Below are 111,705 nucleotides of genomic sequence, written 5' to 3' on the forward strand. Positions count from 1 at the left end.
AAGCCATGGAGCAAATCAGACCTCTGAACACTGGAGAAAATAGGTGTGTGTTTTGTTAGGAGCACACTGTTAAAATGCAGCTGTTAGGAGGAAGCCCAGCAGCTGGAACAGGACAGGACCTGTCACCAGTGTTGCACTGTGGGCTGCTGGGAAGACACTGATGCTGTTGTGGTGGATTTTGTACAGGTTCTCAGCTAGAAATAGTCAATAATAAGCCTTTGTTCTGGACCAAATAAAAATAAAATATTAAAAAAAAATAAAAATTGGTGCCACTCCCTGTCACTAAGCCTTGTTTTCGCGTCCTGGTAATGAAAAAGTACCAGGACTTTGCTCCAGGGAAAAGCAATTGGTGAGAGTGATAAAAGACAATTTCTGTGGCAGGCAGAGGCTGGATTGATGTGTGAGATCCCTGAATGAATGTCAGAGCCCCGATCAATCCCCTTAGCCGTGTCCATAGGCAGCCCTGGGGTGATTACAGGCTGTCATCATAGAAATTTGCTCTTGCTCTGACTGATCTCAGCCTGATCAGACCTTTCTGCTCCAGTTCCACTGCGAAGGGGAGCCCACTGCACGCCCTGGCCATGAGCCAGGCACTGGCCTGTTTGCTGCCCAGGGCATGTTCTGTACACAGAAACATGGAAATGATGGCAAAAATCTGGTTTCTCACTCCAGGACTCTCTGCTTTGCTCTCAGCAAGGTGTGGGGTAACAGCAGTGCCCAAGGGGAAAGACTGGAAGGTGAGGCACCTCAGAGGTGCTATTTTATATTTTAGACAGGAGGGAATGACTCCTGCTGCATCCTGCTCCCAACACTCCTGTGTGCCTGACCCAACCCCAGCCAGGGTCCTCCTTCACTCTGGATGTACTTATTTACCCAAGAAAATTTTTATCCTCCAAAATCCCTGTGTTTTAGAGATAAATGTGCTTTGAGGCACCTCAGTGCTTTAAAATCTGTGTCTGTGCTGAGGTGTGGAACTTGTAATTATCAGAGGAACGAAAATCAGGAGCTTTCTGTCAAGTCCAAGCACCCCTGAGAAGCAGCTTGGTGACACAGAGCCTTTCCCTCCTGCCTCCCAAGCCTCCTGATTAACAGGCTCCCAGTGGTCACATTTGCAGAGCTGCAGCTTCTGAAATCTTTTTGCTCCTCCAGGATTTGCTCAAAAGACTCAATTATGAAAATTGAAAATGTACATGTCAGCCTTACTGCTGGCTGGCATTGCTCTCCTTTGCTTGGCAAGGGATGGAGGGGACCTCTCCATGCAGAATAAAGGATTTCAACACCAAGCTGGCCAGAGGACAGGGAACACACCACAGAGCCTCTCACAACTTGCCAAATAAATCAAGAGCTGCCTAAGAATGTCTAGTGACCATTTGGTGGCCCTGTCAGAAATTATTTGCCAAGTGCTCCTCTGTTTTTGAAGGGAAAAAACCATCCTTACCCCTCAACTGCAATTTCAGAATCCATGCTACAGAGGGAAGAGGGATGGTGTAGGAGCTGCCCCTTCCTTCCTTTCTGCTGTGAAAGTAAATGAAGGATTTCCCCACATACCACCAAAACATTAAAGCTTGTGAAAATAATTAACATCAAGTTGTGTTTGGTGGTGTTCACTGCCATCATTAGGATCAAAGCCAAAACCACCCAGACTGGATCCACAATGCAGGCAGTGACAGCAACTAAATCCCTCAGGCTACTGAAAGGTATGTGGGATTGAAATAATGTGGGATAGTATGAATACAGTACTTTGAGATGGCTAGGATAATATAAAATATGATGATATGAGACTAAAAACTAAAAACCCAAAGAAACAGGAAAAATGTACAACCTAAGAGCTAACTATTGTAACCCCAAACCTGTGGCATAGCTGAGGATAAAGGGGCAATTCCTACTCACAGCAAAGCTGCTCTTGCTACACAAGTCTGTAGAAATGCTCCTTCTGCCATAGTGGCATAAAGTCCCCAGTCCAGCAGCAGTGCCCAGGGAAAAGTTCAACCCCCACAGGTGTGAATTAAAGTTGAAAACATCTCTGTATGCAGTGAACAGGAACAGATTTTGTATGCCTGAAAGATTTCCCAAAGCATGGCCTCAGTGGCCAAACTGCAGATGTTTCAGACCCAGCCATTTCTACTGAATCTAAAGCTACAAGCAGTAATAAAAACACACAGCAACTTGGATTCTCTGATAAAGCACATTCATGATAAATACATTTCCCGGTTTTCCCCTGGTGCTGATCCCCAAATGTGCCCAAAGGACATTTCACTGTCATTTTCCTTCATTCTCCTTTTAACTGGCTTTTCTCTGGAGGATTAAACAGAGAGAAAACAGCCTGCACTGAGCAGCTCTCAGTGGAAGAAGGAATGGCAACTCTGCCATAAATAATGAGGATGAAGAATTGCTCTGTCCATCACTGCAGCAGCACCTGTGTGCTGCTGGCCAGGCTCTACCTGCAGAGAGGAGATCATTTCCATTTCCATGTCACTTTGGCACTGGAGAGAGCTTCAATAAGGAAAATGTCAACGTCCACCCACTTCTCAGGAGCTCACAGGATTTTTTCTTCCTTTTTGTTCCCTCTGCACAATGATCTACTTTCAGGTCCTTTTTCTCCTCACCCCTCTCTGCTGTCCTGCCCCTTTGCTGTCCCCTGGGCTCTCTGGTGTCACTCTCCTGTCACAGACAGCAGGCCACGTGTGACCATCCCCCAGGGACATTCCTGCTGTCAGGAGTCCCTGGGCTCTCAGGTTCTGCATCACCTCCCCTTCCCCCTGTCTGAGGAAGAACTGCTGAGAAAGGAAGGAGATGGAATCTTGCTAAAAACCTCTTAACAAACAGCACAGATCAATGATTTCTAAAACATTCATTTAAAAATAACACCATCCATCCCCCGTGCTTGCATTGCCTCCCTTCTCAGCCCTTTCCTACCAGCACCCCATCTCTCCTGCGACCTAAATCCTTTTTAGCTCCAGGAGAGTTATCCAAATAAAGCTACTTTGCAGTCAGAACAGTGTAACCAGGTTTGAGGGTGCTGTGTAATGCTGCAGGCAGTTCTTGACACAGAACCAAGTATCCTGCATAGTTAAGTGCAGTTTTGCACACGCTCTTTACATCACAAGGTCGTGTCACTCCACCACCAGCCTCCTGAACACTCTTCTATTTTTGCTTACCAGAAGCAATTTCTTTCCATTCTGTCCCCTGGGATCCAAGCACCACACAACAGCAATAGGTTTTTCTCCCCTTGGTCACAAGAAAAAAAAAACCCAAACAAAATCTCTGAAAACAACAAAGAAAAATCCCCAGCAAACAAAATAAACCAAAAAACTTTTTTTTTTCTCCTTACTTCCAAACTGTGACAATCAAGATAAAAAATACATATATTCTTAAAAACTTCAAACCTCTCTCACTCCCATTCTTCTAAAAATGGAATCAGGTCAGGCTATGACAAAGCTGAAGCACCAGAGCTGAGGCCCACACCAGGTCCATGCCTGCTGCCATCACCTGCAAAACCTGCAGCGGGCAGGCCCAGGGTGCCACCCCAACAGCACAACCCTGCTGGGTGTGGGAACAACAATTCACACATTTGGACAGGGGCAACAGGCTCCGTGGGCTGAGCAGCATCCTTGTTTTCCACCCTTTTTGCATGGCTTTCCCCACCAGAGTCGGCTGCTCTGAGCTCAGCCTGTTCAGCTGAATTCTCCTCGGTGGTGAGTGACAGCATTCAGGCTGTCACCAACATGTCACACCACGAGTGACCTCCCAGCACAGAACCCATGAGAAGGGAGGGCTCTGCAGGCAGGGCAGGATCCAGGGAAAGGATTTCAGAAGCTGACATTTACACTGAGGATGTGCCCACTTCCTGCTCTGGTATCAAGCAGGACTGAGGGAATGCACAAAACTAACCTGAACTGGATGGGAAAAGGCTTCAGAGAGGTGAGGAAAAAGTAAGTTTTTGCATTTATTCTTGTTGAACATTTCTTCAGCCTTCACCTCCAGGGAGATCCTCAGCTCTGCCACAGATCTCCTGTCACTGCACACATTGTCAGGAAGAGCACAACAGGGAAAGGGCATTTTTCCAAGTGCTGCTTTCCCATGATATCCAACCCTCCTGATATCCAACCTTCCCCTACTGTTAATTTTGTTTTAGTCCCAATGCTTTACAGAGGAGTAATTTGGCTTGTTACAAGCACATGGCATTATCTTTCATTTTGTGATGGACAGGGGGTAGTTTAAAAATAAATAAGCTTTCAGACTAAATAATACAATTATATAATTGCCTTAGATTTCATGGACTGCACTCAATCTTGATAGCCATTTCCATGTCTGCTTTTTCAGCTTTTAAACTTTATGCTCTCATTCTGTACTTTATTTAGGCACTAAGGGACTCTTCCCATATCCAAATTAATGATTTCCTGCTAAGCACCTGGATGAAAGCACCCTGCAGTGAAGTGAGCACTCAGTCCAAGAGAAGGACAAAGGTAACTCTCCTAATGCATTGAGGTCTGCTCATCACATCACCTTTTTCCTCCCCTGAGCTTGAGCACATCAGGTGCAGTTCTTAGATGAATAAACCATGTGCTTTTCTCCAGGTTTTCCACCAGCACAGTGACAGAGCAGTTTAACAACAGTTAAACATCAGTTCAGAGTCACAACAGCCTTTTTGTGTCTATTAATTACTTTCATCTTAAGCTTTGCAAAATGCCTCAAAGGAGGGAAGGCAAAATATTGAGAGAGCACACATCCAGCAGAGGTGGAGAGCATTTATTACTAATCTGTGCTCCAGGAGGAGAGATGAAGCTATGAAAAGAAATAATCCCAGGAAGCAGGTTTCTGAGCAAAAGGAGATAACACGAGGTGATCAAAGAGCTGGAGAAGGCCGATTGCAGAGAGCTGCAGGGAGCTGCTTTGGGTGTCCTGGTTTGAGGAACACTAAGCTACAGTGGACAAATCAGTTACTATTTCATGAAGTGACCATTGACTTGTGTTCACAACTAAAGACTGATTTCCCAAAATATTTAACATATCACAGCAGTTTCTTCCATTAAAGTGCACTCCAGGGCATAACTGGGTGTTTCTCACTTTGTCACCAATTGCCACACACCGATTGCCACACACCAAAACAGAAAACAGGATTTTTTTTATTTATTTTTTTTTTTGCAGCCACCCACAACCCAAGTTTCAGCACACACAAATAAATTGGGAAACCAGGAATACCATTTAGCACCAGTGAAGCATTCATGGATGACGTTTGCTTTAACAAACTTGGAGGAAGAATCAAACCCTGGGTTCAGGCTTGTTTAAAGTCTGAGCTGCTCACATGGCTCTTATGAAAGACCTCAACTTTCCTGTTTGCCTGAGCTCCTCTGCAGTGACACCAACATCTGAAAGAGTCCCAGGTAAGTGAAGAGTGAAATGAATCCTAAGGCAGTTTCTCTTCCCACTGTGCTCTACCTGTTCCCAGCAGAGGAAAATGTTTAAGGCACCAAGAGCTGCCTTGACCACAGAGTCAGGACAATGCTGCTCCTGTGAAACATTTGTGAAACAGGGCCCACAAAAGAGCCCAAACACAGGCAATGAAAGATTAACAGACAGATGTTGAAATATGTTAGTAAGATGTTGGAGACAAAAATTCCCTGGGTAATTCTGCAGACAGAAACACAGCTCTGTGAGAACAACAGGAATACTTTAATGCAGAAAAAGCAAAAAAAAAAAAAAAATCCACCCCAACACTTGAAACAAACCAGTAATACCTGTTGACAGCTGATTTGTGCCTTTGGCACAGGATACCAAATCCAGCTGCTCCCAGCACTGTTTCTCTTTGGCTGCAAATCTGTTGTGGAGAGGCTGCAATTTTTATTTTAATGATAAAATTTGGGAGAGAAATGAAACTCAGATAAATGTGACGGCAAAGATGTGAACAAGAAATTTGCAACTTTAAGTTTCTAGATGAAGCACAAGGAAGCAGATTCCTAGTTTGGAGTAGAGTCAAAAAGCACAAATAAGGTCTGGAGCACAAGGGAACCTTCTGAGCCAAGAGCTGGCCATGGTGTCTGGGTACTGAGAAAGCCCCAGCATTCCCAAACTCAGGAGGAGTATTCCAGCCCATGGGAGTATCCCCATACACTTCAATGGATTAGGCTTTCCCTCTGCTACAACAAACCATGCTTACAAAATGAACTGCTTGGTGTAACAGGCACACATTGGGAAACTTGCTTTAGGCAGCATGGCTTTTGTGTGTTTTTGTTTCTTTTTAAAACTCTGCACTCCTGAGAACCCATCCTCTGTTAAGTGCAGAATTTTCAGTGCCAGTTTGATCAGATGTCTCAGTAGTCCCACAAACTCTGGGGGCTGGGTGATCCAGGGATGTAGAGAGTAACAACAGCATCTTTACACATAGCAGGAACAGATTTTCAGACACAAACACTGATAAAGTTTTCAAATGTTTTTCTTTCATTGTTTTAAATAAGAGAATAACCATATCCTACATTATTTCCATTAAAAAAATAATCTGCATGACACTGGTTAAAGTGGACAGAAATATCCACAGTGATTGCACAAAACATTTGTGAAAATGAACATAATTTCAGCAAGTCAGTTGGTTTAAGTAAACAGCATTTCCTGTTCCAAGGGCTTGTCTATACAGCAAAGTTACATAAAGATAACCTAAAATAGGAACTTAATGAAATTAATCATAAAACCTTCTGGGTATATAATATAATCCTTTTTCATGGTGAATGTGGCTTGCAGTCTAGCTTAGCTCTATTGGGAGTAGGCTTAAATTACATCAAAAGAGTGTCTGCAAATATATTTGCATTGTTTAAACAAATTTAGTTAAACCCAATATGAGTTAATCAGTGCAATTTTCAAAGAGTCAGCTTAAAAGGCAATTTAATACAAAACCAAGAGGAGTTTGACAGAAAAGACATAACCCTGTGGACAGCTTCTTTCTGAGAGGTGAATTGCTCTTTCTAAGGACACACAACTCCCACCTGCCACCAAATTCAGTGGGAATTCCAGTGAATTTAGCTCTCCTCAGGGGCAGACCACAGCATGGAACTAACACTGCTGGAGGAATTGCAAATGCTTCCACTCTCTTGCTGGAAGAGAGAGGCTGAGCTGGCAAATGTGCCAGGATTACCATGGAGCATCACACCCTGTAGGCAGAAAAAGTCACTCTGCAGTCTGTGGGGTCAGTGGAGGTGGCCCTCAGCCCTTCCTGGCTGTCCTGTCATCACTGTCAAACACACTTCATGCAACTGCACCATGAATGAGCCTCTATGAAATAATTAAAAGCTTTTGGAGATAAAAACTATGCTAAACATCTGACTGATAAGATGAGCAAACCCATCTCACCCCTATTCATTATCTACTAGCAGTGTTTTGTTCAGTAGTGGCTTTACAGCCACATCAAAAGTGGCCACAGCTTTATGTGCAATCAGAATTAAATAGCTTATTGGTATTGCAAGAATAAATATTGCTCCAAGCACACTCTGCTTTGCAGCTCCCAGGACAAACAATGCATTTCACTCATTACCAAGCAGACTATTTGGGAAATAGCAGGATAAGCTAGCTTGTTCAGAACACCAGAATTCCACTGTTGTTCTAGAAGAAAGAACAAACCCAAGGAATTTGTTGTTGCAAAGTGTGTAGTGGATTAGATTTTAAAAAAATTAAAACCCCAATCCTCATACTAGACTTTTTAGCAAAACAGAAAGGAGTTTGGGTTTTTTAGTGTCTAGAATAAAATGACAAAATATTATTACATCTACCTCACCTAAGGAGAAAGTTAAGGCTTGTTTTTCCAGGAGTTTCCTTTTAGGACATAGCATGAATTGAGAATCAGCCTGCTTCAGACACTGCACCTCAGACTTACTCTCTGCTGCAGAAGCAGCTATGAGGCATTTCTGGCAAATTAGTGTTTTTAACACTTGAGAACATGAGATGTTCCAGTTTCACAACAGAACCGTTTTCCACAAGAATTGGTATTTTTGCAATGCTTAGCAGCACTGTGATTATTAGAGCTTTCCCATAAGGCAATACAAATAGGAACATTAAAAAAAGCCTGAGGTTTGGATCATCCACAATATCTTGACATAATTCAAAAAGGAAGAGGGAGAATTAACTGAGATAAATCACACTCCTAAAGATCAAAGGCCTCTTTTAGCCTTGGGTCTGCTACTTCATTTATTAGTGAGAGAAACAGATTCAGCTCCTGATTTCTTTGCTGACAATCCCAGTTGGCAGCTCCTAAACAAGAGCAGACCTCTTCCAATCCTGATTTTTTTTCTTCTCACAGGGAAGAAGCTCATTACCACCTGCCAGCCAATGGCTAGTACAGATTAGGTTTCCTCCAACCCATCACCTTGTTCCTTACAGTGGAAATACAGTAACCATTCCTACATTCAACTACTCCAGTACTGAAAGCAAAATCCAAAACATTTCAAACCTTATTTTATCTGCTATAGCTGTATTTCTTTGAACTCAAGGGTATATTTGGAAGAGGTAGTCCAGGAGAAAAGGGCTTTAAATACCAATACCTGTATGTCCCATACCAAGCTGCCAGACCTATCAGCACACCGAGAAGCTTTTGGCTGAAGTCATGGAAATACAGGGCAGTACAGAGGAACATGAACACCCAGATCATGGTGAGGGAACACAGGGAAACCAGCAGCACGTTGATCACCACCCTCAGCTTGGAGCTGTGCTCTATGGCCAGCGCCTCCAGCACAGCCAGCTCCTCCAGGATCATCATGGCACAGTAGGAGAGCAGGAAGCAGTGCCCCGAGATGTCGAAGCCGCTCCAGACGCCGCTGTCCCGCTGGCACTCGCGCTTGGAGGCGTACAGCCGGGGGGGCTGGCCTGGCTGGCCGGGCTGGCCCTGCAGGGAGCACTCCCCTGTGAGGTTCTCTATGAAGATGAAGAGCTCAGTGCACAGGTACCACACGGCCGTGCCCACCAGCAGGGCCCCCAGGCGCCGCAGCACCAGCAGCGCACTCCGCGTGCGGCCATACAGGAGCTTGCTCCGGCCCAGCTCGTACGCGGTGAGGGTGATGAAGGGCAGCAGCAGCCACAGAGTCCAAGCCCAGGCCACCTTCACGAAGTACCTGCCAGAGGAAAGGCAAAGGAGACACCAGCATGGGTGAAAGGCCACAGTGGAGTAAGTGCTCGAGGTCAGTGTTCAGAACTGTCTAAATAAGAGACTTGGCCCTGTTGTATTTGCAGGGAGTGTCCCAACTAAGGCAGGAATGATGCATCTAACCCCATGTTCTCAGAAGGCTAATTTACTCCTTTATAATTTATTACTTTATAATACTATCATATATTGAAGAATACTATTCTATACTAAAGAATACAGAAATTATACTTACTCAATGCTAAAAAGATAATAATGAAAACTTGTGACTCTTTCCAGAGTCTCGACACAGCCTGGCCCTGATTAGCCAATGAGTCAAAACTCACACCAGAATCCAATGAAATAATCCCCAAATACAGTCCACATGAGCAAAACAGAAGAGAACCAAATGAGTTAAGAATTGTTTTCCTTTTCTCTGCTTCTTCTCAGCTTCCCATGAGAAAAGTCCTGGGTGAAGGGATTTTTTTCAGAGAATGTGAATGCCACACTTGTGCCCTCCTCCCAAAATACAGCTTAGCCACAATCTTAACCCTATCCCCAGTACTCCCCTCAAGCCCAAAACCTGAATACTTCCTCAGGCAGGTACTTGTTCCCAAGGCAGTGTTGCCTTGGGCCCAGAGCCCTCATTCATTGCAGCAGACCTGCAGGTCAGTTTTGCAATCACTTTGACCCTACAAAGCAGCTCAACTCTGCCCTACTCAAAATGCAGCTGCAAAGAATGTATTTTTAGCTTGCCACCCTGACCACAGTAACCCCTTCTCTGACTCTTCCACCATCTCAATTATCCTTGCTTACAAAGCCTTTCACAACCTCAGCCTCTTAAGACAGCCAGAAGAGCTGGCTCTTTCCCCTCATCAGCCTGTGAAGCTTTTTCTCTCTCATGTCCTTCTAAATAAATGAGGCAGCTCAATGTTGTTCCTTTATTGTCCTTTCAATCAATGAGAGCCTTCTTTTAGCATACACAAATCCTTCCATCTCTAGATCCACTCTCTGCCCTGAAAACTTTTGCTGTGATGCCCATAAAATCTTGAAGCCCAGCTGACAATGTGTTGATACCTTGTTTAACAGAAGAGAGTATTGTGTTAACTTGTTCTCTTTTCAAATCTTAAACTGGAGCACATGTAACTGAATTTATTAATGAATTAAGGAGGCCCCAGTCCAGGATCTTGTTTCTCCCATCAGCACTTTCCAAAGTGCTTGCTTCCTCTCAGCTGGTGGGAGAGGGAATCGTGCAGCCTCTTTGCTACCCAGAGCCCAGTTTGAAAACAGAGACAGCTGAACTCTGCTCTGTGCCTGAGCTATGGACACAACACACAGTCATCATTTAATCCTCACCTGAGCATCAAAGGCAAAGCCAAACCAGTCTGGAGTTCTGCATCCTCCTTATGACCCTAACAAACCTGTCAGGGCCTTGCCCAGGACTTTAATTTTACAGAAGTGATCCCTGTGTGGCAACTGCAGCTGCTACCATGAAACAGTAGTTGAAAATAACCCCCCCATTTTATTTAAAAGCAAGAAAGGCTGCCAAGGTTACTGCTGACAAGCCAGGAGGCAAGTAATTTGCAGGAAAAAAATACTTGCTTCAGAAACTGTCAGTACAGATCACCTTCCTCTATTTAAAAAGGAGAACTGAACTGAAATATGCTTTTACTGTAAGATCAATTTCTCTCTAAGTGTTTCCTGTCAATGCTCTTTCAATCACACCGAAAACAGCTCTTCTCCCATGTCACTAAATGACAGATTTGAATCACTGAAGTCCAAAGCTCCCCAAGTGACAGAGGAAAACAGTAATTTAGTTTTACTTTAGACCTGTAGACGGACAGCACACGTGCTCCAGCCCAGCTCATTGCTTCCTTCAAAATGCTCAAACTAATTTCACAGAATGACTAAGCCAGTTAGCTCATCGCCCAAGTGCCAGAAAAGGATGGCAGCCACTCTACTTTTAGGAAAGATGCTAAAAGACCTATTTCCTTCAGCTGGCTTTTAGATCAGCTCGGTAACTATCACAGAATCACAGAATCTGCTGAGTTGGAAGGGATCCACAAGGGTCATGGAGCCCAACCCTTGGCCCTGCACAGGAGAGTGCAAGAGTCACCGCATGTGCCGGAGAGCACTGTCAAAATGCTGTCAAAATGTCAAAATGCTGTCAAAATGTCAGAATGCTGAGCTCTGTCAGCCCTGGTGCTGTTACCGCTGCCCTGGGGAGCCTGTTCCAGTGTTCAGCTATGATCCTGATGAAGAATCCTTTCCTAACACCCAGCCTAGCCCTCTGACACAGCTCCAGGCCCTGCCCATGGCTCCTGCCACTGCCTGCCAGAGAAAGTGAAATCAGTTTATTCAAATACGAGGAATTATCTGCGAGATTAAGAAGGAAAAAAAAAAAAAAAAAAAAAAAAAAAAAAAAAAAAAAAAAAGAAAACCCAAAACTCCTTCTCCCCCCTTCCAATAAAGACTGAGCCACAAACTCCCGGTATTCTGAAACCTTTGAGTCAGGAACAGGAAATCTCATCACCGAAGCACCAACCCCGGCCCAGCGCGGCACTCGCAGCCAGCACCGACCCCTGGCCCCGGCCCGCTCCGGGCACCCCGGCCCGCTCCGTCCGCCCTGCCCGGCCCCTCCCGCTCGCACCGGCCGCGACCCCGGGCCCCTCCTCACACGTTGAGCGGGTTGCGCTTGTTCTGCAGCGGCGTGTCGGGCACCAGGTCGCTGTCCTTGAGCGCGGAGCCGAGCACGGCGATGGCGAGCAGCAGCGCGGGGAGGCGGCGGCGCAGCGGCCCGCGGGCCAGCGCGGCCCGCAGCCAGCGCCCGCTCCGCTCCAGCCGCTCCATGGCCGCCCCACAGCGCCCGCACCGCCCGGCCCGGCCCCGCCCCCGCAGCGCCCCCGCGCGGCCACCGCCGGCACCGCCACACGGCGCCGCCGCACAGCGCCCTCTGCTGGCAGCCCGCGGGAGCCTCCCGGAGTCGTGAGGGAGCCGTGTGCGAGCGGCCGTGCGCAGGGATCGGCCCGCAGGGATCGGTTCGCAGGGATCAGCCCAGAGGGATGAGTTCACAGGGATCGGCCCGCAGGGACTGGCCCACAGAGAGCAGCTCACAGGGATCTGCTCACAGGGATTTGTTCACTGGGATCTGTTCAAAGGGATCAACCCACAGGGATCAGCCCGCAGGGATCGGCCCGCAGGGATCCATCCCCAGGGGTCGGCTCACAGGGATCTGTTCACAGGGATCTGTTCATCTGTCCCATCCACAGGGATCTATCTGCATAGCTCAATCCTCAGGGAGCCATCCGCCGGGATCTGTAAGGATCCATCATCCACACGGATACATATGGATGCATCTGCATGGAGCCACCCACAGGGATCCATCCACATGGATCTACATGGACCCATCCACACAGAGCCGTCCACACAGATCCACATAGATCCATCCACACATGCCATTAACAAGGATCCTTCTACACAGTTTCACATGGAGCCACCTACAAGGATCCATGCCCACAGGTCAATCCCCAGGGACCCATTCCCGTAGGTGCATCCTTACAGACCTATCCACATGGATCCATCCATGCAGACCCATCCACATGGATCCATCCCCATGGATCCATCCATGCAGACCCATCCACATGGATCCGCCCATTTGGATCCATCCATGCAGACCCATCCACATGGATCCACACAGACGCCTCCCCACAGACCTATCCACAAAGCAATGTCCCCAAGTGCCACATCTGCACGTCTTTTAAATCCCTCCAGGGATTGTGACCTCTCCGCTTTCTTGGGCACCTTTGCTAGTGCTTGTAACATTTTTGGAGAAAAAATTTTCCCTACTCTCCAATCCAAACCTCCCCTGGTGCAACTTGAGGATGTTTTCTCTTGCCCTATTAAAGAGCAAGCACTACTTTTAACTAGGTTACCAGTACATCTGAAAAGAGGGTCTTACCATGATATTAATGAGAAAATCTCAGAATTTTCTCAATCAGTAGAATTAGTTTAATTTTTCCTCAGTCTTAAGAGGGAGGGAGAAAGTATTTCTGGAGCTGTCAAGGCTCTCATGCCATTTCACTCTCCTTGTCTAAGGCTGAAAGTGGTGTCCAAACACAGGCCATTACTGTGGTATTTGAGACCTATTTCATCTATTGAACAGCTGCTGCTGTCACTTCAGCTTAGTTTTTAAAATATAAAAAATCATCAGCAAGAAAAGAAATGGCTGAATGAACAAAGAGCCTTTATTCATCCCAATGGCCTCAGTAAGAAAAATGTAAGAGTGGAGGGGGGGGGAGAAGCAGATCCCATCTGAGACAGGATGGGAAAGTATTTCTTGCCAGAATATTTCAAAGCTGTTTCACCGTCATCGTCAGCAAATCTATGACAACATCTGGGCTGAGAGAGCAGATCAACACATCAAAGCAGCCCCAGCAGATATGGAGGGCTTGGGCTAAGGAGGTTATCCAGGGTAAATGGCATTTGGCAATTTATTAGCTGTTGTTTTTAGCAGGACTGCCACGGCCATGTCTAGCACCCCGAATTAGAAACGACAGGCAGCTGCGCTCACTCAAACGAGTGAGGATGAGCGGGGCTTGGGAGCAGGTTTCACAGAGCCCCTCATTGTCTGCCTAAATCCCCTGTGCCTTTGAAACCTTGAAACCTCCTTGAAACCTGCTGTGCTTCCCAGGTTTGGGTCAGTGCTGTGCAGACTGTTTGCAGTGCTGGAGGTGGGAGCTAATGAGGCGTGCTGCGCTGTCTGCCACACGCGGGGGGATTTCGTAAGCCTGGCACCTGCTCCAGATGAATGCAGCTGATGGCACGGGCTGCAAATGTTGTCTATCCTCAGCCCAGCTTGAAATGTCTGAGGATTAGCTCTGTAAATCACAGATTCTCACAAGTGCAGTGAGCAAAGCTCGCTGGGTCCAGGTGTTCTGCAGATTTAGAGACAATCTCTACTTTCAGGCCTGGTATTTGCTGCCGTGAGCACCAAGCCAAGGCCACTGGACCTTCTGAAGAGCCGACGGCCATACCTCTGTAAAGAATCAGAGAAGGGGAATTTAGGTCTTTCAAAACAGCAGATAAAGCTTTCATTCATAAACAAGGACTAAGGTTTGGTCTAAGGGAATTGCTGAAGGCTCCTAAAAAGCTCTCATGGATATTTGGTCAATGTGTGACAGGTATAAACTACACTAAACTGAGTTAATTTGTCAGGTACAGCAGATCTGGCTTTTTTTAACTTCTTCCTTAACCTCACCAAATCCCTGCCTGGTTGAAACTGAAATTTTTCAGACTATTTGATTTTAAAAACTGGATTGGGAATAATTTCTTTTAATTTGAACCAGGGCCTCCAACAAATTGCTTCTCTTTGAGAAATCCCATTTTGCCTCCTCCAAAATCCTCAGGGATAGATTCATTAGGAGCTGTAGAACAATTTCCAGAGCTGAAGAGTGGCTGGAAGGCCTTGTCCCTTCATGCCCAGTCACCAGAGCTTAGGACACTTAATTGGACAGGTAATGGGGAGATCCCAGCTCCCTGAGAAGAGATTTGAAATAGGATCCAACAGAGCTGAAAAAAGCATCCTCATGACCTGCAGCAGACTGGAGGAAAATATTTCATAGAGTTCACATGATATCAACTATTAATTAGAGAAGGAACAATGACACTAAGGAGCTGTTAATTGTTTTAAATAAGTAAGTTGCTTAGCAATTTTATTTGTCTTGTTTTGGTGATTCTGTTAATTATCTGCTAAGTATTTTGAGTGCAAAGAAGTCTGCCTCGTTCATAGGAGACTACAGTGTGGATACCTTCTGCAGAACTGAGGCTCCTCATCTTGAAGCAGACACCTCTTTCAACATAGTCAGTGGAAAGACAGCCTCAGCAGCCCTTTCCAGGAGCCCAGGGCAACTGCTCACCTAATTTACACACTTAAATTTAGCTGTGGAGAAATTCAGAGTAGCATGAGAGTAGCACTTCTCTCAGGTGCTGCATTTGTGATCTGCTGTTGCCTCAATGCTGAGATTAAAATGATGCTGCAGTGGGGTCACAGCCTCACTCCTCAATGTCATGAGACCCCTGCTCACAAGTTCTTCCTGCTGATCACTTAAAAATATTACAGGCTAGAAAGTGGCAAGATTGTCACTGAAAAGCTGATTATGCCTTAAAGCCATCACAGTATGAATTACTGGAGTTTAATTCTTCAGTTCTGCAGGATGTTCAGCCGCCTTGAGTGTCCTGACACTTAAAAATAAATTGGCAAAGGCTGGGAGGTTTGCTGTGGAATAGGACCAAGACATTTGAATTGAAATCTCATTCCAAACAGTCAAACTAAACCTCTTGAGTGTGCTAAATAGGAATAATTTTATTTTATGAGATTTCTGGGTTCGTCACTCTGTGTTGTGGCTAAGGAGGGATGCTGTGAGGAGAAGGAGAGAAAATTACACTTTTTTTTTTTTTTTTTTTTTTACCAAACTCAAGCAATGGTTCTTCTCTGAGCCACGTTTGGGGTAAGGTGGGATTTTTGGGAAGGTATGCTCCAGGGCCACCAGGAGCAGCTGGTGGATGCCCATCCAAGCCCCCAGGCTGGCAGAGCCATCAGCATGTGTCCACACACTCCCTGGGGATGAGTTACCCCAGTGGTGACAACCCCTTGGGTTCTGGGACATCTTCTGTCCTCCCGGCCAATCCTCCTCCCTCCCAGCAATTCCCACAGCCTGCCAGCACTTGCTGACCCAACCCTGCCCGCCCAGGGCCCTGGCAGCCCCCAGCCCTGCCCTGGGGCAGCCAGGTGCTCATTCCTGCCCAGCCTCCCCTGCTCTCTGTTTTCCTTGGTGAGCACTGCTCACATCTCCATGATTGATTGTGTTTGAGTTTGATCCTGGAGTGTCCTGGGATGTTTGCATGAGAGGTGCTACATAAGCATAATTTGGGCTGTATTTTCTTTGCCTAATGGGAGCTTAAGCTTGAAGTGAAGATAGTTTTGGCCCTTTGCTGAGACACTTCCATCACTTTGAGCTCCACAGCCTTCTCTATTCACTGCTGGCTTAGGAAAAGAGATCAAAAAATAATATTGTGCTTTGTTCCCTTGTGTCAGTGGTGCCTTTGAAATGCAGCCCAGGGTGAGGCACAGCAGCCTTTCTCTAAAGCTGGCCTGGATCTTTGCTGGATCTTTGGTGCCCATCTCTGATGGGAAGGGATGCTCTTCCTACCAGCCCCAGCCCTGCCATGGGTCCAGGCAGAGCCAAGGCTGACCTGAGAGGGGATGATGTGTTATTTACAGTGGAGATGCTGAGCTGGGAAACAGAAGGGAGATGTTGGTAACTCATCACCTATGTGGCTGCCCAGATAAATGGGAAAGGTCTTTCCCTGTCCTGAAACACCAAGAATTTTAGAAAAAGCAGTGGAAATTACCCCAGGGAATTTAGACAGAGTGAACTCAGCTAGACCCAGCCTGAAAACCTCTGCAGGTCACACATTTCCCTCCCAGTTCTCCTCAAGTGAATAGGAAGGGTATGATCTGAGCTGCAGGGAATTTGCAGCATTTGGTGGTTACATCCAAAGATCAAAATATTTTGGTATATGGGGCGAAGCATAAGAAAGGACCAATTCAGTTTTCAGTGGTGCAAACTTTATTAATGCTAAAAATTAATACCTCTTGCTACAAAATATTTACATTTCTTGCTTGGCACATGTAGATCACAGCAGAGCAGACTAATGACAGGGTTTGATTTACAGGAGAGAATGGTCTTGTGAGAAACATGAGTTTAATTTGTGGCTCTGACAAACTCCCTCCCCAGCCACAGACCCTTAGGCTCTGTATCCCCACACCCTGAGCAGAGTATGGGAGAGATTCTCTTCTTCTCTCTCCTAAATGGCTTTCAGAGAAAATGGTGAGGTTGCAGAGGGCTGCAATAATGGCCTGAAGAGCTTAAAAATAAGCAGAGTTCACAAAGATGTAAAATAGCTTCTCTGCATAGAATACAGATTAAGGAGCCCATTAGCAGATGAAGTGAGGATGAGATTACATGTGAAAAAAACATATAATTCATGTGATTAAGGGTACATGGGCATAAAATGATCTTAATTACTCATGTTTATGTCTAATTGCCTGATTTCCTTGAGCAGCTGTGGTGGCTGCACTTGCAGCTCCTTGATGAAATACTCCCCTTTTTTTCCACAACACATAATTCACACCTTCTGTGTTTGCCAGAGAACCTCCTCATCCCCAACCTGTGCATTTGAATTAATCTGATTCTCGATGTGTTTTCTTTCAGGAGTGGCTGCTGAGAAGTTTTTCCCTGTAGGCTGAGTGGGCAGTGCTGTCCCAGCAGCAGTTATGGGGAATTCACTCCTGCCCAGACCAATTAACCTTCCTGCTAGCCATACATTAAAAGCATTAATTATTATTCCCCTTTATTTCCTTTCTATAAGAATTATCAAGCATAGATTAAAGATCACACCAATGACAACTTCCACAAAACCATTTGCTGGGTGGTCCTCGAGCTACTGTACCAAAACATTGCTTTTATTTTTTTATTTTTAGATGAAAAAATACTCTTTATTGCAACTGATTAAACATGGGAAGGAAACTATCTGTGCTAATTAATTCAAATTCAGAAATATGGACTTTTCAAACTCCACTGGTGCATTTTTAGCTCATATATTTGCAGGAAAGAATCAGAGTATAAAATTTGGAAGTGACTTTGTGTTGATTAGCTGTCCTGGTTTCTTACTGGATACCAGATACAGCCAGCCATAAAACATGAGCTATTTCAGTCCAATGTATAATTATAAATATTTAAGTATAAATCTAAAATATATGTGTACATAATATTTAATCTGAGCTTTACTGGTTTGGATAATGATAAAAGTGTTGGCTGGAAATGTGATTTGGATTTTTCCTGACCACAATGACCATTGAAAGGCTCTGCAGACAAAAAAATAATAATTACAAAGATCTTCAAAGGGTGTGCTGAAGAGCCAGTGCACTCAATTCTGTCACAGGCTTAATTTGGATGCCCAATATTATAAATTATTATTTTTAAGAGTTATTTGTTTGTTTTTTTACCTATGCATTCCCTCTGTTCAGTGAGCTTAACATCTCTACTAACCTTGCCATGCTTTCACCACAGGGCTGCCCCATATTTCAACCTTTGCCAGAAGAAACCAGGATGCCCCAGGCCATGGAATTTATTTATATATATATTTATGATCATCAGCCATGGGTGGCACCTGACAGACAAGAGGGGCAGGAAGGCACTGAGGTGAGATGTGTCAGGGTGAGGTGCTGAGCAATGCCCAGCTCAGCCATCCCCAGGTGAGGGCAGGGAAGGAATGAATTTGCCTCAATAAGAAGCTCAGAGCTGTTCTGATGCCTGTGCTTCAGTTTTTCGCACTTTTCCCCATCCAGGACCCTTCCCTTTACCATCTGCAGGAGTTTTGGAGCCCCATGAACAGAAGAACTACCAGTAGGTTTAAATGCTCCCAAACTGTCCCGTTCTCGGCTGTTTTTATGGCCTGGAAAGGCTCGGGATGGCCTTGGACAGCCCACGCTCCAAAGGATGAAAAGAGTCTTCAGGTTTTTTCTCGGTCTTCAGTGTTTATTAGTTTTTTATCTACAAGATTTTCTCTCTGCCCGACAGAGGTCTGCACAGCAGCCAGCCATGAGCACACTGAGAGCCCCCGGGGCGGTCACTTATCTTTATACCCAAAACTACATATACAATATTTACCTATTTTCCCCAATACCTTTCACCCTTATTGACAAGTGCACTTTTAGTAAGAACCAATCCCAAAGTGCCACCACCACCACAGAAGATGGAGGCCAAGAAGAAGAAGAAGAAGAAGGACAGGACACGCCCCAATTCCTCCATCTTACTTCTCTAGACCCCCCTGTACCCAAATTCTAAAACCTGTGTTTCACACTATAATTAACCCATCCCTTCACCATTTACCCCAGTGAGATCCTCCCATCCTCATACAGGTGTCGTCTCCCGTGTAGGATCAAAGTCCAGCCACCAGACACTTCTGGCAACATTCCAGGACCTCCGAGCCCCCCAAGGGTTTTCTCGGTCACTCTGCATATCAGGTCTGATGTGCTGAGATCCCACACCAAACATCAGATTGAGCCTGAAGTGTCTGTTTGAGCTTCTGAACCTTCTCCAAGGCATCTCCTGGTGTTTCCAGGCTCGAGGGGCTGGCAGAACCATCACTGGTTCATTACAGTCTGACCCAAATTTTCACCAAGGAAGCCCATCCCAGCCTGCCAGGCACACAGCATCTCCCAAAATACAGCAACCCAGCCTGCACCTTGCCAAGTGGAAGGAAGGTGTGGAGGGTGGTCAACAGTGCACAGAAACCAGCCCCACAGAAACCAGCAGCCCAAGCAGGAGGAGGTAGGTGATGGGTGTTGTGCTCCTCCTGCCTAGACTCTACCTGTTCTGAGAATAAACAACTTTTTTTTTTTTTTCCTCCTCTAGCTTTAATACTGGTGAAAAATAAAATTAAAGCCAAATCCTAATGCTTTAACTAAATCAGAGCATTTACCAGCTTCACTTAAAGAAACAGGATTCTTTTCACAGGTGTTTATTTGTACTGTTCAAACAAGACTTTTTTTCAAATATAAGCCCACCACAGATGTGCAACTCAGCCCAATCTCTGTTGACACCACTGGGAGGTTAGGAACAAAAATACACATGTAACATGTTCTGCCTTTTGCTGGAACAAGACCTTTCTTTGGGCTGATTATTTAATGTGGGCCCCAAACAACTGGCAAAGCAGATCTTGCTCTGGGGTGGAAGATGAGCAGGACCCTGTGAGATGATGGAAAATGCCAGGACTGCACCTGGTGCCGAGGAGGAGGATGGGGGGATGCATTTCCCTCCTTTCAGAGGGGAGGTTTGGCATGCTGGGGTGAGCTCCATCCTCCCAGGACGTCAGCATTGCTGGGGCTTTGAACTGCACTTCAAAGCTGGGGCTGGAGCGAGGTTTCTGCAAACCAGAGACACAGGTAAATATTTGTCAGAGTCAATTAACCCCCCTCACCACCTCAGCAGTCACTGGTGGGAGGCGGCTGGAGGGGTTTCAGCAGGCACAGAGGGGAGCCTTGTTGATTTACTGAACCACTTCAGGAGCTGGGCAGACACAAAGCACTGCCAGGAGACCTGGAGCCTCCCCTCAGCACGGTCCATGAACTCCTGCACACACCTCATCCTTTCCATCTCTGGGGCAGGCAGAGGGGAAAATCCTTTTCTTGTCTGGGGAGAGGACCAGTCCTGCTCCCAGCACTGCTGCTGTAGCTTTATAACAACTTCATTGATACCAGGTACTCCAGCTGGGCATCAGCTGCTCACAGAGCACTTTGTGTGTCCCACCTGCTGCTGCAGGTTCAGCCATGAACACCGTGAGTCACTTATTCCAGGAGACACAACATCATAGAACACCCATAAATTTATCAAGTTCTGGCTTCTGACGTCCCACCAACCCATTGCAGGGGGATTCAGGGTGTTTGTTTTGGAGAGAGGGCCTTGCTGGACCACTCTGGCCATGATGTCTGTACTGCAGCAGCTGCTGGAGGGGGAAGTTCAGACACACTGAGCCACCAAAACCCCACCAACGCCCCCAGGCTTCCTCTTGCTTATAAACACAGCATCAAAGTGCAGCTTCAATAAAAAAAGGGAAGGGAAAAAGTAGAAACAGCTGAGGACCAGGTGAGATGAATGCAGATGGATGGGGTTGGGCTAATTCCTCACCCCCTTCCCAAACCTGACCCTGCACCTTCACTGCTCCAACGTGGTCCCTGGGGCAATGCCACCCTCCCTTTCTCTGGCCAGAAACCCTCAGCTGGATGTTAAAAACACAAAAGGAAGTGCAGGGGCTGTAACAGGGTCTAGCTGGGTATGTGCAAAGCCCCTGGGGGTGTCTTTGAGGGACACGGGCTGGGAAATGCTGGGGGAGGCTCTGGGGGTGCCCCCTCCCCGTGCCTGGGGCACTGTACTCCCGCCTCTCCTCGTTTCAGGGCAGGGAAAGGACAGGAGGGGCATCAAGACATCATGAACCTCATCAGCCCCGCTCCTCAGGGGCCACCACAAGCCCAGGCACCTGAAAACCTCTGCAGGTCACATATTTTTCCCCCAGCTCTCCTCAACTGTGAATAGGAAGGGTATGATCTGAGCTGTAGGGAATTTGCAGCATGTTTGGTGGTTACATCTAAAGATCAAAATATTTTTATATATCAAAAAATATTTTTGATGTATATATTTTTTGATCAAAATATTTTTATTTATCAAATAAGTATTAGGCACACCGTCCTGGCACTGGGGTGTGCCCAGCTCTGCTGCTCTTTCCTCCCCATTGCTGGTGGCTCACAGGCAAGGTCAGACCAACGTGGGTGTGTCAGCACAAACCTCTGTGTCATGGTGAGGACACAGCCTGAGTGATGGACAGAGATGCCAGAGAGTAGCAGGAATCCCCCATTCTCCTCCGTCTGTCCTTCTAAGGCTGGACACAGGGACAGTGGAGCTGCCAGCACTCACACCAGCCTCAGAGCTCTCATCTTCAGAGAAGGTTTCCCACTTTCATGATTTTCCAGGACTCACATGTCAGCATGTCCTCTGGTCAGGAAGGAAAGACCCTGAGAAGTGTGTCTCGCTTGGGAGAGAGATGTAGAGATAATCTCTCCCATTTTACAGAGCATCCCAAGAGTCTCGATTTCTGCTTTCCCAGATTTTTTCCAGCTTTGAGCAAAGTGGTCCTTGCAAACTTCTGAGCCTCCGTGGCTGTACCTGAGAAATTCCATGTCTAGGCAGAGAGAAATCTGGTGGCTTGGATCCAGCCATCTGGACGTGGGAAAGCTTGGAAGTCCCATGAGAAAAAGGAGATTTCTTGGCAAAGATTCACAATCTTTATGGGAGAGTGGAGGGGAAATACAAAATGTCCATCAAACTTCTCACTTTCTGTAGGCAGAATTCAGGAAGCCCCAAGATGTGCAGGTACAGCAAGAGATTTTTAAAGCGAAGAAAAATATCACAGGCTCCTTTCAGTTTCCATGCCAGGATCTGGCAGATGTTGCAGAAATCCTGCACAGTCCTGCCCTGCTCTCCTGGAGGAGCTGAACTGGCTCTGATGCAGGACAGGTCACAGGAACCCCTCAGAGCCCTCTGGTAGGTGAGATCAGTCAAGATGGGATAGTATGAGCAGAGAAATATGTATGGAAAGTGATTTGCTCAGTGTCACTGTGGAGATGGAAAACCTCTGGATTTCATCCCTGTGTCATCTGTGAGGTGCTCACTCTGCTTCAGCACTGCTGGGGAGAGCTGAACTGCTGTGTTAGCACACCCAGAGCCTCTGGGGGCACATCCTTCCTGCCCAAAGCCCCTGAATCACCTCTGGATGTCCCTGAGAGCTCCTGTGCTCTGTCTTTCCTTCTGCACCGCCTTCCTGCACTCACCAGAGCCTGCTTTTAATTCCCCCCAGGCTTTGGATGATCATCACCCACCTAAGCTGCATCTCCACCTTCCTGCCCCAGGCAGACCCTGGGGAGAATTTACCCCCATCCCAACATTCCACGGCACGAAAAAACACTGCAAATATCGCCCTCTTCCTTCAGAGGCAGGGAGGAAAAGCAGAATCTCTCTCAGCCCCAGCCATTCAATCTGAGCCAAACAAACAAACACTGGCAGTGTTTTTCTACAGCAAAAACCTTTTTCAGCTGGAGACAAGGAACCTTGCAGTGGTGGGATGGTCAGAGGGTGTTTGCTGGTGCTCCAGTTATGGGCATATGAGCAGTGGGGCCACCCCAAGAAGAGGAGCAATGGGAACAAGACCTCCCTGTGCAGCCACAAAAAACCTGCCTGTGAACCAGAGCCAGGTGCTCAGTTTCTATCTTAATTTTGGTCTTGGAAAAAAAGGGAATGGAGTGAATACACAGGGGCTGCAGTCAAGCTGTGGCACACCCCCGTCCAAGCAAGAAAATTACATGGTGAGGCTGCCAGGGTGTCCTGAGTTCACTTCCCTGGGTCTGGGCTTTTGGGGCTGGGATGCACTAGCCCCCATCCAGCAGCTGATCCAGCCCTTTGCTGGACCACTCCCAACCACTACACAGTGGTTGTGTCAGATGATGAGGAAAGACATGATCTCAGCTCACCCCAGATGATGAATTTAGTGCAGGCTGGTGAGGTGGGAAATTCCCACCAGGACTCCTGGGTGTGAGCAATGGGTTTCCCACCAGTGAGCCTGGAAAACAATCATGCACAAATCTGGCAGCAGCAGAGTACAAACCCCACCAGCACCATGTTCCCAGGGCTGTTGGTTCTGGCACGGGTCCGTGGGCACAGCTGGATGTGGGCTGCACCTGCTGGGGCAGCTGTGGGCGTGCAGTGGGGATGGGGGTGGGCACAGCACTGCTGTGGGGCAGGGGTCTCAGGAGCCAGCCTGGTTGCAGCTGGTGAGGAGCTCACAGCTGATGCTCAGCTCTGAGGTTTGGGTGTTTCTTGGTCTCAGCTGACTCAGGGTGTGATGGGTCCCTCTTCCCACTGAGCTGAGAGTTTCTTCTCACCTTGGCAGTGTGCAGTGAGACCATCACACACCCACTGCACCAGGCTAAACAACCATTTGTTAGCAAGCAGCAAATTAACTATCTTCCAAATTGTGCTGAGAGGAGCTTCCGTGTTATTTAAGTGAATTTCTAAACTTAGCCCAGTTACTGTAAAAAAATACATTTGCAGGCAACTACTGTCCACAGAGCTTGACTTCAGAGATGTTTATTTCTAGAGCTAGTGGAAAAATTTCTCACCTTTCAAAGGTTCCAAATATATCTTGGTGCTGGCTGGAGCCATTGGCCATTAGAGTTTCCTCACAGGCTGCTGGTGGGGCCACAGCTCTGACAGTGCCACAGGTGTTGTGGGGAGAGGTGGGGGGCTGGCACCCACCTCTTCAGCAGGGAGCTTATGGAGGGTCATGTCAGCCTTGAGGGACACCTTAGTTAATACCCTAAAACAAGTGGTTTTTACTTCAGGACTCAAAAGCATTAGTCCTGGCCAGCTGCACCACTGAAAGGAGATAATTGTAGTGCCCAGGCCACTTTTGGAGAGGGGTCAGGAGCCAGACTGAGGGCAAGGCTGCTCTGTGCCTGGGTGGTTGGACCCACACGTGCAGGCTCCTGCCCACACTGTCATCTGATGGCTTTCTACACCATCACTATATACAAAATGGGAAAGGTTTTTTCCTCACTTTAGCAAATGCACAAGCAGAAACTGTGGGTTATAAGAGGACATTGCACCTGAAGCAGAGGGATGTGCTGGGCATTGTATGAAAAGCTCCAGGAGAGCTCCTGTCCCTGCTGATGGTCACCTCTTCAGTGTGAGGTCTGACATAGCTCTTCCTCCAAGGTTCAGCTTAGCTCAGTAAAGGATTCAGCATTTACAAAGAACTCCTAAATTGGAAGAAGGATGACTTTGGAGTCCTCAGACTTCAAGACTGATCTCAGTTTTGTTACACCTCGACAGGTGTTTCACTCCTGGAAGATCCCAAAAGAATATACAGGAGCCCAGCCTGGGCTTAATCCAGTCACAAGACGTGGAGATCAGATCTTCCAAGCTCTAAGTCAGAAGGAAGATCTCCCTTCATGATGTGTTAGGAGGAACCAAGCTCTGGATATGCTGGACCTCTACAGGACTCCAGAAATGAAAAAATCCAACAAAAGCCCCACTTTCCTTCTCTGTCAGGGTGGGCACCAAGGTATCTGGTGCTCTTGATGTTTGAGGTGGGACTGGGGGAAAGGAACATCTTTCAGCAAAGATGGAAAATGAGCCTTTCTGTCAGTTGATAGGAGGGGAATATTTTACTCGAGCTACAGAGTTTGTGCATTGCCTGGGGAAAGTTTTGTTCAGACAAGACCCTGGTTTCATTGTATTTTACCCCAATAAGGAGAAGGCTCCTGCTATGGAAATCCACATCAACCTGCTCCAGGCATCAGGAGGCTCAGGGAGCACAGCAGATCCTGACGTCAGCAAAGGGCAAAGCCCTGCTCAGTCCTGTATGGGCTCATGTCACCGTCTGCCACCTTGGAATGTGGGTGATGGGTGATGCCCAAAGCCAACAGATGGGAGAAATAAACATGACAGAGAAATCCTGCAAGTCCCATTATGTCTCATTCTGGAGCAAGCTGCTGTCTGTTGGTCATAAAAGCATCAGAGTGTGTCTCTGCCAGGAGAGTGCTTGAACGCAGTGATTTATCTTTTTTGTTCCCCCTGATGCTCATTAAAAGGGGAATTTGCCTGCTGTGGCTGTATCCAGCTGAATGCATGTGCTTCTTGGCTTCCAGCGAGGTCCTCGCTGCAGATACCGTGTGCTTTGGCAGCCGGGCCAGTCTGGGCTGCAGGATATTACGCCTGGCAGGGACACAAACCCCTTCCAGTTCCTGGAATTTGGATTGTCTCGTGGAGTGCTGATTAAGCAGTGCTTTCAATCTGCACCCAAGACAAAACCTTCGCCTTGCCTCAGCTGCTGCGTGGCACAGGGAGCTGCGGTGGGTTCAATCTCCTCGAGCCCCCAGGGAGACAAAACCCCCACAAAAAATCCCATATTAAAAGCTTTGCAGTTCACAGTGTTGGATGAGCATTTGCTGCTCAGGGCTCTGTCTTCTGTGAAATAATAGATCATTAAAAACCACCCTTTCCACAACACAGCCCCAGAGTCCTTGCCTCAGTGTGCACTTGGCAGCAGCTGCACCTCCCAGTCTGCCCAGTTAAGATCACTGCTGCATGTCCCCATCTGCCTTTTTAATCTGCTGGGAATGAAACTGCCCTTACCAGCCTCGCTAATGAGAGATTTGATATCTGGGTTTGAGTGGAGGGAGGCAGCACCACTGCCTGCCCCCCTGGTGCAGCACAAAGCTCTGTCCTGCCGCTGGTCCCTGGAGCTGGCACAGCTGTCTCCATAGATGGACATGGAAGAGGGGTGTCTGCAGGCTGGCAAACTGGGCATGGCACTTTGCCCAGCACCTGTGGACAGGTGACTGGTGTTTTGGGGTGATCTGGTGCTGGAAGGTGAGGCTGAGCTGGTTAGACCCTAGAACAGGCAGCCTGGAAATTCAGAGGGCTATGGAAGCCACCCTGGCACCCTGGCATTCCCAGTGCCATCCGCAGCACAGCCCATCTCCCCACAGGATACCCAGCCCTGCTGGTTCATGGGGTGCTGATGCTCTCTGCACTGAGGGATCCCCTCCTGCAGTGCTGCAGTGGGGCCAGAGATGCCCCAGCTGCATTTTCCCTGTCTCCTCACTGGCACAACCATCATCCCACCTGCTGGGTGGGGAATGGATGGAAATACCCCTCTGGCACACGTCTCAGCAGCTCCCCGGGGCCCACAATACCTTGAATTGCTTTATGAGAGAGACAATGCCAGGAAAAATGTACAGAGGGGTCTCTTTTGCTGGAGGCTCCCAGCAGGGTGAGGCTGTATTGGTACAGCACATCAGCTCATCACCTGGGCGTTACTCCTGCTCCATGCTCAGGTCTGCACTGAACTCCTGATCAGCTTCTGCGGCACAACAGGTCTCTGGGACAGCTGGGTGCAGCCAGCCAGGCTCTGGGACATGCTGTCAGTCCCTGCACAGGCAGGACTCATGGGTCTGGGATCCTCAGCTCTTGTCAGTCAGAGCTGTGGGCATGAGAAGCAGTGACCTGCTGCTGCTGTGGGACTGCCTTCTCCTCCCTGCACTCCATCTCTGTGCCCCTTGCCAGCTCAGGAGAGGGAGTTTGTCCTTGGTGCTCCTCTTGATGCAACTGTAGAGCCAGAACCTGGCTCCAAAGCTGCCTGTGGTGATCCCAAAGCTGGTGAGGCACAGGGGGAGCAGCACCTTGCTTACCTGGGGCACTGTAGCATGGGGGCATGGCAGGAGCTGCAGGTCACTCATGGCCACCTGGGCTGGCTCTGAGCACGGTGGGAGGAAGATGTGACAGGCATTGCAAGCAGCCCCTCCAGCTGGCCAGGTGTCTGTGTGACCTGCAATAACTCAGCTGTCCCCTGGCATCGTGACTGTGTGGGATGTTGTAAGGAAACACACTTGATGCTGCAGGATATAGCTTTCAGATGCTACAGCCATTTCCCCTGCCTGGGGACAGACACATGGACACCATGGGGGGAGCACAGCCCTGCTTTCCCCTGAGATAACCCTGGCTGGGCACTGCCAGCTCAGGTCAGTGCTGGGGCCATGGGCAGAGTCCTGTGGCTGTGACAAGTTCCAACCCTTGGGTTACACACAGGTGGCGACGCCCAGCCCAGCAAGTGGCTTCATCTATAACGGGGAGAGCTGCTGACCCAGGGACGTGTGTGGCCACCAGGGACATCTCTGCCATCTGCTAAGCTCGCACCAAAGTGGGGTGACCCTGTGGCTCCTGCTGATTCCTTACCGGGGCAAAACCCTCTGTGCATCCCCCACCGACCTGGGTCCGCTTCTCTGCCCGCTGCTTCCAGCAAGATCCCAGCTAGGGAAGGAGCAGCAAAGAGATGACTTTGGGAACCTGTCCCTGTGGGTAGCCTGAACAAACCCCCAGGAGCAGCGAGGAGCAGCCCCTCCGCCCGCCGAGGCATCCACCGAGCCGTGCTGTGCCCGCTCCCCCCGGCGCCGTGCGGGGCTCCTGTGCCTGCGTGAAACCCGTGTGCGCCGAGGCACTCACCAGCCTATAAATCTGCTGCCAGGGCTCTTTCCGAACTTCAGCACGTTCCCCGGGGGAAGAGTTAAGATGCAGCTTGTGCGTCACTGGCCGCAGCGGGCTGCCCGCCGGGGCTGAGCCCGTTCTCCCGCATCTGCCCCGCAGCTCCATCCCGCAGCTCCATCCCGCAGCTCCATCCCGCATCTGCCCCGCAGCTCCATCCCGCAGCTCCATCCCGCAGCTCCATCCCGCAGCTCCATCCCACAGCTCCATCCCGCAGCTCCATCCCGCAGCTCCGTCCCGCAGCTCCATCCCGCAGCTCCATCCCGCAGCTCCATCCCGCATCTGCCCCGCAGCTCCATCCCGCAGCTCCATCCCGCAGCTCCGTCCCGCAGCTCCGTCCCGCCGGGCTCCGCCGCTCCCAGCGCAGCGCTCACGGTACGTGCTCGGGGAACATCCTCCCGCTGCTCCGGGATGCTAGGAGGTGCATTGGCTGACGGATGAGGGGATATTCCAGCGTTTTCCCTTTTTTTAAAAGAAAATACTCGGCTTTGGCAGCGCCAATTTTTCTTTTCCACCTAAATCTTTAGGATTTCTCAACAGTGCTTCAAAGTCTTGCCGTGAGTTTCTTTATCTGTGTGAGGTTTCTGTTTGTGCTGGGGATTTATTCAACAAACCGAACTCCCGGGAAGTTACAGGGCAGACGGCTGCAGCATACTCCTAACTAACCCCTGTGCCACAGGTACGTGCCATAAGTGAAAAAATGGAGGAGACTTTCTACTGATTTTATCTTTTTTAAAAACAAACAAGAAAATCTATTCCCCAGGTATATCCCTGACAGTCTTGGGGAGTTTGCTCTGATAAAAAAGGCTATTAAAGAGATTAATTGTAAATATTACTATTTTTAATAGGGAAAAACTACCGTTATTAATAGGGAAAAAGAAACTTTGTTTCCACGTTATTTTGGGCAATGGTGCTTGCATGGTGTTTGCAACCCTGAGTGGTGCCTGTGCTGTTTTCTCTCCTAGATCTGCACACCAGCAGCAGGGACCAGCAATCCCCCTTGTCCTTGCCTAACTCCGTGCAGGAGCAGAACTCCGCCGGCTGTTCCCAGCGAGGGCGGGCTGGCATGGCCGTGCTCCAGCTGCACCTGTACCTCACGGCCCTGGGCTGCTGGGTGACACCGCTGTCCAGCTCCCTGCTGCTGCCCAACGCCACCGAGCTGCTGTCCCCGCCCGCGGGCGCGGCTGCGGGGCTGCTCCGGGCCGAGGGGGTCCCGCGGGGCCGGCGGAAGAGATTCCTGTCCCCCCAGGACATGGGTGTGATCCTGGACTACCACAACCAAGTGCGGGCACAGGTGTCTCCACCCGCTGCCAATATGGAATACATGGTGAGTTGGGCTGTGGCAGGGTGGTCCACAGCTCTGGTGGGATCAAGGGCTCACTTCTGATGTGGGAGCCCTAGCCAAGGAGGGATGTCAGGGTGTTGGCCAGATTCCTGGCTGAACACATGTCCTGGGGGATTTTTTTGGGTCCCATGCAGCCTCTGTGCAGGAGGGATGGAGTCCCAGCACAGAGATGTTTCCCCATGAGGGCAGATTTAGGATCTCTGGACCTGTGTCTGGGACATCTGGGAGGTGGCTACAAGCACAAAAAGCTCAGGTCCCAACCCAAAGCTGACGCAGAAGCCTCTCCCCAATTGCATCTGTGAGGGATGATCCCATCACAATCTACAGGGTCCCTTTTGACTGTTCCAAGTGGTGCCAGCTCCCAGAAGAAGAAATGTTCAGGAATGAGTCAAGGAAGGGATGCACAGCCTTGACAGGCTAGGCAGCTCCAGATGAGGGTCACCCTGGGCAGAACTTTCCCTAGGTTCTGTCCTCCCTGCCTGGAGCTCCTAACCCAGCCCTAAAGGTCCTCCAAGAGGAGCTATTTCCAGCCTACACAGGGCAGGACCCTCAGGGAAGGAGGTGCCACATGCTGCTCTGCTCCCAGGAAGGGGACCTGCTCTGAGGGAGCAGCTGGATGTGGCTGGGAGAAGCACACAGCACCCCAGCTTGCTGGGTACCAGAGCAGGTCAGACATGCCCAGGAGCATCCTGCACTGCTTCTTGCTTGGCCTAAATTCCTGCCTTCCAAAGTAACTCACACAGGCATCTCCCCAGAGGCTTCAGGATGGGTGAGGAAGCTTTAAATAATGCATGAAGGAACCAGCTGTGGCCAGGGCTGCACTGAGGGCTGGGACAGCTGTGAGGCGGCAGGGTTTCACCCCTGTGCTCAGCTCCACCTTGTGCAGGAGCTCATTCTTGGAAGGAATCACACAGACAGGGTTTGCAGCACTGCATGGCATCCCTGCTCTGCTACGCTGTGTGTCCAGAGCTGTGGCAGCAGCTGGGGAGGTCCATGGCTCCTGGACATGCTGCTGTGCTTCCTTCCCCTGGACATCCTCTAGCCTGATGCATGAGTCCTATTTTTTGAACACTCAGGGGTGCTCAGAAAGCCCACATAGCATGAGGGAGCAGGTTTCTCCTCTTCCCTCCTGTGGGAATCCAAAACTCCTGCGTGCCCTTTCCCTTCCCTGCCCAGGTGTGGGATGAGCGTTTGGCCAGGGCCGCGGAGGCGTGGGCTGCGCGCTGCCTGTGGGACCATGGCCCCCCCGAGCTGATGAAGTACGTGGGACAGAACCTCTCCATCCAATCGGGCAGGTGAGTGCCCTGCAGGCACAGGGAGCTCCTGGGAAACCCCCACACCCCACGGGGCTGCAGGAGGAGCAGCTGCAGCCCCTCAGCCAAGGAGCAGAGGGGCTCTGAGCTGGCATTGCATGGAGTGAGATAGAGCTGAGAGGCATGTCAAGGACCCCGGGGTGGAGGAGGAGGGCCCAGCTCTCCTTCTCCTGGAGAGCTTCTCCTTCTCCTACCCTTCTCTTGCAGAAGGGTAAATACAGGAAAGCGGAGGTGCCTGCTGCTCATTTGGGAAGTTTGCCATTATTCTCTTCTCTGCCAGGCACCCAGACCAGGGGGATATGGGTCCTGGATCTCCTCCACGTGGCTGAGTGCTCAGGTGTCTCTGGTCTTCTGGCCTTGAGCACGAGTGGGCTTGGCACAAGGACGTCCTTACCCTCTTTTTCCCAGGAATGCTTGTTCCCAGTGAGCCCTGGGCCCAGATAATTTCTCTCCTCCACTTCCTCCTTGTGGATCTTTCCCTTCCTTTCCTTCTCCCATGACCCCTGATGTGGAGGAGATCCAGCTAAGCTGTAGCACCGTTACAGGTACCGCTCTGTGCTGGACATGGTGAAGTCCTGGCACCAGGAGAAGCAGCACTACTCCTTCCCCCAGCCCCGGGAGTGCAACCCCCGCTGCCCCTCCAAGTGCAGCGGCTCCGTCTGCAGCCACTACACACAGGTGAGCCCTGCAGCCCCCGCGCTCCAGATGCAAGGGGAGCCTTGTGCAGCTCACAGCTCCTCTGCCAGCAGCAGCTGGGATGCAGGGTCAAACCCTGGCAGCTCCAGCTTTAGATCAGGCAGGTCAAACCCTGGCAGCTGGCAGTCTGTCTGCTGGACACAGCAATGCCAGCAATGCCCTCCCACCCCGTGCTTTTCCAGCATTTGGGCTGTTGCAGGAAGGTCACATGGGTTTACAACCAACTGGAGGAGCAGCTGGGACTTTCTGGCCAGTTGACAAGGAGCTTTCAACTTTTTAGAAGCTTTCCCCCCCCCCCCGCCCTTTGGCCTTTCTCTCCTCACTGCACCTCTGGTAACTTAAAGGTGGTGAAGAGAAAAAAAAAAGCTGCTTTGTACTTTTGCCAAGATGAATCCTCTTCTCAGTGATGGAACAGCTTCATAGCACCCAGCTGTTTCTGGCTCCCTGGGAATGCAGCCCCTTCATCCCCTGGCACATTCTCACACAGCCTGGCCAGCACAAGATGGAAAACTCCTCTGTTCCTCTGCCTGGCTGCAGAGCTGTGCCAACCCCTAATTACCTCTTCTTCATGGCTCCAACCCTTACCTGAGCATCTGCATTCCCATGTGGCTCATCCATGAGGATACTCAGGGATGCTCTTGGTTGCAAAAGGGCAATATACACTTTTTATGGAAGAGATTTAACCTAGAGAGGCTTTAGGAGGAGCTTTAGTCTCTGTTCGACCTCCCTGTGTGCAGGGTAAGCTGCTGGCCATCATTCAGTGTGAGGTTTAGGAGCTAATTTGGGTAAATTGGAGCAGTGACCCAGACTCTGCTGCTCATGGATGTGAGCTTGGCAAGGCAGGTTCAGATAGGAGAGGGAGATTAAAAAGTCATCCTCTGATAAAAAAGCACTGCCTGTGATGGGGCAGCATCCAGCCAAAGCGATTGGGGCAGCTGGGATGCAATTCCATGGGGAAACAGAGCCTTGAGCTGGCATCCTGGGGCTATCAGCTGTGGATGTCTGGGTGGATAGACACCAACAGTGTGTGTTCTCTGTCCTGGCACAGATGGTGTGGGCAACCTCGAGCCGCCTGGGCTGTGCCCTGGGCACCTGTGCCAACGTGCGGGTGTGGGGCAGCACGTGGCGTCACGCCATCCTCCTGGTCTGCAACTATGCCATCAAGTAAGTGACTGGGGACAGCCCCCCGTGCCATCCTCCGTCCCCACAGCAGTGTCAGCAGTGGGCTGATGATGCTCAGAGGTGATGCCCTCCTCTCCTTTTAGGGGTAACTGGCTGGGAGAAGCGCCCTACAAGGTGGGGCGGCCGTGCTCAGCCTGCCCCCCCAGCTACGGCGGGGGCTGCTCCAACAACATGTGCTTCAGCGGAGTCAAATCCAACCAAGTCAGCTGGTTCTAGGGCTGCAGCCCCACGAGGAGCCCTGGCAATGGAGATGGGGTGAACAACAATTATTTATAACACTGACCCCCCTGGCAGCCTGGCTGTCCAACCCGCTTCATCCTAATGGCACGTAGGAAAATGCTTTTCTAACACATCTCCAGCAGTGCTGTCTGGCTGCTTCCCACCTTGGAGGAACTACGGACAGTGCAGGTCCCTGTTTTCTGAAATGAGGAAGATTTTGGGGTGCATGGAGGGAGTGGGGCTGGCTGGCATGGTCCCTGCTCTGCAGACTCAGGGGGTTTTCCCCTCGGTGCTAAGGCTGGTGTAAGCGTTCCGAGATGTTCCCCTCGTGGTGAGCAGCTGGATAAGTGGGGAGCCCCGAGCATGCTCCTCTTCACAGCAGCCCCTCCGACTGTGGGGCCCCCAGCTCTGAGCCCCCCAATAAAGCAGCCTGGAGACCCCCATGCTTGTGTTGGTTCTCCCTCACTCACAGCCTCGGGGTAACACCGAGCCAGTGATTCTGCTCTGGTTTGGGGTGTAAGCAGCAAAGGGGGGGCAGATGCCCTCAGTGGGGCCACGGGCTACGGGCACAGGAGATGCCTGGGCGCTTTGCTCCATCGTGTGGGAGAAGCCAGCACTGCTGGGACACGGGCTGATGGTGACGCTGAAGGGCCACACACTCAGTGTCCCGCCCATGCTGTCCCACACCATCCCACTGCTGTATCTTGCACACCCTGTTATCCACACGCCTTCCCTCTCCAGAACCTCTCAGCACTCAGCAAACTCAGGGATGCCTGAATTACGAGTCCTTGGATCTGAGCATCCAGCTGTGGATTCCTGTGCTGCAGCCCTCTGCATTCAGCAGCACTCTCCCCGCTGCAAGCTCCCTTGGGATGTGCTTTTCCATTCCAGAGGAGCAGATATCCCTAATTTGGCCCCCTCAGGGCTACAGGCTTTCAATAGCTGAGGTGTTGAGGGGATCCTGAGACTGGACCCCTCTGTGCCTCCTTCAGCCTGGTCTCCTCCTGAGATGTACAGGAGATATGGAAGGCTCTGTGCTGATGGATAATCATTTTTTCAGCTTCAGCTCTGGATTCCCCACGTACTTGGTGTCCTCTCAGCAACACTTGTTGCACATGGCCCTGCTGGCTTCAGCACAGCCCCTGGCAGCCCAGACTGCTCCTGACATGGAGCCCTCAGCGGCACAGGGGCTGCCACAGCCTCATGGGGAGCCCATCTGCACATCTGCTACCATGAGGTCCTGGATGCAGCAGTTGCAGAGGGAGCACAGATGAGCATAAGTGGCTGTGGCACTTTGAGATTTGGGAACAGAGAGAGACAGGGAGGAGCTGCAAGCACCCTGTGCTCAGGGTATCACCCTGCATCCACCACAGCATCCCCAAGAAACCTCTCTGGTTTGGCACCAGGCAGACAAACCCCAACTCATGGCCTGGGCACTTTGCCCCTCGTGCCTCAGCCAGGCTCTGCTGTGCCCTTGCTGGTCCCTACACTTGTCCCACAGCCCCTGGCCCCCCAGGCTGTGTTTTCCCTTCGCAGTACACAGTCTCATACCTGATTTTCCCACCTCGGGCAGGTGATGGCACAAACCCAGCAGCACGTGGGGCACTGCAGAGCTGGATGTGGCTGGCCCCACTCCCCGTGGCCAGGGGTGAACCCCAGCCCGGCGGCTGCCCCGGCCTTGACACCATCTGCAAGCGGGAGCCCCAAAAGAGTCCAGTAAAAGCCGTGTTTGAGTTTCTAGCTTGGCAGCAGTTACTATAGCTACAGCAACGGCACCTTGCAGATTGGTTTCCATAAGAGCTTGGTTACTATTTAACATCTCCACCCACATTAGCCCTGATTAAGCGAATCAATAAGATAACAGGAGAGGCAGGTTTCCTCGCCCTGCCTCTCCGCGCTCCCTCCTGCCTTCACCTAGTTCCTTAGTGAGAGACATTTTTTTATTTATTTATTTACCTTTCTTTTTTATTCCTCTACTTCCTGTGGTTTTCGCCCCAAGTCCCCATAGCGGTAGCCGGCGAGACATGGTCAATGTAGGCACCCAGCTAAGCGCTAAGATGGAGGCTCCATATGGTGAGTACAGCGTTCCCAGCGCCCGCGCTGCCGGCCTGCCGTCGCTCGGGGAGCGGGGCTGCCAGCGGCCAGCAGCAGCCCCCAGCCCCGCCGTGCCCCCCCTGCCTCAGGCAAGGCTGGAGGTGGAGGCAGGAGAAGGGTTCTGGCTGATTTGGATGTGATGGAAATCCTCTATGTGTGTGTTTTCTCGCTTTCACGCTGCTTGACCCAAAGAGGAAGGCACGTGCCTGAGGGAGCAGAGCGGCCCCACGTGCTGGCAGAGGGGCTGCTGCTGCTGCTGCTGGGATCACAGCAGAAGTGGCAGCAGTTTCGAGGAGGTGAAGTGCTGCCCTAGGACACACAGGCTGCAGGTGGCCCGTGGCATGCCCGGGCTGTGAGTGGGCACAGCGGGCACCTGCCAGCGCTGTGCTCCCTCCGAGGGCCAGCATTATGGCTGGGCAGCTTTCCCAGCAGGGAGTGGAGTGCCTGGACAAGCAGCAGCCTCCAGCCTCTGCAGGGCACAGCCTCAGGTGGCACAATGCTGCCTGGTCACCTGGGCACAGCGAGATGCCTGCCAGGCCCGTGTCTGTGCTCCCAGGGTGGAGCAGCCCCGTGTTGTGCCCCTTGGCTCTGACAGATGCTAGCTGCCAACAAATGGAGGTGGACCCCTTGGGACAGATGCCCTTGGCTGGGCTGACATCAGCCCATGGTTATCCTCAGGATGGGCCAACTGTGCCTGTGTGGCAGCTTCCCCACACAGCTGGTTTGGTCCCCTGTGTTCTGGGAACCCTGGTTCCCTGGGCATGGCCAGGCTGGGGAGTGAGGTCCCACCAGGTGAGGTCTCACAGTTAAGAGGTTCTCCATCACATCCTCATGGTGCTCCAGCACTTCCTCGTGGCTCTCCATCAGATCCTCATGGCTCTCCATCACTCTCAAGGGCTCTCCATCGCTTCCTCTGGCTTTTCATCACACTCCATGGGGCTCCCCATCACACTACCTTGCTTTCCTTACTATTTTTCATGTCCTGTTCCTCTTCTCTTTTACAAGTGTGCAGCCCCTGCCCAGCCCACTTTCCAGGTACTGTGTGTGCAAACCCAGGTCCCAGGAGGGCTTGTGGGACTCCTAGACCACCTTCTTGCACTTTGCTCATGGCCTCTCTTGGGGTGATTGCTTCCCTTGATCCAGGCTGCAGCCTCCCGCTGGTGTCACCTCCAGCCCTAACCCAACTCTGTTGTGGCATTCCTGTGTCTCCTTGCCCCAGCCCCCAGCACTTTAGTGCCCTGCAGATCACTTTATTTCAGGTAACATCACCCCACAGTGAGCCATGGGCAGACACAGGCCGTGTCAGCATTTTGGTGGGTCCATGGTCTACGGCAACGGAAATGTGTAGGAATTATACAGGATCTGCTGTGGTGTCACTGGAGCAGGCAGTGGTGATCAAGCAGTTACAGAATGCTGAGTTTTAGCCTGCTTTTAGCCAGTTGTGCATCCCCAGCCTGCAGCAGCCAGGTCTCTGGAGGAGCTCTGTTCACTCCTGCCTCTGAGCTGCAGGTTCCAGCAGCAGAAAAATGCCCAGAAAACTGTCCAGGTTTTGGTCTGTTTAGTGCAGGCTGTGTCTTTGTGTCAGCTGGTGCTGCTTGGACAAAGTGCAAGGAGCTGTGTGGTGAAGGACACGTGAGCTGGTGAAAGGAAGGATTGATTCCTCTGAGATGGGCACAGGGTCGGATCCTGGAGTGGGAACTGGCCCAGGAGGAGCCAGTGCTGAGCATCCCCCAGGCTGCAGCCCCAGATGGCTCCTGACCCACCCAGCTGCCAGGGCCTGACCTGCACCTCATTTGCAAAGGAGAGGTTCAAGGGATGTTCCCACCAGCCTGGGAGATGTGGTGGTGCAGGGTGGCCAGCTCTGGCTGTCCCCACACCCAGGGTGCCTGCATCCAGCTTTGCCCCAGGGTGCAAAGCCAACCCCATTTCTGCAGTGAGAATCCAGATTTGCCTGGCACATGCAGCAGGAGAGGCTGAACAAGTTCTTTAATCACTTAGGATGAAGTTATTCTGCTCACTCGCAACTGGCGCTAATGTGAGCAGTCACTTGCAAGCCCTGGCACATCAGTGACCTTAAACACAGGCAGGTAAACTTTTCTGACAGTAATTTTCTCCTGAATTTTTTTAAAAATTATTTTTATTAATTACAATTTTTAAAGTTGTTTTTGTTTTAGCTTTTCAGTCTGAGAGTCAGTAAGTGAGCCACGTGCTGAGTGCAGGGCAAGTGCAGGCAGAGCCAGGTGCTGTGGGGTGGCTGGGGAGGAATCACTGCCCATCCCACCTGTGGCTGGGGAGGAATCACTGCCCATCCCACCTGTGGCTGCTCTCCCCATCTGCTCCCATGGCCCAACAAAAGCAGCTCTGGCCAGCACCTGCTGCAAGCCTGGGGCCAGGCAAGGGGGAGAGAGAAATAAGGAGAATAAAAAAGCAAGATGGGCCTCCCAGACTGAAGTGAGAGGAAACTCAGAGTGTTGGCAGAAGGAGGGGAGTCCTCATAAATGAAATGGGTGAAAAAGTTATCCAAATAGAGGTGAGGAAGGCTTGGTGGGATGGGGACTGGGCAGTGCCTGGCTTCCCTGGCAGCTCTGTAGGACTGGGCTGGGGCTGGGCAGCAGAGAGGGCACAGCAGTGGGGATGCACCATCCTGCAGATGGCAAAGTGGTGGCCAAACCCTACCCAGGGACACTGGGATGTTTGTTCCCTTGCAAAGCAGTGGTGGAGCTCACTCAGCTGTGGTGCCAGCCATGCCCACAGTGATGCCCTGGCAGCTCCCAGCCCTCAGCAGGACAGCCCATGGAGCTGGTAAGCCTGATGGAGGCACACCTGGGTCCTCCAGAGGAGCCTTCAGCCTTGGAGAGGGTCACAGAGTTATTTTCAGTTTCTTTAAATAGATGGAAGGATTTTTCTGATTTCCCCTTCTCCCCATCTCTCTTAGGCGCTTCAGGATTTCAGCATCCATCTGAAGCCAGGGGTACATCCTAATGGGGAAGCTTGGCACTGGCATTCAGCCTTGGGGACAGGTCTGGCCCTCTCTTGGCAGTGGTGGCATCAGTAAGAGCATCCCCCCACTGCAGTTACTGCAACCCTCCCACTCATCCCTGCCCCAGACTGTCACCAACATTTTCCCTAAATGACACCTCAGGGGCACTAATTTCCCTCCCATCTGAGCTGTGCCTTGTGTAAAGGACCTGGAGGATGCCCTGCCAGGCAGTGACAAAGCTGGCCTGTCCCCTGGCACCCTGGGGGGGTCCCTCGGGGAGAAGGGAGTGATGCTGCAGCTCTGGAGAGACCTGGAGCTGGAGGCACATTCACAATCCTCACCAGCACCTGCTGAGGACAGGCTGTGAGCTAAATCCCTGCAGGAAGCTGTAAATAGATGTGTGAGGAGGTGGAGGATGGAGAGGGGGAAAGGGGAACATCTCCTGGGCAGTGAGGAAGGGGTGAGCCTCTTGATCCACCTTTATCCTCCCACTGAGACTTGGGCACGATTTGGCCAATTGGTCTCACTCCCAGTGCAGGCAGCACCACCCCTTCATATTTTGGATCTCCTCAGAGCTGGGGATCCCCAGGGCTGGTGGTTACAGCAGGGACCAGTGCTTGATCAGGGCTGGCCCTGCTCAGTGAAGCAGCTTTGGAAAACAGCTGAAAAATGCCAGATATCATTGCTGCTCAGGAGCTCTGGTCAGGTGTGGGCGAGAGTTTCAACTGAGAAACATAAGAGGGGGCCAATTTTCTAAGTATTTTTAATTTTTGCTGCCAAATGCATTGAATTTTTTAGAGGTTTCCTCTAGACATGACCTGAACTGAGCTTTTCCTCCTCAACTGCTCTTTAATTCCTCTGTTTAGTCCTGGTGTCTGTGTCCAAGGCCTGGCAGCCAACAGGGACTGATGGGTCTGAGGACACCTGGCACAGCCTCTTTCCTTGTCCCAACTCTGGCCATCCCTGCTGGATATTGGGGTGGCTGTAACCCTGGTGCTGGCAAGGTCAGCACTTTCCAGTGCCTGAGCAGGGTATTGGTGCAGCCAGGAATAAGCACAGGTATTTGCTGGGATGCAAAAGGCACAATCACTGTGTTAGCACCTTGGCCTGCTCCCAAGAGCTGTTTGCTGGTGCTTGGTGAAGGTTTCCTTGGGGAAGAGCTGGGGATGCTGCTCAGTGTCACAGGGTGTCTGCACTTACCCACAAGGCTGTGACTTCTCCCACCTCATTCCAGCCATTTATGGGGCCAGCAGCACTCCCTCAGCTTCGGCTTTGCTTGAAACACAATGGTATTTTTATAGGGGGAGTGAGCCCAGAGGGCTGCAGGCAGCAGGAAATGAGCTCCAGCTCTGGAAGGTGAGCAGCAAGAGGCTCAGGAAGTGCCTGAGAAGTGCCTGAGAAATGTTCTGAGCTCAGCAGGGCTGGTGTAGGTCTGCCAGTCATACTCTGTTAGTTATCTGCTGATATTTCTTAAATGGCATTAAAAAATGTTTACTTAGCATGGGTGGAAAGGGGCGGTGAGTGATGGTGGTCCCACAGGCAGCAAGGGCTGGGTGAGTTTCTTCTAGATACAGCACTATTTGGAGCAGGACCAAGGCCAGCAGTGGGGCACAGGGCAGAGCCAAGGGGAACATCAGGGGATGGCTGCAAGCATCTCTGCTGGCAGGCTTGGGGTTAGAACAGGGCAAAGACTGCAAAAAAAAAAAAAAATCCATGACTGTTTGTGTTCAGGCTCCTTCTCTGTTTGCTTTCCTCAAATATTCAAGCAAACAAGGTTCCTGGCAGAAATGTATGTGGAAATGGCAAATGTTGCAGAATTTTCACAGAAGGTGAATTTCAAGGTAGGGGTTGTAGGGTGAACGTGAGGCTGAGGGCTCTGCTCTCCTGCTCTGGGCACTGGGGCCTCTGAGCAAAGCTGGGTCCCAGAAGCAATTCCTCCCAGGAACAGCTCCTGTCCAAGCTTCAGCCTGAGCATCAACAGAGATCACTCAGCAAATCCCTTCAGGAAATACATGTCTCAAAAAATAAAGGTAGGCTCAGGATGCTGCACCAAAGGGGTGGGAGGGGCAGCTCAGGCAGAAGAAGTGGCTGTGAAAGTCAAGGAGCAAACAGACTCTGGCTCTGCAAGGCTGGACCAGACTTTCTATCCCAAAATCCTGCAGTCACCAGAGGGATTCCAGCTGCATCCCCATGGTAATGGAGCTCTGGTGCTGAGAGAGAGATGGGGACCATCACTGTGAGCTCAAGCCCCTGAGCCTCCAGCAGCAAGGTGTCCCTGAGGGCACAACTGCTGCTGGCAGCTCCTGCTGGGAGGAGGACTGGAGGTAGGAATGGATGATAGTGTGTGCCTGCATAGCAGGTGACCAGGCATAGCCCATATCCTCTGTGATGGTGCTCTGGGAGCATCTTCTCCTTCTCTGCATATCCAAGTTGGTTTGACAGCCTGGTTTTCATCACAGCCCTACAAAACTCAGACCTTGCTCATTCCACTCCAGAATCCCAGGGCAGGACCTTCCCTGCAGCTCTGCTCATCCATCTGTCAGGGTGGGTGGCTCATCTCGTGTCACTGAGCACAGGGAACCCAAACCCACCAACCAGTGGTGGGGACCAGCAGACACCTTTCACCTGCCTCTGCACCTGTCCCAGCCATGGGTGTGTGTGAGATTTTATAGGTGATAACTCCTGGGAAAGTGGGAAACACAAGGAGAGACGCACACTCAGCTTCCTGGCATGGCCCAACGCTCTGGTTAGGAGAGCCAATGTCAATAGACAGACTTGAAGGAAGGAGCAAAACCAAATACATGGATACTTCTCAGAACAAGAGCTGTAAAACCTGCACAAACCTGAACAAGTGCCACAACACTGGTTTATATGGTCAGAATCAACAGTCGAGCTCACTCAACGTGTTTGCCAACACACAAACGACAGCCACCATGCTGGGTTTATGGCCCAGTGCCCCTCATGGAGGCAGAGCCCAGCTCCTCCTGCCCCACTCAGCCACTTCTGTCCCTCTCTGCTCCTAAGGCATGCTGATCATTTTGCCACACTGTCCCCAAAGACTTGATAGCCCATGCCAAGGGGCTGCTGCTTGAGCTGGTCCTGTGCTGGGGACAGGCATGCTCAGGTGGAGGTGGCACAGCAGGGAAGAAAGACAAAGCACTGATGGATGCCTGAGGGAGCAGCTCATGCAGAGTTTCATTGTGGGCAGGCCAAAGGTGGCAACAGGAAATAAAGAGTGGAATAAGGGGGCAGGAGAGACAAGGGGAACAGCCAGGCTTCAGATCCAAAGCCCTGCCTAGAGTCCTGTGGTGGTGTTCACAGGGGTCCCGGGACGAGAGAAGAGATGAGAATCTGACTCCATGTTTCAGAAGGCTGATTTATTATTTTATGATATATATTATATTAAAACTATACTAAAAGAATAGAAGAAAGGATTTAATCAGAAGGCTAGCAAGGAAAAAGAAGGAATGATAATAAAATCATGGCTGACCAGACAGTCTGAGACAGCTGGACCATGATTGGCCATTAATTAGAAACAACCACATGAGACCAACCAAAGATGCACCTGTTGCACTCCACAGCAGCAGATAATAATTGTTTACATTTTGTTCCTGAGGCCTCTCAGCTTCTCAGGAGAAAACATCCTAGCAAAAGGATTTTTCAGAAAATATCATGGCTACAGCCACCAAGGTGGTGGGACCAAGGTGGTGGAAGCAGAGCTGAGTGCTGCCTGTGGCTCATCCATGGGTGTGTGCCTGGAGACTGCCATTGTCTGGGAGAAATGTCTGTTGACTTGGGTGTGTTTGCCTGTTCCAGCCACTAAAACCTGTGTGGCAACACAGGGGTGCAGGGAGGTGTCATGGGGTTACACACAGTTCAGTCCCAGCCCTGCTCCACGTGGGAATGTTGGGCATCAGCCCCTGTTGCCAGCATACCCCTCCCTGGGCACAGAGCTGCTGCTCACTCCCCATTCCTGACCCACCAGGAGCATTCTGGAAGCTGCTGACTGTGGGCACTCCAGATTAACTCAAATATACCTCAGGCAGGCCTGAGTGGAAGCAGAAGCTCGTGGAGACAGGACAGGAATGGTTTAGGAATGTTTTGCTCGATTAGGCTAGTGCCTTCGAGGTGCTGCTTGGGGCCTGATGTCTGGAGGGCAGGAATGAGCTCTCTTCTCCTTGGCACAGCAAAAGCAGAGGTGGGCTTGGCAGGAAGAGTCATCCAAGGAGGAAGGAAAATGCAGGAAAATGGGTGTTTCACATGGGTTTGTCCCTGAGTTGGTTCTTCTGGACACAGAGACTAATGAGACCTGGCCCTAGTTGGGTCATAGCCATGCAGCCCAGGGCTGAATTCAGAGTTGCCCAGGTCCCCCTTTCAGCAATCCAGTCACTCAGTGCCTGTGGAACCCTAGTGAATGCCACTCCATTCCCTCACACAGTTTTCCTCCTCCACCATGAACACTTGGCCACACTTGCCAGACCGCACTTCCGCAGAGAAGAAAACTCTGGGTGCTCAGCAGCCTCTCTGCTCCCCTCTGGACTGAGTCATCCTGCATTGTGATGTCAGTTGGGAGGGGAGACCAAGGTTGCTGCTCAAGGATATGGTGTTCTGGCTATTTATATAGAAACACTTTAAACCAAAAGCAGTCAGCTTCTCCCTCAGGAGCCAGACCCACACCCAGGCACAATTTCTGGGTCAACCTCCAGGCCTGCACATATGGTCAGGTATCCCTGCCCTAAAGAAACCCAGTGTCAGGGCAGAGAGCAGGCAGAGACCTCAGAAAGGTGGCTCAGAAAGCAGCGGGCACTACTGCTGGCACTGGCAGCACGGCACAGACCCAGAGCCACCTTATAATTTTCCTCCGGGTAGTGGCCAGAACCCTTTAAAACCTGTGGCTCTGCAGCACAAACTGCTGCTCCCCATCAAATCTCATTGTGACCAGCATTAAGGGATTAGCCTGTTCCTGCTCTGCACCACAAGCAGCTCCTGGGCATGGCTCGTGCCCCGCTGCCCGCGGGGGGCTCGCCGGCTGCACGGCCCCAGCCCGGGCCCAGACTGCCCTAGCCCTGCCCACGGAGCTGAGCGCCCCTGGAAGATGCATGGCAGCAGATACCACCTGTTCCAGGAAACACCAGGTACCCCCCTGCTCCCCCAGCACTTGCAGCAGGGAGAGAAGCAGCTGCAGAGCCAGCGCTGCAGAGTTTATGTGAATGAAGGGCATTGAATGAAGGGTGTCCAGTGTGGGTTTGGAGCTGCCAAAATATGCTCATTCCCACTGGTATTGCTGGTCCTCAGAGCATGGGACCCCCATGTCTCTGGTTTCTGTTTTGCTTCGTGCAGGGTGCACATAGCAGCTTTGTGGGTGGTGGTGGATCATGTCCCCAGGTTGGTTCTGGGGCTCAAGGGAGAGATACCCCAACATGGGCAGCATGCTGGGTGCTGTGGCTCCTGGGGGAAGAGGTGATGGAGTCAGGCTGGCATCCCATGGATACCCCAGTGACTGCCTGTGCTGTCTGGGAAATTATTTAGTCATTGTCAGGCCAGTTCCCAGTGCCTGGCATTACTGCCCTGGGCTGCAGCCTCAGCTGGCCTGGGGACAGATCCTGCCACTCACAGAATAGCCTCTGCCCCTGAGCCAGATCTGCAGTGGCCAGCCTCTTCTCAGCCCTCAGAATGAAAGCTTAGAAGCAACTAAGAGAAAAACACTTCCAGTGCAAACTTTACTGGTTGCACAGAGTCCTTACCAGAAAGGTTTTTAGTGTTCCCTTTGTGGCCCCCTCCAGCCAGCTCTGTGCTCAGCCCCAGCACCCACAGGACCTCAGTGTAGAGGCAGGAGGCTGGGTGGGATTAAGATGCACCAAACATGCCCAGGTTCCTGCACACCACTGCCAGCACCGTGAGGAACTTGGACATGTTTGGTGCTTCCTGAGCCCTGGACCCTCACACAACCCCATCCCCAAAACACCCCAACAGCCTCCATTCCTCTCGGACTCAGCAAAAATTGACTGCTTCTCTTGCTTGAGCAATTCCTCCCAAGCAGGGTTTGTGCTGGTGGTGGGTTTGTGCTTCCTGGGGTAGCCTGCACCCCCAGTCAGCTTCCCCACCATCCCATGCCAGTGGGGAGTCACATGCTGGGGGCTGCTCCCAGCAGTACCTGCACTCTTTATCAGCTGGAAATTGATTTAGGAGAGTTCATGGCTTCAGTGTCCTGTGATACGTTTACTACAAGTGGTTCATTTCCTCAAATGATGTCGTTTATGGTCATAATATATTTTAATTTCTTTATGATACAAGAGGCCAATGGCACTGGGACTTGTAGGAATGTAAAGGGACAAACAATAGTGTTATCCAGTGTTGCAGACCTAGGTTGAATACTCACAGGCTGGTCAGCAGTTCCCATGTTTGTTAGCTGGGAGCCAGGCAGTTGTCCCTGCAGTGTCCTGGCTTCTGGAACTGTAGGGACGTGTGATCCCCTGCCCTTGCTGTGTTCCCATGTTCCCATACCTTGCTTTCTGCTGTGTTTTTGTTTCTCTGGCAGTGGACAGGAGGGTTGTGTCACACAGGAGGGTGTGTGGGGGGCGTGCAGCTGCTGTGGACATGGAGCTCCTGAGTGTTGTCTGGCTCTCACTCACCCCGTGCTGTGCTCTGGTGATTGAGGACATTGGGGACACGACAGGTTACTCAGGCATTCCTGCAGAGAAAAAAGCATTTTGCACTAACTTGTTTGCTTCTATCTCCACAAACTAAAATCTCCCAAATTTTGACTCACCACCCCTTTGTGGCTTTTTTTTTGTTTTTTTTTCCATTCCCAGCCTACCTTTCCCGATTCAGACCTGCCAGTGCTCCCACCTGCAGCAGCCTCCCTGCTTCCTCGTGCTTCCTCCCATCAGGCACACATGGGCCTGTCCTGAGATGTTCCCCCAAGTTCAGCTGCCCAGCTGGGGCTGACTTTGCCAGTCAGCCTGGGGCAGGAGGGCAGCTGGAGCTGCTGGGTCCAAGGAGATGCTTTTTGCCCTTGACTTGCCCTCCTCCGGAGCCATGGGCTCAGACTGTCCCCTGACACCCTTGCCCTGCTGCAGCTCTCCCTCCATCCCTCAGCATCATTGCAGTCTTTTGCCTTAATTTTGAGGGAGGGCTGATCCCAAGAGCCCCAGCAGCCACTGGAGGTCACTTCCAGGCCTGGCTTGCTGATGCACCTAGCTTTGCAAAAATATTTAAAAAGAAAAGGTAAAACTTGATGTGTAACCACTGTTGATTTTGGCTGTTCTCCTCCTTCACCTATTGCTCCACAGCTGAAACGATTCAGGGGCTGTTTCATGTGTGTATAATGAATGTGTAAAGTCAATGAAACCTAAAAGCCCTGCTTACAGCTGGCAGGGCTGAAGGGAGAGACTCGCTTGCCAGACTGTGAGCTCAGTAGGGATCCTTTTCCTTGGAAGCTTCAGGATTACTTCAGGCCCAAAGGAATCACATCCACCTGCTAAACAAGCTCTCCCCAGGTCCAGAGCGGGCTGCTGAGATCCCTGCCACACTAAATGTGTGAGCTGGCAAGGCACAGACAGCAATAGGTGTGTGCTGCTGGCAGCAAACCCTCTCTCCAGTCCTGCTGCTTCCTTGAGGCTCCTGCTCCCCCATTTCAGTGGGGCTTCAACCACCAGATTTCAGCCAAGCTTCTGCCAGTGTAGTCAGTGAGCCTGGAACAGCACATGGCAAAGTCAGAGCTTTTCTGGACTTCCTCCCAAAGAGGCAGGAGAGTGTTCAGCAGGAAAGTGTCTGGGTCTCTGCTGGGTTGGGGTTTGGGTGGAGTGCAGAGTCTGTGGGGTAGGGTTTGAAGGAGGCAGGTGGGATCAGTGGTGGGAGCTGGAGCTTGGGCGAAGTTGCAGCCTGTGGTGTAATGGAAGAAGATGAATCTATTCCCCTTTCTCTCTTGGGCCCAGCTCACTGCATGATTTTGTATGGAAACAGAGCAGACAGATTTCCAGAGTCACAACTGCAAAACTGCGGGTCCCAGAGCCAGATGCTGTTTTCAGTGCAGGCAGAGTGATGGCAAACACACCTCAGCAAATGCCCTGGCATTTCCCAGTACAGCCACCCTTCTGGGAACAGCTCAAATTCACTGTCCTTGCATAATAACAGCTCTGAGGAGAAATAACAATTACTTCCTCAAGAGTTCAGAGCCCTTGTTAGGCAGGATAATAAACCCCTCTGCAGTTCTGGGATGAAAGGCAAGCACAGTGTTATCACCAGAGTATATGCTGAAATGGTCTGTCTGTCCCCACATTTGCAGTTCTTTCCCCACCACTTTTGCAGAGCAGCTATTTATTTTAGCTCCAATAATTGCCTCCAGGCTCAGCATCATCCCAGCTTTGTCTGAAATGCACATGTTGCTTTTGGAGAGGAGTTCAGGCAGAGTCTTATACCTTCTTTAAAGTGACTCTTCCCCATGCCCAAAAGCTGCCTCTATTCTCCATATGGGGATTTTGTGGTCTGGGGACCAGGACAGTACTGGTTGGTTTGGCTACTTTTTGATAACTCTGTTCAGACACAGCCTAAGGTTGCAGTGGAGCTGCCTCTGTCACCCTGAGCTGTGCTGGGGAGCCTGGGGTGCCAGCACATGTCACATGCTGATCAGTGACAGTGTGTCTGGGGTCTGCCCAGGGTTTGTCTGTCCTGGCCATTGCCCCCAGCTCCAAACAGCAAACCTGCCCCAACCCCAGAGACAGGCGCTTCAGCCCTGGGGAAAGCAAATCACCAAGAGTGATTGCTGTGGAACAGGATGATAAAATTGATTGCATCTTCCCCAGGCAAGGTCTGGCACATGGCTGTGGTCTCCTCCTGCCTCTCATTGCTGGAGTTTTCTTATCCACCTCCTTGGATGGAGCTGGTGGCTCATTTTCACCTCTACAAAGTGTTTTGCTGGGGCAGGGATGTGCAGTGTGCAGCTGGCAAGGGGCAAACAGACCCTAAACAACCTCTGCTGAATCGTCTGTTTTCCTGGAGCCTTCTCACAGCTTCTGGGGACGTTCTAGGGAAGGACATGGGAGCAGACCCCAATCTGTGTGTCTGTCATAAGATTGCCCAGAGCAAAGATCTGCCCCATGAGGTGGGGGCTTGTGCAGCTGCACTGACCTGCAGCCCTCCAGCCCCAAAAAATTCTTTGGAGCTGCTTATTAAGACACTGACAACTCTGCTCTGGAGTCACAGCACGTCGAGGTAGAAGGCAGGAGGGTTTGACAGCATGGCCTAAATACCCCTGTTTACAAAAAGTCTGACAAAACACAAGCCCTTGGCTTTATCTTTCCCATTTGGAAATAGTCACCGAGCAAATATACTCAAGGCATGAAAGGAGGGGGGTTTATATTGACTTTAGAAAAAGCTGTTCTTTAAAAACAGGGGAAAAAAAGCTCATCCTCGAGCTGTGCAGACTGGCTGTGAGACCCAAAAGAATCAGTGTAGGGGCTTAAAGCATGCCTGCTAATCTGTAGCAATTCTGTGTGAGCAAGTCATGCAGTAAACTGCTCTCTGTTAATTTTTTAATGCAGAATAAACAGGTCAAGAAATGATTAGCATGAGAATAAGTTGAGCTTAATTGAGAGAATCAGAAAAGATGAGAGGGAAGAGGCAAATTGGAGTTATCAGTTAACCATACAGAGTGGCTCTGCCTCCACAAGCTCATGTTCCCTCTAGTTTATCATCCCCTCTGAAGCTGCTTTTTTTTTCCCCCCTTCCCTTACTTGAATGATGAGCTAAAATTGCTGGTACAAGCACAATGGAAGCCCTTGTTCCTCCTTCTCCTTTTCTCTCAGCAATGGCTGGCCAAATGAATTGTAGGTGATAAAACTCCTACCTGGTTATTCCCGAGGTTCTTCCCAGAAAGGAAGCTGCTGGCATTAAGTGCAAAATCCGCTTTGTGCAAGTACCAGTGCTGTGCTCCAGTGCAAAATTTTCAGCGTGATCCTGGGAAATCCAAGGGCTGAGCAGCCACATCCGTGGGCAAGGGGAAGAGCAGTCCTCGGGACTGCTTCAAGTGGAGTTTGGTCAGTGGTCGGAGATCTATATTCTCAGATAGGCAGGACTTTGTCCACAAACTGGAATTTGAAATTTCAAAGGGGAAAAAAAAAAAAGGCAGAAGGGACCTTTGCATGTGTGGAGATGACTACGCCGGTGACGTTCCCCTGGGACTTTTGTTCTTTGTCTTGTACCTGGGCTTCCTGCTTCCCCTCAGCTTGCTCGTGAAATGGCGGCAGGCCGGGCAGGGCCTGGCCGCGCTCAGGGCTTTGCTGCACTGCAGAGGTTCCACACATGAACCCATCTCTGCTTTGTGGGCATGAGGGGGAGAAAAAAAGCACCATGTAAAATATCCCAGCTCCACAGTGACCTTGGAGCTGTGAATAACAGGGGGCAGAGCTCTGGAGTTGGGTTTGCCAGGCCGGCGATGGCGTTGCTGATGAAAGCTGAGGGGGTCCTGCTGGCTCTGGGCACTGGCTTTACTGCCAGGCACTTCTTGTGAGAGACAAAAGCAAGGGGCAGGAGGGTCCCTGTTCATGATCCATGCTCAGAACATCTGCAGGCAGCCCTAGACTGGGGTGCTGGTGGATCCACTGGCAGGCAGGGCTGTGTCCTGCAGCAGTGGGGAGAGATGGGCCAACAGGAACTTCAGGAGCATAACACACACAGGGCCATCAGAAAGATGGAGCCAGGCTCCTCACAGGGTGCATGGCTGGAGATCAAGGGGCATTAAAACTGCAGAGAGGTTCAGCCAGTGTCTAAACATGAGGACAGTCAAGCACCAGCTGGCTGCCAAGGCTGCTCTCCATCCTTGGAGGTGTTCAATAAAGTTGCAAGGAGCCCATGCTGCTCTCACTGGCTCTGCTTCCAGCAGGAGCCTGGGGCAGAGACTCTGAAGTCTCTGCCCTTCTGACATCAATTTTCCTCTGATCCTACAACACCCTGTTCAAGAAGCACCAGGGAAGACCCCTTGAGAGAAGCCTGCTCACCTGCTGGACATGCAGAGTTGGCAAGCACAGTAGGTGACAGCATCCTTTCCAAAAATGCCCTATTAAATACTCTGTTCCTGATCCTCACCTATTGAGAAGCACAGATCTTATCTTCAGGGAATTCCCTTTAGGTTTGCATAAATTTGCCAGGCAGGGATATATAGATAAGGTAGAATTAGTGCCATGATGTGCCAGTGTGGGAGAGGATTTACTGCTCCTCAACAGATAAAATTTAAATAATCACTTGGCACAGAACAGGTCAAGCCCCAGAACTGTCATGGTCTCCTTTGCAACCATGACCTGACATAGGAAACAGTGGGTGGAGTGTACAGAAAATGGGGACAGGAGAGAGGAGCAGATCTAGGAGCTGAACTTCCCTGGAGCACCTAGTCTGGGAACAGCCTTTACCTATCAGTGGGGGGTCTTCCAGCTATGAGTTGTCTCTCTGTGTGGATTAAAAATGGCAAAACGTCTTCGGTAGCCGGAAGTGTTTGAAACAGTCCCACAAGCAGCTGCTGACTCGAACATCTCCCACCCAGAACAGCTACAGAGCCATGACAAGCTGCATTGGCAAGCTGTCCCAGAACTCACCACATGAGGATGACAGGGGAGACACCAGGGGAGACATCATCTCCAGCAACAGTGCCCAGAGAGCAGCCAATGCTTCCATCAGAGCCCATCTCCAGGGCAAAGGAAGTGTATGGTGTCCTTGGCTGGTCTGGCCCTCGACCTCCACACCAACATGAGGGATTTGGGAGGGGCCACTGGTGACCCACAGAGGAGACAGGCAGTGAGAAAACAACAGTCAACAGAGCCCTGGGAGGAAAACACCACGTCCCATTGACAGCCCCGGCCTCGTGAGCCACCTGATGCTCTCCAAACTTCCCTGCTCCTTATCTGCTGCTCTCCTGCACACGCTGCCTCTCTGATTTCTATTCCTGGCCCTTCTAATCCTTCCTGCCTGGGAAGTAAATGGCCTTTGCAGCCCCCTTGCTCAGCAGGCTATTGAAGCAAAAGGTTTGTTTTGCTGAGCAGGGCAGAACAGGCCCTGCTTTTACGATATTTTACTAGACGCTGTGGCAAATCCTGCACATATTTGACCTGGTGTCTGTAGCATTTATCTAATCAAAGGGATCACCATGGCCTGGCTGGGATTGGGACTGAGGTCCCTGGGAGGAGGCTATGGAGGGGGCTGTACTCTACTCTTGCATCTCTATCCCAATCTGCACATCATAAAACCAATTTTTGGCAAAAACTGTACCTGCCTAAAGGAAGAGCCACCAGCACAGGAGCTCTAGCCTGTCCCTCAGGAGCACTGACCAAATGACTGCTTCCCCTGCAGCAAAGGATCATTTATCACATTCCCAAGTGAGAGAGCAGAGGCTCTCCCCTGTGCTCAGATTCAGAGCTGTAGCCTCAGGGTAGAAGAGCCATTCAGAAGTGCTATGTAGGTCATGGTTTTGGGGGCCAAAGTGCTGCTTCAACAATTCCATGTGCTCCTAAAATGCGAATAGAAAATCATCACTAGCACAACTGCCCAAAGGCATGCACTGGTGTGCAGCCAGAGACCTTGGATTCATGCTGTGGCAGTGATGGCACTGTGGCCAGGGCAGCTCGTGGTGCCAGTGGGGTTGGGGCTGCATTGGGGTGCCTGGGAAGAACAAACACAAGGCACTGGGAGCGCAGATCAGCAGCGTGTGGACTCGGCTGCCGCTGGTTGCGAAACCTCGGGACTGTTTTCAATGCAGAACAAACTGATACCAAATCATTAATTGCTGATTCTCTTGCACCATGAGCCAGTGCCATTCAGAGATCGATTAAATTCCCACTCAATGATCTCGCAATTGCACTGAAAACTCTCAGTTCTGGCTGAAGTGGAGGAGTGGTGTGGGGCAGCTGGGGAGGAGAGCACAGGCAGCTCTGGCCCCACTGCCCAACACCAGCAGGGTCAGACCCAGGTCTGGGCAAGGCACAGAACCACTGCTGGTGCTGACAGCAGGCAGTGCACCCCCAGAAGGAAAGCTCCTGCTGCCCTGTTCTAACCTGTCTCATGAAACTTTTATGACAGATCAGCCAATACCTGAGCTGGGGGTGTCCAGCACAGAGTGATTTCAGCTGTGGGACTGGAGCCATCCTGGCCATTCCCAGGGTGTCTGTGCCACCCGTCGGCCCCACTCACTGTTTGGGCATGGCTGCAGAATGGGATCTGTTTATAGGGCATCCAGCCTCCTGTAAAACTTGGTTTATAGGGAAGTAAAAGGAGTCATACATTTCACTTTACATAGCAACGTGTAAATTTCCAGGCAGGAGCTGACCTTCTCTGACCATGAGGGAGAGGAGAAGGAGTGGAAGGGATGGAGGGAGCAAGAGAAAGGAAAAACAGGGGTGTAGACAATCAGTAGTGAAGAGAGGAAGGCAGTGACAGAAGTGGTAAAGAACCTTGTTCTCTTGGTAGGGTTTTTTCCAAATTTTCCACCCTAGGTATAATTAAGGGCAACACCAGCAGCTCAGCATCAAGGTCAATAGCCCTTGGTGAGTGCCTGCACCCAGAAGGCAGGATCAGAAACACCTTGAGATTCAATAATAAACAGTCAACAAGAATCACTGCTGCTCCACCAAAAAAAAAAAAAAAAAAAAAGCCTAGCAGTATTCGGCAATGGGTGAGATGATTAAAGATTAACCCCCTGCCTCCTGCCTCCACCCCTCTGGGAGTATAGGCCTTGAGGCTCAGCAAATCCTTTCAGAGAAATATCTGAATTAAAAGACAACAGGTAGGGGACGCAGTGAAGGCAGAGGGAGGCAGGAGGGCCAATAGCCTGGGCCAAGGGAATCGGTACAATCTGGCCCGTGTTTGCCCAGGATAATGCGCCTTTCCAAAGCCCTCATAGACATGGAGATGGCAGATTACAGCGCAGCGCTAGACCCAGCGTACACCACCCTGGAGTTTGAGAACATGCAGGTGCTGGCGATGGGCAATGGTGAGTCCCCTCTGTCCTCTCCCCTCTGCTGGGTGGGATGAGCTGGGGGCTGCAGGAGGAGGAGTCCCTGGGGTGGCCACAAAAATGTTCCCAGGGAGGGAAGGGGTGTCAGATGGGGAGCTCCTGGGAGGGTTCTGTTTCCCCAGGGGAAAATAGAGTGGGGAGAGCAGAGCTGTGTTTGGTATAGGTGGGATGGTGTCCAGCAGGCACACACCAGGAGCTGGCTGGAATGAGAGGTGCCCTCCAGACATTCAGCCCAGGGAATGGGGTTGGGGCTGAACATGGTGAGAGTCTCCCAAACCCCAGCCAAAATTTCTGCCTGAAGTGCTGTTGATGGTTCAGACAGACAACTGACCCTGTGCCTCCAGAGCTGAGAGCAGAAAGGCATTTAGCACCTGGTAAGGGTGAAAATCACTGCCAGAAGTGATTTAGGCACTGCCGCTGCAGCTGCTGCGAGCCACAGCCCTTCCCCAGTGCAGCACTGGGCTGTGGGGTGCCATCCCCTTCCCTGGCTCAGCCCCCAGTCAGAGGGACAAGGGGACATTGAGAGGATACCCATCCTTCAGGAGGGTAGCATCACACCTAACCCTGCAGAATTCACATTGTTGTCCCACCCATTTGGGGACCAAAGAGTCTTGGTGATTAAATGCTCAGAGATAAAAAGAGATTCCTCTCAAAGTCCCCTCTAAAGTCTCTCTAAAGATGAGGTTAATGACTAAATGAAGCCACAGAAAGTGTCCCTCTGAGCCCTTCCCTTCCAGCCCAGGGCTGCTGGGCACCTCTGTCCCAGAAGGGTTGTGCTGGCTCTGTGGACTCTTCCATCACAGCCTGTGTGGGTCTTGCCTGGCTTATGGCTCTGCTCTGTCAGGGATGTAACACTGCGGTGCCTAAGTGGCTGTGCTGTGCCATAACCCCCCCACCACTCTGGGTCCCGTCCCCTCCTCCACTCCTGGGGGCTGCTCCTACCCCTTCAGGTGCCTCTGGGCCACAAATTCCCCCCCTTTGGCTCTGCTGATACCCATCTGGACACTCTGAGACAAGCTCAGGCCCTGCTCCCTCCCCATGCCCCTCTCCCCTCCAGTGAGCATCTGCACAAGGGGCTGTGGTCTGCCTGCCCCAGACCCAGGGCTCCATGGAGCAGAGGGACAGGAGAATTCCCTGTGACAAGGCCCAGTGTGGCACTCCAGGGGTGGATGAGTCAGCTGGGGCAGGCAGCACCAACTCCCCTCCTGCTGGGCCCAGCTCCAGGCCAGGGACAGCCCTTGCTTCCAGGGCTGTTTTGGCACTGCCCTGGAGGACACACCTCCTGCAGGACCTCCACCTGCAGAACCTGTGCATCTTTTTCTGGCCAAGGACTGCTCAGAGCCCAGCCACTGCCTGCCACAGCTCTGCAGCTCAGCCCCAGGGCAGCTCAGCAGGGACCAAGTTTGCCTCTCACAGGCAAAATGCATCCTGTGCTCAGACAGGCTCGGGGACCTCTTGAGCAGCTCCTGTCCTTAAAAAAAGCTCAGCTGTGAGGTCTCAAAGTCAGATTTTTTCTTTCTTCCATTTACCTTAACTCCAACCACTTGACTGCAGCAGCCAGAGCCCACATTTTTGGCACATATTTGTCAGAATAAACTTAATTGGAAAATTATCCATTAGGCAATAATTTCATTGTTGTTGACTATTAGGCTGAGATGTTGCAATTTTCTTGATAAGAGTGCCAGTTTTTCCTGCTCTATGTTCATCTGATTACAACCTGATAGATTGCTAAAAAGGGATTTATCTGGGCTGCCACAGATATACAAGTAATGGGATTAGAGGCAGATCAGCTGTTCCTCTCACATCTAAGTCCTATGTTTAGCTGGACCTGGGAATTTGACTTTCCTTCTGGAGTGAGCTGCATTTAGCTGAGCCCTGGGGATATGCATGGAGGAAGGCTGTTTCCAGAAGCAAGCTGCTCCCAGGGACCAGAGACAACCAGAGCAGCCTTGGGAAAGCTCAGGGCTCTGGGAGTGGAGGCAGGAGCTTTGCACTGGTGCTGCTGGAGCTGCGTGACAGGGTGTGCCAGGCAAGGACACAGAGGCAGCAAAGTGACTCACAGAGAAATACAGGAGGGACACGAGGAATTAGAAAGAGAAAGCAGGCAGGGAAATAAAAGAAATTGCCTGAGGTAGGGAGCTCAAGAACCCCTGTGCTCACTTACTGCTGGTTCTGTGCCAGTTAATCCTGCTGAGGGGTGGCATGAGCAGGATGTGTAGCAACTGCTGAAACACCCCTTTCTCTGTAAAATATAAGCTGAAAATGCAGCTCTGCCCCAGCCAGATTTGCCTTGGCCCCCCAGCACCACAGCAGGGCTACCATGGGGAGTCCAGCTGGGACCAGCCCTTCTGCTGGGTGCCAGGTGGGAGCAGATGTGGTCCTTCCAGGGTGAGCCTTAACTGAGTCCCTACAAAAACCCAGAAATCAGGGGCCAATAGACTCAAGCATTAAAAATCCCAGCAGGTTTCTATGGCTTTGTAGATCCTGGGTATGATTTGTCACTGGCATTCCCACTGAGGGAGGGGGATGTGCCCGTGCTGACACAGAAAAACGTACATGGGAGGGGACAATTAGATCAACTGAATTAAGGGCTGATCCCTTCAGCCTTGAGGTTTGTTTGGCTTGCTGGAGGGGTTTAGTGTAGCCCTTGTATGGTTTTTAGCCTTTCAGATGTCCTTTCCTCCAGAGCCTGCTGCAATTCCCTATCCTCCAAAAAAAGCCCTGCAAGTCCCAATCCCCCTTGGTCTGTAAGGACTGCAAGACACAACAATTTCCACTGTGATCCTACCAGACTTTAGAAGACACCCAGCCTACAGCCTTCTCCATGCCAGTGTGACACCTTTTTTCTTTAATAAGTCCTTCCTTGCATGGGTGGCCTTTGCTCACATGAGTTTTCCAGCTGAAGTCATTTGAGTTTGCCATTTACCTAAAGTCTTGTTTTCCCAAAGAAGGGCTGTGCAGGCTGGAGCTCCATGCCTGGAGAAGGGAAGTGCTCAGGGCTGTCTTGGGCTTTTTCAGTGCTAAAACACAAACACCTCCCTAACAAATCAGCTGCTCACCCTGAGCTGTAATGCCTCAGCTTTAACTCTGCATCAGCTTTTTCTGTGGCCACACTACTGCAGCCCAAAGTGTCTGCAAATCCCCGAGGAATTTTGGCTCTGCCCTGTGACTCCTGCAAATGGGCTTCCACTTTATCTGAAGGCATTGCTGCAGCCAGGCCTTTGGGAAGAGGGGTCTCACCATGGAATACAGGAAGTTTTAGTGCACACAAAATGCAATTAAACACTGAGAGCTTAGACACTCCTTACACACCTCTCACACAGCCAGGCTGCTGCTGCCTGGTTTCTCCAAGAATCTCTGACTGGTAGCTCAGTTAGCAAATGCTGGCTGTTGTCTCACTGTCTTCTTCTTGCTGTGTCCTTCCCCAAGCAGACACATCTCCATCAGAAGCAGCCAGCCTCAGCAGCTCCAGCAGCCTTGGGGTGAGCACGCTGTGTGCCATCTGCGGGGACCGCGCCACCGGCAAGCACTACGGCGCCTCCAGCTGCGATGGCTGCAAAGGCTTCTTCAGGAGGAGCGTCAGGAAGAACCACATGTACTCCTGCAGGTGAGGACACAGGGCACAGAGACCCGTGGCTCACACAGCACAGCCCCTCCCAGCTCAGTGGCAAAGCCCTCAAAGTGCAGCAGCACTGCCCTGCATCCTCCTCCACACTCCCTGAGCTAAGGCCGCAGCGTGCAGGGGTCAGTGACTGTCCTGGCTTTGGGATTGATCACTGAGGAAAGACCCTGGAGGTCTTGCCCTACAGTTTAGGGGCCAAATGGGAATGGCCAGCCATGGATGTGGCCAGCCAGCAGCAAGGTGCCAGGGTAGAAGCCCCATTTCAAGAATGTAGCAGCTCACTGCTCAGTGCAGCACAAACCTTGCTCTCCCTGGGAGCAATCCTTCTCCATCAGTGGATGGATGTGTGCCATCCAGCTACAATGCTGCCACTGCCTGTTACATGACACAAAACACCTGAGGAGCACCATGAGGGGCAACATTACATGCAATTTTTCTGAGGATGAGGCACTCATGCTGCTCCTGAAATTCATGCACTGCACCTCGTGCCATTGGGGGCAGCCCATGGCTCTCCTGTGCCATCAGCAGCTGTGACCTGCTCACTGCTGGCTTTGAGCAACTCACTTGTAGAAAGTCACAAGGAAACTGAAGAATCCTCAGTTCACAGTGTCTAATTCCCTTGGGCTTTTTGAGTCAGTTGCTCCTGATGGCCTGACAGCCACGTGGAGAGCATGAGGAGCAACATGACTCTAAAACCTGAGAGATAGAAGGAAGCCCCAGGTTTATGAGTGCCTGTGAAGCACCATACCATCATTTGCACCCCAGAGTTATTTAAGGTGGCTGCCCAGGGAGCCCCCTCCCCACAACTCCATCAGAAAAGCCAAGGTTCCCAGTTCTTTGGAAGCTGAGGCATTTATATGCACTACAGGAATATTTTAAGAGCTGCTTTCAGGCAACCATTTGGGCAAATCATAGCTTGGGAGCTTTAAAAAGCAGAGTAGAGGGAAGCCCTTTAAAAGCTACATAATTCAGCATGGCTGGGAGCCCTTCTCCAGCTCTGTACTCCTTTCTCTTTACTCTGCAAACTGGATCAATCTGCTGTAAATTAGAGCAAATTTGCAAGTGAAATTCATACTGCAAGTGGCCACCAGCTCATGAGTCACACACATGGGAGATCAGTTTTCCCCACCATGCACAGGGGATTTGGTGACACAAGCCTGGAGAGAAGGAGCTGATTTCTTCCCAAGTCCTCTGTGCAGTGCAAGTGGAAGCAGAGCAGTTTGCAGAGCAGCAATGCTGTCCAGAGATCAGAAAAAACCTCTGAGAATCCCATACACAGCCCTGGAGAGATACAGGGAGTTAAACTGACTTCTTAACCTCACAAATGGGCTACTGCAACCTTCCACCTCTTTAAAATTCACAGTAAAGGTATTCTTCCTTCCATTCTACTGGGATCTAACTCACAACAGCAGCTTCCAAGTTGGAATCACACTTTTAACTTTCCTGGGGGTTTGTTAATCCACTATAGAAATCCTATCCCTAATGGTTACTGAGTAGTCTCAGCTCCTGTGTGTGACTCAGTTCTAGTCTGTCCTTATTGAACATCCAGAGGCAGAGGGGAGAGCTGAGATTTCAATGCAAAAAGGAAACCACAGGCTAAAGCAAGAGTGGAAAAATCACAGACTGGGGCTCCTTTCTCAGGGTGAGCCTCTGGGAACCTTCTCTGAGCATGTCTTGGAGCCTGGAGCTCTGTCTTGTCCTGCCTTCAGGCTCAGTCTGGCTGCTCCTCACACCTTTCTTCCTTCCTTCCTTCCCTCCCAGATTTAACAGGCAGTGTGTGGTAGACAAAGACAAGAGGAACCAGTGCCGGTACTGCAGGCTGAAGAAGTGCTTCCGAGCAGGGATGAAGAAGGAAGGTGGGTGCCTCTGCCTTCCCCAGCAGCAGTCCCTCACTGCTGGGTGTGTTTGGGGAAGCCCTGCAGCCAAGGCTGCTCCCTGCCAGGTGCACACGTGCCCAGCCACCTCAGCCCTGTGTTCCCTGCACTGTGCTCTCCTGGGCACACATCCTGACCCCCACCACAGGGGGATTTAGGGAGGGTCCTGTGTCTCAGAACTGCCCATGTTTGTGCACACAAATCACACCCAGGGCTCTCCAGCTCACACTGACACACACACCACCTGGGCTCCCACGCTGCCAGTCCACTGGAGGGGTTTGGGAATGATTCTGCACATCGCTGAGGAGCAGAAACTTCAAAGAAGGCCTGGGAATTTGGAAATACTTTGGTAAAACTGCTCCAAGTGCTGTTATCCCAGAGTGACCACAAAAGTCACACTGACATTTTCCACCTTTTTTTCCTGATAGATATATAGGTTCTTGCTGACCCTCTGCAGAGAGGCAGTGAGTTTAGTTTAGTTTCAGCCGCAGCAGAAAGGATCCAGAGTAAAGTGGAGAATTTTTGCTATTTAACTGTATGAAAACAGTAGAGATATCCTTACATGGCCCATGCTCACCCCTCAGCTCCCCTATCTCTGCAGCCCTTACAGGTCCCCATGGCAGGATTCTCCCCTTGTTTAGTCCTGTTTTGAGAAGGGGCAGGAGACCCTGGTGGCCTTGATGGTGCTCCTGTTAGTGGAAGGACAAACTGCCAGGGCAGATCATCCCACAGAGCTCACCCCACTCATGTCTCACTCATGGGAGGCATTCAGCCCTGTTGTTCCATGCAGGGAAATTAAACCCCGTGCTCCTTCCAGTTCACACTGCCTCAAGGAGAAGCTTTGGAGTAAAAGGGTCCTTGAAGACAACAGGGAAGTACCAGTGTTATGTTGGTGGCTGCAGGAAGACCTCTGAGCAGGAACATTTACTCCCTGTAAAAGGAGATGTGGTATCACAAGCAACTTTTCTTAACTTTTCCTGAAGAATATAGGAATCCTCCTCTCCATGCAGCTCATCCCCTGCCCAGAGCTGTGCTGTTGTCTGTTAATATTCAATAGAAGTTACATTAGGTGCATGACCAGCTAATACTGAGCAAACATTTGGAAAACATCGTGGCATGACTGAACTCGGGGGCCTGCTACTGATAACAAGCAGCATAACCTTGAGAGCTCCTATTTACAGCCGCTGACTGCAGGGCTTTTCTCCTGGCCCAGCCTCATTATTGCTTTTTATCAGCTGGATTTATACATGGAGAACGTATCAATGCAGAGAGCCACCAGCCCAAGGCAGGGACTGTGCTGTTTCCCCTGCCATGGATCAATAGCTTATTTGAGCAGATGGCTCTGAGAGGCATGGCCAGGGTGACTTACAGCCAGCCCAGGCCTCGTGACAGACAGGGCAGACAAATCCTCCCCCTCCAAGCCTTCAAGACTAGACCTTGAAGACAAGCCTTCAAGCAGGGAGGCACACTGGGGTCAAACCTGTCCTGGGATGGTTTTACAATAAGGTATGAGAGAGCTCTTTTGCTCTGGGTGGATCAGCAGGAGCAGTTCTGCACTTCCTTCCTTATTGTAGTTGAGACAGAAGTTTTCCAACTACACCTACCCAGGGCAAGAGCTTTTCTGAATGGAGCTCACAGGAGTCATGTGGGCAAGGAAACCTTGCAGATACTCCTCCATTTCACACATCAGCTCTGGGCTGCATACATGAGCATGGCCACCGTTTCAAACCCCATATCACGACATCAAAAAGCTCAGATCCTTTGCCAGGAAATTTTCCCCACTGAACTCTACAGGTGTTTTGGGTTCTGAATCAACCCCATCCCTGGAAAGTCTAATAAAGCAAATAAGAAATCAGATCCACCAGATGCAGTCAGCTCTCACTGGCATCCACCCCAAACCAGACACAGCTGCACCTCCGCCCTGCCTGGCAGGGAAGCTGGGAAACTGCAGCTAAGGAAGGGGAACGCCAGAAGTCTGTGCTAGTTTTCAGTGTGCATTGCCATGAACCACCTGCAGCTCAGCCAAAATCCTCTCTTGCAGCTGTACAGAATGAACGGGACCGAATCAGCACCCGCAGATCAAGTTACGAGGACAGCAGCCTGCCCTCCATCAATGCCCTCCTGCATGCAGAAGCCCTGGCACAGCAGGTACTTCTTCTTCCTTCTTTATCAAATAAAAAAGCATCAGGCACTACCTGGTGTGTAGAGCCAGCTGAGTATTTAATAGCCAAGTCTTCAAATTATCACCTCTTTTCTAAGTGGATTATCTGCCAACTCAACACTGATTTTTCAGAAAGCATTTGTTACCTGAAACCATCCCTTTGAATCTCCTTAGTCCAGAACTCAGTTGTAAAAATATGCAGTGATTTGTTCTGCTTTAATGGGACACAGGAAGGCTAGAGAGCCTGATGGAAGAAAGTAGGGTAGAATCATTGCAATCCAAAGAGCTGTGGCTGCCTAAGCCCACGAGGGGCTGGCCTTGCATGAGCAGCCTCCCTTCCCCATGAGCTGTCAGGAACTTTGGATTCCTGCACAGTTTCACAAGCAATCAGTTTCCTGCTTGTTTTATGCAGATACCTTTTCCAGTGCTTGCCTGAAATTCCCTGTTTCCACTCACATACTGCCAAGATTCGTTTCCTGGAGTGTTCACATTGCAAAGATGACTCTGATTTAAGAGGCTGGATACTGCAAGTGGTGTACACAGCTCTGGGAGGACACAGGACAGGATGGGCACACACAGCCTGCAGGGAGGCTTTGTCTGTAAGAACAAGTGATGAGGATGGAGCTGTGCTGGAGACAGAAGCTGCCACTCTTCATGGAGCTGGGGAGAACAGAACTCTGTGTCCTGGGAAACACGAGCAGGGGGTTGAGTTGGCAGTCCATGCTGCTTCAAGGGTCACACTGCCCTGAAGGCTGCCCTGGGAGATGCTCCAGGACAGGACGTGCTGTGCTCTGGGCTCCACAAGAGGCTCAGGCTGTAAGGTCCATTTCCCCAAGGGGGGATATGCCAGAATGGCCAAGAGCCAATCCTGTACACAAAAAGCACATCCAATCTCATCCCACATCTCACCTTGTCCTATGCAGGCCAGAATATATTTATATACTCTATAAAAATAAGACTGATGCTGCTCCCAGAGGTGTGAGATAATGGGATCTCCAGATCTACAAGGGAAGGACATTTCTGGGGCTCAGAGGGAGTCCTGCAGTACCATCACATAAAGGCAGGGTCTGCTGATAAAAACTTCAACCACGGACAAATCCAGGGGAGCTCCTGCTCTCCCACAGAGCACAGAGAGATTCATTAAACAAGGCAGGCTCCAGCACGGTAATTGGTAACTTTTATGTGCCTTGCTAATTAGAACAAGATACTGCTGAGGAGCTGCTTTCTCCAAGATCTAGGGTCACTCACCCAGAGGTCTTTATTTATTTGCTAAGCCGTCCGGGCCCTCTGATTAGGGTAATACATGGTGAGATTTTTACAATCTTATTTATTCAATAATAGCTGGTGAGCTGGAAAGCCTCCAGGTAATGCAACCTGAAAAAAAAAATGCAGGTGGCATTTGAATTCCATTTCCTTGGGGAGGCCAGCAGGGTCCGAGCTGAAAATGCTGGCAGGAATAGGACAGGAAGAGCTGATGTTGTTCAAGAGCACAGAGGGCAGGCAGAGGGCAGTGATGGGGTTGAGTTATTTGCTTACAGAAGCATGAGGATAAAGTAGTGACTAAGGGCAAATTTTTAGATGACCTGGGTGAGCAGCTATGCATGAGAACCAGGCAGGAGGTTGGGTGCCTGGTTTGGGGGAGATGTTTTGTCCAGCTCTGTGTGACAGCACTTGCAGAGTTGTCAGCGTTGTCCTTTGCAAAGGAAGTGGCAATCACAAATAATTTGCCACGTGACAAATGTCACCCGTGTTGTGGGCATGTTTAAACTTGCCCAGTTTTGCCAAAAGGACCTAAAAAACAATGGGAGGTAGGAGACTGTTATCTCTAAAATCTGCCCTTAGCTATTCAGAGTGGGTGATTCCAAATGTTAATGACCTGATGCTCAGAGAAAGCAATGTCAGACCTAGAAAGCTGTGGCCTGGTGAGCTCATGATGGCTCAGGAGAGGAGCAGAGCCTGCTCTCCTCCTGTGGAAAGCAGACAGGGCAGCTCTGGCCAAGCCCTGCCTCTGGAGCAGGCTGGAAGGGGGAGCAGCTCTCTGCACTTTGGTGGGTAGATGTGTCCTTTCTGCTGGTGAGGCTGACTGCAACACAAACCCCTCTGTTCCCTCCTGGATCTTGACTAAGCACATTTGCTCAGTGAGAGGAAGATCCTGGCTTTAGGAATGTTTCCTCTGTGCTTTCCAGTCTGTTCAAGGCATTGCAGTTGACCAAGATGATCCACAGCCTCTGCTCTGCAGTTTCATGTTTACAGTTTCCCAAGCTGATCTGACTTGAAATGAGTCTTGTTGGGTCACCTGTTCTGGGAGCTGGGTGTGTGCAACAGAAAAATGTAATTATGATTTCTGGAGTCTGCATCAACACAACCCATGGGCTGGGGATTTTCCTCTCTGTGGTTCCTCTGTGGCACTGAAAGCTGAAGGATCTCTCCTCTCCTCCCAGATATCATCCCCTGTTCCTGTGCTCAACGGAGACATCCGAGGGAAGAAGATTGCCAATATTTCTGATGTGTGTGAGTCCATGAAGCAGCAGCTGCTGGTGCTGGTGGAGTGGGCCAAGTACATTCCCCCCTTCTGTGAGCTGCCCCTGGATGACCAGGCAAGTCCCCCCATCCACCCCACCTCATTCTGTCCTGGTAAAGGCAGCAGGGAGCCAAAACCAGCTGAGACCTTCAGAGAAACTGCTCATTGTGCACTCTGTTATCCTGACTGCTGCAGCTGATTGGGAACAGCATCCATACAATGCCAGCCCAGGCCAGGAATCCATACAATGCCAGCACGGGCCACTTGCATGTGCCTCTAATCAGCCCATGAGCACAGCCAGATAACACTGAGCTTGAATTAGCTCATTATCAGATGAGCATTTTGGGGTCAGCCAGTCATTTATTAATTATGGTTTGCACAGCACTTTGAAAACTTGAAGTGCTTGTCAAATGCTTGGGGTAATCAGAATTAGCAGGAGAGATTTCTGGGCTAAGGTTTGCCCAAAATTCAAAATCTGCCTGTCTCTTGCTGCTTCCTGCCTAGGGGTATGTTTGTACCCATGCTCCCAGCATGGAATTTTGAAGCTATACACTAGTTTGCTCCCAAGGCAGTGGAAAATCTTTTTTTCCAAGATTAAAAAGCAAGGATATATTTGCATTTAACAGAAATTACTAAAATGGCATTTGTGGGTTCCCTAATGAAGCTAAGCACAACGAGTTTGGTGTCCTCTGTAGAAATGCATTGCAGGATCTCAGGCAAAGAGGTACTAGAACAGGCCTCCCATGGATGTCTGAATTTCAGAGGTCTCCAACAGGTGTTGAAGGAATGTGTGCCCAGCCTTGAGCAGCATATGTGGCTGGGATAGCACTTCTGACAGGTTCTGTCACAGGCAGGAAGGTATTTCTAATCTGTCCAGTGTACAGTCACAAAACCAGCCTGTGTCCTCTTCAGCTAGGACCAGTCTCCAGCCCTATTGACCTAGAGGTAATTTTTATATAATGAAGAAAAAGGATATCCATTTGAGAGTGTCCAGCTGATCAAAAACCCCCTAAGTCCTAAATCTGAGCTCTTTGGTACCCACCCAGCAGCACCCAGAGCTCTGGGGAATTCAGTGCTCTTAAAATGGGAGCCTGTTTCCTTCTTTTCTATTCTGTGCCAGTGCTAAATTGTTGAAAATGATAACAAAGCTGTTAAACTGCTAAGGAAAATACAATTCATAATTTATGGAAACCACAATGGGCTCCAATGGCAAATGCCATTTACGCAGCATATACAAATAAACAGGCTGCAGCCCAGCACAGACCTGGGGCAGCTCTGCACAACTCATCACATCCTTGTGCCATTTGGAACAGAGGCCCTAAACCTGGCCAATAACTGTGCAAGCTACAACAACTTCCACATGAGCTCATTTTACAGTTGTGGGGCTGCAAAATTCCTCAAAGGAGAAAACAAAGCCTAAAGATGGCACAGTTTGAGCCCTGCCTTCCTACAAGGGAGAGGCTGCTCCATGAAACAGATCTCCTTTTGTAGAAAAGATCATACCAACCCCTCATGGTCTTTCTGCACCAGAATGTCAAAACTACCATGTTTGGTAGGGCAAAGACATTTCATCTCAAAGTTCAGGTTCTGCTTTGTTGTGTTACAAATGTATATTTATCCTAGTTCACTATGGAATGATGTATCTCAGGTTCATCACTGCAAGAAAAAATATCAAATGAGGTGGTTTGGCCTTCTTGAAGTAATTCACTTTAACCCTGCTCAAACAAGGAAACTCTATGGACACAAAAAAGGTGGTTACAAACTGAACCTTCTTGCCTTTGCAATAGGCAGGAATTTTTTAGGTGAGAACTTCACTCTCCCCTGGGACTGGCAGTTTTTTCCTTGTCATAGCTTTGTCAGGTAGGAAAGCTCAGTTTTGTGCAGCTCTGGTAATTCCAACAGCTCAGTTAACATATCCACCCATGTTTGGACAGGGATAAAGAGAGGCTAGATTTGGGCATCTAGATAAAGATTCTTCAGTATCATGTGTGCACAGTCTTTTTGCAAGGATCTCTATTTATTTTGCATAACCTTTTTTTACCATCTGGGGTGAAAAAAAAAAAGCCAAAAACCCCTCTTCTAAACATCAGCATCTTTCCTAACCAGAGCTCTCTCCTATGGGCGATACATTCTTCTCGCATTCCTGGTAGGGTAAGACCTGTCTTGGCTTTGACAGATGCTGAGGGTAACACACTGGAAAAGTGGACCATTCCCATCAGGACATACTTTTCAGCATTTCTCTATTAATGTTTAATGATTGTTTTCTCCAGCAGAAGGTCCTGGCTGGACATTAAGAAGTCTCTGTGTCAGGATGTCCAATTGTTAACTTCTCTTTCTGCCTAAATCTCTGAAATTTTTAACTGAAGGAGGGCAAAAGATTCAGAACATTCTCAGGAGCCACTGGAGGGTGTAAAGTGAAACACTTCAATCATTAACATCAGAGGAGAAAAACATCCCTTTGGCTTCCCTGTCCCCAGTTCCTGTGGCTGTGCAGGGGATGAGTGGCCAGGGGGTGACCCCACTGGCCAGCTGGACATGGGTGCCCATGGGGGTGATTGCAGTGGGAGGTGGGCACAGCCCAGAGGGACAGCAAGGTCCAGCAGCAGGGGTTGTATTTCTTCTCACTTCCCAGGATGGAGTGTGGTCTCTGGTTCTGCAGGAACTGTCTGCAAACAGCCCACACTGGTGGGAGGTCCAGGGACAGTCTAGCATGCTCCTGCTCATGGCCTGTGTCCTGAATATGGGATATTTCAGGCGCTGTCTCCTACCTGCTGGTTCTGCTGGATTTATGACTGGTTTAGCACTGAGCATTATTTGATCTCTCTGCCTGTAACAGAAGAGGAACCCTGACTCCTATCCTCGAGTGCAGTACAGGAATGCTAATCACAGCTCTGTCTCAGTCTCTGCATCACCCAAATAACTTTTCCCTGCCCTTGCAGGTCGCACTGCTACGTGCACACGCAGGGGAGCATCTGTTACTGGGAGTTGCCAAGAGGTCCATGGTGTTCAAGGATGTCTTGCTGCTAGGTAAAAACTGCACTTCTGCTCCCAGCCCATCTGCTTCTGTGACACTTTCCTGCTGGGGTGAAGGAGAGGGTGGTGCAGTGTTTGTGGACATCCTTTTTGCAGGGTGGTGGCTTGAGCTGTTCTGTAGTTTAGCAAGCCCAGCACAACCTTTGGGTGCAGCTAGGCCTGCCTGACATTGACATCAAGGCCATGAGGTGTGACAAAACTGGGGACTGTTGGGGGCTGTGGTAGGATTCAGAAAAAAGCTCTTCTTGATCAGCTTTTCCTCACTTGAGTGGCTCCTGTGTAATGAGAAGCTGCTCTAGTAAAACAGATCAAAGTTTCTGGTGTTCTGAGACAGAGTAGGGCCTGAAGGAGGAACTTCTTAATTCCTCCACCCCCAAAATTATCTCAGCATTATCTACCTGCATTTTGAACTCCCTGTCACCCCAGCTAAGTTTGAGCAATGATAAGGTGATGGTCTGTGTGCTGCAGGCAATGATCACATCATCCCACGGAACTGCCCCGAGCTGGTGGAGGTGAACCGTGTGGCCATCCGCATCCTGGACGAGCTGGTGCTGCCCTTCCAGGAGCTGCAGATAGATGACAATGAATATGCCTGCCTGAAAGCCATCATCTTCTTTGACCCAGGTATGCCCCAGCTTGGGGAGGGTTACTATCAGAAGGGCCTAGTCTGGATTATGCTGACTAACACCAGTCCTGAGTGGTGGAAAAGCTGCCTGGTGTTCTCTCTGGGCCAAACTGTTCTTAGAGAGGGAGGAGAGAAGTCAGTCTTGAGAAAAATTGCCCATTGCTGTTACAATAGCTTTTTTGAGCTAGGTCTTATAAGCTTTTGGAGGGCTATAACACACTTATGATAGCTCAGCTACTGTTGGAAGCATAAAAATCAGCAAGATGGCTTCTGTGGCAGTGTTAAAAACAAAAAAGTTTAATAAAAGGCAAAATAACAGAGAAAAACTGAGTCAAGTGTAGGAAGTCCTTGCCCTAAGTATAACACAAAAGTGATTAGTTTCTTTGTTCACTTCCTTTTCTAGTAAATTGAAAGCTTCTGTCCAATTAGCTATCCTTAAGTTTCAGGTGAAGTCTTCTAAGCCTATGAAGTAGCTTTTTCACCTAATTAAAGAGAGCAACTTCTAAGCTTCTTTCCTTTTTAAGGAGACAAAAAATAGTTTTGTCACTCCGTCAACAAAGAACGCACTTCTATATGTAGCTATGATATTTTATGAAAAATCCCTTTGCTAGGATTTTTCTCTTGAGAAGCTGAGGGGCCTCAGGAACAAAATGTAAACAACAATTATCTGCTGCTGTGGAATGCAACAGGTGAATCTTTCATTAGTCTCATGTGGTTGTTTCTAATTAATGGCCAATCACAGTCCAGCGGTCTTGGACTGTCTGGTCAGCCACAAGATTTTATTATCATTCCATTCTTTTGTTTGCTAGCCTTCTGATGAAATCCTTTCTTCTATTCTTTTGGTATAGTTTTAATATATATCATAAAATAATAAATCAGCCTTCTGAAACATAGAGTCAACATTCCCATGTAGGGATTGCCTGCAAACTTCCACATTCTATACAACACAGCAGGCAATGGGCAATCAGAGGCAGCTCCCCTCAGGCTGTGCCCAGCTGTCTGTGACAGGCAGCAGCCTGGAGAATTGTCTGTGTGGGTCGTTGCAGATGCCAAGGGGCTGAGTGACCCGTCCAAGATCAAGAGGATGCGGTACCAGGTGCAGGTGAGCCTGGAGGATTACATCAATGACCGGCAGTACGACTCGCGGGGCCGCTTCGGGGAGCTGCTGCTGCTGCTGCCCGTGCTGCAGAGCATCACCTGGCAGATGATCGAGCAGATCCAGTTCGTCAAGCTCTTTGGCATGGCCAAGATTGACAACCTGCTGCAGGAGATGCTGCTGGGAGGTAAGTGTTTGAGGGTCTGACAAGAGGTCTCTCAGCATTCCCTGATTGTTGTCCCCTTGAGACTCTCCTTGGTCACTGCTCTCTATCTAGCAAAGTTAGAGACAGCCAGTCTGCAGGACTCACACAAAATCACCTCCCCTGTCCTTGACAGGGGTAACCAAGGGTCCTCTACTTCTTCTCATCTAAAGAGATGCACCAGCTGTTCCTCTGCTTACAGAGAGGTACCCCCAGCCCTCTGCACACAGACAAGCTTTGCTGTGCACCCCCAGACTCCTACCTGGCAGCCATTTCACCAATCCTCCTCTTTCAGAAGGGACTCATCAAAACAAAAAGCTTAGGTTGAAGGAACATCCTTGATTTTCTAGTGGGAGCATCCAATAGGACAAAACAAAATGAAAAGTTCCCACTGTGCTATTCTGCATGTGGAGGTGTGACTAAAGAATATAATCCTGTATGAGAGGACATGCAGGCAGCAGGCAGGGGTCGGTTCAAGTCATGCATGGAGGAAAAAGGGAAGGGTGTTCTTCAATCACCTGTGCACAAATGTGCACAAAGCCTTGGACATTTGGGTGCAGTGGGTGTGCCCATCTGAACTGTCCCCTTCTGCCATTGTAGCAATTAATGTCTCCTGCATGTTCTTAGGTTCATCAAGCGAAACGCCGCACACCCACCACCACCTGCACCCTCACCTGATCCAGGAGAACCTGGGAACAAACGTCATTGTGGCCAACACAATGCCTCCTCAGATGCACAACGGGCAGATGTGTGAGTATATCCAGAGACAGAGAGCTCCTGGGAGAAACCAGGAGCTTTCCAGTGTGCCTGTGGAGGTAGTTTCTACCTTGCATGGAAATCTGCAAGCAAGACAAAGTCTCTGGTAATGAGCGTGTGAGAAATTCCTATGCAGAAAGGAGGGAAAGACAAACAGAGAGGTGGGTTAGATTAGATTAGGCCAGACTAACTGATTCAACATGATACTCCTTGGCAGACTGCAATTTTACATAGCCCTTAAGGGATGAATGATCCTATCCAGAGCTAAGTGAAATCAGTGGAAAGGCTCCCCTTCCCTTGCGTTGTTCAGACACACCTCAGTTTGTCCTCTGCAAAAACACAGGAGGATCTGGGCCACCACATGGGGCCACCACTGGGGACCCTGTGCTGAGATAAGCTTGGTTGACCAAAAAGGTGGTTAGTAGAGGTCAAAATATCAGCAAAATGCCCTTATTTGATGTTGGTTATTGTGGTTCTCCTGGGGCATCAAACCATGCCTTTGTGTCTGGGCTGCCCTACAGCAAACACAAAAGCCCTTAAGAGCCTCTGCTGTGCTGACACCTGAACCCTGCACGACTGAGGACAGATCCCAGTGCTGTCAGGTTTGTGAGGCCCTCTTTTAATTCAGTTTCTCTCTCTTCAGCTACTCCAGAAACTCCACAGCCCTCTCCACCCGCGGGCTCAGGATCAGAGCAGTACAAGCTGCTGCCTGGAGCCATTGCAACCGTGGCCAAGCAGCCCACGTCCATCCCACAGCCTGCCATCACAAAACAGGAGGTCATCTAGCAAACCCCACCCAGCCAGCCTCCTTCAGAGCACCGTGTGGGAGAAAAGCCCAAATTGACTCTGCCACTGTGAAAAGAGAAGCCACCCAGAGGGCCCTGGGCACGGACACACGGACTTGCTTTTTGGACTGACCACCACCAGAAGGTGTCTTCCTGCAGCTACGGACAGCACGTGCCATGGGCAGCCCCAGAGTCCCAGAACTAAGGCTGAAGCCTTACCAAAACCCTCAGTCCTTGTAAGGAGGGCCAGATTCCTGCCTCACTCTGTGGGGAGGTGGCAGTGACTGCCTGGGGACAGGCTGCTGCCCCACTGCCACCTCAGCACTGGTTCAGCCACAGCAGACCCTGTGAATGAGAATTCCCTGTGCCATGGGAGTGGAGGGCTTCCCTCCCACAGCCATGCCAGCCCCCTGACAGTCCCCAGCCCAGCCAGACTTGGTGGAGGTGGACGCTCCCCCAGGAGCAGCACAGCAGGTAAAGCACATGGGGTTTGCCCAGGCAGCACTGCCAGAACTGCTCCTCAGCCTTGGCTAGTCCCAGCTCTTTGCATGGTGTCACCCACCAGCACACTAAGCCCTCCAGCCAGACCTAACAAATTATTTCAGCTGATGCTGGGGCAAAGTCTGGCCCACCAAGATACTCCACTATTTGGATCCCTCTGCCTCTTGAGGGGTTTTGATATTTCTGTGCCATGCCTGCCCTCTGACCACAATGCTCAGAGAGGCAACCACTGCCAATCTTCCCTTGCAGCACTCACTGCCTCCTGGCAATCAGAGGGACCATGGGATTCCAGAGATTTCAGCTAATGGAAGGGGTTCACCCTTTTACAGGCTGGCATCACTGCCCAAATATCACTGTCCCAACTACTGCTTGTCAGCAGTCAGAACAACATTGGATGCCTGTTTGGAAGGAAGTAGGGGACAGATGTAGGAAGGAGGAAGACCTATGGGGTGAGAAGAGCTTGAGCCTCACAGGTTGGACCAAGTTGTTGGGCTGGGAGCATTTTGTGACCCAGGATCTCAGTACAGACCCAACTTAATGCTAAGATATGCCACACAATCCACTTCTCTAGTGCAGTGCCACTCCTTCAGCTTAGAGTGAGTGGCTGATAACAGATTTATAGTTCTTCATAACATGATAAGAATTCGTTATGACTCCTTCAGACCTCAGAGTGTTTGAGACCACCAACCTCAAAAATACAATTCTTGGGGTCCTGCAGAGAAAAGCCACAGAGGTCAAGCAATAACCCTGTCTCACCCAAGCCCCTTGGGTCTGCCCCAGCCTTGGGTGTGCCCCCCCTGCTCTGCTCCCTCCTGCCCCTGCTCCTCTGTGCCTGCCTGTGCCAAAACCCTGCGGATCTGACCTTTGGTTTACAGCTGAAAGCAGGAAAGGAGCCCTCCTGCTGCAGGTGCCAGCAGGGCTGGAGCTCCCAGAGCCCTGCACCACAGCACGTCTGAGTCCCTGCTGGCCTCTCAGGAGGATGAGGATGGTGGCCCCACGGCTGCCAAGAGGTCTCTGGTGGGGACAAACCTGAGCCAGCTCAGCCAGAGGAGCTGCAGGTCTGTCCCTTGATTTCCAATGCAAAATGAAACCCCTCGTGCTGGCGGTGTCAGAGGTGTTGTATGGTCCCAGTGCTGGTGGCATCGTACCAAGTAATTTATTGCAATGATGAATCCAATCATTTTCTGTAAATTATTTTGTAAATCACATTGATTATTTATAATTGGGAGATTAAATACAAAAAAAAAAAAAAAAAACCCAACCCTGTAATAACCAGGCTGTCTTTTCCAACTGCAGCAACCTTTTTTCCTGTACGTAGACATACTTTGTGGGGAATCCTTTTTGGTCCATTTGCACCAAGTATTCCTCGATATTGTACATTAATTTTTGCTGGTTTCTGCCTTCCAATGGAAACAGAAGAATATTTCTTCACAAGAGTTTGTATTCATAAAAACAAGGAAAAAAAGAGAAAAATAAATGCAAAAATATTTTCTAACTTTTCCCAGACAGATGGATTTCTTTCTTCTGGGAGGATTTATTTTAAATCAAGGGGCTAACCTCCCTGTTGGTCTGAGCACAAAGCATATGTGTATGGAGAAAAAAGCCCAAACAAGTGTTTGATGCTGTTGCCAGCTGTCACTATTTCCTGGCAAGCCCAATGTGTCTGTCCTGAAGCCACGTGTGCTGGAATCATAAGATTGAATGGCAATCCCAATTTTCATTAAAAGAAAAACAAACATGGAGAATAAATATTTGCTTTCATGATTTCAGGGAGCTTAAAGGCTTGGAGTAACCACATTCTGAAAGCCAAGCAAAGGAGGCTAAACTACATTATTCACATTTCAAACATGTTCATTTTATGTCCCTCTTGTGTTTCAAAGGTAATTTCTGAGCACTTCGGGGTGGGTGATTGTCCTTTGTTTCAAACACAGCCACCCTACTGCTGGCAGCAGGTGGGAGCCAAACTGAGCCTATGGGGCACAGCAAGATGATCAAGTGAAAATCAACTTATCACTGGCTGTAAAGGTGAAGAAATACACTGGCAATTAGAGAAGGCTCTTAATGACCTGCTTTCCTGACCACGGGAGGCTGTGCTCAGCTGTAGCATGCCCAGGAAGAGAACAGGAAGAGAGGAGAGGGGTGTAGATGGCTGTAAAGATTAGGTTTCTGGGAAGGAACAACATCCAGCATTTCCAGCTCTGTCTGCAGGAGCTGGCCCTCATTTACCCCATCTCCTGCCTCTGATGAGAGTCGAGGTGGGCAGTCTCATCCTAGGTACAAGGGGTGAGAAGCAGCCTGATTTTCCATCCCATTAGCACATCCATGGTGCCCCAGTGACAGTCATGCTGGTGAAAAATCAGCAGGGATGAGATCCAGACTGTGTTTGAGGACTGTGTGGAGACAGCATTTAGAGCCTGTCTCCTGTCTCTCCACTCTGAGTCAAGGACAGATCTCAAACAACCTGCCCTCACTACCTGTGCACTGTGATGATCCAGAGCCCCAGCACCACTGCTGAATGCCTGCACAAGGGAACCAAAGGCAGTCCCAGGACATGTTAGCCCAGCACACACAGGACTGAGTGGTTAGTCCAGTCAGGGAAAGAAAAAGACCTCATTCTTTTTTAAATAAAAAAACCCTGGGACTCCTCTGCTGTGATTCATGGTTGGTTTTACCAGGGTAAATGCCCTAAAAACTCCATATATGTAATATCGAATCTTCGAAGCAATAAACTCTCCTGGGCTCCTTCCCATGAATTGCTCTATCAAGGTTGCCCTTTACTTGGTTAATCTTAAATCAGTGCACTTCCTACAGGAGATTTCTTATTGCTGGATTCAGCTCACTTGGGAAAAAAAACCCATGAACTGTCCCAGAAGCAACCTTGTCCTTAATTGGCATCCTCAATCCCAGCTCTCACCTCCTCTGTCCCTCCAGCCTGGAATCACCCTGAAACACTGATCTTGCCACTCCTCAGCTGTGTTTTACCCTGCTGGCTTCCCTGGAGCCATGGGCCATGTCCCATGTCACAGGAGGTGGCTACTCTGAGGATTGGCTTTTGACACACAGCTTCCCTTACATTGGTTTTGAACACAAGAGCTCTCTGTGCCTGCAGCTCAGCCTAGGGATGATTTCCTGGAGAGCACCATCTCCAGCTGAGGAATCTTTTCATCATGCCCAAGCAAAGATCTGTGAAAGTGGTATTTTTAGGTCCTTTGGCCACCATGAAATGCATTCTTTTCATATTCCTTATATAACTTCCATCTGAAAGAGCCAGCAGGCTTTGGAGCCTTTTCCACAGCTTTCATATCTTACTGGGGGGGGCGGGGGAAGGCAAACAAGTTTTATGGCCTGCATATCATCCCTGACAAAAGCAACTATTGCTGCTATTAAACTCACAAGTGCACACACAGGCACAGATAATCATGAACACCAAGAGGCAGCAGGGACAGCTCAGCAACGTGGCACTGCTGAGCCAGGCAATTCCATGTGCCAGGCTGGCCACTTCCCTCTGGGCTTAATGCAAATATCACCAAGCAGCTGGGGAGCTCAAGCCACACACTGCACAGTCCTTTCCACTCAGAGAGGCTGCAGGAGGAATGGCAAGGTGTGGGTATGTCTAAAATCCCTCAGAGAGGCTGCAGGAGGAATGGCAAGGTGTGGGTATGTCTAAAATCCCTCAGAGAGGCTGCAGGAGGGATGGTAAGGTGTGGGTATGTCTAAAATCCCTCAGAGAGGCTGCAGGAGGGATGGTAAGGTGTGGGTATGTCTAAAATCCCTCAGAGAGGCTGCAGGAGGGATGGTAAGGTGTGGGTATGTCTAAAATCCCTCAGAGAGGCTGCAGGAGGGATGGCAAGGTGTGGGTATGTCTAAAATCCCTCTCCCCATTCCAAAGTGAGGTGTGACCCTGACAATCATAAACACACCTAGCACCTGAAAAATTGCCAGCCAGGCCAATAAAAATGGCAATATATTGTCAGTTTCGTTATGTGAGAGCAAGCAGGAGAGCTTGGCACAAACAACCCTGCAGTCACAACCTGCAGTTCAGTGTCCTGTGAGAGGGAAGAGGCTGCTGGGACCAAGAGTGCTCCCAGTTCAAACCCAGGGGAGAAGAGCTCTGAGGCTAACCCAGGTCTGGGATAGAAGGTGGTTTGGGAAGTGCATTTCCTAGGTTTACTCTGGCTTTGGGTCTGGAGTGATGCCAGGCTTGTCTGATGGTGGCCAAAACCTTCCAGAGGCCCGAGGGCACCCTAACCTGGGGTTATTCCTGGGTTACACAAAGCCCTGGGCTCTGTCTCCACTCCAGCCCTCCCAACTGGTGGCTCTGCCTGGCTGGAACCTGCATCCCTTGGGACCCCATGGATTCACAAAGACCAGGGACCCCTTGTGAGCCTGGGGGACCCCACAGCAGAGGAGGGGTCTGGGGGAGCTGTTGTGATTCCCCAGCTCCTCCTAGAAACTGCTCTGGGTGCAAGAAACAGCACAAGAGCTGCCTGAGGGAATGCCTGGACAGACACCCAGCACGGACAGCATCCCAAGTCAGACAGGAATTCCTCTCTCTGCTGCCAAGCCAGGTGTCAGCACTGGCTGGAACAGGACATGTTCCCCCTCACTGACAGGGAAAGTCATTACAATAAAGTAACCCATAATACTCTGCTCCTTTCCAGGGCTCTCCAAAACACCACTGTGCCTTAAAAACACTTTTAAATTAATCCTGCTGATGGGTTACTTACCCTTAACCACTGACATGGAGCACACTGGCTCAAGCATATCCTGGAATCCACTCAGAGCTGATTTGCAGACACTAGCCACTGAGAAAAAAGCTTGAGGGAGAAGCAGCAAAGAGAAACCTCAGTGCCAAACCCAGAATGCCTGACTCAGACCTACAGCACTTCCAGCACAGATAAACCATTGGGATCCTTGCTTCTGAGGGGGTTTTAGCCCTCTCTTAACAACATTCTGAGGTGTGGGATTAGAGTGGCATTTTCTCACCTGGGAGAGCACACAGGAGACCTGCTGTGCTGCACTCCTGTTGAGGAGGCACTGGAAACAGCTTCCAGGTTCTTAATTTTCTGTTGAAATCCTACTGTTTCTTGCATGCAGCTCCTCTCCTCACAGTCCACCATGCAGCTGAATTCCTTCACCCCAAAGATGTGCAAAGATATCACTGAGGGGTTACTCTAAAACCCAGCCCTGCTTCACTCCTTCCCACTGATTTATGGGCTTCTAATGAACCCCAGGCTGAAAGCCCCAAGAGCTGGAGTGCCCAGTCCAACCTCATTCTGCCCCTGGAAGGATTCCTCCACCATTTACCAACTGGTTCCTTGCAGGAGCAAACCTGAGTGTTTCTGACAGCTGCAGCCTGTGCCATGAAGGGGCTGCAAGGAGCAGCTGCCAGGGAGCCAGGGCAGCCCCACCACAGCCCCTCTCAAGGGTTAATCCTGCCAGGGAGCCAGGGCAGCCCCACCACAGCCCCTTTCAAGGGTTAATCCTGCCAGGGACCCAGGGCAGCCCCACCACAGCCCCTCTCAAGGGTTAATCCTGCCAGGGACCCAGGGCAGCCCCACCACAGCCCCTTTCAAGGGTTAATCCTTCCAGGGACCCAGGGCAGCCCCATCACAGCCCCTCTCAAGGGTTAATCCTGCCAGGGACCCAGGGCAGCCCCACCACAGCCCCTTTCAAGGGTTAATCCTGCCAGGGACCCAGGGCAGCCCCACCACAGCCCCTTTCAAGGGTTAATCCTTCCAGGGACCCAGGGCAGCCCCACCACAGCCCCTTTCAAGGGTTAATCCTGTCAGAGACCCATCCTGCCTCTGAGACAGCTGCTCTCCTTCCAAAAAGCATTCTCCATGATGAAAAGCAGTGAAAGGAAATGCTCAGCTCAGAGCAAACTGGGCGTTGGACTAGATGACCTTTAAAGGTTCCTTCCAACCTAAGTTATTCTGTGATTCTATAAAATTAAACTGCAGAAATCCTGTAATATTTAAAACATTCAGAGGTCCTGCCAAGCACATTCCTCACCAAGCTTTTGCAAAAACACTGCTCATCTTGAGGCTGGTAAAGCCAAGGAGAGGGGAAGTGTTCCCCCAAAGCCTGGGCTGTGTATGTGTGTCCCACCACACACTGGGGTTCTGGGGGTCTGTCAGCACCTTAGCACAGCTTTGTGTGCCTGGGTGGTGCTGCCTGCCTGTGTGCAGCTGCTTTGGCAGCAGATGCTACAGATTTGTGTGCATTTGCACATCAGTGCCTGTTTCCATAGCTGTGTGTGTGGGTCTGGTGTGCCATCTGTGCCTGGGGAGGGCATGAGCAGAGCAGGGAGGGTCCCCTGCAGCCCAGTGTGTGCTGCTCCCAGCTGAGGCTCCCATCTGTGAGATCCCCTCCTCACACCACCACACACAGGGTGACAGCAGGCATGGAAGCCTGTGCTGGAGGATGCACACTTCCAGGCTTTGAGTGGAATATTGATGGTCATTTAGGGGATATTTTCTTAGTCACCCCATCCTCTGAGCACAGAGGATTGTATCACAGGCAGGCACCATGTCTGGAGCCTGGCACAGCCCTGCCTGGGGTGATTTGTAGGGACTGCTGCTCCCCTCCAGCCCTTCCCATTCTGCTGCACTGGTGCAGGAGGAGCAGCTCAGGTGTGAGATGGGAGCCCTGGCACTCAGACAGACCTTGTCCAGCACTGCAGCACAAGTGGCTCTCTGCTCTGATGCTGTTACCCAAAAAATGTTCTGTAGTTTGTGGGGCCCAGATGTTCCACCTGCAACCCAAGGACCAGAGCCCCTCCTGGACTGAACTGCTCCCAGATTATCTTTATGACAGGACTGTTAGGTTTGCACAGTTTAGTGATTTAATATCAGTTTAAAGCCTTCTCTGTGAGCAGTGCTGTTTGAAGTCATGCTCTCGCTTTTCAGCCTCAGCTTGCCAAGACTGTAAAACGTTTATTGCTAATGGTGGAAAAGCTTAAAGAAGCCAAGATAACTTTCCCAGGCTGGGTATTAAGACTGGGATAGGATAAGTAAATAAGTGAAGAGTATTACATGGACTTCATTAAATATCAACCAACACCAACAGCCACTCATTTATAACACAACGGCAGAGCATGGGAGCACCCAGAGAGCTGAGAAAGGCATGAATCAGATGTGATAGGAGAGAAGAACATGAGAAGGGCTGGATTCCCCACGGGGCTCCAGGTGTGGTTCTCAAGGTCACAACAGAACTCCTGACAAAAATTCCTGCAAAGAATGCAGGTTTGGACCTGATGGAGTGGCACAGTTGGTGGGGTTCATCCCCCCTCAGTTGGGGAGGGTTGTGGCCATGTAGTGCAGCAGGTCCTTCTCCCTTCTGATGCAGTGGACAAGGACTAAACTCTCCTTCCTAGGAAGGAGAATCTAAATTCAGGCTACAGCTATCACATCTCCTGGGACTGTCAGTTCCTAGATGTTTGTTTTCAGTTTTTAGCTTTTACTTCCTTATAGACAGGTTCTGCCTTTACTGGTTTCTAGTCACAGGATGCCAGCACCAGGAAGAGCAAATTACAGAAGCTCTTGCTACAGTTCCTGTGATTTCCTGTGCCAGCATTTTCAAACTCCCCCAACAACTTGGCTTGATGCTTGAACCCCCTCACTTCCATTCACCACCCACTGCTCTCCATGAGTTCAACATTCTCCACATAAAAAAGCTGAGGTAAGGCAGTCACTTCATTTGGGGGCAATCCCCAGATTATATTCCACTCATTATATTCCAGCTCTTCCTCACTGTGCAGTATCCTCATTTCTACTTTCCTTCATAATTCTCTCTCACCTGCCTAAGGCTCTTGCTCTTATTCTAATTTTATTGTCCAAATCTCTCAATTGATTGTTACTGATTCTCCCTTATTTCCTGCCCTCCTTGTTCCCCAAAACAGAGCTTCATTCACATGTTTCTACTCCTTTCAAACATCCCTGATCACTCCTAACACCTTGTTGCAGCAGCCATTAACCAGTCAGGACTGGAACTGTCACCTCCCAGCTGAATTTTCCTCCCTTGTTTGAGAGGTGCAAATTCCAAGCAGATTTTGCAACCTTTAGCATAAATTCCTGTTTGCAGCTCCAGTACTTCCCAGCTGTTTGGTGTTTTGAAGCCTTTTCTCAGATCAGCAATTAGGTGGATCAGGTGATCCAGGTAATTCTGTCATGCCTTCAGCTGGGAGGCCACAGATCCATGTCCACAGCACACCCCTGGGACTCCAGGTCCCACCTGGCTGCTTCTGTCATGTCTCTGTGCCCAGGAGCTGTATGAATACAAATAGGAACAATGCAAAATCTCTTGTCCTCCTGAGGCCCCTTCCAACCTCATTTATCGCACAAATCTGCTGGAAAGGGCACGGAGCAACATCACAAACAGGCCCAGTTTACTCAGATCCAAACTGGACCCAGCTTGCCAGGTTGCACCCAGATCTGGTGTCACAGACACATTTTATGGAAAATCCTTTCCTTAGGACTTTTTCTCCTGAGAAGCTGAGAGGCCTCAGGAACAAAATATAAACAATGGTTATCTGCTGCTGTGGAATGCAACTGGTGCATCTGTGATTGGTCTCATGTGGTTGTTTCTAATTAATGGCCAATCACAGTGAGCTGGCTGGGACTCTCTGCCCGAGACACAAGCCTTTGTTATCATTCTTTCTTTTTCTATTCCTTGCTAGCCTTCTGATTAAATCCTTTCTTCTATTGTTTTAGTATAGTTTTAATATAATATATATCATAAAATAATAAATCAGCCTTCTGAAACAAGGAGTCAGATCCTCGTCTCTTCCCTCATTCTCAGACCCCTGTGAACACACACTGTCACAGTCTGGGTTTTCACCATGAGCACAGGCTGGAATGAATGTGCTCCCCTTCCCTGGAACAGCTCTGTGCAGGTGACACCGGTGACACACTCCATTTGTTTCCATGCTGGCATCACTCTGACCAGGTACAGCAGCACTGAAACATTTTCTGCTTTGGAAGGGTGACCCCTTGGCAGAGAAACAAATGAGAGCTGAACCTTGTAAACTGCAGAAGGGCCCTGGTTCCCACTGTGGGCTCCTAGGGCTCCCACTCTTTGTCCAGCTATCCTCGACTCCCTCTCCTGGCTGAGAACGCGGCTTGCAGCGAGAGAGGAGACAGAAACCACCCTGCAGGATGCTGAGCCCTTTACAATCAGCCTCTGCATCCCTTCAGCTCTGGGGTTAAACGTGGCATTCCCCTCCCCAGCGCTCCCCGTGAGCCCTTTGTAATGCAGCAAACCTGGGAGGGACCAGCTTTTTATTACAAATTCCATGCAGACAGGCCAGGCATCACCTCCTGTGGGATAATATGGTTTTCTGCCCTGTCAAAAAGCAAACCAAAGCCAAACTACCCCAAAATTCTCCTTTTATTAACATTTAGTCCTTCTGTTGTGGTTTAAATCCAAGATACAGCCAGGACATCTCTCAGGCCCTGTTTCCATCCAGCTGTGCTTGCCTGGAGCCTGCACCGAGGCTGCCCTAGCTCTGGTCAGTGATCCCACACCGGCTCAGGCTGCCAGGGACAGGCCCTGGGATACGTATTTGTATAGAAAATATATAGGATATATTTGGTTTGTATATATGTATTCATATATATATATGTGTGTGTGTGTGTGTATATATGCATGTATATATGTATATATGTATATGTATAATATGTAAAATGTATTTTTATATATGTGATTATATTAAATATAATTAGTATATGATCTATAGATTATATACGTCAATATACTTGCTGTGTTATATAATTACATATATTATATAACAATATTATATATTATATACTCACATAACATACATTTATCCATATGTACATGTAAGCGTACATGCAAGTGTATTTAAATGTATAGGTATACATACATATGTATATAGATACATAATAAAAGTGTATTTCATACATAATACATTCTATACATATAAAATGTATTTTACAAGTGTAAAATGTATTTATAAAATGTGATTTATAAAATATATGTATTTACATATATATATTTGTGTGTATATATATATATGTATGTGTATGTGTATATATATATAAAATTCTGCCTTCGGCTGGAGGCAGTGGCTGCCGATGTCGCAGAGGATGAGGTAGCACTGAAGGACAGGTGTCCCTTCGGGGAGCGTCCCCGGGCCCCCCTCTCCCTGCCCGGAGCAGCCGCCAGACACAGAGGCGGCCCCGATTTCGGGCCAGGGCCGAACCGCACCGGGGCCGGCTCCCCCGGAGCCTCTGGGCCCCGCCGAGGCCGCGGGCCCGCCCCGGGGCCATGGCGCAGGCGCGGCCCGCGCGTCACTTCCGAGTGGCCGGGGCCGTTCCGGGGCGGCGGGGCCGGGACGCGGCTGCTCCGCGGGAGCTGCGGTACGGGCGGGTGGGGGCCGGGAGCTGCGGTACGGGCAGGCTGCAGGGCCGGGAGCTGCGGTACGGGCGGGTGGGGGCCGGGAGCTGCGGTACGGGCAGGCTGCAGGGCCGGGAGCTGCGGTACGGGCGGGTGCGGAGTCTGGGAGCTCCGGTACGGGCAGGCTGCGGGGCCGGGTGCTGTGGGGCCCCGGATCTCCGGTACGGTCGGGCTATGGGCCCAGGAGCTGCGGGCCCGGGAGCTCCGGTAGGGGCGGGCTGTGGACCCGGGAGCTCCGGTACGGGCGGGCTGCGGGCCCCGGAGCTCCAGTACGGGTCGGTGCGGGCCCGGGAGCTTTGCGGTCCCTGGCAGCCCCCTCGCCCCTGTGCCCGTCTCCGGCGGGGTTGGCGCTGCCCAGCCCAGGCTGAGCCCCGGGGTACATCGCTCCCTGGGAGCGGTGCCCGTGCCGTCCGGGCAGCTGGGGAAGGTGAGCGGGGCACTGAGGGCTCTGTCAGTGCAGGAGGAGGGCGGCTTTGGTGACAAGTGTCCCTGTGGCACCAGTTCCGTGTGATGTGCTGTGGGTGACTGAGTGCCAACAGCTCAGCAAAATAAAGCCGTGTTTCGCTGCCAGCCCCGGGGCCAGCTGGAGGAATTATGGCAGGCTCGTGATTTTATAATTTTTACTCATCTCTGTCCACTTGTGACTGGATTTGGAATTCCAGCTCACAGATCAGACGTACTGACATCACACTGAAAAGTTAAAACTAGATTAAACTAGCCTCAGTATCCATGCAGTGCCGGCATAAGAGTCTGCAATTTCTTACCTGCTCATCCAGTCTGTGCACTGCAGCCATTTCTTGTATTCCTGAGTGCTGCTCCTCCTGAATTGCTCAGAATATTCCCTTGGGCAGAGGTGTTGGTAAGTGCATGTGTTTGCCAGAGAAGTTAAGGAAAATACCTGGCTGTGTCTGGGCTTAGAGGGGGGAGCTTCTTAGAAGAGGGTGTAATTTGACCAAATGTGAGAATCATGACAAACTGGGATCTTTGCTTTGCTTTAGATTTCAACCGGACATAGGGAGTAAACGTTAAAGCAAATTAAATTCTGTGTTTTGCAGTGAAGCTGTGCCATTCTGTATTTTAACTTTAATTGGTTAGGTTTCTTCCAAGGTAGCACTCTACCTGCTAGGTAGGATAAAGAGATTAGAGTAACTTGCACTTTCTAATCCTGGTAGGAGAATTAAAATGAACCTTGTGCCTTGACTGTAGTGCTGATTCTTGGAAAGGAAGTGTCTTCAGTTAGGAAACAGGGAGTACAGAAGATAATAAATATGTGAACAGTCACTGTGGCTGTAAGTCTGTGGATTTGTTTGTCACGTGCAGCAATTGTTTTTTGACAGATTCCTGCTGCATTATGTCAGGAGACAGCGACTGCACCAGGACAAGTCCGTCAGCAGGGTCTCCATCAGACAGTGAGCTCCTGCCAGACCGACCAAAGTATGTGTGTACCCTGTCTCCTGATCTTGTTACCAAAGCCCGGGAGGAGCTGCAGGAGAAGCCTGAGTGGAGGCTCCGTGACGTGCAGGCCCTCAGGGACATGGTGTGCAAGGACTATCCCTCCCTGGGCACCTGCCTGGACGATGCTTTTTTGCTGAGGTTCCTCCGAGCCAGGAAGTTTGATTACGACCGAGCTCTTCAGCTCCTGGTGAACTACCACACCTGCAGGAGGACCTGGCCAGAGGTGTTCAGTAACCTGAAGCCATCTGCAATAAAGCCTGTCCTGGAGTCAGGCTTTGTCACTGTGCTGCCTCACCGGGACCCGCAGGGACGTCACGTCGTGTGCATCCGCCCAGGTACCCAGCCCTGAGTGTGTCTGTGCCCTGTCCTCCAGGTGTGTCTGGGCCAAAAGCCTGTCCCTGCTCTGCTCTGAGCAGTGCTGACTTGCACAGAGTCTGTGGGCTCTCTCAGATTTGAAAAGATGACTGGGGAAGGGACATGCTGGTCCTTAGCCAGCATTATTCCAGTTCCTTTTCCTGTGTCAGCAATAAGTGCGGTCATGGCAAAATGAAAATGCAGTGAAATGGGTCGATGAAAATTTTCAAGGAAATATAATTTCTCAAGGAAAATTATTATGCAGTCACTCAAATTTAAACAGGGCTGATGGCCTACCCTTAGAAGCTCATAATTTGTTTTTACAGTAAGCAGAGAGAAAAGCCTATAGCTCTGACTCCTGTGTAAATAATCAGAGTTTTTCATGTGCTTTTGGTGCTGCCAGGCTTGCTGTAAATTTCTTTCCATTCGTTCTCCTCTTTTCCATTTACCTGCCTTCTTTCTGAGCTGAAACTGCTTTTAATGAGCTGTGCTGGGTGGAGAACGGGGTTCTTAAAAGCATTGCCTTTGCTCCCTGAAGTAAACATGAGTTGCCATTTACCTCTTGCTTAAGAAAGGCTGCTCTGAACTAGAACTGTGGCTCAAAAGAACAGAGTAACTTTTGAGTCCAAGAGAACAGAAAATCAGTTTTTTTGAATGTTTATTGTTAGCTTATCTTCACTCTCCAACTTACCATCCCTGTCTTGTAACCTCAGACAGATGGACACCCAGTAATTATCCGATTACTGAGAACATTCGTGCCATATACTTAACCTTAGAAAAACTCATTCAGTCCGAAGAGACCCAGGTGAATGGAATTGTAATCCTGGCAGACTACAAAGGAGTCAGCTTATCTAAGGCGTCTCATTTTGGTCCTTTTGTAGCCAAAAAAGTGATTGGAATTCTTCAGGTAAGACCTGAACTGGTGGGAAAATAAGCTTGTGCATTGTAAATGACTACTGCTGTGTGTAGAGTTCTTGACTATGTCACCACAAATGTCATCATCTTGGCTTTCATTAGCAGAGTTAAACAAGTCTCTGCCCAACCAGTTTCTCACACCCTAACAGCCAACTTACCTCACTTGTCCCTTTTTTTGACTTTTGCATACCTAAAACTAAATTTGCATTAGAAATACAGACTTTGAGTTGGAACAGACAAAAGCAGTTCTGCTGGGTAGTGAAATGAAGAAAGAGAGCAGAGAATTACAGTTAGGGATGAGACAATGAGGAATGGGCTGGTGTTTAAATGGTTCCTGTCAGCTGAGATGGAGCCAGCCATGGGGCAAGCGCAGGCTCCAGCTCAAGTGCTGCTGCAAAAATGTTAAGAGGACTTGGGACTTATGAATGGGTGTGATTTGAGGAGGATTTCCATCCATGCCCTGAAGGCAGAGGCTTCTTTAGCACAAAAGACATAATGAGAACAGCTCTGCCTGGATGTGTGGAAGGAAAGTGTTGGAGAGCAGGTTAGAGCAAGGGTATAAACACAGTGAAGCTGGACAAAATGGGAAGGGGAAAGGACTCAGAAATAGCCTGGCCAAAGTGGCCGAAGGTCTGATGATTTCATTTGATGTTGATACAGTCTGGGGGAGTGAGATGAGTAAACTTCTCTTGAATGGGTTCATTCCATCATTACTTTTGTTGTGGCCTGAGCTGGTTACATCCTTTATTGTATCCATGGGGGGATCAGGAAGGATAGGGTGAGTCAGGAGAGTGTAGGAGATGAGGCTGCTGAGTTAAGAAAGGTCTTTATAAGAACTCACTCCTTTACATTATGATCTAAATGTGTCATTTAACTGTAAGCCCATATTTAATTTGTACAAATAAAGTCATGGGTGTCCTGCTGTTCCTACTGGAATATATTCACAAAACAATAGCTGGACTTGGGGAAGGACATAGAGGATGGTGGAATATAAATGTGTTGCATCAACCTTATTGAGCTGCAGCTCCTGTAAAGATGAGGTAATTCACTGATGTTCCTATGGAGAAAAATATTCCAGCAGTGCCTCTTGTCTGCTTTTCACTGCAAGCACTGACTGATTTGTATATGTAGAGCTGGTTATAAGGAAAAGAAACCTCACTGAGTTCTTAAGTGGTGATCATGAACATTTGCCTATGAAAAATATTTCTGCAAATAAATTTCTGCAGCAAAAATCCCATAACAAGTTGAATTTCTCCTGTATTGGTTTATGTTGGTACCTCAAATTAAAGTTAGGGAGCCAGTGGGTTGTGCTGGCAGTCAGTCTCAGAAAATTTTAAAAAGAGAAAGATGGCAAATGTTTTTTAAACTGCATTATAAAAATCTTCTTTGCCCTTCAGGATGGATTCCCCATTCGAATAAAGGCTGTTAACATAATAAATGAGCCTCGTATATTTAAAGGAATATTTGCAATCATCAAGCCTTTTCTGAAGGAAAAGATTGCAAACAGGGTAAGGATCTATGTGATTTTAACATTAATATTAATGTTTTTAAGTTCCTAGCTTGACCACTCTTAAGTAAAAAAAAAAAGAAAAATTATAATACTTGACAGTTAGAAAAATGTTGGTGCCATTTTATTTTCTGTTTTCAATTTTAAAAAATATGCCTGTTGGTAAAATTCTGTGAGACAGAAACTTTGAGGAACTCAATACTGGCAAAATATTAATGTGGAACTTTAGTACATATGCTCTCCATCCAGGACATTATCCCTGTGGTTGGATTATTTGGCCCAGTAGCACTTAGTTCATGAGGTGGTGTCACAGGAGAACTGTGTTGCCCCTTCCTTGCTCTTTTCCCTTGTGCAAGGGTCCTGTGTGACACAAGTGTCCTCTCCACAGGACTGTGGTTGCCAAGGATGATTTTTTTTGCCCACAAGGATAAGTACTTTAAATCCCATGAGCAAACTTGGGGATGAACTGAATCTGGAAGCTGAGCCCAGGCACATGTCCAGTCTTTCTTGCTGAGATTTAATCTGCACAAGGTGTGGATTTTGTCTCAAGACTTCTCTCACTGGTGTGCCTCACTGTACCTGCCCACTGTTCTGTGCTGCCACTTGCCCATGAACACATCACTTCTTAAAGTTGTTCTTTAGCTCAAAATAAGTTTGTTAGCTGACTGTTCCAGCAGTTTGCTGCAAAGTGTTTGATGTGCACTTTTAAAACTCTTTTGCTTTCTCCTTCAGTTTTTTCTTCATGGCTGTGATCTGAATTCCCTTCACCAAAACATTCCTCCGGTGATCCTTCCTGAGGAGTATGGTGGTACTGCAGGCAAGCTGGACATCTCTGCCTGGAACGAGCTGCTGCTGGCCTCTGAAGAGGATTTCCTGCATGATTTCTCAGAGCTGGTGCTGCCCTGTGACAGCTCTCCCCACGACCTGCTAGTGAGTGGGGATGCTGATGAAAAGCAGTGTGATGATTCCCTGCGAGGGATGAAACCTCAGCTCTATTACTGTTACTAACAAACCACAGGAGGGAAGTTGTTTCCAGCACAGTTAAGATCTGCTCTGCTAGGTGATGTTGTGAACTCTGCCTTACTCCTAAACCTGCAGTTTGGGGACAGACTGCTGAGGCACTTTACACTGTAGAACCAAAGGAAGCTGGAGAGGGCACAATGGGGGCAGGGCAGAGTTCGGGGAGGGTAAAAGCAAAGAGCACAAGTTTTCTAGAAGACTTGAGGCTCATCAACCTCTGTGTGAATGGTGCAAACTGGACTCTTCTTTCTAAGGATAAAGGGAAAAAAATTATTGCAGATAGGTAAGCTTTGACAGTTTCTTGTCCTCACCCCACACAGGTGAAAAGTGAGGATGATTTATGAGCTTTGTGATTATCTGGTCTCTTCCCCTTCTGCAAACACCAGTAATGAAAGACTGGTGAAAGAAAGAAAATGGCTTTTGAACCCTGCAAAATATAATTCTGTAGTGAAGATTGCTTAAAACCATAGAAGTCTAATTTGGCCTGTCCTCTGTCATGTGGTTCAGATTGTGAGTTGGTGTTTCTGAAATATCTCAGTGAATATTTCTTTCAAATTTATACAGAACAAAATTTACTCATGAATACTCATGTATGGAGATCATCTCTTAAACTTCTTCACAGTTGGAGGAAATGTGACTGATGGATTAACTACCATAACATCTATACCAAGGTTTATAGAGCAGATGCAATCTTCATTTTCAGAAAACAGCACGTTTTTCAGATCATTGAATAAGGCTTTTGATTGGACAACAGCCTCAAATAATGAGGTTCAGGACCAAATAAAAGAAAGCTGTGTCAGCCACTTCCCCACATTGACAGTTCTTTTCTGCTTGAGATAGGAATTGGGTAAGTACCTCATACCCAGGATGTGTGAGGAGGTTTTGTAGCAGTTGGCATGTGATGTATAGAAGGCAATACTTCATGTAGGACAGCAAGGTGCTGCTTTAGCTTGTTACTGTGGGCTAAATTTGAGTTTTAAGTCTGTGAAGCCAAATGCAGACAGGCTTTTTAAAAGCACATTCTTAAATTTCCTGATATTGTAGCATTTTGTTCACTGTGCTTGTCAGCTCTTCTGTGAAACTTGGTTTTTAACTTTGTTGACCTCTTTTGTCTTTGGTTGTCATGTTCCTGTATGGAGTTAGACTTGAATCATCTCTGTGATATTTACTCATAACTTGTATGCCTGTGCTTCTAGGTCTTTGTCTAGAGACAGAACTAACATTGATGTCAAACCAGGTAAGATACCTGTGTCTGAATAAGCTGTTCCCACTCCCCAAGTTCATTTTATTTAATGGTCTTGACTTAACTCTCAGCACACTCTTTGCACACATTTTTCTGCACTGTAATGGTGTGGACATAGGAAACCTCACGAGGACGAGGAAAGCACAGTCTGTTACTTCAAAGTGAAATAATTCACTCTTTGGTGGAAAAGACCATCCCTTCTAATTGGGAACTTATCACTAGAGCACTTTCTCTGGAGGAAATCTTGATTTAGTGCCAAATGTGATTATAGGCACCAGTTACGTTTCTGTAAATATAAAACTAAATTATCTTGAGGATCACAGACATTCATTTTTCAAAGTGCCAAACTGTTTTGAATGTCTTTCTTCCTCTTAGCCCCCTTGCAGCATGACTGCACTGCCAAAAGGAGACTTCTGTAATGACTTTCTGGCCTGGCAGCAGACCTCATCCTGGAACTAAAGGGTGGCAAATGCCATACCTGGCATCCTGACATTGTAGAAAGAGACTGGGTTCTGAAAAGGTTAAAACCATGAAGCTTTTTTTCTTTTCTGTGTGGCAGCTCAGAATCTATAGGAGCAGAAAACTCATCATATGAACAGTTGTACATTAAAGGTGGGAAGAGATTAATTTTCCTCAGTGAAAGCATCTCGTTTTTCTTACCTTTACAAGTCAATTTTAATTCCTCTTTGGTAACTATTACCTTTAGTGCAGGGAAAAAACCAACTACCCTTTTCATCTACTTAAGGTAAAAGAGAGCTGCTAGGCAGCTCCACCTTTGTGACCAGAATATGCTCTGTTTTGCAGAAATTAATTCAGTTTTTTGCCACCTAGAAGCCAGTAGCACGCAGCACCAGGACTTGGACAGATCAGTGGCTGCCCACACTGCTGAATGCTAGAAGAAGAGTGATGCCTCTGTTGTTTTAGTGCCTCTTAATTCCAGTCACAATGTACCATTGAAAAAACCGGAATGGATCCATTTACCTAGAGATGAAGGCCTCACTGATAATCTTTCCTTAGTTGTGTTGCAGGGGTAGAAGTGGGGCTATAGTGACTGTAGGAACAGCTCCTTTATCCCCTTATGTAACTGTTCGAGAGGGAGGATGGATATTCAAAATTCAGTTTAGTGTCCTTCAAAGAGAAATAAACCTAGTGGTGCTCAGCAGAAGGCTGAGGAACCTCTACTAAACTCACCTTTTACAGGCTTTTATATTTTCTTGCATGCCTTAAATAGTAGGCAGAATAGATCCACCTCACCCTCTTCTTTCCTTTGCTCACTAGGAATAAAGAATATGATTTAAACATAATAAATGAGGTTCTAGGGTTTTGCTGGGTTTGGCTGGGGTAGAATTTTCTTCATAGGAGTTGGTGTAGCCCTGTGTGAGTGAGCAGCCATGGTGCTGGCTGGGGTTAAACCACCACACCTGCCAGTGCTGAAAAGTGCCAGTCTTGTGCCTCCAGAACTTCTTTTTCTTAAAGCTGGCTCCTGGGCAGTGGATGTCAGGATGCTGAATTAAGCCAGGCTTTATCAGGATCTGTTCTTTCTGATTTGCTGTTCCTTGCCTTTAGAACTGAGGCAGGAATTGCAGCTTCACTGAGTGTGTCTCTAACCCTGAAGTCTCTCAGAGCAGTGCTTGGCATGTCCTACAGCAAGCACAGCTCTGGCTCATGTGTGCCTGGCTGCAGAGCTGAGAATGTTCTTTGAGCTTTAGCACTTAGTAGCAAAGACATCAGTTTGTTCCCAGAACTTCTCATGTTTGGAAAATTAAACATTTGTGTCATGTATAGGATCTCCTTATCTGCAAGATAAGAGAACAGCTAGGAAAAGCTTATAGGAGGGGTAGATTTTTGCTTGGGGGTTGCTTGGTTTTTTGTTTTTACAGCACTACAACCAATTTTTTCCTTCTTCACACTTGAAATAACTTTGTTTTCCATGCTTATATATGCCTTTTCCAGTACATAAGCCATCCCTGCCAAATCCAACAGATAATAAGGAAGGATACTTGAACTGCATTGGCATTAGGTGGCACAAAAGGTAGCTGCAAACTGTACATACAAGTACTTGAATTTATACTCTTGTAAATGGATGTTATGAGCCCTGAGGTATTTTCAGGAACTGGCTGAAGTATTGTTTTTGTTAAATCTTGTATCATTAAATCTCTTTAAGTATCATTTTGTTAAATTTATACCATTTTGGCTTGAATTAATCATTGTCTTATACAAATATTAATTTTGCTTTCTGTTATATGTGAGCCTAGAGGTGTTGGGTGATTAAGTGTACATCTTATTTTGATAAAATTTATTTTTATATTGCATTTTATAATACAAAGTTGTCAAAAATGTGTAAGTTTATGATGCATGACTGGGTGATTAAACACATTGTAACAGCTGCTCATTTGATATTTTCAATATGTTTGTCTTGTGTCATGTTGGGATAGTTTATTGTAAATGTCAGTAACAACACACAAGTTCCACATTTACACATAATCACCACAGCACTGCATTAGCAAAAGGTTTTGCTTTCTGCTGGAAACAAAAGTTTACTTGAACTGAGCAACTTCAAGGAACAGGATTTGACACTCACAGACTTAGAGGCTCACACAAAATACTGCTGGTTTCAAAAAAATCTGTCACTTAGTATTTACTGCACAGAACAAACAACCAGTCACATCCACCTGGAGACTGCATGTGGCACTTTCCACTGGAGAAGGAACTGCTGCTTCTTAACACTTCAACAGAGCTGGGCCACTTTCAGTAGTTAGTTTGCTTTATTCAAATGAGTTTACAGTGCAAATGCCTTAGAGCCAATAATAATAATAATTCCATGTGTGTTACTTTTATTAAGAATATTGGACAACTGAAACCAATCGATCAATAAGCTCTATTTTCCAACATAATCATAAAGTTGATTAAGCTACTCATACACTTACCACTCTATTTGGCAAACATTCTAAAAAAGAAGTTACCATAGAAATTGCCTCTTAAAAAGGGCAAGTTTGTCTTAAAAGAATTGAGTGTTAACCAGTTTTTCAACTTCAGAGTTGTTCTTTTGGTGAGGAGTAAGGGTGCTTTTTTGCCACAGCACAAAGTTAAGTAATTTAAATAAACTTTTCCTGTAAATAAACTTTAGCAGTGGAATGTAAAAATCAAGCAGCATGGCTTACACTTCCAGAAATTGAAGCATGAGCAGAGTAGTGCATTATGCTGATTATAATTGCTCTTTAAAATATATTACTTCATATTTAACTAAATGTTAACTTTTATTCAGTAGAAGGTTGTGGCTTTTGGACAGAATAGATAATTTATTTTGTGCTTTGACAACACAGCTGTAGTGAATTTTAAAAAAGCAGTAATAAGATAACCCTGGTAAAGGTTAAAATAGATAACTGATAATTTTGGTGCTGCATCAAGCATTATGCAATACATAACTGTCTATCCAACTGCATTTTAATACCAACATAAGAAACAGTAACTAAAGCAATAAATGAACATTTTGGCTGTCAGCAAAGAGTTCCCCACTGTTGTAAGCTCAGAAGGTGCAGGAACTTAACTGAAGTCTCTATTAGTAAGGACAAGAGGAGCCACTAAGGTCCAGAGATAGAGAAGCAGACAAACCCAGCTGGAGGTCATCTTCACCCACACGGCTGGCCACTTACTTGTCATGGTTTTGAAATCTGCATCAGGGCTAAAAAGTAAAGAAGTCCATTAGCAGACAGAGAAAACATCTCCCCCTGTTCCTTGGTACCTCTCATGGATCTGAACTGAGGGCAATCCTTTGGGGCACTCCAATCAAGACCCTTTGTGAGAGCATAGACAACTAAGCCAGCAGTTTCCTGTGGCTCCATCACAGGCTGTGGTTCTTGGAACCCAGTTTCCAAGCCTGCTTGCTCATGCTCATGATGCTGTTCAAGGAAATATTTGCTAATTTATACAATGTCCTGGGAGCAGTGGTTCTGAGCTGCAGCAGCAGAGGGCATGCCCAAGTGTTTCCAACAGATGTGGGAAATCCCATCTCTGATAAGCAGTACATATGGCTGTCCCTCCACATCTTCGCCAGGTTGAAAAGCCACTAACAGCAGGCTGGCTTCTAACAAATTCTGCAGGAGGCCACCTGAAACCAATTCCATGTGTATCCTTCCTGCTACTCCTCCAGCTGAAGAATGGCAGCCACACCTTCTGCCCTTGCAGCTCTGCAGTAGTGCCCTGGAACCAGAGCTGCTGACTGTGCCATGCGGCCTTCTCACACCTTAACTGAGTAACGCTAAATTGACAAGGCACAGCTCTGCTGCAGCTGGCACAGGGACAGCCCCTTCACCAGCCTCCCACCCACACAGAACCCTCAGCTCCCCTGTGGCTCTCACCTGTACCAGTTGGTGAGTGTCATCATGATGTACAGAGAGGCGAGGAAGAGCATGAAGTGGAAGAAGGTGTAGCTGTACTGGACACCATCCTTCTCATTGTCCGTGACACGGCGCACCTCGCCCTCCTCAGCTGTGCCACTGCCTGTCCCCACAGTGTCCTCCAGGATGGCAGTGTCACTGCCTGACAGGGTCAGCTTGTTCACCTGGCTGTTACTTGAGGAGCGGATGCTGCAGTGTAACCCAAACAGAGACCTGGTTAACAACTCCTTTTATCATCAGCTGTGTTTGATAATCAAGCAAGCAATTGACCACAGTGAATGTCTGGGACTAGCAAATCATCCATTTGGAAGCATAAGGAAATTCCTCCAACTGTTTTTATCCAAGCTTTTGTTAATTTCATTAAACAGCATTCCTAGTCCCAGATCATAGAAAGGTGTGGTTTGGAAAGAACCCTGAAGATGATCTTGTTCCAATCCACCTACTGCGGGCAGGGCACATTACACCTAGACCCAAGTTGCTCACAGCTCCATCCAGCCTGGCCTTGAACACTTCCAGGGATGGAGTACCCACAACTTCTCTGGACAACCATTCCAGTGCCTCATCACCCTCACAGTAAAGATTTTTTTCCTAGTATCTAATCTAAACTTACACACCCAGTTTTAATCCATGTAAAAGTCTCTATGTTCTTGTAGGCTCCCTTCAGACACTGGAAAGCCATAATTAGGTCACCCCAAAGCCTTCCTTTCTCTAGGCTGAACAATCCCAGTTCTCCCAGCCTTTCCCCATAGGAGAGGTGCTCCATCCCTCCAATCATTTTGTAACACATGTTGTTTTGTTATCTGGATTGAGCTGACAAGGCTTACCCTCATGCACAAAGCAAAATGCAGGTTTATGAGCCACATTTGGCCTCAGGCCTGAGACAGCAGCTGGATGTGAATAAATGCAGGTACATTTTGCACTAGACCCAGATTCAAACAAAGGAGGCAAACCCCAATTCTTTATCACTGGATAGTAGTGCAGACCCTACCTGGAATACAAGAGGCAAAGGACAAAGATAACCAGTCCAACAACACTCTGGGCATCCCACCACTGCAGGGACTTGGGTGGAGCAGGAGTGGCAGGAGGGACAGTGGCATTGGCTGGAACAGCTGTGGGTGCAGCTATCTGGGTGATGATGTTCAGCAGACTTGGGTTACAGTTTCTTTCTGAAAGGGATTTCAAAGCAGATAAAAGAGATGCCAGCATGTAGCCAAGAAAAGATGACAAGTAAGCTTGCAATTTTTCATTCCCTTTAACTGCTGATCTCTTCAATTCTCCAGAGGCAGAAATTGCCTGCAATGTTTTTCCTGCCTGTGAGCTAGACAAGGGTATAATAAATAAATAACATCAGAATGCCCTGACACTGTTTCTTTTCCCCCCTTACAACACTCCAGTTTTGTTCTGCAAAGAAGCAGTTTGATGGTTTCAGTCAAGTCAGGTTTTCAGCTTCACTGGATTTGATCTGAACAGATCAGCAATTCCCACAGAGTGATCTGTAAAAACCATCAACTTCTGCTTTCACACCAATATATGGGACTCAAGACAGAGTGTTGCTTACCAGGCTCATTGGACATGGCTGCCCAGGTGAGGTACATGGTGTAGAGTGTGATGACAGAGGACTGGAGGAGGCCAGAGCGAGGCTGATGCTCCTGTTCCAAAGCAGAAGAAGCCACAGTCAAAAAGAGCAAGGTTTACCTAGAGCTGGATGCTTTTACCCCACTGCCACAGATGAAACCATTACTAGCATAAAAACCATTGCTGTAGAAATGCATTGGTCTTTGTTCTATGTTTGAAAGACTGGAAGAAATTCCTTGGAGTTATATAATTTATGCAAAAAGCAACTCAAACAGAGAAAGAAAAAGCAAACCAAATCCTTTTCTTTTTGTGCCCAAGACTCAGTTACAGGCTGTTACTGAGTTAATCTCAACCATTTCAAACAATTTTTTAGATGTGAATCTAGCATGTGATTTGAGCAATACCAGTTCAGAATCAAGAGACATGCAACTTTCCTCTTATATTAAAGAAGTTTACCCCTAATTTCAAAGGTACAGTATTAAGCAAATAAATCTCCAGCTACTTTGCTACTCCCTAACAGATTCCTCTGTCCTGCCAGGGCCTTGACCACTAAAACCATGCCAGCAGTCCTCCACATGGAAACAAAGCCCAAAAACATGCTAGCTAAAAAAAGCCTCTCTTCAGAAAATGTGTCACTATGCAGTAAAATGTTTTCAGAGCAAGATTTATTTTTTTTTTAGTTCCTAACTACAAAAGCTATGATAGCCAAGTTTAAAAGTTCTTATCTCTGACTGAACTGCTACTACATCCTTCTCATTTCCCTGCTTGGTATGTCAGAAGAAAAGAGAAAAATAATACCTGAACTTTTGGAAGGATAGAAACAATGGAGACAATAATGCACAGGATCATGTTAAAGCTGATGAAGAACTTGTTCTCAGTGCAGGCATCAGGCTTTGTGTAGAAAACGTAGAAGAGAATGACAAAAACCAGGGACAAGGCATAGAACAGGCTTGTACAGGACAATAGAGCTGCAGGAAAAAAAAATTACATTACAAATATAGTTAAGACACTCTTTCTTCTTCATCTGGCAGTCTGGGTCACAAAACAAGACACGGGGAATGCATTTTTGTAAGGTATGGCTAAATTTCTGCTTGGGCTCACTAAGCATAGCTCAGAGCAAGGCCAGGGCTGCCATCAGGGGAACAGGACCTGCCTCTCAGCAGCAGTTTAATTAGTGTAACTGGTATCAGGCCACAGTGGCATAATGAAAGAGTGCTTTTTGCACACTTCCCATGGACATTTACCTGCCCTGGATTCCTGTGCTTGAGGTCACCCATTTTTGTTTCCACTCCGTTCTTTGTAAGAAGCCACAAAATGCTGTGGCAGTACTCTTAGCTATGAGCTAAGAACCACAACAATTAGCACTTTGTAATTAGTGGGCAGCTGGGGAGCAGGCACCAAGGCACACTCAGTGTGGCACTGCAGCCACTGTCACAGACACAACTGAGCTGCTGGGGACACAGCAGAGTCAGGCTTGAAGGGAAGCAGGCTCTGAGCACACCCTGCCAACCAGGCAAGTGTGGTTTAATAGGACTGTCAGATGTGCTACTCACAAGCCTAAAATATCTCACATTTTATTGAACAAAAGAAAGGAAACATTGCTGCTATTTATTTCAGGAGTTTACACCAGTGACTCAGGGACACTGTGCAGTTTAGTTCTAGGTATGTCTGCAAACCAGTGAATGTTATTCTGCGGGCTACTGGCCAGTACAAACAAACCCTTTCCAGGTTAAGATTCTTACCTGCATACCAGCATTTGGAATTCCCCTCTTCCATCTTCTCAACCCAGCTCTCATTCCAAGAGTGAGCAAAATCCACAAGTAGAACCAACTGGATAAGAATGAAGCAGAAGGCTCCAGAAACACCAATCCAAAACCAAGCTAGAAAAGAGCGCAAGAAAAAAAAGTTAGCTTTCATCATGTGCATGCTACCTCTGTTTAAAAACAAAAAAAGCATGAAATAAACCTGTAACTGTAATTAGAAATGCAGATGTTGTTAATAACTTTGCCTCAATCCAGCAGGAGCATGGAAGGAGTCCCAGCTCTTCAGGGATGCAGCCACTGCTGGTCAAGCTGAGCACGGGAATGTTCAGCCCAAGGCAACATCTAACATGTGGCATCTTTGTGTACATAAGTGCCACTGTGCCACATTTCTTTGAGGATCAACAACCCTTTCAAGTTCCTCTGATGCGGCCAGACAGTAGAGGTTTCCCACACAGATTTCTCAGAGATTCTAGGGAAGTATTTAGCATTTGTCAGTGTTCCAAGTTGCCCCCAGTCTAGTGTCAGAAGATCAGCTCAGTAGTGGCTGTCTCATGAAGTAAAAAATTATTAATAACCAAAACCTATTAAGTTGAAAAGGGATTTCTTATTGCCATAACTTCAGCTGGCCACTAAAATACCGAATGGACCAAGGTACTCCCAACAAAAATGGGCAGAAACTGCATCTTCTACAAAAAACTTTCACTATTGCCAAATTATCTATGAAAAGGTTTGAGCTTATACAAGTCAGAATTCCATGATGAACATCAACTGTACCTCTTGTGAAAGGCCCTTCAGGGATATAAAATGCTCCAACCATGATAGCCACGATGGCAGCTATCTTGAAGAACCAGAACCTTTAAAAACAAGATAGAAATAAATGAATAACCAATAAATATTGGTCTTACTCCACACACAGTCAGTTCCCACACAGCAGTCATGTGCTCTGACATGATCTGTAAGCAGCTTGGTCCTGCTCCAACCAGGGCTTTGCATCATGTGATCCTGTTGACCAGGGAGGTTGGGGACTTCACATCCCTGGAAGTGCTCAAGGCCAGGCCTGGATGGGGCTCTGAGCCACCTGGGCCAGTGGAAAGTGCCCCTGCCCACAGCAGGGAAGTGGATGGTCTTAAGTGGATGGTCTTACCATTCTGTAATTTTAGGATTCTATGCACTCCAAAGATCCCTTTCCAATTAAATGACTCCATGATGATTCAGTCATCCAGCCCAAAACTAACTCAGTTCAATCACGGAATTAGAAATCAGAAACCAGTTTCTGATAGCTGAGTCAGACTGGCCTTGAGAGTGACCCAATGAGTGCCAGAGGCAGCACAAGGTTGGAGACATAAACTAGCTGCAATCTGACATCTCTGTGGAAACACAGAGCACTCCTCTTTTGGTTACCCCACCTCAGAGTGGCACCCTCAACCATCTTACACAAATAGGGAGCTTTTAAGGGGACCAAAGCACTACTCTGTACTGGGTCCAAAAGGAAGCTGAAGCTGTCTGTGTATGCACACAGGAATCTGCACTGTGCTCAGCAGAGGAGCTGGAAGGAGGAAAGCAGCTGCAAGGAAGGGCAGCCAGCTGGCTCACACATACCCATTGTGTATGGAAGCTCTGGGGTCGTTACTGGTCTTCACTTCTATCATGAGCAGGGACAGGAGGAAGAAGAACACGGCCATGGCAAAGCTGACACGATAGACAGCTCTGTAGCCCACAAACACATCACAGCTGACAAAGCCCTCCAGGTGGGGGATCTGGGTGTGGAGCCCATCGTCACAAAATCCAGGGATCTGGAGGAAGATAAATCCACGTTCCATTGTGAATTTACATTCCTTTGTGAATTCACATTCCATTGTGAATTTATGTCTGCATTTGCAATTACATTTTCTAAGTCCTGTAACAGCCAAGGTTCTCAGTCAACAAACTTCTGAGAGATCAGAGAACAAAAGACCTTGTGCTCAGACCTCGTTATCATCTGTCTCTCCCCATGTCAACACTTTTCACCCATGAAGATTAAGATACTACAGCAGCAGGCCTTTGATAACAACTGACAGTCTCCAGATCTGGTCAGATTTCAGAGACCAGGCATGTGCTAAAAAAGGAACATTCACAGAATTTGCTGTTTCAGCCAGAAGCCATTCAGCACACCCAGCCTCTCAACTCAGGAGCAAGGACACTCGGGTGTTTGTCTCTCACACATAATCCATTCCAAGTAAAGAAAATCAATAGTCAATGGCACAAGTAACGGCATTTAAAACAGTCAGAAAAAGATTTTGTCCCTCCATACCTTTTTCAGCTGCTCTTCCATGCCTGGTGCCAGCATGATGCAGGCAAGTGCAGTGCTGAGGAGGAGGAGGAAGGCATAGATGAGCCGTGTCACTGTCGAATTCTTGCTGTTGGGGCAACATCGGCACAGCAAACACGAGGCCCCGCTGCACAGACAGGGAATCTGAAGGGCACAGACAGGAATAGTAAGGGCATTCCCCTCGAAGCTGACACCTGCGCGTTAGGCGACACCGAGAGGAAAACCCGAGCCCCATTTAGAGACATCCGCTCCCGGCCCGCACAGATAAGCCGCTAATCGGGGTTTTTGTCAGCGCGTTCGCCAACACCCGCAGACAACCGCGTGTATCGGCCGGGGCTGCCGGGGGGCCTCGCCAGGGCGGGCCCGTCCGCCAGCCGCCCGCTGTGGCACGGACAGGGCCGGCTCCAGGCCGGCACCGCTCCGCTCCGAGGGGCTGGAGAGGCTCCGGCGGGCCCGGGATGGGGCCCGCGGGGCTCAGCGTGGTCCCACCCGGGCCCGCTCCGTGCCGCCAGCGGAAGCACTGCTGCGGGCCGGCCGCGCTCCCCGGGGTGTGAGGGGAGGTTCGGGGTGTGAGGGGAGGCTCGGGGCGGGAGCGGAGCCCGCACTCACCCAGCTGGCCAGCGAGCAGACCCCGAGCACGGCCCCCATGGCGCCGCCACCGCCGCCCTCCGCCGCTTCCTGCTTCCGCCCACTGCCCGCGGCCGGGGGCGGCCCCAGCCGGGCTCCGCCCCGAGCCGCAGCCGCCGCCGCTCATTGGCTGCTTCCCAGCGCGGGGACGGCCGCCCGCCAATGAGAAGGCGCGATGAGCCGCGCGCCAGGGGGAGGAGCGGGAGGGTCAGCGAGGGCAGGGGCGGGGCGATGTTGTTTATCAACACTGTTTCCGCCTTCGCCGAGCGGAATGGAGGACGCTGATTGGTCGGAAGGGCAGTGAGTGGGCGGTTCCTACAGCCTGACAGCCAATGAGTGAAGCCGGCCGGTAGAGTTCCATAGCGGCCCGCGGCCGCTGGGGGCGCTCGCGGTGCCGGGGCGCGCAGCCGTTGCCATAGCAGCAGCGGGGGTGACGGGCACCGGGCTGTAGCGGGGTGGCACCGGGCTGGCACCGGGCTGGCACCGCCCCGCCCGGCGCTGTGACACAGCGCACCGCCTTTCCCTTCCCCTGGGCACCCCCACCCCGCAGGGCGCCTTGGCGCGGGTCGTGCCCCGGGTAACCCCGAGCCCACGGGGCGCGCCCGGCGCGGTGACAGGCGGCACGGCCCGGGGAGTGACACCGCGTCACCGTGACTCACCGGCGGCACCGTCACCAGCGGGATGCCCGAGGAAGCGAGCCACTGTCATTCTGTCACTTGTTGTCGAGCCTGTTTGCTCCATGGTGCGTGCAATGGCCGCGGGGGCTGGTGGCGCTGCTGTCACCTGCCCTGCCAGGGCGCCAGGGACCTGCCCAGCCTCTCGAAGCTGTTTGAGCCTGGCAGAATGTGTAACTCATTCCCACTCTTGAGCGATCGTGGTAACACACGCAAGTGCTTGTGCCCCAGAACTCACATCACACAGAAATGTTCCAGGTTAGGACAGATCCATCATGATCATGGAGCCCAGCTCGCAGCCCCGAGAATCCCAGCACTCACATCACACAGAATGTCCCAGGCTGGGACAGATCCATCAGGATCATGGAGCCCAGCTCGCAGCCATGCATGGACAGCCCAGCAATCCCACCATGTGCCTGAGAGTGTTGTCCAAACAGTCCTTGAGCTCTGGCAGGCTTGGGGCAGGGATCACTGCCCTGTGGAGCCTGTCCCAGCCTGTCCTTTGGGATGAAGAACTTTTTCCTAATACCATTTCGCTGCCCCTCTTTTCCTTTATGACTTACTGAGCACTGTCCATGAAATTGGCCTGTAGGTTAAACACAACTCTGGATGGAAGTGGGAAAGCTCAGGAGCTTTTCACAGGTGGGGTTTCTCAAGGTGACACTTGTGCAGCAGTTTCACACCTGGCCCAGTTCATACTTGGAAGGTGCACAGCTGCAAAAGCTGCAGGTGGGCTCCTTCAACGTGGGAGAAGAGGAAGGTGGAGGAGCCAGGTGGAAGGAGATGTTGTTTTGCTGCTGCCCAGAGCACAGTGCTGGGTCTGGATCCCCAGCACACTGCACAGGCTGCAGCCTGGAGGAGTTGGGGAGGGACAGCTGAGTGATTTCACTCCTCCTCACTAAAGTCTGGGAGCAAATGAAATGGATGAGAGTTGGCTGTGATGATGTAACAGCACAAGGATTTGACAAAAGTTTGCACAGAGGTTTAGGAAAGCAGTTTGCATGGGTTTTAATTGGCGTTAGTGTTGCACAATATCACAGGGCAGGGGCAGAACTGACCAGCTGGGGTTACAGGATATTTTCTGGCTATAACAGCTCCAGCTATTGCACATCACTTTACACTCTGTCAGACCCTTCACACAGTCCCTGTCCAAAAAAACCTGCTTCCATCACAGAAAGGCACTAATAATGAGAATGACTGCTTTACTGCCATCTAAAATTGCCAAGAAATGACAAAGAGCATCCAGTAAACCTGCCACTTATTTTCCACAGCAGTTTTAACACTCAGAATATATGAACACTGTGTTAACAGTATCATCTCTTGCAATCAGTCTTATTCATGAGGACATACAGGCTTCTTTCAGAAAAAGGTCACTCCATAAATCATTGCAACTGTGCTTCTTTCAGATAATAGATGAGCCTTTACTTTATTGCTGATGTATTTTTATTACCCTTCTGCTTGCACCAGCTGGATCTCTAAGAAGGCTTTTGCCATATCCCTGCTCCCTCACTGTTTGTTCCAGTGAATATATGCAGAATAAAGGCACAATCACAAATTCTGTGTTCCCAGTAATCCTGGGCAAATAACTCAAATACTTTGGAATATTGTGTATTAGTAATGCAGCGATGAAACTCATCTAAATCTTGAACCTGCAAGTGTTTTTTTTCTCAGGAAATTTATGAGACAAATAGTTTTGTTAAGTACTGGTGATCCTCCACTGGGTTATGCTGGGCACAGAGAAAGGATGCAGATAAAAAGCTTTTTCCTTCCACTGTCCACGTAACAAGAGATTTCCAAGTGCTCATTTTACTTCCCAGCATAAACCCCCTCTGATTCTGCATCACATCACCTAAACCCCTACATGTTTAACAGGAGATAAGGATGAAGGACTGTCAGCTGTGGGAACGAGACAGGATGTGGCAGGAGGTTATCCTGGTTTGTACAAAAATACCCTGCTCTGGTTTGCTAATCAGCTCTGACAGCAGAAAGAAATGGTGCATCCCTTCTGTATCTATACATTACATCCCATACATATGTGAGCTGAAATGCCTAGAATAAACCCCTTGGAATTAGGTAATATTTAAAGGAAATGTGTCAGATTTAGTCATTTGAAAGCAGTTCTCTGCAGTTCCTTTGTGCAACTGAGCTCATAAAAAATTGTCACTCAAGCTTGTGCGTTAGTGCTATTCTTGTTACTCTCAAGGGTCTCCTTTCTGTGATAACAAAAACGCAGAATTTTTCCTCATCTTCCCCTGAGTATGTGAGAGTTCCTGCTTTGCATGGGCTGTGTTTTTGCAGGTAATAGATCACACAGACACATTATAATTGAATAATCCTTTGACCATCCAGAACCTTTCAGTCAGGCAATGGGAACTGCAACTTGCAATGGCTGTGTCAAACTGTCTGTAAAAATTAAAAAATTATAATCAGACATTGTCTGTGTTTCTACAATAGCATTGGCTTGACTCATGTGCAGGTCTAAACATCTTACTGTGCTCTGACCTGCATAAACTTCCAAATCTAGATGTATTGACATCACCTTTCTAATTTAATCCTCCTAATTATTTGGCTTCTGTAAAGTATTTAGCTTTAAGCTGCATTTACATCTGTGCTATGATTTGAGCTCCTGAGCATAAAGAGTTGCAGTTTTCTTGGAACAACTGTTTTTCCAGCTGTTTGTCCAGAATTTGATCAGCTTTTAACCAGTGCTTTGAGAACAGCTGTCAAAGCCCTCATCCATGAGGAGGTAAGTCATGAGATAATGGGCAAAACACTGCTATGGCTGGCACCACCAGTGGGTTTAATTAGTCTTTAAACAATCAGAGTTAACAGCTTCTACAAAATCACAATGCACAGCAGGGGAGGAAGTCCTGCCAAGTATAAATATTGTAAAGTTTGTGGATGAGTTTCAGTGGTGTGTGATCTCCCTGTGTGCTGTGCACGCAGACACCAGGGCCAGCTCTGCTGCCATTGCCTGGGGACACACAGGTGAGTGTCCCCAGGGGCCTGGCTCCTCTCTGCACACAGCCTGCCTTCACATCACAGCCTCCTGGTGTGACACCAAGAAAAACCAACCCAGTCCATGCCCTCGAGTCTCCAAATGCATGAGCTGATTTCTCTGCAGTCCTTTGCTCCTGATTTTATAAATCTCTTCTTCCCTTGACTGCGTGCTCTGTGACTGTATTAGCACCTGCCTCTGCACTTCTTAGGCTCTCTATTTTCCTATCGTGTCATGGATACGTGAGTCATCTTATTTGTGATCTGCTGAGCTGAGTGAGAGTCATAGTAGAGTTGTGTGCTTCAAGGCCATTAGTAACGCAGCTAAAACTTGCATAATATATTCTTCTGTGTCTAAATCCCTGAGAGATTGAGTAACTGTTTTCTTTTTCACCCCAAGTGACTATGGAACTGGATGAGTCACTGCTGTTATGATAGAAGGAATTGTAATCTCTGTGTCTTTCCAGTTCTGTTTGGCCAGAAATTTATTTTATTGGACACCTTTGTTCAATCTCCTCTAAGTCTTTATATGTCACCAGAGACCTTTTCACTCTCTTCAGTTCACTTAAGATCATGTGCTCTGGTCTGGAAACTGCATTAGTTTAGGTTATTGGTGAAACAGATGGAGAAAAATGTTCACCTTAATCTAATACCCTGGAATGATATTACTGAGCTCTTTCATCTCATTGTTTATGGAAGCATTCATGAAACTTAAATGTATTGAAAAGTATTTAAATAAAATTAAATAAAAGCCTATATAAAAAAACACGTAGCAATAAAACATAAACAGAGATAGATTGGAAGGAATATTTTGCACAAAAGATCTGCAGTGACATCTGTGAATGAACCATGGAAGGCACTAGCAACAGATGGCTGGTAAAAAGGAGGAGGAAGTGAGCAGTTTCATGATAGGTGAATGTGGTACCCTGCAAGCAGCACAGGGCCCCCAGGGGTGCAGGATCTGACCCAGATGGGGCTGGCACTGTTGGATCAGCCCCAGCCCTGTGCTGATGTGAGCTGTGCCTGTCCCAGGAGGAGCCCTGGAGCCTGAGGCATTGCTGGGGCTGGCACCTTCCCCATCCCAGCTCAGCAGAGCCAGCACCAACCCCTGCTCCCCTGGCAGAGCTGAGCTGGGCTCACTCTGGTGCTGGAGCACCTCAGGCTGTTCAGGACACTGCTCAGGCTCTTAAGTACCCACTTCAGGAGAGGGTGGCCACAAAGCAAGCAAACCTTCCACTTGAGCATTGCCAAAGCACACTTATAAATGTTGCAGAGTTTATAGTTTCAAATGGTTTCATGCCTTTTCCTTGCTTGATATATTATCTTTTTATTAAGGCAGGATTTATTTCCCCTGTCTCTGTGACCCCATCTCTCCCCTGAGAGCCTGCACTGAAATCCAGCTGGCCAGACTTTGTGTATCAGCAGAACAGCTTCCAGTGAAACAACAGTGGGAGGAAAAGTCAGGAATTTCTTGACTTAATCCTGCCTTCAGCAGCAATGAGTTGTGTGGCTTTAGGTGAGCCACAGGACTATGTGAGTCAATATGTAATATGAAAAAATGGGCATATCCCAGACTCATAGCAGACTCTGTTCATTCATCTTTAAATGCAGCTTAAAATCCTATGAGTGCCTGACCCAATTTTTTTTCTTGCACTAAAAAGAGCAATACAGAATCATACTGGCCATGATAATTTCTCTTAGCTGGAGATTTTTCCCTCTTCTTTACCATTGTCCCCCCCACTGCTGCTTTCCAAGATGCTCTGGAGCCAGTGAAATAGTTCTTTCTCATAAATCTTTTAAATCATGTAAATCCTCCCAGCGTACCAGCTGACATTTCAGATGTTGCATTTTTGCATTTGTGCCAGGAAGCTTTGAGCATGTTACAGTTGCTTGTGTTGTTATATTTTTTTAAAGAAGGCAAAACAGTTCCTTCCTCTTGTGTCTCCAGCAGAGACTGTTTCTCCTTGAGAAAGGAGTTCATATGATCATATAGATGCGTCAGATAAATCCCTTCCCACGTTTGATATTTGCTAAGTTGAATGATTGTTATTCCAAAGCCATAGCTGGGATGGTTGTGTGATTTAACATCTCCAGAGCACTTTTTTCTTCTATTCACAAGCTTTAAAGAAATAATCTAAAAACTAAAACCTTAAACTTAGAGAGAATCAGTAACCAAACACTCTCAGCCGTGTTATCTTCACAAATATTTCTCCCTGTTTGTTTGTTTAAAGTTGGCCAAGAGTTCCAGAAATACTTTTAAGATAACCAAAATGGGCATCCAGCTCAGAAAGGAACTCTGTATTTAGAAACTCTGAAATACTACTGGGGGGTGTCTGTGCTGTTAACTCTTCTCTGGTTGCTCTGAACCTCCGTGGCATTGGGGAATGAGTCATGACATTCTTCTTTATCTAACTGTTTTTCCCATCCCAGATGATTTAGAAGTAAAAGTGCACTGGGGAAGTCTAATAATTCAATGCCATGCTAGTCACATCTCTAGGTTCCATAGAGCTGTTGCCCAAGAGGGTGTAAATCAAGTGGTTTGCAGAAGGCAGTGCAGGGCAAGGCTGACAAGGCTCAGCATTCACAGCATCCACGTGCACTGGGGGCAGAAACAGCCACAACCTTAATCCTGGAAGGGAAGGAAGGGCAAGAACTGAGGGCTGAGTGTTGGTTTATCAGGGGATCTTACAACCAGCTTCCTGCTGCAGAGCACAGTGGGGAAAGCTGAGCTGCAGATGCATGCAGTTGTTTTACAGCACACGTTGTGCGTGTTGTGTTCCTGCCAGCCTGAGCGTGGCTGTAGGAAACCAAAGCAGGTCACAAAGCAGGTCAAAGCAGCCTGACGGGTCCAGGTGTCTCTGTGGCAGAGTCATTTCCCCCTGGTACAAATAACAGCTCAGTTCTGAATTTGTTGAGGTTTTTTGAGATAATGGCAGAAATTTCTTCAGACTCTACAGGATAACTTAAAATTATTAATTAAAAGGTGTGCTGGTGTAACTGTATTTCCTACCTTGTTTTTCAGGGCTTGTGCAGAACCCAATGCCTGGACAGGCCCACAGTACAATTCTAATGGATATTTTCTTTTCAAAGCTTTTTTCTTCCAAACAGGTATTTTGTATCTTCAAACCATTTGATGCAAGATCCATCACAGCAATGTCCCTGTGTGTTTCAGTGTATGCCACGCTAACAGTGAGTTCTGGCTGGGAAATATCCCTGCAAGAACTGAGTTCTCCCTCCAGCCAGTGAAGGTGAAGAGACAGGATGAATTACTCCCTGATACCTGATCTACCACCCTTCCCTTAGTCCTGGCCTCTGTTTACTGCCACGGGAACTTTGATGTCTTATTTTTAGATGAGCTTTTGTGGTTTTAAAATTAAAGTCTGATTGTAGCTGGGTATTAATTTCAGTGAAAAAAAAATAACCTGGAAAACTTGACACATGCTGGTCAGCAAGAAACATGCTGGGCACTGGGAATCTCAACTCAGTTACCTGTCTGTAGGGTTTCAAATTTGCTTAGTGTTTTATGGTTAGGCACTAGCTGATGTGAAGATGTTGCTTAACTGAAGAGTCATTATTTACCATTAATAAAACTGATACCATGACAAATTCCTTATGGCGTAGATGTGCTATCATATCTTGGCAACGGTAGCAGAAGAAATTATTCTGCCTGGCTTGCAGGCTTGTCTTCATTGTAAAAAGAAAAATAATGAGGCTGTAATTACCCAGCTTGGAACTAAACGAACCCAACAGAAAGTGCTCAATGATTAAAATGACTCCTAACTGCTTCCCAAATGTGGCTTGTGCGGATACCATCACTGCCAGTGCCAGCTCCTGGCTCTCTCTGGGCTGCATCCATGGCCAGCAGGCACAGCTCACTTGTTTGGACTGTGGTGGTGTCCCAGTTTGAAGCACCATGGAACAAACAGTGGTAAATATTCCACAAGCCTTGCCAAAAATGACCTGCTTACATGAGGAAGTCAGCATGCAGCAAATTGGGATGAAATTCAGAGCACACAAGCCCCTCCATATTGTTTTTTAGGGTAAAGAACCCTATCATGTAGAGGTTTGCTCTAAAATAATAATTATTTTGCACATGGGATCACACACTTCTCCCTCCAACATCCAATATTTCAATATCAAATTTATCAAGTGTCTGTAATTCTGCATCTTAATTATATCTAATAAACCAGTAGATAAAAGAGACTGTTTATCTCTCTTGTGCAAATAAAGATGGGAAAAGCAGGTCTGTTTTTCTATTAATTCTAATTCTCGGTTTCATACAATTTCTTGCTAACCAGTAACACAACACCTAGCAGACTTACTTCCCAAATTTGTTTAGATACTGAAAAGCTGGTGAATTTTTGTCTTCAGGACAGAAGTGGTGTGTTTGGTGGAGCTCTTGGAGAGGTAGGGATGAACTTCACCTGCAATGAAGAGCCATAAAAGAATGTTTCCATGTGCCTAGCTGGCTACATTCTTGCTCAACTCATCCTTGAAGACAGATGACATTCAATTATATTATTAATGATAAATTGTAGTGCCTGGAGACTTGGATAAATAATAACTAAAAGGGCCTTTTAGCCACGATAAAGTGGATTTTCCCTTCTGGTCACTCAGTTTGGGCCCTCATTCCTGCAGGAAAGCAGGTAGTGCTACAGTGGGGCACACACTTCTTGTTTGACCTGCAAGATCTCCTGCTGGTTGCCATAGGGATGGAGAGCTGAGGCCCTTTTGTGTTCAATTCTGCGCTGCAAATGCCTGTCCCCTGTCCCCTGTTTGGTACCCTGTTCAGCAGCTCAGCCCTGGCATGGGACACGTCCAGTGTGTTGGAGAGGTTTCTCCCTGGAACTCACCTGAGCAGGGTGGGCAGCACATCAAAGGGGGTCAGACACAGAAATGTGTCTGTCCATACAGAAATAGCAGCACAACTGTCACACTGATGGCTTGCTGCATGCCTGACAGGTCACATCACTGCCACCACTGCTCTGTGAGGGAGGAGCATTGAGCACCACAGCAATTTGGGCAAAGGGTGCTTTGGGTGGTGACTGGCATTTACTTCTCACTCAGAGGGCAAGGAACCAGCCCCAAACACAGAATTTAGATCAAATATGACTGAAAGTGTCTGGCCCAAGAGACACTTTCAGTTGCTTTTATTAAAGGGTCTTCAGCAAGACCTTCCTGTGAGACATCTACCTTGGGACAGTGTGGAGTTAAGGTTTTAACATATAGCTCCAGAAAGCTGTTGCCTATTTAAATATTATTGCTAGGTTATTCTTGCAATGGATAATCTGAATAAGACCCTTGATACTTTGTCAGGCCAGGTTTTACAAAGCTGAGAGCTTTACAATTGCTTGGGAGATGTTATAAAAAGAAATTATTTTATCCACAAAAGTGAGTGGCAACAGGGATCTGTATGAAAACTTTTAATTCTGTCTCCAAAGAGCCATAATCCTACATGAAAGGGAAAATTTTACACCTGTCCAGAAAAACCCAGCCCAGCTTTGGGAAAAAGTAAGAATCTGCAACAAATGTAGCAAACTAAGAGAGTAAGAAAAACCCTTTGAAAACTGGAAACCCTGGAATAACCACAAGGGAATAGTCATGACATAAGCAGCAGTACATGACATACTTCTCAAAGCAGCAGGGAGTGAGGTTGGCCATGATTAGGTGAGGAAGGTCTGTCTGCTGGCACAGACCCACGAGAGCATCGGGCCATCCATCTGTGATGGCCATGGAGGAGCTCCAGTACCAGAGCAGACACGGTTCATGTTCTGGGCTGGGTGAAAATCTGTCCTGTAGCAATCATTGAGCTGCTGGTCCTTCCAAAACCTGATGATCATACAGGTGCTTCTTTAACTTTGTCTGCCTTGGCTGTTTAAAGGAATAAGATTTCTGAGGCTGGGTCTGTGCCTCAGGATCTACTGCTTGAGTAGGGAAGGAGCAGGGATCTTGGAGTGAGACACTGGGCTAACTCACTGAGAGCTGGTGGCTCTGCCTCCTGGTGAATCCCATGGCCCACAGCATCCCGCATTCCTCCCAGGAGCCAGCACTCCTCTCTGCCCACAGCTGGTGAGGAATAACAGGGCTCAGCCTCTGTGTCCACACTGGGGTGGCAGAGCCTTTGTCTGAGCCACCCAATGTGCCCGGTCACCACCTCTTACACCTCCCTGTGCCAGCCACTGCACACCTGGGCAGCACTGAAACCCAGGGCATGCTGCCAGTACAGTGCTGGGGGCAGAGAGCTGTGTGCAGGGCCCCAGGGAAATGCTCCCAGGTCAGCAGCCAAACCCTGTTTTTATTTCATGTACACTCTTGGCAAAACAGAATATTTTGTTCTCTGACCAGAACACAGAGCTCTTCTCATGGAGTGCTGTGAATTCCTGCTGCTCTCAGACAAAGTCTCAGTGATGCTGCACCTCCCTGACCCCAGGGTCTGTGGCCTTGGGAAGAGCTGGAATAGATAAATGGCACCATGTCTGAGGGCATGGGAGAGCACAGGACACAGACAGCCCTGCTGGGCTCATCCTGCCTGTTGCAGAGGTCAGCTGCTGCACAAGAAGGCATCTGGTTACACATGCTCCCTTAATCATGGAAAGCAAGGAAACTTGACAAGAGGTTAGGCTGAATTTTTTCCCAACCATAGGTAGAGCATGAGTGTATACAGAGAACTCCAGAGGTTGCAGTCCTTTGACTCACACAGAGGATTAATAATGTGAGTTGGATCCCTCACTGTTCCAGAGCAGGAGTCCTCTTTGCAGACTTCGTGGAATAAAGTCATATAAAAGCTCATTTAGCTGAGAGCACAAGCTGGAATCAAAATATTTACTTGTCTGCTGCACATGGGCAACAGGAATCCTTGTCTGGGTGCCAGCCACCGGTGAACAGTCAGCTGTTGGCTGGGTGGCTCTGGCATGAATTAAACACTGACAGAGATGACTGTTTGCTTCTCATTTATCAGCAAACCCCTTTGCTCTTCAAAAGGGAGCAGCACAGCTGCCAACCCAGCCTGCCCCTTGATTTCTTCCAGCTCCATTCTCTGTCAGAATCAGAGGGACAAAGGGAAGAAGTGCCTGTTTGTGAACCTCAGGACATCTCCTGCTTACCTGCCAGTAACACCTGAGCAGTCGGTCATGATCAGTTTAAGCAATACCTTTCCTACTGCACCTTCTCATCCTGACAATCATTTTTAGCTTTTTCTGTCTATCTGACCCTTCCTAGCAAGCAGGATGAACATATTTAATTAACACTTGCATGTTGTTCCCCCTCTGAACACACTCTGAGCCCACAGAGAGGTTATTCACGCTGTGTCCCAGACAGGAAAGCTCTTACCACAAGGGATGATTTTCTGATGAAGCATGTGCTGGATGTGTGACCTTTGTGGGTTTACACTGGAGAAGCTTCTGGAGTCCTTTAGACAAACAAAGCCCTGAGCAAGCAGGATTTATGTGTGTGTTTTGTAGCCTTTGTGCCCTGAACCAGCGGCCGTGCTTGCTCCTATCAGCAGCAGGTAAAGTGCTTCTTACAGAGAGTGTGTGAGGGACTTTGGAATGGGCTGTGGGACCTCTTGGGAAAAATGAGGTGCAGGCAGTCTGTCCCTGCCTGGGGATCTGACTTGGAGATCTGCTCGTATTTGTTTCAGCAGCAAAGAGGTAATTGTCAAGTGACTTCTCTCTTGTGCTGTCAAGTGACTTCTTTTGCAAGAGCCTTTGGACAGCAGGGATTTTGCAGAAATGAAAGATGAGAAGGTGCATGTCTATGATGGGCTTCCACCAAAGCCTTGGAACTGGGCTTTGGGGACTATTAAACACAAAATTCATTTATTTTCTAAATTGAAGTGGTTCCCTAGGGAAAAAAAAAAAAAAAAAAAGTTGTGGGCTGAGACTCCCACATATCTAGCTGGGACAAACCTTTTGGAGATGTTTGGCACAGAGGCAAAGGAGATAAGGTCAGTGGAAAGAAGTGGCCGGGAAGGGGGAAGGGATGAGCTCTTGGAGTGAAATTGCCCAGAAGCAAAGCACAGCCACTCACTTTGCAATGAAAAGCTTTATCATCTCTGCACAGATTAGTGCAGCTAAAAATAGCTTCAGCTCAAAGTAAACAGTTTTCTGAGTGTGCTCTGCCCTGCTGGAATGCCAGCCCCGCACAGAGCCACAATGGAGCAGCCACAGCCGGGTCCCCATGGTCCCAGAGGGGCTCCCCCAGCCCTGGTAATAGGGGTGACCCTGGAGGGGGTCACTAATGAGTTTAGCCTCATTACAAGATTTTCTGTGTTTCACTTGTTGAACCTTTCTGGATGAGCAACTTCTACAAAAACAAAATGGGTCTGAACACGGGGTAATTCATTCAGACATCCCAACACCCACCCTCCTTCCCTAATCAACAGCAAACTGTGTCCCTCCCTTGACAGCAAAAAGAGTGGCTTGTCACCAAAGCTGCTTTTACTTGTTGGCTTCTCTTCTCATGAATCTCCAAGTGAAGCTGTTGTTTGATGGCTTAAGAAATCCACTCTTGCCTTGGGGAGCCCAGCACATCGGTGAAATATGTTCTGTGGGGTTTTTTTGGAACAAAAATAGTTTATTTATTTAGAGTATTTATTTTATGAGAGGAAGTCTGGAAAAAAAAACAACCAAAAAAACAAAAAAGGTTGTCCCATTTTTTCCATGCGTGTCTTGTGCCATTCCACATTTCCTCGCAATCTTGATGACATCAAGTGACACAGGGACCTCAGTGCCTGGGAAAGGCAGGGGAAGCTGCTCCTACGTGGGGAGGCTGCGTGCTGCCACCGCGCTGCTCTAACCCCGGCAGCTCGGGCTGCTCTTCTCGGGGAAGCCAGGCTCAGGCTGTGAAAACATTCGGGTCAGAGGCAGGTCAGAGCCTTCTGAAGTGACAGCCTGGCTCCTTGGGCTGCACAGCTTCCCAGAGTGTCCTTTGTGCTGGTGTTTTCCTTGTTGGGTAGGCAGCGTGCAGTCCCGCACGGCAGCACCACTTTACATTGCACCCTTGGGGATGCTCTCACCTCATTCTGACATTTGCCCTCTAAGATTGCTTTGGTTTTGTCCCTCTCCCAGCTAAAGGCAGACAGCCAGCCTGCAGGGCAGCTTCTTGCTCTTCCCTGAGTAGCAAAGGTGGCACCCACAGCAGGGGCTGCCAGCCAGCACAAGCCCATCCTTCCCCTGGGACTTTGCTCTCTGCATCCCACTCTGTGTGTGGCACAGAACTAAAAAGTTCACAGTTCACTGCTGAGCAACTGCAAGGTCAAAAGCAGCAGAGCCAAACCTCCAGTTGTCCAGAGTGGTAATGGCATCACCATCGATCCTGGGCTACGCAGGACAGCACAGGATGAGGCAGATGGATGCAACAACCTCACCAAAACAAACCTGTGAGTAAAGCAGGGGCCACTAAAGGCTGATTGTGCCTGCAGCTGAGTCAGTCAAGGCTGTGACACCACCCATCTCACAGGGTGAGCCATGCCAGCAGCTCTGACATCTGCCCATCACCTCGGGGTGAATGGTGGAGAAAGCAGCAGGACAAGAGATGAGCCTGGAGCACTGTTCTGGAGCCATGTCCTTGCCTCATCTCTCCCTCTTCCTGCTTCCTCCTGCCCTCAGTTTGTCAGAAGCTGTGCATTGCCCATTTGGATGCTCATTGGGTACATGTGAGAAATGAGGTTGAGGGTTGGATTGCTTTGCTTTTAGCCAGAGACTACAGAGTAGGTGAGAGTCTCCAAAAGAAAAGGGAAAAACCCTAAGGAAAAAAAAAGGGAAGAAAAGCACATTCTTACAAATTTCCAGCAGTTTTTATTGTGAGCATGAACATCAGCTAGAAGTTAGGGTGCATTATTGCAAAATGTCAGCTTTTACTTAAGAGCAGGAAGACTGAGTACAGCCATGCCTTTTTATCCTAATAGATAAGGCTAAGATTTCAGGCAAACTTTTTGGCATCGTGGGACTGCCACCTCTTTTCCCACCTGCAAAAGAAACACAGTCTGTAGAAAAACTGAAACTGCATTTTTTTACTTAAAATGAGTTTTGATGGAAAAATGTTTGAGTAGTCCTTGCAGGGGATGGTGTTAGATGAGAAAGTCACTGCAAGGACACACAAGTGTGTGCAGAAAAGGATGGGCTTTGTGGTAGATGCTCTGGGGGGCTTGTTTCCAGGACCACACACAGGACTGGGAGCTTTGAGCAAGACGAGACATTTCTTAATTTAGAAGTACATACACTGAGCTCTTTGCTTTCCAAAGGACTGGGCTGTTGCCATTGTTCTTTGTTGTCTGCCCTGTAATGGTACTGCCCACTTTCTGCCAAGAAAATGCCTGGGTGACTGGGGTAGCACTTGCATTCTTACCAGACTTGGCCTCCAAACCCTGTGCTCCAAGTGTTAGTGTGGAGCTATAACCTTCTGGATCCCTTTCAAATGTCAGCTGGAGTAAAGGGAAAACTGCAGCCTTGGCCAGACCAGCCCAGCAGTCTCCTGAGGCTGTGCTGGCCCTTCTCCCTCCCTGGCAGCTCGTGGAGACAGACAGGGCATTGTGGTGAATCCCTCACTGCTGCTTTTGGGTGAGCAGCAGCAATGTGTGACTCAAAGCAGCTGGAGGGAGATGAGTTCTGCCAGGCAATGCACCTCAGGAAACCAGGTGGGCTTCTTGGGGCTGAACTGAAACTGAGCTGAGTCAGGAGGCTGCGCCAGGTCGGTTTAGGGATGCACAGAGCATTGGGTGTGTTTTGTTCTGCTGAGGTCCACTCCCCTTCATCTGTGCCACAGTATTGTCATCAGGGTGTTTCCTGTGCTGCTTGCTGCTGTTGTTGGTGCTTTTATCTCTTCCTCTGATCCTCTGGGTATCTTTCACAGCAATCACCACGTTTTTGGCCACACACAGATTCTGGCTGGAGGTGGTGATGGCAGCAGAGGTGGAAAAGGTCCAAGTGTGCAGGGTGGTGCCGGGGTGGGAGGGGAGGCTGGTGCTTTTCACCTGACACTGGGTGGCTCTGGCTCCCATCTGTCATGGGAGAGCTGCAGGAATGCAGAGATGCAGCCTCTGTGCCTGCCTGGTGCTAAGTGAGACAGTGAGTTGGGAAAGTGCTCCTGGCTCACATCACTCACTTTGCATGCAACCTGAAACAAAAACTCACCCAGCTCGACTGGGGGCTGGATCCATTCCTTGGCAAACACCCTTTGTGCTCCCCAACTGAGTTGCGAGGACCTGAGTGTCTTAGGGCAGGGATGGAGCAAATCTTTCACTCTCTCAGCAAAGCTATTAGCACTAATGAGCCCTGTCCCAGGCAGCACTGTGCACATTCCTGTGTGCTCACACACCTTCCCTCCACTCTGGTGGGGCCAGGCAGGAGCTCAGCCCACAGGATGACTGCAACCTTGATTGTTTGGTTTCAGCCACCCAGCGGGGTCTGCAAGGCTGCTGGGACACCAGGAGGTGATGCCAGCTACAGGGACATTCCTCAATCTGTGTGGTACCAAGAGCATCCAAAATTTCCTTTTCTCTGTAGTGACCTCGAGCTCCCTGAGAACTCTCAGGGTGTGTGGGAGACAGCAGGGTGCTACAAAGGTGTGTGTTTTAAATGGGTACTGCCTTTGCACCTTCCCCCTTAAATCCAGGTGCTGCCACCAGCCAGC

At 49.1% G+C, this 111,705-nt stretch overlaps 5 protein-coding genes across 5 annotated transcripts; 3 read left to right on the forward strand and 2 right to left on the reverse strand.

The window, feature by feature from the left end:
- Positions 1–6,415: 6,415 nt before the first annotated feature.
- On the reverse strand, positions 6,416–11,950 carry FITM2 (fat storage inducing transmembrane protein 2). Its single transcript, XM_058036166.1, has 2 exons — positions 11,778–11,950; positions 6,416–9,092 (listed from the first exon to the last, which is right to left on the reverse strand). Exons 1-2 carry the CDS (start codon positions 11,948–11,950, stop codon positions 8,441–8,443), a joined length of 825 nt encoding a protein of 274 aa, XP_057892149.1. The 3' UTR covers positions 6,416–8,440.
- Positions 11,951–28,882: 16,932 nt separating this feature from the next.
- R3HDML (R3H domain containing like) lies at positions 28,883–32,568 on the forward strand. Its single transcript, XM_058036434.1, has 5 exons — positions 28,883–29,143; positions 30,338–30,456; positions 31,020–31,152; positions 32,219–32,334; positions 32,436–32,568. Exons 1-5 carry the CDS (start codon positions 28,883–28,885, stop codon positions 32,566–32,568), a joined length of 762 nt encoding a protein of 253 aa, XP_057892417.1.
- Positions 32,569–34,443: 1,875 nt separating this feature from the next.
- Positions 34,444–69,304, forward strand: HNF4A (hepatocyte nuclear factor 4 alpha). The gene is made up of 10 exons (XM_058036180.1): positions 34,444–34,644; positions 55,077–55,251; positions 57,028–57,122; positions 59,182–59,288; positions 61,743–61,898; positions 64,762–64,849; positions 65,324–65,479; positions 66,527–66,763; positions 67,406–67,528; positions 68,178–69,304. Exons 1-10 carry the CDS (start codon positions 34,596–34,598, stop codon positions 68,318–68,320), a joined length of 1,329 nt encoding a protein of 442 aa, XP_057892163.1. The 5' UTR covers positions 34,444–34,595; the 3' UTR covers positions 68,321–69,304.
- Positions 69,305–79,152: 9,848 nt separating this feature from the next.
- Positions 79,153–85,915, forward strand: TTPAL (alpha tocopherol transfer protein like). Its single transcript, XM_058036114.1, has 5 exons — positions 79,153–79,202; positions 80,577–81,029; positions 81,762–81,955; positions 83,361–83,471; positions 84,203–85,915. The coding sequence occupies exons 2-5, from the start codon at positions 80,591–80,593 to the stop codon at positions 84,476–84,478; spliced, it is 1,020 nt and encodes a 339-aa protein (XP_057892097.1). The 5' UTR covers positions 79,153–79,202; positions 80,577–80,590; the 3' UTR covers positions 84,479–85,915.
- A 2,564-nt stretch (positions 85,916–88,479) lies between these two features.
- Positions 88,480–96,481, reverse strand: SERINC3 (serine incorporator 3). Its single transcript, XM_058036113.1, has 10 exons — positions 96,386–96,481; positions 95,759–95,920; positions 95,068–95,261; positions 94,243–94,322; positions 93,448–93,585; positions 92,504–92,673; positions 91,689–91,779; positions 91,119–91,296; positions 90,092–90,319; positions 88,480–89,415 (listed from the first exon to the last, which is right to left on the reverse strand). Exons 1-10 carry the CDS (start codon positions 96,422–96,424, stop codon positions 89,277–89,279), a joined length of 1,419 nt encoding a protein of 472 aa, XP_057892096.1. The 5' UTR covers positions 96,425–96,481; the 3' UTR covers positions 88,480–89,276.
- Between the last annotated feature and the right edge of the window lie 15,224 nt (positions 96,482–111,705).

The sequence above is a fragment of the Melospiza georgiana genome, chromosome 17, assembly GCF_028018845.1.
Source record: "Melospiza georgiana isolate bMelGeo1 chromosome 17, bMelGeo1.pri, whole genome shotgun sequence".
Taxonomy (NCBI): domain Eukaryota; kingdom Metazoa; phylum Chordata; class Aves; order Passeriformes; family Passerellidae; genus Melospiza; species Melospiza georgiana.

Coding starts and splice junctions, on each gene's coding strand:
- FITM2 (XM_058036166.1), bottom strand. CDS start 11,950: ATGGAGCGGCTGGAGCGGAGCGGGCGCTGGCTGCGGGCCGCGCTGGCC. Junction 9,093..11,777: donor AAGCGCAACCCGCTCAACGT/GTGAGGAGGGGC, acceptor TTCCTCTGGCAG/GTACTTCGTGAAGGTGGCCT.
- R3HDML (XM_058036434.1), top strand. CDS start 28,883: ATGGCCGTGCTCCAGCTGCACCTGTACCTCACGGCCCTGGGCTGCTGG. Junction 29,144..30,337: donor CTGCCAATATGGAATACATG/GTGAGTTGGGCT, acceptor TTCCCTGCCCAG/GTGTGGGATGAGCGTTTGGC. Junction 30,457..31,019: donor CTCTCCATCCAATCGGGCAG/GTGAGTGCCCTG, acceptor GCACCGTTACAG/GTACCGCTCTGTGCTGGACA.
- HNF4A (XM_058036180.1), top strand. CDS start 34,596: ATGGTCAATGTAGGCACCCAGCTAAGCGCTAAGATGGAGGCTCCATAT. Junction 59,289..61,742: donor CAGAAGCCCTGGCACAGCAG/GTACTTCTTCTT, acceptor CTCTCCTCCCAG/ATATCATCCCCTGTTCCTGT. Junction 61,899..64,761: donor AGCTGCCCCTGGATGACCAG/GCAAGTCCCCCC, acceptor CTGCCCTTGCAG/GTCGCACTGCTACGTGCACA.
- TTPAL (XM_058036114.1), top strand. CDS start 80,591: ATGTCAGGAGACAGCGACTGCACCAGGACAAGTCCGTCAGCAGGGTCT. Junction 81,030..81,761: donor CGTCGTGTGCATCCGCCCAG/GTACCCAGCCCT, acceptor TTGTAACCTCAG/ACAGATGGACACCCAGTAAT. Junction 81,956..83,360: donor AAGTGATTGGAATTCTTCAG/GTAAGACCTGAA, acceptor TTTGCCCTTCAG/GATGGATTCCCCATTCGAAT.
- SERINC3 (XM_058036113.1), bottom strand. CDS start 96,424: ATGGGGGCCGTGCTCGGGGTCTGCTCGCTGGCCAGCTGG. Junction 95,262..95,758: donor TGGAAGAGCAGCTGAAAAAG/GTATGGAGGGAC, acceptor ATCTTCCTCCAG/ATCCCTGGATTTTGTGACGA. Junction 92,674..93,447: donor TTCCAAATGCTGGTATGCAG/GTAAGAATCTTA, acceptor TTTTTCCTGCAG/CTCTATTGTCCTGTACAAGC.